Source organism: Pipra filicauda, unplaced genomic scaffold, assembly GCF_003945595.2.
Source record: "Pipra filicauda isolate LSUMZ 115617 unplaced genomic scaffold, ASM394559v2 scaffold92_size2517590_pilon, whole genome shotgun sequence".
Lineage (NCBI taxonomy): Eukaryota > Metazoa > Chordata > Aves > Passeriformes > Pipridae > Pipra > Pipra filicauda.
Window position 1 is genome coordinate 1542798 of NW_024105120.1, and position 121896 is coordinate 1664693.

At 40.6% G+C, this 121896-nt stretch overlaps 2 protein-coding genes across 5 annotated transcripts in view; both read right to left on the reverse strand.

Moving 5' to 3' along the window:
- SMARCA5 (SWI/SNF related, matrix associated, actin dependent regulator of chromatin, subfamily a, member 5) overlaps positions 1-8830 on the reverse strand; it is a 21900-nt gene extending 13070 nt beyond the window's left edge. The window contains exons 1-7 of the mRNA XM_027729642.2: positions 8693-8830; positions 6243-6317; positions 3876-4042; positions 3538-3638; positions 2793-2893; positions 585-764; positions 32-187 (exon numbers count right to left, since the gene is read on the reverse strand). Coding sequence (XP_027585443.1) covers positions 32-187; positions 585-764; positions 2793-2893; positions 3538-3638; positions 3876-4042; positions 6243-6317; positions 8693-8830 — 918 coding nt within the window. The remainder of the gene's footprint in view (positions 1-31; positions 188-584; positions 765-2792; positions 2894-3537; positions 3639-3875; positions 4043-6242; positions 6318-8692) is intronic.
- Positions 8831-19445: 10615 nt separating this feature from the next.
- GAB1 (GRB2 associated binding protein 1) lies at positions 19446-120496 on the reverse strand. Of its 4 annotated transcripts, XM_027729640.2 has the most exons (11): positions 120254-120496; positions 62028-62322; positions 50388-50601; positions 42600-43204; positions 40628-40713; positions 40125-40428; positions 28548-28637; positions 26322-26415; positions 25854-25977; positions 22736-22858; positions 19446-21349 (listed from the first exon to the last, which is right to left on the reverse strand). In XM_027729640.2, exons 1-11 carry the CDS (start codon positions 120323-120325, stop codon positions 21191-21193), a joined length of 2166 nt encoding a protein of 721 aa, XP_027585441.1. In that variant the 5' UTR covers positions 120326-120496; the 3' UTR covers positions 19446-21190. The 4 variants fall into 4 exon arrangements, with proteins under 4 accessions (XP_027585441.1, XP_039247201.1, XP_039247202.1 ...); XM_039391267.1 differs by lacking the exons at positions 25854-25977; positions 28548-28637 and adding an exon at positions 23484-23559; XM_039391268.1 differs by lacking the exon at positions 28548-28637 and having other exon boundaries at positions 40125-40335; positions 120254-120490.
- Positions 120497-121896: the final 1400 nt, after the last annotated feature.

The window sequence follows — 121896 nt, forward strand, 5'->3', positions numbered from 1 at the left end:
CATAAATCTCTCCAGTGCAAATATAAATTACCTTTGATTTTTCATTTTTAATCCTGTGGGCTTCATCTATAACAAGATATCTCCAGTTGAACTTTTTGAATACTGACTTCTCTTTGATAAGCATTTCATATGATGTTACACACACATCCCATTCTCCTGGCAACAACACATCTCTGACAAAGGCAGCCTAGAAAACAAGGTGACAGTTGCTTACTGAGGCTTTGTCAAATCTAAACCAAAAAGAACATAGTAGCACTGTTACAATTTTCCTGTTTTAAGATTCATCAGGTTTTGTTGGTCTACAGGGTGTACTGCCTTCACAGCAGGAGAGAGCAAATCTTTGGACAAGGAATTATGAACATGAAGTGATGAAGCAATAGCTGGGCAACACACGTGAGATCTAAGCTTACATTAGTTATATTGTAATGCTCAGATTGTAAGTAGGCAGCACTTGTAGGTCTTACTGTTTAACCACTACAGATCCAAGTAATACCCTTCCCTGTGAAGGAAAGGTAAAGGACAGCAAGATCACGTGCTGGATTTACACAGGAAGACACAGGAAAAAACACCACATCAAAACTTACTCGCTGGTCTTTGTCCCCGATCAAGCAAACTGCTCGAAGTGTTGGTACCCATCTCTTGAATTCATTCATCCAGTTTTGCAGAGTGGACTTAGGGACTAACACCATGTGAGGTCCAGGAATATTTCTGTAGTGTTTCATATAGCCAAGAAGAGAAATTGTTTGCAGTGTCTTCCCAAGGCCCTGTAAGACACATTCATGTGTTAGAAAAAAAAAAACCAAACCAAAACTCTCAGGAAACACCTTTAAGAAAACCCAGGAGTGAGCTCTGAGTGCAGCACGGAAGACACAGCAGCCTGAACAACTGAGTGAGGTGTATTAGAGACAGTGCGACTCACAAAGGGCATCAAAGTCTTGCTTAGGAAAGTGGCTTCTCAAATTCAATTTTAAAAAAGCAGTAAGAGTAACATTTTCAAACCTTGGATTATGAAGCTAGAATTCTGCCTTATCTTTCAGAGAAAGTTAGAAGTGCAAGAAAACATTATTTCATAAAATTTTGTTTTGTAGATTGATGTGTTATTTAGATTATTTAGAGGTCAAAGTTTTCAAATTGGATGGACGTATTCTCTTAAACTTGAAATAAAGTGAATAAATTAAAAGCCCTTAGACTTCTTAATTTATTCAAATATTCATTATTATTTATAATTGACTTTATTAATATTTTATGTTGTGATATTAATATTTTATAGTAGTGATTAAGTTCTTAATTAATTTTCAAAAGTAGGCTTTCACAGGCCAAAAATGACCTCAGTTTCTGTGAGAAAAAAACCAAACAAATATAAATAATTGCACATGTCAAAAAACCCCAAACAAGTAGTTTAAGTGTTTGGTTCTTTATTCAGGAGAAATACTTAAAACCTTGTACCTTCAGCATAGAATTTTAACTGAAACAAAACAGAGGAAGACCTTCAAAAAACAGATCACTCCTGTAATGCAAAATAATTTAAAAATACTGTGACTCAAACGCATGGGAGGTAAAAAAACCCTGAAAACCATCAGCACAAGTTATTTTTGGTTCTAAAATTCAAGTATGTCTTCAAAATAACCACAGCCTGGTGCAAGATGTGGAAAAGTGTTTACAAGCTGCGTGAAAAGCATTAATAGCTTCAAAAGGCCTAATACCTAAGAATGAATAAAAAAATATTTAATAATAAATACTATAACTCCTTAACACAAGATGGATTTTGGAATACCACACATCCAAGGACTTAACAAAAACAACTGAGATGCTTTGTAAAACAAGCCTGCTCCACTTAGAACTGTATTCAGCCAAAAAAAAAACCCAACAAACTCCTCTATTCATAAGCATGTATGCTGAAGAAAATCCTTGATATAATTCGGAATGAAGCACGTTACTAAACAATAATTTAAACTCATTTGTGTCTAACTTATCTTGAAGAAGTTTTATTACAGAGAAATTACAAGATATGGGAAATGCAATATACTGAAATTAATTAGATTTTTGTTTTTTCTGCTCCTTACGAAAAAGAGATATAAATAAAATCACTAAGAGGACAAAAACATATCTGCCTGTGAAACTACCACATTTTCTTCTGCACTCATCCCTTGTCTTTCAGGGAGGGGGGAGGAATAAAAATAGAACTAAAAGCTACTGTGGCCAGTTCTGACTGAAATGTCCATGATCATGCCGTATAAGAAATTTTAACACAGGTCTCCAGCTACATCTATCTTTGCATCATTTTTGCCAGGAAATTTCCCACTGCCGTAGCTCTTGCTGCGGAGATCAGTCCATATAGGACACTCATATCCTGATATCTACATTTTGCCCTAACAACAGGAATTGTTTCCTCATTTGTTGCTCTTTTCATATATGACACTCTCCTCACAAGGGCAGCTTGAAAATACCATAACAAAACACCTGCGATTTAGAGAAAAAAAACAAAGAGGACATGTCATTCTATGGAGCAACTCCCCTCCATCAAGTTCATGTTTCTAAAGTTTGACAGATTTCCTTTTCAAATGCCCATTTCTAAACCTGCATGCACAGTTTATTTAAATTAAGACACCTGTGACACTTTTAACATTAGTGACTTCAAACACACTAGAAAAAAAAGATTTGGCAAATTATATATCGCATTTTGTGTTATTAAGAATCCCATATAGGGACTAAAATGGGCAAGGAAATACAACAACGGACATGTTGTATTGCACATGTTCTTAAGCCCTTAGAAACACAGGCTATGTCCATACCATTTCATCTGCCAGGATGCCATTGATGCCGTTTTCATACAGAGAAATGAGCCAGTTCAGTCCTCGGATCTGATAATCCCGCAGCTTTCCCCATTTCACATCTAAAAGACACAAAAGAATAGACTAAAAGATCTACAAAAACTTATGAAAGCGTGTCACCATCCGTTGCCTGCTCATTGACAGTGATTATCAAAGCTACAGAACAAAAACAAGTAGCAAATTCACTTAAATTCCAAGGACAATGCAGACTGGAGACAGCAACGTGGTAATTTTGTTTCTGCAAGCCGCTCCAACAGCTTTGTTTTTTGCAAGAACCCACAGCACACAGAAATTCTAACTCTATCACCACCCTCCAAATCTGAACACAGTCAAAGATTAAAACACTAATAGTGAATTCCATTAAATGAACTGGAAGCTGTTAGGTACTTTAAATTATATCAGAGTATAGGTTACACATGTAAAAATGGGAAGATGACAGACTTAAGAACTCTTTCCTAGTAACTAAAGTATAGGAACCGGATTTCTTAAGGACAAGACTCGCTGGACCATCTTTCTAGACTGACTGAAAATAAGCAGTCACTCACTAATACATTTTGTCCCATTTTTTTCCTCCTCCTCCTGTCCCCCCAGATTAATTCATTATCCTTAGGGAGGATGAAAACAAAGTTCATTTTGAACAACATTTTGAAGAAAAAGAAGAGTGGTAAAAAAACCCCCAAAACCCCCAAAAAACCAGGAAACACACATGATGGAGACTCTTCAAATCGAGTGCAGACATTGGTTGTCTTGGAGCTTTCTGTTAACAGCTCCTCGTCTTCTTCCTGCTCCGTCCTACGATGCCGGTAGCTGGAAAAATCCAAGAAAGCAGTAAGTTTCTGGCTTTTCTTCATGCTTTAGCATCAACACAAAACTCCTGTAACTCCCAGAATTCTCAAACAACCCTCAACTTACAGGTAGGCAGATAAAAAAAAAAAAAAACCCACATGCTGAAATAGGACTAAAGCTGAGTAAGCTTAACTTACACTTCTAAAGTGCAATAAGATCTTAATTACAGTACAAGTTGGCCTGTGTGCCATCACTCACTCGCCAGCTGACAGTAAATTCTGTTTCTCGTCCTTCTTTATTCGTGGACGTCCAGGCTTCATTTTTAAAGGTGAAGTTGGAGTTTTCTGAGCAGCAGGCTGAATGAAATGAGCAAAGAGCTCAGTCTGCTTCAACAGATACTCAAATCTGTTTGCTCTGTCTGTTTGCTGTTGACAAGGGAAAATTAAATGGAACAATTGTGAGACGTGACAGTATGTATTCGTTCAAAAGAAAAACCCTAACAAATACTTTTTAAACAACACAGATTCACATTTCTTTATATACATAGCTACAACATCAAAGAAAAGATGGTTAACATCAATATAACTGCTGCTGACAGATTCTATAGTCTTTCTATAGCCTGGGCCAAGGCTTGCCTTTGTTATCCAGTAAGATCAAAGCTGCGAGACAGACCTGAGCCAAGACTGAAATATGACTTTGGCACAAAGATTGCACCAGTCTCACTAGATAAGGCCGGAGTCCCCTTAACAACTTTCTCGTATCAAAAGTAATAGTCCCACTCCCAGAAATTTACCCTCACCTATCACACACAGGATTCTTCAATGCACTCATTCATCTCACCAACCTGGCAACAACTACTTTCTACTGCATTAGTGTCCTGCCTGTTCAGCAAGATAAACCACCTCACTGGGGTGTCAGATAAGCAGCAGAGCTGGCATGAAACGGGGCAGTGGGGACACAGCAGCTCACAGCTAAAAGCCAGAACATCTATTTCAGCAGCAGAGGCCTTAGATATGCTCAGCCTAACTTGTCAGGCTACCCCCTTTGATATGAGTTGCTGTTTCTGCTGTGCAAAAAAGATTACAGTAGAAAATGTTAGTATCTGAAAGGTTCAGTTTCTTTGAGACAGGTTCCATTTGGAATCAACACACCTTCCCAAAGCCACATCATAACTTTGAACAGACAAACAAGATGGAAAACAGCTCCAAGGTTAACAGCAACCACTCTGACATTCTGCCAGCTGCCACAACATAACCTGGTATTTAGCAACTTGCAGCAGTTACAGGAAGTCAGTTTTCTTAGTAAAAAGGAACATATGTTCCACATTTCTGCAATGCCAGCTCTGTGAGTATTCTCCTCTTTAAAGCAAGCAGACCCTGCACTACGTAAGAGACAGGAAGACAAAGTGTTAGAAAATAAACAGACCAGGAAAGAGAACTGTATGTACCACAGAGGACTCAAACTCACTCTAACTTTAGTTTAAGCGTGATTGACACAGCTACAATCCGCATCCGCTAAATTTAAGTTTTCCTATATATTCCTCATAGGTTTTGCTTGTTTTTTGTTTACTTTGCAACAGTTTAAACTAGGTAAGATCTTACTACTATCCAAATTGCTAACTCTTAAAGTACTTTTTTCACTGACTGTACCAAAAAGAAAAGATTCAGGCTGCACTGCAGAAGGTTCCTTGTTCTAAAATTTTAGTGAGGAATCTTCTGCAAGTTTTGGCCCTGTAGACACATCCCCACACTTGCTTTCACTGCACTTAAGGATGTTAAAAGACTAACAAACATTATCTGCATTTTTTAGGCAGGATACAGACAAGAACGGTCTGTACTCTGTAACCCTGATCTGTCCTTCTACCAACAGAGACACTTTTCTCATTTTCTTTTCCAGTGCATCTTCTGACTCTTGCGACAGTAAAATACAATCCCCCTTCAAATTGTGTCTGTCTCAAGACTTAGAGGAGACAACTTCAAGTTCACTTTCTTCAGTTTGCCAGAAAGTAGCACAAAGAAATGAGCAGAAGATGATTGGGTTATTTTCAGTGCCAAAAAGAAGAAATAACACAGGAAGCAGCAAATCATAAGAATCAGTTTCACTTTCCTATGAAGAAATTCCAGATGAAGTCACAGATACTGGAATTATGAACAGAAAGAAAGGCAAACAGGGAGAAACAGAGGAAGAAAACATGGTGAGATGGTGAGGGATGGACGGCTCCATCTCTTACATTATAAAAACTAAGAAAGACTTTGTTATTAAAAAAGAAAGGAAAATAGCAAATTTTCTCTTTTCTTACCCACGAAGCACAGAATCACCCATCTTCAAAAACCTGAAGACTTTAACTAGAGCTTCATAAGAGATTCTATGTCTGACTGAGAAAGTGAATACTCAACTCTTTATACCCCCCCTTGCCTACTGGATGGACAGCTCTACAGATAACTTTAGTATGCTGTAAACAAGAAGGGTCAGAGGAGCTTTTTTCCAGATATTTTTTGGTTACAAGTTACATATTTTTTAATAACTAGGTAAAATTTTATAAATCTAGGTAAGGGATTTCAAACAAACAGAAAACTCACGTGCATAGGTACTGGGTAGCTGTACACACTCCCAAATATTACATACCATTTTCTCTTCATATGTAGGATCTGTTTCCTGGAGTTCTTTTTGTTTTGCCAAGGATGCATCATCAAAAGACTCCTGACATGAAAAAGAATTAGAGAAAAAAAAAATCTCTGAAAAAGAGAAGATATCCATGTAAAGGAGAATAAGCTTGTTTCAAATTACATCAAAGCAGCAAAAGATGGCTGTGCCATCTGATGTGGACATATAGTAGTCAGCTTTCTATTATTTACTGTAAAATTACCTGGAGATGGATCAAAGATCCCTGCCACTGGGTGAGGGACAGAGCTGGGTCCCTGTAATCCGATTTAGCTCCATTATTAAAGCATCACATCAACATGAATGAGAGAGACAGCTGTGGTCCAGGAGCTCAGCATGCCCCTCCTAGGGTGCTGAGCCAAACCCCTCCTGAAGCTAGCTCTGGAAAGTACTGTGAAAGCACCGGCTCCAGGCCTGAAGCAAGAGTAATTTCAAGGGTTTTTTTCCTTTTTCCAGATTCCCCCAATCCCTCATCATTCTGTATCAAGGGAACAAATCTAAACAAGAATCCAGACTGCAGTTTTCTCCTGAAAGCTGAGTAGGAATTTACACAAACTGTATTTTTTCCCTATGCAGTCTATTTAATTAAATAATTGTTATCACCAATGGTACCACTAACAATAGAAGAACAAGCTGGTTGGGAGGGGGCAGTCCTCCTTCATCCCCTTCCTGCCAAATCCTTAACATACTGCCTTCAATTACTCTTTCAGATCAGGGCTGCTTTATCCCTGTCTCTCCTGTTATCAGGTTAACTCTTTCCACACCATCTCCCACATATATTTTCATCTTCTGCTGTTAAAACTAAAAGCAGTGAGATGACCCTTCCCTGACAAACAACACTAAGACAATTACATTATAAAATAATTCCTGAAAGAGTGAGAAAAGGAAACAAACAGGATGCCTTCAAAACGACTATTAACCATCTGTTTAACTGAGCCAAGTCAGAATGGAGCTGAATTCAATCTTTATTGGCCAATGTAGAACAAAGGAACAGGAAAAATAAGAAACACACTAAACAAAGGCTGACAAAACACGGGATGTTTGTGGGCGGGTATTTCCTCGGAAACCTCTGGCAGGTAAGGCACGTGGAAACAGAAAAACCCAATTGTTTTGTTCACTAGTCAAAATATAAAGAATTGAGCATAAGAAGTTATGGCTAAAGCTCTTCTGAAGTCATAACCAAATCCTCTTACTCATCTCTCACTGGATTCGGCCAACACCCAGTGAGGACAAGTACAGGACCGTCTGAACTGCTGTTCAAAATTCCCATTTCTCCCAAAATGCCTAACCTGAAAAGCACGGAGCACTACGGCACCACGGCATCCGAGCTCATCATCCGAAACACAGATGAGGAGAACTTGCCATTCAGCCGGAGACCAAGAAAAGCAGTCTTTCAGATGCTCGTGACTCTCAATAAGGCATTTCAACTTAAACTTCCACTTCATGGAAGGAAATCTCTTCCTAACGTAAAAAGGAACCGACCTGGCCAGTACAGGGAGAGCCCTCGCACACGGGCGCCTCCAGAGCACGCGTTTCACATCCTCCACACGCTTAACTCCAGCCCAGAATTGCCCTATTTCTGCAGGTTCGAGCAGGATTTATTTCCCACAGTGCTCTGGCTACTTGTTCATCCGAAAAACATGGCATTTGCAAATGTATTTAGATCAAGTAGGTTGGACAGCCCAGCGTGACTCAGAGAGTACAAAACCACCCAGCGCTGAAAGCAGGACCGACCAGTTTCCTCTTATCATTAAGGAAACAATGCTGCGATAGAATTAGCATCTCCGGGCAATCACTTAAAAACCCCTTGAAATTTCTGGAACACGCGCACCTGTTGCCAAAACAACCCCCTCCGACAACCCCACGCCCCCGCCCCCCCCAGAAAAAAAAAAAGGAAATGAAAAAGGGGAAAAAAAAGTTTTTAAGCACTTCAGCAGATAAGGTCGGTGGTTTTTTGGAAGCCGGGCCGGCTGGCCGCTGGAGCAGGAAGCGCCAAGGATGGGGAAGGTCTCAGGGAGGCCGGCGGTGCGCGCGGGGTGGGGGGGGTGCTCCCGCCGGCCCCTCTGGAAAACAAACAACGGGAGTGACCCCGGCTCGGCGCCTCCTTCCCGGTGTCCCCGCGGCTGGAAGAACGCGGCTCCCGGGCCCCCAGGAAGCACAGGGCTCCCGGGCCCCCTGCGCGGCGGGGACGGGGAGCGGAGGGTCGGGACCCCCCAAACACACTCACCCATCCCGGCCGCGCTCCCGGCGGGCAGGAGGGCGGGCGGCGGGCCCGGAGCTGGCCCGGCGCGGCCCCACGGCCTCCCCTCCATTGTCTCCCGCGGCCCCACGCGGCCCGGGCTGTCCCGCACCTGCCGCCGGCGGAGCCGGGGGGTCCCGGCCGGGGGGCGTGGGGAGGGGGGAAGGCGACTCACCTCCATCTTGATGTCGCCCCCGGCCAGCCCGGCGGCGCAGGGCGGCCCCGTGCCCGCGGCCTCGCCGGGGCTGGCGCCGGGCGGCGGTGGAGGAGGCGCGGGCGGCTCGTCCGGCGGCGGCGGCTGCCCGGCGGACATGATCCACCGCGAGGACACGGCGCTCCGCCGCGGCTCGGGGCTGGCGGGCGGGCGGCCGGGCAGCGAGGGATCCTGGCTAGCGGAGGAGGAGGAAGAGGAGGAGGCGGAGGAGGAGGCGGCCTGCGGATCCCGGTTCCCGGAGCGCGGCCGGCGCAGGGAGCGAGGCCCTTCCCGGCCCGTCCCGGCGGGAGCCGCCAACCAGCGCGCGAGCCGCGCCGCGAGCCCGCGCTCGCGAGACTTCCCTCCCCCTCCTCCCAGGGCGGGGGGAGCAGCGCCTGCCGCCGCCGCTGGGGGAGCCCGAGGGATCCCGCACTGCCCGCGGGGGAGCGACCGGATACCCCGGGAAGGGGCTCCCGGGGATCTGCCTGGGTCCCGGAGGGGCGGCGAGGGCTTCTGAAGCTGAAGGGAGGGAACGAAAGTGATCCTTCCCTCCCTGCGGCTTAGGGCCGTACAGACGGGATAAGTCGCCTGTGTAATTCGAGTCTCGGTGGGAATCGGGTTTCATACCCTGGTTAAGGTTCACAGAATCACAGCATATTATGAGTTGGAAGGGACCCACAAGGATCACAAAGTCCGACTCCTGGCCCTGCACAGGACCATCCCCAAGATTCACACCAAGTGCCTGAGAGCATCATCCAAACTCTTCTTGAACTCTGTCAGGCTTGGTGCTGTGACCACTGCCCTGGGGACCCTGTTCCAGTGCCCAACCACCCTCTGGGGGAAGAACCTTTTTCTAATATCCAACCTAAACCTCCCCTGACACAACTTCATGCTATTCCCTCGGGTCCTGTCCCTGGTCACCACAGAGCAGAGATCAGTGCCTGCCCCTCCTCTTCCCCTCCTAAGGAAGTTGTAACTGCAGTGAGGTCTCCAGTCTCCTCCAGGATGAACAGATCAAGTGCCCTCAGCTGCTCCTCATACAACTTCCCCTCAAGGCCCTTCACCATCTTCATGGCCCTCCTTTGGACACTCTCTATGAGCTTAATATATTTCTCATATTGTGGTGCCAATGCATGATGTGTCCAATTCCACAACAAAGATTAACAGAAGACAAAAAGAGGAGACTCTGGTGTGACCTTATTGAGACCTTTCAGTACCTGAAAGGAACCTACAAGAAAGCTGGAGAGGGATTTTGAACAAGGGCATGGAGTGATGAGACAAGGGGGAATGGCTTTACACTACTAGAAGAATATTGGGAAGACATTATTGACTGTGACAGTGGTGATGCTGCCCAGAGAAGTTGTGGATGTCCCTGGAAGTGTTCAAGGCCACAGGGGATGGGGCTTTCAGCAACCTGATCTAGAGGAAGTTGTCATTGCCCATGGTAGGGGGTTTAGAATGAGATGTCTTTAAGGTCCCTTCCAACCCAAACCTTGGGTTTTAGAGTGGCCCCAGGGAGGCCTGGCTGTGAGTGCACTCTGCAGGTTTGTGAAGCTGCATCTCCCACATCCCAAGAAAGTATTGTAACCTTGTAGGCAGCAGCTAGATGGAGACCATCTCTGTGATGATTATGACAACCTTAATTCCATTGTTTTTTATTACAGACATTCTTTAACATTTTTTTGAAGTTAAAATTATTAGCTTTGACATTTCCAAAAGATTGTGTCACTTCATTTCTGCCAAAACCACTCGGAAGAATAAATTCTCAGAAAAAAAAAATCTCAATTTTCCTAGAATAGGATTTCTCAACTAATAGCAAATTTACTGACATATTTTCCCACTTCTTGTTGTCATCTCTTAACACAGATGAAAACCCAGTCTCTGAGCTTTTCTCTCCATTCAGGGAGACAGCTTTAACTTTTAAATATATGCAGCAGAAAATTATACTTAATTGTATTAATTCATCCACCTATGCTCTTCCAGCATAGCCTTGTGTCCATCTGCTCTGCCTCAGCTCCTGCCCCCTGTCCTGGAGCTGCTTCAGATGATGCAGTGCTCTCCCTGTGGTCAGGAGTGTAGCTTAGAGTGGGAGGTGAACTACACTCTCCCCTCCCCATTTTGCATTCTTTTGTCTCCACTGCAAAGCACACAAACAAAACCACAGGTGGAGGAATCACTGAAGGAAAGCGGGGTGGAAGGTCCCCGGGAAGAAGTCAGGTATTTGGGAAGAGAGGTGAAGGTGTTTTAGTACCTTCGACACCATATCTTACAATCAGACTGAAGCTGACAGGTAAGATCTGGTTTGAGGGAGAAGGGAAAAAAGCACAACCTTCATCCAAATCTTACTGATCCTTGGCCATCCAGCAAAATAAAACAGCACCTTGTCAGGGGGTGGGGTGTTGATATATTTGTATGCCTGGTGTCAGAAAAGACTAACATGGTATCATTCATCCCTACTTCATCAGGCATAGTAATTAAAAAAAAAAAAAGAGAAAAAAAAAAACTTTTTCCGAAAGTAAAAAGACAAGAGGCTCTAAATTTCTTTCTAAATTTTCCAAAGTCCTGAAAGCACAGCAAAAGACTATGCAAAATCTCACCAAAACCCAAAATCCAAAAAATCCCAACAACAAAAAAAATCAACAAAAGCCCCACCCAAAAAACCCCCAACCAAAGTGGGAAAGAGGACTTTCCAAGTTGACGTGAAGATGTTCACGAACACACAAGATCATAAGAGTCCATGCAGAGCCCGAATGTGAAGACCTTAAATTGAAAGCATCCAGTGGCATAAAGAAGCTCATGACGGGGGTCACTAATATGCTAAACACCAACATATGGTCAAATACACAATAAAGCAAAAAACCCTCCCTGAGCCAGTACCAAACTGTAAAGACAACTAATTATTAACATGCTTATGAAGTTAGTAAAGAACAGCTTAATTACAGATTTTTGTCAAATCTCTTGGGCGACATGTCTTTCAATTTTGTTGCTCAGTTGTGCAGTCATAACTTTAATTAATATTCTTTGGATGGCTCCTTGTTAAACAAGAAATTGAAACACCACAAGTACGAGCAACTCTGAGTGATGCTATTAGCTGTGCAGCAATTATCCTAATAGGCATTGCTGCACATGTATCAACGGTGTAAATCTTCCCAAAGTTTGGGAAATGAAAGGAATTAAATAGACGCTGTTTGTAGTCGCATCATCAGATGTGTGGCAGGCACTTGGATTCGGGAAGGCAGGAGAGGGATGAGAGCCTGGTTTGCGTTCAGATCTTAGGGGGGTTTGTCGTTGTTTTTCTTAAAGTTTAGTTTGAAATGCAAAAGCAAAATACCACACAGGTGAGATTAGATCCTGCCAGTTTTTGTGGCCCCTCACAAGACTGATGTTGAGCTGGACTATCCCATCAAGAGTAAATACAATCAGGCCTATTTTTCAAAGCCATCACTCCTCTGTCACCATCATTTTTCTTCCGGCCTCGGATTAATGGTGCTGCAGGCAACAGGTGATGTACACTCACACACTCAGAGTCAGCAGTCAAAGCAGCATCAAAATCCTGCTCTGTCTTCTAAAAACAATGACCCCACACTCCAAAATCCTCTGCCCATCAGCAAAGGTCACTGTCATCAGCTTCATGAGAACTGACAACACATTGATTTTTCACTGTCAAAAAAAAAAGGCCTCCACCAAAAAAAAAAAAAATCAACACATGCAAACGATATTCTAATTTCAGTAGATTCCTTAATGCACTGGAAAAAACATTTTAAAGTTTACCACATGTAAGTAAAGTAAGTTTACCACACGTAAGTGGTAAACATAAACATGTAAGTGGTAAACATTTCATCCACGTGCTCTTTAAATTTTGAGTCCTGTGACGATGACACTGAGGTTGTTCAAATTACGGTGTAAGCAACCTAGTCAAATGTTTCATACAAAAGAAACAGTGACAATTTGGTAACAGCAACATGGCATGCACAGACTGTCATAGCATGTCACACTGTGCTTGTGTCCAGTTAAAAACAAGGCCTTTGGATACAATTTACTCCTGCAAAAAAATGACTCCATACACAGTCAACTTCTAAACCCATTAGAGAAAACCTCAAAGAATGAAGATTCTGTAACAAGCAGCACCTCACAGAAAAAATAAAACCAGAATTTAAAAAAAAAAATGCTTTTAGGTTTTATTTGCATGCTGCTATGATCGAAAAGGTTCAACCAAAAGGCAAAAATAGATCTTTTTAATATGTAAAATACATATTTATATAAGAAGAAATAATGCACAAACACTTTATTACACACAAAAATCCTTCCCTCTTCAAAACTCCAGGTTCTCCTCCCTCTCAACGACCTGGTTCTGCCCTGGCCATGTTTCCTTTCACCCACGAAGTTCACTCCACACCTTAGGGCACAGCAACCAGAGGGAGGCAGTGCAAGGAAAGGTTCCCTCGGGAAGGTCCCTTCCTCCATCTATTGGCACTGCAGTTAAGCCACCCGACCTCCTCCTGCTCCTGTCATTCTTAGAGCAGAAAAGAATTTTAAGAAGTTGGATATAAACCAGAACTTCACTGAAGGATAGGGATGAATCTGAAAAAGAGTTTTCTTAAGCAGGGCTAATACTTTAACTTTTCTATTTTAACTGTATCTGCAATTCTATCACTTAAATTAAGAGTTCTAGTGGGATTCCACGTTATCAATCTGCCTCTACACCCAAATTTCATACATTGAGGACTCTGCAGTAGTGTCTTAATCTGATTTTCAGGTTTTTCTTGCCTTTCTTATGCTGCTTTGTTTCTTCTCAGCTGCGACCTGGGCCAATTCTCCCCATAGTGTTTAGATACTTAAATACTCATGGAAAGATTTTGAAAAACACTTCGACACTTAACTCACATTGACAAATGTCTACTTTCCTGAAACTATATTATCAGAATAAATAGGACATATAGGGGCTTCCAATAGAGTTTTTATTGCAGAAATGGTGGGCTCTTTATGTGTGCTGTAGACTGTGCTTGCTTTGTGCCACATGTATTTCCTGAGCCCTTGGCATTGGGCATGAATAGCTTTTTGTATCAGCCTCCAGTCAGTGCTTTTGGGTTACTAGTTTGTATACATCGTCTGAATTCCTTTCTGCATTAGTGATTCTTCTGAATAATAACAGATTTGCTGTGTTAAAAAAAAAACACTTCTGCTCACTCACGAAAAACAGAGCAGCTATTATAAAATTAATTGTTTCTCAAACCTGCTTTAATTAAGCAGAGTATTTGGGGAGAAAAATCACATCAGAAAGACACAGGAAATCAAAGTAAGACTTCACCAAAAAACTAAGTGTCTTGGGAAAAATATAACAGCATTTATTCAAATCATTATGATGCAGGGGAGATAAAAAAACTATGACCCCAGCCAGCTGAACTGATGGTGTTGCGGAGGGATGCTCTCTGAAGGAAATAGAGAAGGTCTGTGCAGCTGTGGTTTACCTGAAGATAGTCAGACCTATAAACAGAAGATACTAAATAAAGATACACAGTTGAAATCAAGTTTTTTTGTTGTTTTTTTTTTTTTTTTTTTTTTTTTTTTTTTTTTTTTTTTTTTGTTTGTTTTTTGTGTTTGGTTGGTTTTTTTTTAGGGCTCTCTGGTGTTTTTTTGGTTTTTTTTTTTGTTTTTTTTTTTTGTTGTTGTTGTTGGTTTTCTTGTTTTTAAAGCAAAGTATCATCTCATTTAGAGAATAGTTACTACTTGTTTAATTTGAAGTTTCCACTCTTCTACACAATGCACCCACTAAAAGAAAACCTCAAGAACTATCCACTGGAAATTTATCCTTAAACTTTTATGCAAGTACACCTTGACAAAAAAAGGTTGAAACTACTGATGAATCTATGTGTCCAGTCACTACAAAGTGCATTATCACAAAAACTAAGACTGGAATAAGCTTGCATAAAACCATCCCACAGTTCAAGATCAGACCTGACCATAAACCTGCACCCATTCAGCTTCTTCCCAGAGTCTGAGGGGACCGTATTCCAGGCAGCTTGGATGGCTGGCTAGAAAAAGGGTGTGAGCCAGCATTTTCTGCTCCTTGATCCCATAGCTTAAAAGATGGCCCCCCTCCTAATACACCAAATGTACAAAAATACTCTACAAAAAATATAGACCACAGATACCATTACAAAAAATGAGGGTGAACAATAAAATTCACAGTGAGATGCAGCACAGTCTGTAAAAGGTAGTACCAAGTGTACTTGCATCCCAAAGTTCATCGTGTTCCTTTTACGCAAGCGAAACAAACCCACCACCCCCCAGTCCTCTCCAAAACTAAATTTTTGCTTTAACTCTTGATCTGGTTTTTAAGCACACCACTTCTTCAGAGCCTGTTGGTGCTTTTCTGGCACTGGCCAGACAGGATTTCTGTCCCTGCTTCTAAGCTGAGCACTGGAGTTGGGGGTAGCTCCAATCCACAGTGTATGAGGGGAAGGGGGCTCACTGCAAGGCAGATCAGAGGCTAAATCCTGGTCCTGGTTGGCTCTTTTAATTTTCTTCTTGTTTTTAAAAAAGTTCAAGGGCCAAGTCTCTTCTATGGTCCCTCATATTGAGCTGTGAGTGGGTAGAGGTAATGGTAAAAATGTCTTCAGGATCAACACTTCTTTCATTTATGAAGGAGAAGAAAAATAGTTAAAATGCAGAGTATTTTTAAAGTTTTGTTCCTAAACTTATATCTACATACCTGAGTAGAAATTAAATTATTTTGAAAAAGTTCTTGGAACATTCACTTACTCAAGGAAGGTACACCAGTGCCTTGAATATTAAATTCTGCTCCTCAAAAGACCATGAGGTGGATTTCTGTGCCTGGGGAATTTGAACCCTGTTACACTTAAGGCCTTTTTAAAATGCTGCTCTATGCCTAACTGGAGACTAGGGAGCCTAAATCTAAACACCATTTGTTTCCAACATTTTGGTCTCAACTACAATTAATTTTTAAAATGTAACTAAATATGCACACCATGATTTCTAGGTATTACTATGAAGACAACCTCAGCAGAGGGTTGAATCACCATTTTGATGCAATTATCTCCAGACTCAAACTGAAGTACTCCAGCAGGCCGGTCTGAGGCATCTCTAAAACTCCTAGGCCTGTATCCTTCACCCCTAACAGGCAACAGAAAAAAACCCCTAAACAGCTAGTCCAAGAACAACTCAATTCTCTTGCAATGTCTACAACTAAATTCAATAAAGCATTGAGATGTCCTATATGAGCCTCTTTTGCTTTCCCCAAATCAAAAGCATTTTATTTCATACTTAAAATACACCTGGTTGATTCTAGAAGTAATACTAAGCCTGGTTCTACTTTGTGTTATACCTGTTAAATATTTTCAGCAGACTGGATTTCCACATCCTCTCCTGAAGTGCAATCAAACCATCTGGGTACCCTGTGCAAGCCCCACAGAAACACACTAAACCCAGGACCTCACATAGCATTTAATAAAATCTTATTAGGATTGGCCTCTCTCAAAATTGATGTGACACACATTTTTTTATTATTTCACTGCAGATATACCTTACCAGAAAAGGCTTGGCAATGATGACAGATCCTGTGAGAATTTTCAAGAGCATATCCCAGTGATTACTACAATGGCTGATTTTATAACTGCGAGAAAATGTCTCTATTTTAACAACCCTGTGTTTTATGTTCTGAACTGTACAGGATTTTTTTTCTGTTCCATTTTACTGTAGTACACTAAAACATTACGTGTGTGCGCAGGAGATCATACAACTACACCCTTCAACTAACCTCTTTTAAAAAAGTTGAAGCCAACACAGATGGTCCCTTTCAAATAAAACATGGACATTTTCTTCTAAAGACCATCTAGAAAGAAAACCACTGGCATCAGAACAGTTTAGCTCTGTTCATCTAACGACGAGATGGCACAACCCACAACCTTTCACCAGGTCATGCATCCAATACCTACTATCCTTCCACTTCTGATACTGAAACTTAACACCAAGGATGCCAAACCATAAACATATACTGGGAAACTTATCATGACAAAGACATTGTTCATAACCATCTCAAGCAGCTTTTCTTTTTGTCCCACTTCGAGGTTCAGTTCTCAACCTGACAAGGTACAAACTGCTTGTTCAGTTAAGGCAAAAAGCCAAAAACCTCATTTGGTTCATCTACACCCGATCAACACAATGTTTCTGTGGAACATTTATTACACTAATTGCTGAACAAGCACCTGTTATTTGTGGTCATGGACCACATTAGCATTCCCAAGTAATAAGACAAACAACAAGAAATGAACCTTAGAGAAGCAGCTTGGTGCAATGCACAGCTACCAAGAGCAGACGCAGGAAATATGGAGGATAATCTCCAAATTTAAGTTCATCTCCTAAGAGCTACAGGTATGAACATTTAAACAGATCAAGTGACATTATTGATGTCTAAATTGTATGGCAATACCATTTGTGTATTGTATGGCCTTTGCCTTGAGCAAATAAACATCCTCTATAGTTAAGGATGGAATGGAAGCTCTGTCCAGGGCTGCTAAATTTCCAAAACACTTTTGCAGGACTAATATATATATATATCTATAAATTCACTGCTGCAGGCAGTAATAGCTAAGCTTAAATGTCACTGTGATAAAAGTCTTGCTTAGCTCATAGTGCACTGTGAAAGATGTAGAGCTGCCCATTGCTCCAATGACTCCCTACATGGACCAAAGAATTCTAAATTACTTAATTAAAACAGCCATGTTGTAATCTGTCTGTATGCCCTAAGTGTGGCACTATGTCACAACCATCATACATGAGTGGATTGTTAATATTGTTTTAACCTAAATACAAGTCTCGGTAAAGTAAAAAAGACTAATGATCACATTTGTATGTTTTTCAATGTCACATTACAAATGTTTAGCAGAACAGAGCAGCTGTGTTTGCACCTGCACTTCATGAGGTGACAGTGATTACGTCACAGTGTGTAAAAGTGTGGCTGTTGGTACTTACCAGACAACACAGTGTTCAGATGATACCATGGAGCGATACCAAATCACCTCAAGAGTCAGTCTGAGTGCACAAGGCACCAAGTTTTTCTATTGATTTCTGTGAGCAAGACGTTGTGTATTTGTAAAAGACCTATTACATACATATATTTGCAGTTTATAATGAACCTGGTTTATGAAGGTTATACAGCAATGAAAACTATATCCACAACTGGTACCAGGTTGTTTTAGCAAAAGAAAGAACTTACCTGTCTGGAAATAGAACACTTGACAAACAACATTCACAAAATACTTCTGCACCAGTATCTACTGGAGTTTCCACCAGCATCTCTCCAACTAGTGTGTCCTCACAAAGCTAGTAAGAGAAAGTGGCACAAAGGCTAATATCAGTCCAGCTCACTTTCTACTGCCTACAGTTTTATGATTCACATTTTCAATTTAATATTCACATCCTCAGACCATCAAAGAGCTCAGACACATCTGCAGCATGAAGCCCCTCTAGCTTTACAGGTGAAAATGAGTCATATCATCAAAAGTTAGTATCATGCCTCTGATTCTGAAAATACTCTGGAAGACATGTAAGTAGGGAAAATGTATTAGGAATAAGGGGGAGAAAACTGCTAAGAAATCTAATTAAAGAGAAATTTTGGACTGTTATTCAAAAAGCATTATACTGTCTGTACAGTGTGAAAAGTCCTGTTTTCCTTAGCAGAAGAAAGGGAAAAAGCCTAGAAATTAAGAGTGGATTCTCAATCATAATAACATCAACATTGTGAATGTTGCCAGATATTAAATGAAGAAAGAATAGGTGTAATCTGTAAACCAAGGACTGATATCAGCAAACTTAAAGCAAACCCACCTTCTATCACTAGCTCAGCAAGAGAGGTCAGCCTAGGAAACTGATTCTGTCAGGCTTTTATACCTTAGTCTCAGAGATTCTCACAACATCTGAAAACACAGCATTGATATTTAAATATCAGTATCGTAAAAACCCAAAGAGTTTTAAAAATAAAACATAGTCATGTAGTTGGTCAATGTTTCAAGGACAGACAAGTTAGGATTAGGTAAAAGATTCCAAACCTTCTCCCTCAAATTCTCCCGCCTCTTCAGAGGCCAAAGAAACATAAGTTTGAAATATTCCAAGATCATCTCGCTCCTCAGGTGCAGGCATGAGTGTAGGAGTCCACAGTGTGAGTTCTTCTCCCCAGTGGCAAGCACCAAAACAATTGTGTAGGATAAACAGCAAAGTGATACTTCAACCACTTTTGTGAAGAATTATGGGCATCTCACCGGTCAAGATGCACAGCTGCCATTGCACTGGTAAAATGCCTCAAGCCAATGCCCTCAAACAAAATATCATTCCATTAGTTACCAAGTACTCACCATGCCTGTGGCTGCTTCAGCTGTGGCATCAGTGAAGGAGAGTTTGTTATGGGATAGCAAGACCATCAAAGCAGAGCTGAGCTACAGCTCCAGAATCTTTATGGATCTGAGATAATTTTGATGGAGCCACCAAGTTTTCCCTGACTCACATCACTGCTTCAGGCTCCCAGAGGAGTGAGAATTCACATCATTTACCTTCTTGGTGCAGGGTTTTAAATCAGAGATTCTTTTTGAGAATTGTTTTAGCTGTACATCTGTTTTTTGAGAGGTGCTAAGAGGCAATCTGCAACTTTGACCAAGGGTGGTTGGTATCCAGGCACCCTCACAGACACACTGACCCCGGTTTGCTGTTTCACAGGACAGAGTTTACACATCAAAACCGAACAACTTGATTTATTTAAAATTCACCTCAAAATGCATTGTGTTTAGTTTCTTTTTTAAAATGAACATTCAAAGCATCAAAATATTACTAATTTAAAAAGAATCTTTGTTAAGAATAAGATAATTTACATACTGTAGATTGTGGCTGTGAGGGGAGAGAAACAACCGATGGTAGATTAGGCACAGTACTAAGGCCAACATGCCAGAAAACAATGCAGCTCTATGCTCAACTTTTAAGTGATCTGGACAAAATAAAACAATTGGGTGCGAAAACTAAACCAACCACTTGCTTGAGGGTGTTTGTGTAAAATGAGAGTGTTAGTAAGTTTTCTATCTAGATCTAACTCATTCATGTATTTAAAAAATCTCTATCTTCTTCCAAATAACAAAAAAAATGTTTCTAAAACCAAGGCAGATTATTATTTGGAACTGGCATAGTAAAATAAAGGATCACAGTATACAGAGCTTAAAATCCTGTACCAGGAAAGAGCAACGAGTGGTTTACAAGGGGATCATTTAGGTATATTATCTAATTTTTAAAAACAGAGATATAAAATATCAGTTGCATAGGGATTTAAATATAAGGCCAAGCAGGAGATTAAAGTAAAATAGAGCTCATAAGAAGGGCACTATGGTGTCAAAACATAGTATTTCCATTTGAATTAATGTCTAATTCAAAATCACAGTATTTTGCTAGTACTACAAAAAGTGAATGTCAAACTGTCCCATTAATCTCAAACTGAAAACTGACATTAGAACTTCTAAATAGTACAAAACTAAAGCTCATTGTCTAAACCTGATCAGTGTATTAGCACAACAGTGCTTGGTACGTACCTGATTTATATACTCTACCTTCTGTAAATAATATAAAGGTTATTTCTTGTTAATAAGTGTGAGATCACAATATTACTGCATGCCATCAGTGGTTTGCAGGCTTACTTGATATTTAATTATTCAGTCTTTGAAAGTGTAAGATCCCACCCTGCAGAATCTTCACCCATTGAACACAGAACACTGTCATTAATAAAATACAATAGAAGTTCCACCACTAACAACTAACATATAAGCCAGGATTGTAGGTCTAAACCCAGTACAGTTCATTATTATTAACTCACAGCAATTTTTGTTAGGAAGGTAACCTGTAGACTTCCAAATAATCTTGTGTGTATTAAATATAAACAAGTATGTAACTAACGGTCGTCTCTTGGCATTTCAAGTAGATTATTCAATTGTGAAAGTACTTCTGCAAAATCAATTTTGAGTTGTTAAAACGAAGTTCAAATATTAATTTCCATATCTACATGTAGCTTAATTAACCTAAAATTGTAAGGAATAGTAGTGTAAGGAAAAAAGAATTCTCCAGATGAATTAGGCATTAAGGTATACTTACTGGGAATACCTGAACCAACATTGTAACTGAAAAAGTGCATAAACATGGTAATACTACAAATGTGTTAACTACAGAACAAAAGGTTTTCTGAAAGCTAAGTGATATTATTTTACATGTTATTTACAGGCTGCGATTTTTCCAGACACCACAGAGCCAATTCATGATCTGAAAAGTTCCTTTGATATATTCAAAGTGTCCCTTGGCTTCCATCCTATTCGGTCAAGAACCTGCTCACACACCAGTGAATCAGGTGCTGTACAGTTGAACAACACTGCCATTGTGGTTCTGTAATTCTTCAGAATTCAATTCTTCCTGTTCTTTCAAGACAGAGCGGTATTTTCACTTCACGCTTTTCGTAGGTGTTTCAGACTCTGTAGACTGTCTCCCATCAGTCCAGGCCTCTCGTGTGCTCTTCAGTGCTAACGTTTTCTGCTGGTCGACCACCACGTAATCAACTCTCTCGTCCGCCACGCTGCTGCCCGAGCCACTGCTCTTCTTCTGGAAAAGGCAAGGAAGAGGGGAAAAACATGTTAAAATAAATTACCAGCAAAAAGTAACTAGATGTCCCAAACAGATATAGAACAAGCAGAGGTTTTCCTGAAAGGTCTGACACTGTCTCTTGGATTGAGAAAGTAGTTAAGCCTTTGAGAAAGTAGTTTGAGAAAGCTATTTGAGAAAGTAGTTAAGCCTTTGACACCATCTCCCACAGCATTCTCCTGGAAAAGCTGGCAGCCCACGGCTTGGACAGGGACATCCGTGCTGGGTTAGGAACTGGCTGGAGGGCCGGGCCCAGAGAGTGGTGGTGAACGGGGCTGCATCCAGTTGGTGGCCGGTCACTGGTGGTGTCCCCCAGGGATCGGTGTTGGGCCCAGTCCTGTTTAATGTCTTTACTGACAATTTAGATGAGGGGATTGAGTCCATCATCAGCAAATTTGCAGATGACACTAAGCTTGGGGGAGGGACCATCAGCTGGAGGGCAGGAGGGCTCTGCAGAGGGACCTGGACAGACTGGAGAGTTGGGCTGATTCCAACGGGATGAGGTTCAACAAGACCAAGTGCTGAGTCCTGCACTTTGGCCACAACAACCCCCAACAGTGCTACAGGCTGGGCACAGAGTGGCTGGAGAGCAGCCAGGCAGAAAGGGACCTGGGAGTTTGGATTGACAGGAAGCTGAACATGAGCCAGCAGTGTGCCCAGGTGGCCAAGAAGGCCAATGGCATCCTGGCCTGGATCAGGAACAGTGTGGCCAACAGGTGCAGGGAAGTGATTCTTCCCCTGGACTCAGCACTGATGAGGCCACACCTGGAGTGCTGTGTCCAGTTCTGGGCCCCTCAGTTCAGGAAGGATATTGAGGTGCTGGAGCAGGTCCAGAGAAGAGCAACAAGGCTGGTGAAGGGACTGGAGCACAAGTGTTATGAGGAGAGGCTGAGGGAGCTGGGGTTGTTCAGCCTGGAGAAGAGGAGGCTCAGGGGAGACCTCATCACTCTCTACAACTCCCTGAAAGGAGTTTGTAGCCAGGTGAGGGTTGGTCTCTTCTCCCAGGCAGCTCTCAGTAAGACAAGAGGGCATGGTCTTAAGCTCTGCCAGGGGAGGTTTAGGTTAAATATTAGGAAGAAATTCTTTACAGAGAGGGTAATCAGGCATTGGAATGGGCTGCCCAGGGAAGTGGTGGATTCTCTATCCCTGCAGGTTTTTAAGATGAGACTGGCTGTGGCACTTAGTGCCATGGTCTAGTAACCATGGCAGTGTCTCAGAGGTCTTTTCCAACCTGGCTGACTCTGTGATTCTGTGATTTTGCTGGAGGCTCCCTCTTTCCCAGCAACTACTTGTGAATCGATTTTAAACTCTTGATGGCAGGACTGCAAGAGCTGAAGATCTGCTTACCTTACGAGGTGGGGTAGATTTTCCAGAATCTAGGTCCAGATCTAAATACTCTACTTGTTTGTCTCCTTTAGGTTTTACCATAGGGCTGCTTCCTCCGTCAAGACTGTTGCTTCCAAACAAATTCTGAAATCATAATATAAATAACTTCAGCTACAAATGTATGTGCTAGTGGTCCACATTATCAAATATGCTTATTATAAAACTGCCAAAAGCTTAAAGGTTAAAAAAGTGACTAAGAGCTCTTGCAATCAGTTAAATCATGCAAATTTCATTGACTTTGTAGAACAAGGGGGTATATTCTATGTCAAAACTGGGACAGAGTCAATAGCCAATGGAAGGGAAAAACCCAGAAACCAACCCCCCAAATTTAACGTTGCCACCAAACCCATCTGTGCCTTCCACCTAATGTCCCCTTCATATCATGAGATAAGAATGGAGTGTGCTTTGTTCTTTTCAACTGTAGTTGTTATATCTCAAATTTAGCATTACTTAATTGCCAACTTTTTTATTTCCTTAAATTGCTGTTTAATACCTACAATAATTCCAGCTTTACAGTAGTGGCAAAACTTCAAATGAAACTTTTACATTTCATTCAAAAGTCATCATGATTAAGCTGAAAATCAAAAAGTATTATTCCATTGTTAAGATCAAAATATTAAAACTTTGGAAAATATGTGTAGGGCTGCCTGAAGTGAATTTGCATTGTATATACCTAAATTTCAATTAGCTCAGACTTTTACAACCTCACCTCCTCTGTCCTCTCCCAGCCTGATCCCTCCCTCTTAACAGGTGTTATAGGAACAGTACAATAGAAGGACTCTTCTCTAAAAGATAAAGAAAAAACAGGAAGACAGAGGGCAGCAGTCAGCAAAAAATGAAGAGGAAGGCAGAAGGAAAGACAGAAGGGTAAGGCTGAGAGCAACTTGAAAGAAAAAGCAGAATATTGCTGATTTTATTAAATAAAACAGAAGTATGACATGTCCAAACAAGATGCTTCGAAGCTGATGACAGAAAAAGATGAAGAAGTATGGACTCCTTGCTCAGAGTTGCAACAAATAAAAATTCTCAAAAATTTAATAGGCAGATTTTAAAACAAAAGCTGTGAGCTATCTGGAAACATTCTGGTTCTCTAGGAAATAAAATATTTTATGGGTTAAAGCTCAATGGGCTGGGCTTTTTAGATTGAATTTAAATTTGTATCATTCAACTCATTTAATATTAAGTGGTAACAAAGGACAACAAACACAGACAATTGATACAAAGTTCATTTTTGTTGCCCAAATTCTCTAAACAAATTTCTGCATATTTAACATACAAAAATCAGATTCTGTATCAATGTTTCCAGCATAAATTAAAACCCCAAAAATAATCTGTTATTTCGAACAAACTAGGCAGGCAGAACATAGGCATTAGAAAACAAACTTTAAATGTAATACAAATGAAACTGAAAGGAAATCTGCAGAACCACCTTAAAGAAGGAACGGTGCAAGCGAACAGAAGATATTAATGACAGGCTGAGCCACGGCATTAATTATACCATCCTGGCATTGGCGTTAAATCCCTGAAACAGCCTTAAGGCTCCACAGAAATCCCCAGTTTGAACTGCGATTCTGTGCAGGGAGAACCGCGGGTGGCACTAATCCTTTGTGTGAAATGGGATGTTTCCTGCGCCTGTGAAAGGGGAACGTCACCGGTTACTTACCAACGGCCCCTGCAAGAGAGGGGCTCGGTTCTAACATCACCAGCAACCCACTGCTGGGGCACATTTGTCCTGGGAAGCACACCTGCACTGCCCGCAGGTCAGACAGGGCACAAAGCACGGCTCGGGATGCTCCGCAGGCTCCTGAGCCGCCAGAGCTGCCCCAGGGGAGTCAGCAGGAGGGGCTGGCTCAGGGGGGCCTAAGGCGGGTATCCAGAGGCAGCAGTGGTGAGCTGAGGGGAGGGAGGCTGGAGGAGACTGGGAGGGGATCCAGAGCAGCAGGGGACAGGGAAGCAAACAGCACTGCGAGAGGAGGGGTCCAGGGTGTAGTAGGGACATGGGCCAGCACATGCCATATAAGGAGGCGGACAAACAAACAGGGCAAAACCGGTGCTAGACAGGCCCTCCCCAAAGAAGGTCATTTGTAAGTGCTTTAAAAAGGAAAAATGCTGCTGTATTTCCCTAGGAAGAGCCCAAGCTGGAAAACATGGTGAAGGCACTGAACCAGGCTGGATGGGGCTTTGAACAACCCGGTCCTTGCCCGTGGCACGGGAGGCTGGAACTAGATGATCTTTGAGGTCCCTTCCAATCCAAACCATTCTATGGTTTTATACTGAACAAAAAGCTGAGCTCAAGATTCAGGTTTTCCTCCAGTGTTTTATGGGCATTCTAGACCACATTTCAGTTTAGGCCTAGATCTACTGCTATTCTCTTTCTTTAAACTACTATTATTGTGTCTTCTTTTTCTCTCTCTCCTTTTCCCCCACCCCCAAAGAAAAACCACAGCATGCATCGCTAACTTTTCCTAACTAGGTCTTCAGTTACTGCAGTGCATGTGAAACTTTATTATCTGAGAAAGTTCTCCCCCAAAGGGGAAAAAATACAGATACTCAATACACACAGACTCCTTCTATCCTCTTCTTTGAAAGAAGCCTAATAGAAGTACACATGGCTCTGTTCCCATAGAATGCAAACAACAAATATCAATCTTTTTTTTTCCCCCTGTTCCTTCCACATTTCTTGGAAGATGTCCTTTTAATACAGTTTTTTTAAGCATGTCTCAGAGGTTTTTAGACAGTTTCTTTCCCTTGATGTCATAATACTGAATTGGTACATAGCCCAAGGACAAGCCATTATAAAGAGGAGACAGTTTCCAGGGAAGAGGTAGAAAAAAAAGTAATGCCTTGAATTGCTTTGTATAATAGATGTGTGTATCAACCATTCTCTTTATATGTGACTATGCTCTTAACTTCTTCAGGGAAATCTTACCAAAATTACAGGTTTTCTACGGAATTTTTTTATTATTATTTTGATCTGGAAGTATCAAGGGAGTGATGTTGAGCGAAGGATCTGTGTTTGCATGATTTAAAAGTAAGGACTGCACAGGAAGAGAGTAGTTAAGACGTAGATTTTACATACTGGGTCTTCAGTGGACTGATTTGGATTCATGGATACATAATTCTCTTCACTGTCGTGCGAGTCACTGCTGGAAGTTGTGCTATGAACTGAATCCGGTCTGGGAGACACGGGAAACCTGGAGGAGCTAATTACCAGGAATTATTTTACAAACAATACATCTCGAATATCTTAAACCTCCTGGTAAACAACAAAAATAAGCATATTAGAGCGGAAATTTTCATTCAAGTTTACTAGAGTGTCACATTTTTTTGGTTATACACAGTCCCTTATATTTAATATTACAAAATAAAAATTCACATGGACACATTTTGTTTCAATATATAGACACACACACACACATATAACACACTTCCAAAGGAAACTTCAATTTGTATTACACAGGTTAAAAATATAATACACACACACATTTATTAACTTTCTAGTGAACAAAACCAATTAATCTGAATAAGGAAAATCTAAGAAACTTACTCTCGTGCAAAGCTTCTGGTGATAGGAGATCTAACTGGGGCTTGTAATTCTTCCCATTCAGGCAGAGGTTTTATTTCTAGTGGAGCTGGTTTTGCTAAGTAAGAAACAGATAATCTTAAAGCACAGAACATTCCAGAAAAAACTTTTATATAGCAAATTTTAAATTGTAAATACTAGTTAGGAAAAGGAGACACTGTTCAGTTCTCAGAAATGCATGTTATATTAATATATTTTTAATCTTTTCAGGTAATGAAAAGCAACATCAATGAAAAAACAATTAAAATGTAAATTTTTAAAAATCCACCACAATTTAAGAATTTTGCAGCATATACTTGTACATAGGAATTCTGTTTTGAAAAGAGATTCTGAAAGTGGCAGCATCAGGTTCTGTCTTTACCCTGCCACAATGACTTGTTGAACTGACAAGCCCAGGATAGGGCTGATGGACTGTTTCAGCAGAGCCAACTCTTTTCTTGGCTCACGGACAGTTATAATTATGTAAAATGTGCCCTCGCTGCCCTTACTGATGAGGTTTCACAACTCAAATTGTGGGCAGAACCTGCAGCTAAGACTAAGTCTGCAAAAGTGAGAGATGAGCCAACACCAAGAGGAGCTTGGCTCACTGCACTGCTTATCAAGAGATGAGCAGAGTGGTGGTGTGCTTCTGCCATGCATGACAGCTAATACCATTCTCAAAAAAAGTGCCATTTTTAAATTCCATTTTCAGAACAGAACCACGAATAGACTACTAGTGAGAAACCCATTATCCCTCCCTCCAGCTTGTATGTCTCACCCCTTCTAAACATTAGGGGAAAAAAAAGTATAAAAAGAATTGTGGGGAAAAAAGAAAGAAAAAAAATTAAACAAAAATCACAGAGTCAAACTGCTGTTGCAGTTTGAATCTCAACTTCATCCTTCCTAAAACTGTTTTTAGAAAATGAAATGCAATGTCATTATAATATCACCCCTTCCTCTCCTTGCCCCCCACTCCATGAGTTTGCTGATTCACTACTGGCAGATTCACTAAGATCAAATGTCAGGCATGTAGCACTAGTTCATGTGGCATAAGAGCTGCCTTAAGTGACCACATGAGGAACTGAGAGAAATCAGTTGCCAGATCAGTGTGTTTGTCTCACAAGGGAAAAGCAGAACTGTACTCATTATACTTTCATTACACTCACTCCTCAGACTGAGTTTATTAAAAGGTCAGCTATCATATACTGAACTTAAGAACTCCAAATTCAAATATTCTGGATGACTATCAGTCTTTGGTATCCCAACACTTTTCTCCTTTTCCCTGTTAAGAAGTGACAATTATCAAGCCTAGTCCAGTAATTCTGCCACTTTCACTCACTTGCTTATAAAAAGCTGCCACCACAGACTCCAAAGAGGAACTACAACTCATCCATCCAGAGATATAAGGTATCACATGAGATAAGAGTGGCAGAACTGAATGTGACATAGGCAAGATGATACTAAAGCATGAGTGACACAAACTGATCTTTGTGCTTGATCTTGAGCTTGGCTCAAGTCCTCTGTAAAGGTCTGAGTCTACCTGGCAGGTATAAACAGTGGGCAAGGTACTGCTCCAGCAGAAACAGAGCCAGGACTTTGTCCAAAGCCCACAGCAAAAATATTACATCCACTTGCAATGGGCTTTAACAACCAAAGGTAAGGATCAGTGATATTTCTGCGAGATTTTTTAACATTTTTCATAATCTCCTCTACTTCTTGTGACTATATGAGGCACCAACTCGGCATGATGGGCTCATCAGACTAATTGCAAACCTCATTAAGATGCATAAACAGATCTCTGCACTAGTATAGAGGCAGAGGATCAATGTTTTTCTTCAGCAGGGGACCAAAGTGAGCTGTGATTTCAGGTTACTGCCTAACAAAAGTTATTTGAAATAACTTACAAGTTATTATATATAAGTTACAAGTTATATATACATGCTTCTAAATAAACAGACAAAAGTAAATCCAAAATATGAAAAACTACAACTTAAGAGATCGGAACACCCACGTCAATATCAAGGAAATGTTTCCGTGCACTGTTCAAGGAAAGCTGTTGCTTGGCACAGAAAATGCATCCATGATCTTAGACTATAACAGAAGTAAAAAGACTATGCAAGAGCTAAAGTTATTGTAGAATAACAGTTTTCTTAATTTTTGCTTCATTTATTTTTATAAAGCTCCATATACATACAGTGCTAAAGTACATACCCTTTCTTCTTGTAGTAAAGTCACCTATGGTTTGTGAATCAGTTCGCTCTAAACCATGTGGTTTAGGTCTTAAAATTTTAGGACTTTGACCTAATTGGTAAAAAGAAGACTCTCTTAATAATATTCTATTTGTAAGTGGAAAATTGGAATTTTGTAAACAAACAGCACAACCCCCTGCAGAAAGATTAATGCCACAAGCATAAGCAAGCTGCTCAAGGAGAGTTTTACAGTCTAGCTGAGGCTCACACTAAGGGCTTAAGCACCAAACCAGAAACAAAGAAAACACTGCATGCAAGTAATATGTTGCAGGCAAGCGTAAAAAGTGTACAAAAAGGCTAAAAAGTGCATCAACAAATACTGTAAATAATCAGTACTATTAACTGGTTTCATTAAAAAAAAAATTCGTATTTGAGGGGTATTGAGCATGAAAGGGGAATAGTCATGTTTCAAATGCAAGTTGAGGTACCCTCAGGGAAATTAAATTCTCCTTAGTCACAATATTCCTTTGGAAATAGTGATACTCTTGGGAGATCTCCTGTTCACTGGGCATCTCCCACTTGAGATGTCCCAAGAATCTTTTTCAGCAATGTATTTGTTAAACTTGTTCCCTAGAGGTCTCCATCTCTCTGTACCAAAGAACACCTCTCTGGCCCTGCAGGCACAGTGGGATTTTCTTTCCACGTTTCCAGCCTGCATACTGTCCCTCCACCACAGCACACCCCAACCTCCATCACAAACGACCCTGTCATGAAAATACCAATAAGCTCCCTACAGACACCAATGGAACCCCCCTGCCAAAAAGGGTATTCTTTAGCCAACATGACCAAACTCTGCAGGTGTTCCAGGTCACATTTTAAATAAACATGATCAACAATGTGCAATAGCCCTAAGCTTCCATTAAAGTCTATCTGAAAAGGTGTTAATATCAAAAAAGGTGAATGCCTTCAAGAGGTCCACCAAGAAGCCTTCTGAAAGGTGAATCTTTACAATAAATCAAATGAAAAGTTTAAATCTGATAATGTTAGAAAATTGCCCTACAGCACAAAATGGAAAAGGACTGGTACAGACTCAGATGTGGGCTGGTACTCCCAGCAATGAGTGAGAATGCTTTTTAAAAAAATAAACTTGGCAACAAACACAAGAAGTTTGCAAATCTCTACCCCAAGGGTTTTGCATATGAAATGCTCTATTACTGTTATCACTGAAGTATTGGGAATAATCAAATAACAACAAGAAAGGTAAACACAAAGGTTTTATACTGCATCTTAACTTCTACACAGTGCTTCTGAGAGACCATGCAGGTAAGATAAAATGTATTTATTTACTAGTAGTGCTGCTTAGTAACTTCCTTAAAAAGAAAAGGACATGGAATTATTTTGACATAGACAGTTCTTTCCCAATTTCAAAATCAGATGCTCCCTTAAATGGCTCGATGTGCCGATGGAAAGGGTGAGCAGTTGGGCAATGCTGACCAAAGACACAGATTGCAAAGTGGAACACAAAAGTATTTCTGTACAGTGTACTGTTGACTGGAGCCAAGTCAAAAGCACGACCCAACATGTTGGTGTACTTAATTCTGAGCTGAACCAATGCTCTTAAGTACCTTGCCTACAACTCTCTGATAAAAGCTGGCCTATATAAAAAGACCAGGACCTTAAAATCGATTGAACAAATGTAGAAGTTCAAATGCAAACACCTCTTATTAAGAACAATTTGATGCTCAATATCATTATGTGATCATATTAATTTTGTGTTCGGCAGTTTTAAAATCTGATTTAAAAGAAATCTGGCCCAATACAACTCAACTTAAAATGCCAATCAATTGACATACCAGCACAGATCATAAGTACAGTGAGAAAACTAGCAGAAGTAAGAGAGTTAATGAAATTATTTAAGCAGTGTGTACTTTATAACCTCTGTTCTTATAACCAAACAGACTGAAGTGCCTGAAACCCGTAATACAGAGATAAGCTCAAGGAACTCATGCCTGTGACTCATTATTTCTACTTATGTTAATGATGCTACGTGGTCTCGTGCAGCCAACCTTTCTGAACTATGATTAGCCCTATTTGTAAAACATGGATATTATGTAACTGCCTGCTTCACACTTAATTTAGCACTTAAAAACCACTCCAAGATTTTCAGAAGTACAGGTCCCTATAATACTTCTCTTCCACATCAGACATAAACATACAAAACGCACTGAGCTTTCATCTCTTGCTGCTGGAAGACTGTTCAACCTCAATAAATGTCATGGCAAAACAGCTTGCTGCTACCAACCAGCCAGCATAGTGCAATTCCAGAAGCTTAATATGTCACAGAGAATTAAAATATTTGAGCAGGGTGTTTTCTTTTTCCTCCCTGCAAAACAAAAACCCAAAAGGCCTAATCTCCGTTCAGGAGCTTATACTGTGTAACAGGAAAGACCTGATACCAGGCAAAGGAAAAGGGGAGGGAGGGGGGGAGATCAAAATCACAAAACTGAGATTATGTATTTGTTTAAGTGCAGAATTCCTATACCCCCTTTTTGCCCATTTAAGAAGATCAAGTGACACGAGCTAGGGCACTGAAAGCCCTTAATAATATCCCTTACTGCCTTCAAAAGACAGAATTTTCCCCAAGAGCACCTCTGAGAAGCAACAAGCTGAATATAATGCAGAGGAGAAAGTGCCTCATCCAGCACACTGATCTCCCTCATCTATCCCCAAATAATCACTAAAGGCAAGTGTCACAGGGCTGTTCTTCAAATCAGCACAGTGAAGGTGGAAGGACAGTGGGGCGCTACGGAAAGCCTGGCTCTGTACAGCATTCCAACGCCAGCAATATTGAGGAACACATTTCCTGTGGTTCCCACAGGCCCAGATTTACCTCATCTCGTGTTCAGGCATTCACAAAAAACAACACTTTTAACTTACACACCTATTCTGGGAAAGATAAATCCAGGGTTAAAAAAGAAAAAAGGTTTTATTTATGTAATTTTACTTTTTTTTAACCGAAAAGGAAATAAATTATGTTGCAACACCACTGGATGCAAACCTACAAGGGGAAAAAAAACCAACCCTAAATAAATTATGTCAAGTGAAACCAACCAAACAAGAAGTGAAAATTAGATGTTTTCACTGTTCAGTCAAGTCACCACCTGTGAAATGCAAAATGCTACAGCCAGGAGAGAGAGAAGCTCAGCCTCTGCACGTTCTATCAGACGAACAGCGCACAAGGGCACTCTGAGCTGAAAAATCACTAATGAAGTCTATTTTTCTAACAAATGGCTGCTTGTACAAACTGCCAGGCAGAACAGGCGATGGTGGCTCCAGCATTAGAGCGCGCTCAGACGCATGAATTCTGCTCCTGGCATTTTGGTGCATGTCAATGCTGCCTTTGTCTGAGAAGTCATCAGGAGAAGAGTCCATTTCACATGTTTGATTTGGTTTCAAATAACGGTTTCAACTGAAAAACCTTTCGGGTTTTGCATCGGCTAATGTATTCTCTTGTTGTTTTCCATAAAACACTTGGAATATAGTGTTGAGGGGAAAAAACGGATCCCACTGCAGCGAATTCCTGCATCGATGTAGGTGGGTCCCAATGTTTTTGTGGACGTAACACTGAAGAGCCTCATCTGTTTTCAGGCTATTGCCTCAAAGCAGCAATACTGAACATGACTTCTGTTAAGGACACTTCTTTCCCGACTGGCGACTTGCTCCATGGCTTGCCGGTGAGGGATTGTACATCAGGAAATTGCAAACATCCTCACAGAAGAGGCCAACTCTCTATTTAAATATCAGCTATTTAGGGCTTAAAATTTTAAGGGAAATATACTAAGGTGACATAAAATTTAAGAAATGTGTGATCTGTTAATGCTGTTTCCTGGCCAACGGGAGTAATCCACATGAGACAAGGAGATCAGACATAGGAATGTTAGAGCAGTGCTCTACTTGGAATAGCAGGGGGAGAGCAAAAGTAAAAAACAGCTACATAAGTGCCCTGCATCCACAAAAGTACTTTCAGAGAGAAATAATAGCAGTTTCTTGTTTCCATTAAAAAATACACATCTTTCCCCCTTTTCTTTGTTACTAGAGGAAACCGAAATTTGCACTGAGGTCAAAGAATTCCCGTACTCAGAATCGCTGTAGATTTTTCCTTAGAAAACAAGGCTGAAACTCACTGTCTTACTCCCACGGGATTTATTATTTGGTTTTCAATTCTGCAGAATAAACTCCCGCTTTCCTTCTCTTCCTCTTCCTCACCCCAGTGAACTCTGATTCCCTAGTACATGGTCTTCAGCACAGAGCTCTACAAATATCCTGAATTTGCTTTTTTATCTCTGTTTTTATAAGACAATTTCCTGCCAAGGTACTTCTAATTAGAAACATGTATTTAGTTATACAACATTCAAATAGATTTCCATAGTAATATCCACCATCAATCATGTGCTTTGTTCTGGTCAGTGATGTGACATGAATGGTGATAACTACAGCCTCTTTAGGACAGCAAAACCAAACTGAAATCAACTTATTCTTCAGTATATGAAATACAAAAAGCAGTCACCTAAAGAGAGGCTCTCCAGTTTTCTCAGACATCTTTACCTTCTCAAAATAACTTTTCTCAGAGAACTGGTACTTTGAATGCTCCAGAAATTAAGAATGAATTGGAAAAAAAAAAATCTGATTATGAAGAAATCCAACTGGATGTGACAGCTAAGGTTCACTGGTATTCCTAAAATATTTGCCAAATGCCATGAAACTATTCAGAGAATACCAAAGCTATTAATCATCAAAATACTATTTGACTGCTCTAATTTGTGAGTAACTCTACATGTCTGTATTTTAAAATCCCCCAAAGCATGATGAACTAAAAGCACTCAATAACAAAGTACAGTGTTCTGGAGTGTTTATTGATTAGCAGTTCAAAGCTGCACTAAGATTCATTAAGTGCAAAGGACTTCAAAAACAAAACACGAAAAAAGTAATGGAATTTAACTTGTTCACTGGAAAAGTAAAGCCTAACATTAAGCCTATAAAAACGCCAAGGGAACAGCATGACAATATGTGCATCAAAAACTACATTTTCCTAAAAGAAAGCAATAAGCACACAAGGAAGAAAAGAAAAATTCTGTGGAGGGGGAAAAAAACCAGGGCATTATTACCCTTGTTCACTTGTTCCTGCTCTCCCTGGTATCTCTGGAGTTAAAAACTACCATCTCTACCGGTAGCATCAGAGCAAGTATTGCAGTTTGGCTTTAGAAAACTCGTGTGTTTGATTTTCTTAAAGCCATTGTGTCCAGCAAAGCGGAGCTTCCTTTGCAGCTGCGATGCAGCCATCCAAACGAAATCTTTACTGAAATTATTTGTTGTTTCAAAGTTTTGTAAGACAAATCCCAGCTGCAAGTTAAGGGCTGGAGTATCGCAGCAAGGAGTTATGTAAACTTCATTTCAAGCTATTAAGTAAAAACTAGACTTGTAGAAATAATTTGTACAGGCATGGAGGAAGTTTAATTTTCAGCTAAATGGGAGCCTTTGGAGCTTGTGGGGGATCAAAGAAGAAAAAAAAAATTCAGTAAATTTGTATTCAACTTGCTTTAGGAATTCTGACGAAGCACCAAAACTTCCCCCCAAACCAGAATTTTTTAGAATTCCTAAACAGAATGAACAGGAGTTTCCAAGAGAGAAAAGAAGGATTAAATGCCTGGATTTCTTAAAAGCAAAATGAACACTACTTCCGTTCAAAAAAGTCATCACAGAAATTACAGTTTCTTTTTTAACAGATCTTTAGTTCAGTTTTTGCTGCTGATTAAAATCACCATTCAGATTTTTTTCAATGCCTACTTGTCCTAAAGCCTGAGAATACAAGTGAACCTTTATTAAAGAACATGCAAGACAATCATGATAGCGTAGAACACTGCAGTGTTGCCAGCTTCTAGTTATTATTATTATTATTAATTATTTTAAAAGAATTGTCAGCTCCTGTATTCACAAATGCTTTAACTGTTTCTCTGAAGTTTTATTTCAGGCTGGTGGGATGCTCCTCCTGCATCAGGACATGTAACATGTTCACACTGTCCAACTTAAATATTTACATGCTTGAGTGTCTAACAAGGAAATTGTTCATTAGGCTGTTTATAACTGCCTCCATGATTAATGAGGATTCTTAATTTCCTTAACAGCTACCTACTTTACTTAGGATTTTTACAGCACTTAGGATTTTTACACTACGACAATGGGTGATTATGCTGGTTATCCAGGAGCATCATAGCAGGTCCTTTGGGGACCAGAATGTGGCAGGTGCTTCCTACCACGGGAAAGCTCTGTACACAAATACCTTTTCAAAGTGGGTTTATACTCTTACATCAAGAAAACTGGAATTTTCTACGAAGTTAATCCATTTGGGAGATGCTCATGAGGAGTCGTGGCCAAGATACAGCCACATTTTTAGAAGCAATCCACATATTTGTGGTTTAACCACAGAAATAATGTCTTTTAACATCTTAAATGAGAAAAAACTATGAGAAAAACAACCAGATAAAATTTTTAACATTTTTAAAAACAATCACAATTCCCAACTCCATGAGAATTTTCTTCCTCTCCCTTGGTTTGTTTTGTTTGTTTGTTTTCTTGTTTTCAAGCTGCAACTGGGCATTTTCTTGGCATGAAAAGAAATGTGTGCATCACCCACTAAATCCAAGTCTAAATCCAAGTTTACCATATGCTGGGCTGAAAATTGCCTGGGCCAAGCAGCAGCCTCTTTTAAAGGCAATCATATGGACTTAAGTTGTAGGAAGCATCTCAGATTAAATTTTTGTTGAAATATAAGCCTTTAAAAAAAAAAAAAAAAGTGAAAATGCACTACACTGGTTATTGGTTATTTCAGCAAAAAAATCTCTGCAATCCTACCCAAACCCCATGTTTTGGGATTCCCAAATTTTGTATTGCCTCTGTCAGCAATCTGATCCTGAGGGTATCATTCTAACTCAGCTCCCCGTGACTCTGAACTAGGACCTGTGCTAAATGGAACTCTCTTATAAGGTGTTTTTAAGTGCTATGGATCAAAAACATGACTAAAATTACATTTATATTCATTCATGCATTACATTCCAATATTATACTCGAATGAGATTAAATTTTTAACTTTCATTCCATCATGGTTATGAATTGCTAATTCAGCCATATGCCCATAGTTCATACATTTCTTTGCAGAACCTTAAAAAACGCACTTTGGTAGAAGTGGTCTCAGAAAAAAGAATTTACCAAGTTAATGTAAGCTGGGCATCAAACTGAGACTCTGAAGAAGTAAATTCCACCATCCCCAATTCCATCGCTGACTTAACAGTTTGATTCAGATATTGAAAAACTGTATTTTATCAGTCAAGATGACAAGCACAGATTTCAACTTTATGGATGAGATGATGCCACATAGCTATAAGGACTCCTTCTGTAGGGCTCCTAAACAGTTATAGTTTTTAAAAAAATCTGATTTTGTAGATGTTTGGTCTTAAAGTCTTGGTTTAAGATGACATACTCCATCCCCCAAGTCCTGGAAATAAACCCTTGGGCAGGACGGGGTCATTAGCATGCCCAGAGGCTGACAGACACTCCCATCTCAAATTCTGTGTCACTCAAAGGCTTCCTGCTGACCTATAAAAAAGAATTCACACCTTTTTCCTTTCATTTTTGACCAGGCACCTTTTCCTTAAAATAGGTTGAACAGAAGAGAATCTGGTGTTCTTTGTTGCCTTGGCTGCCCACCGTGTTTGGGCACCTTTAATTCCACTGCTCCTTCTTGGATAAATATTGTTTTGAGGAAGGAACACGTCACTGTCACAACAAATGTCACAACTGCTCTGTGGCATAACCCTTCACAGTCTTTGAGCAATTCAGTGAGTAAGATTCGACTGCATGGATGGATGCAATATTTCTTCTGCTCGAAGCCTTTTGCTAGCAAACACGCTTCCAAATTAGCATCACGACTACATGCAACTGTGGCAAGCTAAAGCGGCCAAAAAGCAGAAATACAAAAATCAATACAAACAATGGTTCTATGTAACTAAAGAAATAGCACCCTGAAAAAAAAATTAAATTAAAAAAGATTTTTTTTTTTATCATTCAATTACAGGTGAATGCAGAAAAGCACCTGCCAAACGCTCTCCATTTTGTTCCGAGCCGTACATCACTTACCTTTTGGTATGCTTCTCTAAAGGAAAAGTAAAGTGCTCTGATTCAAGTTATTGAGGCAGGGAGCCAACCCCACGTTTTGAACATGGTTCAAAACTGCAGTTTTATTTTTCAGAAAGTACTGGAAGCTCCCTGTATTTACAGAAGCAGCTGTGAGCTAGAAAATGAAACTATGTGAACCTGTAGCATAATCTCAAGGCACTCTCTCTATGTTTTTTTTTGTTATTATTTTTAATCCATTTTCTAAAGCAAAGCTTTAAAATCCAGTGGGAAAAGACACAGGGTATGTCATAGCTCACCATGGCTCCTGGCCCTGGCTACTCCTCCAGCTGGGAAGACCAAAGGGCCTATGCCTCTCAGGGCTGGGCTGCACAAGTACCCTCCTCAAAAGAATGTGCACGTACTATAGTAAATTTTAGACCTATTACCTACATTTAGTTTACCTATGTTAATGATTTTTCATAAATCAGTCCCCTGTCAGTCACTACTTCTACATAACTGTAGAAATTTGGAGAATATTAATGATTAGATAAATTACCCTGAACGTCAGCTGCTGTATGAGAGCTGTGAAGACATTACACACTACAGTCACTACTGCTGATGGACAGACTGCCAGGTCCTTGCTGCCTGACACATTATTCTTCAGACAGCAGAACCAGAAGAAAGTGAGTATCTGTTTCATGTCAGGTGTACAGAACAGAACAGCAAAGGGGAGAGCAGGCTATATGCCAGAGAAGGGGCCCTGCCATCACCGAGCCCTCCACTTTCTACTCTTGTCAAACTATACTGCCTGTAAGCTGTAAGCCCTTAAACCAAAGGAAACCAGAGGAGATGCTAAACACATACATCTGACAACAAAAAGCAGTATATTCTTTCTTTATCTGCTAGTTTCACCGCACTATTTCTTTGTCAAATGCATTTTTCGCACTGAACAAACTTCCCTGGCCCACACCAACATGACTGAGCTAAAGCTAATGCTCATCTGAAAGGCAATGGTGATATTTCTCGTAGCTACTAAAGAGCAATTGTTACTTGGAGGCAGTGCAAACACTATTTTTGCAGCAATCTGTAACCAATAAAAAAAGATACAGCACCTTCTTCCAAGAGAACAGGAGATGTGCCCTCACAATACCTTACCCCAACACACCCGATCTCTGTGGTAACACCACCTCTTAGAGAAGCACCAGTGGTCTTCAACAGAAATTCTTGAACCAATGGCATATTAAAAAACCCCAACATTTAATGGAGCAATACCCAGAAGGTAAATATTTTATGTTCCATTTCCTCCCTTTCTGTGTCTGCCAAAGATTTATTGAACCTACTGGCCAACTCAATACTTTCTATGCACTCATTTGTAGCAGAAGAGCGTTGCAGTACATTTACATAAGCAGAAACAACCTGATAGTAGAAGCTGCTACAAGAACTTGAAAGCTGAAAAAGCAACACAGAAGAACATAAAGCAAACACTTGTTTTAATTAGGTAAAGGTCCACTTAAACAAGAGTTTTATCCTACTTTAATTCAAAAGAAACCGCAGTTTTATTTTCCCAAAGGTATATCTGGAAGGAGTTATTTGCGTGGAGAACTCAGCTACTAAAATGGGAATATATTACCATTCTGATGTGTCATCATATCTGCTCTTCACAACAATGGAAAACTCACAGTAATGCACTTGATAAAATTTGAGTGAGGCTGTGTGTATATGTGTTACTAAGATAAAACCCTCAGTGATAAATCAGAATCATTACCAGTCTTGGTAGCTCAAGATCTTCACGACATTTTTTGCAGCCCCTAAGCATTTACTATACAATATTTACTTTCAGGGACAGTTTTACTTTAAAATTACTTTATCTTGTAAGTGACATTAAATAATCCCATTATTTTACAGTGGTAACAGCTTCTAAAAGTCTACAGGCAAAAATTTCAGCCAGTCACTCTACACTTATTCAGAGGTATGTTAGCACATCTAAAAATCTTTTCCCTAATGTTAGCTAGTTCTTTCTAGCTGTAAAGCATTTGAGGATGGGAGCAAAGCAGGAGCCTCACATGCCACTTTCAGAATGTGAACCACTAATTCAGTTTCAAAAAGAGATGCAAGAGCAATGATGTTGCACCAGCAGACATCTGTGTGGCAGCTTTGCACTGCCAACAGCAAAAGTGAGATGCTTTTAAACACAGAAGTTTACTGCTTTTGAAGGTCAAACATTTTATCAGTAAAATACACAAACTGGCCAGTCAGGGAAAATATTTTAAATCAGTTCAGTGCTTATTTTGAGAATATTTTCCATTATCAGCTTTCATCAATCTGTTACTGTCCAGTATTTCTTAAGAACTAAGCAAAACTACTGTCTGGTAAAACAGAAACAATTAGACACATGCATAGAGCCAAGGTCTTGAAAAAGGCCATGCCTTGCTTTCTGAACATGGACAGGCAGAATAAGACATTCCATTTCACACTGAGCTCATCTATATGATCATGATACTATCTACTTCCCTTAATTACAGGCTGTTTTCACCCAGTGGGAAAAATACTAATTTAAAGGTTTAGTTAGTGAATATTTTAGACCATCTGAATATTTGCCATCAAGCTTTCCTACAATGAAGTCAGGCATTCTCAATGTAAATACTAATTTTTTCAAGTGCATAAGATTAAAAATAGGACTTACTCATACGCAAAATAGCACAGAGACTTGACCTAATGTTCTGTAGTTGCCACTTCTACAAGAAAGTTAGTTATCTTGTCTGAAAAACTGCATAGTGGGGGAAACAAGTTCCTTAAGCATTTGCCTGTATTTCTGACAAGATGGCTGATAAAAAATTTCAGCTGAACTGGAAAATCCAAGCTATTTATTAGTGATTCTCTATACAAGTATCTCTTATAGACACATTGAAATCCTATCTTCTTTGTTCCTTAAGAACACCAGTCACTCAAATAATCCTTATTTAAAGGAAAAGTAAACACAGTGTGTACCAGATTTACAAGATTAATCTTTTAGGATAGATTTGGAAGGGCCTTCTAAAGTGAAAATGTGTACTGCTCCTGTACCAAGCATTGTTATGGCTATAAATCTGTATTTTATCCAATGCCTTGTGTGCTCTCTCTGCATCACGAGTGTCTCCTATGTATGAGGACTAAAACTCACACCTCTAAATGTCAGAATTCTGTGTCATTTTTTCTTTAGTAACTGCAGGGCTATAATATAAGCCTATGCTTGTATTTGGCACTGTTTTTGTGATGCTTTAATATTGTTAAAAATAATCCTACGATCCCTTTGTGTTACAATTATCTCATAGGATAAAAATTTTTAAAATAATTTCTAAGAATATGGTAATTTTCCACTAACTGGAAGCTGGGAGAGCTATGTTATTTTCTTAGATGAGAAGAATTAGCTTCTAGTGGACATTTTCCTCACCTTTTCTGTCTGGTTTGAGGTTCCGATCCACTGGCGGTGGCTCACATTCTGCAGCAGGTACCGACCGTCTGGGAGGGGTCTTTGGACTGGACCTGAAACCCATGTGAGCAGGAGGAGGGACTTGCTTTCCAAATAATGGAAAATCAAACGTGCCTGGTATCATTGGTACATAGTTTGTTTCCTGGATGGGTTCAGTGAAGCTGCTGGAATGCTGTCGTGGAGGAGAGTTGGGATTCATTGGGACATAATTTTCATCTAGTTCTTCACTTGAAACACTTCCCACTGTCAACATGCTTCTGTTTTTCTAGAATTAACATATATTTCCTTTAACAAAATAAGTTATGCAATCAGCTGTGAATCACATGAGTTTTTTAACCTAATCTACTCAGATTAATACTGAAACTGAAAAATCACAAACACCGTACAACTTGCTTTTTTACACAGGAACCAAGAGCATTCAAGCACTGTCACTGTCGCCTCACATCAGATCAAGTCATACTTACAAAGTGGTTATGGAAGCCCTCCAATGAATTAGATCTGTCATTCGGAAACGTTCGTGGAATATCATAACAGTCTTGAGAACTAATTTCTAAAGAAACGAGAAGAGAAAGTGGCTATTTATCATCCTTGTTCCTGTCACTTGGCACCAGGCATCCAGAGTCTGTTGTTATTTACTGTCTGCTTCTGAGACCATACAAACACGCCTCCTGAAGCTGTGGCCCATAGATTTTATCTGTACTTGGGAGGACTGTGTTCACAAACAACCTTAGCACCCATCAGTCACAACGCGAAGCTCTGATGGCAGCGGTTTTCCACAGTGAGAAAAGAAAAAGGAATTTTTGCTTTTAAAGAAGCAGCCAAGTCTTTCTTTCAAACGAGCACCTGTATGAACTTAGTGTAAGAGTCGGAATTTGGGCCCTCATGAAAAAGTTATTCTAAAATAAACAAATGGCAGATGTAGTTCAGGGTCTGGAGAAAGGTTTCCTTACTGATACCCTTCCCTTGGAAAGTGCTGATTCAACAGGATTCCATCTGTTGCAGGAACAGGTGAATCCCTTCTCTCAGCTCCCCAGTGTGGTCTCCAGGGGCTTTCAGCTGGAACAAACTGCTGCAGAAGCAGAGATCTCTCCATTTTCAGAGTTGTGGCTCCTAGCAGTCCCCACTAAGAAGGTCTCGATCTTCGTGGCTGGTTCTTTGGTGGAGAGGGGTGTTTGTGGGACACCTGGCTCCCAGGTGCTGCTCATCCATGCAGGTGGCAGACTGCCTTATCCTGCAGCAGGCATGCCCCTCCTCCTGATGCCAATACAGAAACTGGGAAAACTCTGGGTTTTAGCCCCACCTTGCCCTGTAAAAAACCTCCGAAGTTTTTTTTGAGATTTCCATCTCAGAGGAAAAATAAACACCTCTGCTATTGAGCACCAAATTAAAACAGTATTTTCAGAAAGGCTACTTTTCCTGAGACAGAGAATCTCAGCTTTAGTGTAGGAATATTCACCTACAAACTTAGGAAAATGAGAGAAGGTAAGCGGAGCAAACAAGGATCTTTTGGGGTGTTACTTTGTAATTTTAAAACGCTATCAACCACCAATGTTGTTACACTCAGCCTACAAAATGAATGTCAAACAGGACAATACTATTTGAGCACCTGTATGTCACATCCATTCTGTATACTGCCTCCTCTAAAAGCCCTGTTCCCATCCCCTCATTTCAGCCTCTTATCCCATATCTAGCACAACTCAAACAATTCTCCTTTAAAAAGACCTCTAACACTAGCATTCACCGTAACCAGCTTAGAATTTCACTCTAAAAATAACACTCTAATACCCACCTGCTTCAGGAACCTAAAAAATTATGAAAGTCAGCACAAAAGAGGTTAACGAGACAATATACAAGGCAGCACATCTAGAGTACCAACATTTAGGTAGCCACAAGGAATAACTTCAATTTTACTTAAAAACTGCACTAAGCATATCAATCACAAGTAATGAAATAAAGGTCAGTGGCAATGATCACCAAATCGGGGTTGATCTCAAAGCTATGGGTATACACCAAATCCCACTGACCTTCATGAAACTCTTTCAGCTTCTGCAGATTGGACCACAATTTACTAACTTTGGTCGTTCTGAAAGACTGATAATGGCAGTATTGAATTCAGTTATATGAGCTTATTAGGTATCAGAAAAAAAAAGATTAGTTCTTCACTGGTGTTTTCTAAAGATGAATAACACCACAAATATGTCTGGGTCTTCAAATATTTTTAGCCAAGACCAAATGCCACAGTGCAATGTCCATCCCTTACTGATGCTCCCTTTAATAATCTCTTTTACCTCTTTCTTATGTACTTTGACCACAGACCGCCTTGTGAAGGGCTACACACTTGTTTCTAAGGGCTAGAAACGCCGCGCACATCATTGATATCCCACCATCCCTCACAAGAGCACACCGTTTAACACAAAAACTCTGCGGAGTACTGACCTTTCCGAAAGACATTCAAATCTACAGTTGAAATGGTATTACTGCGGGAGGGCGGCACTCCTGCCGTGGGGATGCAGTAACTACTGTCCGTGTCGGAGGCAGTGCGACTAATGCTACATGTTTCCACAGGAGACCGATCTGCAGCGTGGTGAGGTTTTGGTGGCCGAGGCGGAGGAATATCTGGAATAGTCTCCAGTTTTGAAGTCTGAGACAATGTTCCCTCTGGAAAAGTTCGTGGAATCTGATAAGTACCTCCAGGTGTGGGGGGAATGTCGTAGCTAATGGAGACGTGTCTCATCTGCGCGTCCAACGAAGACGTTGCCGACGGCGCGTTGAAAACGTGTTGCTCTCCTTCCGCGTCAGTCCCAGACGGAGACGCTGCCTTGGGTAAAACATCCTGGGAGTAACTCCTGGGCAGGTTATAGAGGCTGCAGTCTGCCAGCGTCAGTCCGGTCCGAGAAGGAGGGGAGTCATAGACCCCTTGCTGCGGAAAGAAGCCGTTCACAGCGTGCTTGCTCGCTGAGGGAGCGGGGTTTTTGTGGGAGGGCAAGTTATCATTGCAGTCTGTTTCAGAAGAGCTGGATTTTGCCGAGTCAGCGTGAGATCTACATGTGAGATTGTAAGATTAAAATGTTGGTGAACAACACAAAGAAAAAAAAACATTACAAGCGATAGACGCAATGTTTGGAATGTAAACAACTAAAAAGTCTGTCAGTGTCTTCCAAGTTTCTATTTTTTAAAAATGAGATGCAGGAACTCAATTATCAAACAAATAGTAGTGCTTAAGGATCCTAAGTGACTACATATGTACAAATCCATGCATGTGAAACACATAATACAACTGTGGAGCTTTACAAACAGCTCCACAACAGGTTGATATTTCAAAAAGCAAGTGATTTCCATGATGCCAATTTGGAGCAGTTTTTTTTGGCAGCTGGGGGATTTTTTTATTTGGTTTGGGTGCTGGGGGGATTTTTTTTTATTGTTATTTTTTTTAACCCATGCTGGCAACTAGCAGCACTTTAATGGCATAGTTAAAGGTAAAAATAAGACACTCCATTCTTGGGTTTACAGTACTTGCTAGTTCTAATCAGTATGAAAAAGATGTTAAGAGGGAAAAAAAATGACTGCTTGTAATGCTCTTAAATGTGTGCCTGATGTTGTACTGACCACATAAAACTCATTTGAAATATGTAAAGGAAAGAGAAGTAGGAGATAAGAACATAAATAGGAGGAAAACAGTATGCTCTTTGAGGGGAAAAAAAAATCCATAGGTTGCATGTGCAACAGAGTGCTTTTGTCTTGAATGCAAATTAAGGCAGTGGTGTTAGATAAAGCTGCACAGCTGTTTACCTTTGATTTCTTAGGAAATTCTTTTATGAGAATAGCACTCACTAGTAGTGGTACTAACCAGTACTAATGTTTACTAAGTTTACTAGCAGTAAACTTACGTGGAAAGTAACCACGTTGCAATGATTTTATTTTCTTTGTAAACCTCCCCAGTTACTGTGCTCCAAGCAGAGAAATTCTGTTATTACTGGTCTTGATTCTGTATTGGACTCCTTGCTTAAATGAAAGTCAAGATAGTGGTAAAACACTGGTGGAGTTAAGGCAGTCCATACACTTTTTGACCAATCATACCATGAAATTTCCTATTTTCATTAGCACAATACCATACATTGTGTTAATTTATACATACATATGTAAATATTTCATCATGCATATGTTTCAGTGAACACCTGCTACCCTTATTAAGCTTGATTAAGCAACTGGACCACAGAGTTCCGAAACTTTTGAGGAATAAAATACATGAACTACCACAAGAAGCATTTTCCCCCTTATTTAAGAGGCTCGCTACCTCAGAGGGATCACAACCAATATTTATTATACAAATTTCATTCATCAGTAAGTTTGCACAAAACTTTCTTTCTCAAGGGACAGCTGCATTTATCTCCCAGGGTTCTGGCAACCTGAGGAAAAAGGAATCCAGTTTAGCTATCCAATTAAATTTCCCCTGCAGTCATCAGAGAAATGGAGACTGTGTGAAACACAATCTGTTCTGCTTAGATATCCACGTAAACACGAGGAATCCCTCACAAAGTGCCTCTCTGACAGCTATCAAGGGAACCAACATGGTTAGCTTGGAATGGACATCTGCAGTCAAGAAAAATGTCATTCACCCAACCAACAGAACTTTTTGTTCTGTTTAATAGCAGAGATACAATCTTCCACCAGGATGAGCAGCTTATGAGATTTCTCTCACTGCAATTATATGACCTTCTCCTGTTAGCTTATTCTTAGGGGTTTTGGCTTCTTTTTTCATCAGAGAAATGCTCTGGTTATTATTTTAAACATAGTTTTCAGTTCTGTCTTACTGGCCAGAACTGGTTTCTAGGTAACTCAGAACATTAATCAGCATTAGTTTAGTGGACTCTCTCCCAAAAATAAGAGAATTTTCTCATTATTTATCCTTGGCACAACCAGGGAAGCAAAAGTTCCTGTATTCCCTCCAGTGCTGACCACGAAAAAAATATATCTCTTGTCTCTTAACAGTTTACTCCCTTTGCCTCAGAGCTTCAAAAATTCACGAATGAACCACTGGAGGTTTAAAACATTCGCAAAAAGTAGAGCCCATAGGACTGAAGGAATTACACGAGGTTACAGACCGCGTAATAAATTGTCAACAGTGTGACCAGTAACACTGAGCTCAGCCCCTGCTGCAGCCCTTCCTCTTTACTCAAAGAATTGATTCAGGAGTTCCTCACTTTCTAGATGTACTCTTCCAGTTCCATGATATTCATTCAGACTGAAATCTCAGCAAAAGTCAAATGTTTTTCACATAAGCAAGTGTGGCGAGGATTGGGATCTCTGTTTTTTATGCCATAAAAATAAAGCAGGCAGTCTAGAGAAGCTGGGCACTGACAATCAATTGCAGAACCAAAATTATTAGTTCCAGTTTACTAGGATATACTTTAAAATGAAAAAAAACTTCTAAAACTACAGAAATAAAACATCAACACTACATTTATCTTACGAAAACACACAGGACTATAGAACCAGAGCTCAAAAATGCAACAACAGCACATGTACAATGCCAGTGCTTAAGGATTACCCATCACATGCAAGCAACAAATGCTTTTTTAAATATAGGAGTTTTTCTGGGTCAAAGTGGATGGTGCTGCTTCTTGACCACAAGCACTTAGAAGACTTTCAAAAACCATGACACATGAGACAGCCAGGTCTGTAATTTGCTTAGCTGATGGCAACAACTTACATTTCTCATTATAAGAGGGCATTTCTGATTTACTTCACAATTTTTAAAGTAATCTTTTGGAATCAACTTCTCAGTCTACTGAAACAGTTTTCAAAATATGAATGGGTTGTAACCAACCTGATTTTGCAAGACTAAAAGTTTGAAGACAGTCTGAAACAAAGAAAGCAGTTTAAGTCCAAACAAAGTCAAGGAATTCAGCCTCTGAATTTTAACTAGTTTTCAAAAATCAACATTAACCACTGATCATGATAAGAACACCATGTACAATTCTGAAAATGCACAGTGCATAGTTGACAGGAACAAACTTTACTTGTGGGGTTTTTTTGTTTGTTTGGGGTTTTTTTTGACAGGATGCCCAATGACTTCTCTACTTTGGGAATTTTAATTTTTACCAAGCACTTTAGTATAGCTCAATAAAAAAAACCCAATTGCCTTAAATATTCCATTAACAACTGGTTATTAAGATAAGCATTATTTTTTTATATCTCAGTTTAAAACAATGGCAAGGCTGGATATAACACAATGATAACTCCTCACTTTATAAGCAGAGGATGGCTATGACATGAATTCAGTGTTATCACAAGTGGATATCACGTATCTCCAAATTATGCTCAGTGGCCAAGCTATCCCTTACCCAGGATTAGGATTGGACATCTCTTTCCACATATCAAGAAAAGAAAACTGTACAGCCTGCTGGACTACAAAGACTAGGCATTAAGGTGCACAGAGAAGAGGTGCAAGGGGAATCCAGTGAAAAGCATCCACGTCCTAAAAACTACATGTTGACAGAGACCCAGCAAAAAATGTTTAAGAAGTGTTTTAGTCTGAGGGGCAATCATTCCATTTTTGAAAATGCTGTATTCGGGCTGGCTTGACCACTCATCCTTTCCAGCTGATTCTTTTCCCATCTGCAGGAATCAATATGACTGATTAAACAGAATATTACGAACGATATGGCAGCAAAACTGCTCTTGTGTGCAAGTAAACTGGGACAAATGAGCAAGCACAGAAAAGAAATGTGGTAGATATATAAATAAATAATAACCCAGCTTTCTTTCCAGAAAATTCAAGCCAAAGTTACAAGGTTCTTCTGTTAAAACTCACAGAACACCATGCAAGACGCATCTCAAGCAAACAATATTTTCAGGCAAGTTAATGGCTCTGTCATTAATTTCTCACACGTGTGCCAAGAATGGCTACTGTTCACTCACTGCAGTGGAATCTTTTTACTTTCAAAGTCTTCTAACAGCAGGTATTCCTGCCCTTCTTCTGAGAGAAAGGGTGACCCTTGGCTGGTTCATAAACATAGGAGAGACGAGGAAGACAGCGTTTAGTATTTCAGTACACCCCTCGAATGAGCCAGAACAATAAGCGGGTTGGAAACAGTCTTTGGCTGCATTTTCCTCTCTAGGATCCAAATGCAAACCTTAAAATCTCACTAAATGTTACAGTCAAACAATACTCTTTCTCAAGTCAAGAGTGATCAGAGCATAAAACTATTTTAGACAAAATACAGCGTGATTGTTACAGCTGCAACTGCTGCATCCAAGATGTTCTCACAACAGTATGTGGTGCACTGTATGACATTGTAATGAAGCATTTCAAAACTATTTAGTAGTTCTGAAACACCACAATTCTCAAAAAATTCCAAAGAGGCAGCTTGGATACTTCCTCTATATTTCACAGTTCCCCATCTTGCCCAGAAAAGAACCTCAAAGCCTTGAAATAAAATTCAGTGGTTCCCAGATTACCTACAAAGTAAAATGCAGAATTAGAATAGAAAACGTTCCCTCTGCGTATTGGCGACTTTTAAGTCTAAAGGGAAAACATCATAAAAATAAAACCATTTAATTAACAGTACCTGCCTGTTTAATTACAGCTATTAAGCTTTGCACTTTGCACTAAGTCTGTATGAAATACACAGATATATTGCTCCAAGCCTGGAAATTATTAGGAAAATGATGAAGCCATTTAATTTTTTTCTTCACTTTTAAGGATGTGGACTGGGGTAGCGCACAGAGTGCACTCTTACTGATCACCTTAGTAACATGCTACACAGATACACAAAGCTACAATTCCATAGGAAAAGGTCTATATGCTCTAGATTATGGCCCAAATCCAGCAGAATACCTACTGTACCAGACAGAAAACATAAAGAATCCTTTTAGGTGGAACTGAAAGTCTAGCACAACTATTATTCTGAATTTTCATTATTACAGCCTTTTTAATGAAAGGACACAGCTATTTAGTGCATTTAGTTACATACAACACACTAAGCCCATATAATATCCAAGTGATCACAATGCCAATGTTTCACTGTCTTCAAATGTTCCTACAAAACCATCATTCATTTAAACAATCCCTACACTCCCAAAGATTTTGATCAGTTCTTTCTCAGTTCACTGGGCATTTTATCTCCATTGGACCTTCTGCCTGCCCCAGTACCTTCTCCCCTGTGTCATCAGTGTCTTCCTTGAGAAATTTTGTAAGCTATTCATGGACTCTCTACTTGCCACAGTTTGTGTCCCCTTTTACGGTCTCCTCAGCCTCTACTTAACGCACTTATCACATAACTCTGGAAATCAGGTCAGAAACTGAATTACACACCTCAACCTTCATAATTCCTAAAAACACGCTTCATGTGGTGGTGTTAAACTTCTGCTCTGTGCCCATCCCTCACAGAAGCAAACAGGCACTCAGACACATTTCTGATGGGCCGGGGTGCTGAAATGAAAGTCAAGATTCCTCTGCCAAGTTGTTCTGGAACGAGTACCAAACTCTTAAAAGCTTTTGGCAGGAACAGTGACATACTTCTTGGGCACTATCAGCTTCTAAACATCACTAAACACTGAAACCTTTAACGGTGAGAAAGCAGACACTGGGTTTCCCCTTCTCCTGCAGGAGTTTTTAGGGCACACCATGATGCCTGTAACCTGCACATTCCATACTCTGGGGGAACGGTAGGCTCATTCCCTGATTTTATAGGGAAGACTGTGAAGGGTGGATACTTTTCTACCATGTAATTATCAGTAAATGGAGCAGGAAACTCCTCAGGCACAACAGAGCAAGATAAAAATGCCAAGGGAGCACAGAGCACATGGCAGAGGGAAAACTGGCAGAGCATCAAGGTGTTGTTGAAGAAGGCACTGCCACTAAAAGGTATGGCCCTAAGGAAATATGTGAAATACTCATGAAAACACTTTCAAAGGAAGCTTTCCTCAGCTTCCATGTACTTGTCTGCAATCACAAAAATAGTATGACATTTTGTTTATTTTTCTGGAAATACCCCAGCAAATTTTATTTGAAATTACTGCAGAAGAGAAGTTTGCCAGAGGGATTTATAGGGCTCTCCGACAGAATACTCAAGGTTAGAAGGTACCTTTGGAGATTATCTGCTCCAGCTCTTCCAATACCTCTAAGCAAAACCCTTCAAAATCAGATGAGGCTCCTCAGGAGCTTGTCCAGTCAAGTTCATTTGTGGTTCTTTTGTTTGTTTTTTTGTTGTTGTTGGTTGGTTGGTTTTGGGTTTTTTGAAGTTTTTTTAAAGAGAACACAGATTCCACTATGTCCCTGGGCAGCTACTCCAGGAATGGCCACCATGATCCATTCTGGCAAAACATAGCAATACTTCCCAGGTAGTTACCATGAATATCATAGTCTTCTATGCAGGAGGTGCTGTGTATTTATTTAAGTTAGAAATAGCAGTTGGAGAAATAAATACACATTCAATTCAGTAGAAGCTCTAAATGCTTTCCCTAAAATTTCCAATTGCACACTCCTCTGGAGAACTGACTGTGTGGGTAGTCTTTATTCAGCAGAAAATAGAGGTTATTTGAGCTTGCCTTTAAATATCTGTTATTTGGAAAAAGTTAAAATTTAGGACATGGAAATAGTGTGGTTTCAGCCCCCTGCATTCTTAATTGTCACAAAATAATTGCCTTTTACTCTGTCTTGAGAGTCTGAACCATGCTAGCAATAATAAACAAACACCACTTGAAGATTGCTGCACTCAGTGAGGTGTTATCACCTGGCAGGTGATAACAAACATCAGCATATTTTCTAAATCCCTTCCATGAAAGCTTTAACTTGCAAAACTGGGGCACCAAATACCAGAAGGGAGAAAGGCTAAATTCCTCCAGGTTTTTCTAGTTCTAAACTGGATTAAGCACACCAGATTGTGGCTAAAGAAAGAGTACTTCTCTGCTCCGTGCCATGCACCACTCCAAGCTACAATGAGATGCTTGGATCACTGCATTATTCCTATACTTCATTCAAGCAATTGCTGCCCACACTTTTGAAGAATACAATATAGGTCTAGCACTGATCAAACAATTTATTATTACTGCAAAAAGTTCAAGCACAGAAAGTAAAAAAGCAGAAGTTACAGGCAGCTTCCTTGGGTAGATTATGTGCATCTGAATGTTCAGTGTTTTGGCAATTAAAAAGTTTTTTTAACACAAACGCTGTTGGCCTGTAATACAAACAAATGTCATTAAGAAACAAAAGTCACTTACCTCATGGGTTCAGGTTTTTTACTTTGACAGTTTATTAGCAGTAAGTAGTCTTGAGGATCTTCTTGACCAGAGGAAGACTCCAGTGGGGGGATGTTAATAAGCCGGTAAGGAGAAGGTAGGGAAGATTCTGCTTGCATGGAAGGTGGTGAAGTGTTGATGGGCAAGGGTAACTCAGCAGATGGTTGTAAAGAACTGACTGGTGGCTTCACAGCATCTGCAAACACAGGAGCAAAGCATTCCTTATGCAATGAAGAAGTAGCCTTTCAATACTACAAAAAGAAAATTATTAACAGAGGATGAGAGAATTCTCGGGCTTTAGTTCGAATCTGTCAAAATCAGTGGACATGAGAACATCTGGATATTAAGACTCGTTTCAAAGTATTTAAATTTATATATAAATCATTCAATTTTCAAACTGCAATCAACTTCTCAAGTATGCCTTGGAAACAGAGGTTATGCCTTATTTAGTGACTGACTTAACCTGCTTTCTGGTCACAGAAAGAACAAAGGTGCTGACAGCTGCACTGGTACATCTAAAAACACAAATCTGTTGTTTTAATCAAGAGCAGACAAAGGCTCATATGTTATTATAAGTTATATGGCAACCTGAGTTAGCACTTGCAAGTATTCCTTCCTTTTTTTGACCAAGGTCACTTCAACATTTGCAATTAGTCACCAGTTGAGAACTGCCCACTCTAAATATCTGAAAAGCAACAGGAAAAATGAGGCTTTTCCAATGGAAGATTCCTTAGAACTATAAAAATAAGGCAGAGGTACAATAGGTACTATGTTCCACCAAGCCAAACTATTTATTATAGTGCAATAAATGAAGCAGTTGTGGTTGGATTGGGGGATTTTTCCTTGCTTTGTTTTGGCTTGGTTTGGGTTTCTCTTGCAGGGGGAAAGGAGGTGTTGGATTGTGGGTTTTTTTGAATAACCTTATCTTTATAATTCTTATGCACTTCCTATTCATGTATCTTCTAAAGTAACTTCTTTTTTTTCTTCCAAGTATATGTATCCTGACTATTTAATTATCTGGGAGACTAGAAAATATTGACAGTCCGACATTAAACAATCATTTAACTTTTTCATTGTTTTAATGACACATTGACTAAGAACAACATAATTAAGCAAATTATTCCTCAATTATCAAGGCTCCCCTGTACTTGCAACTCATTGTACATTCCAACTTGCACATCCCAAGAATGGATGCTTTTTATTAGGATTGTTTAAATGAACATATTATTATCCAATGCAGACTGCTCCTGCTCCTGTTAGGCTTACAGGCCAGGCATGCACTACAAAGTAACTTCAGCACTATTCTGGGAAGAACCAGATGAGCAACCCAGAAAATAGCCCTCCTGCTTCCAGTTCTGTGTACACTAGGTACAAGTGATTTAGACGTGGAAATAGAAATAACAGCACTTGCTTTGAACTCCCATGGCACTTAGAGAGGCTCAGAAATTAAATCCCACCACACCCATGTGGGTGGAAGAAGTCTAGGTGTATGAAAATTCCTCAACTCAACCTACCTGAAAAGGTAGGATAACCTAAAAAAAAAAAAGTTTTTATTAAAGGTTATGCCTGACCTATTCATCAAGCTAGTTAGCAGGAGAAAAGCAGAACCAGGCTGCATCCAGGGACTTGAACAATTTTCTATTATTTAGGAAATTCAAGAGCTCGAAAGAGCCTATTTGAGGCACCTACTGATATTTCTTGACTCTCCTAATGCTGGGGTTCAACAGCAGGAACAGAGAGGTGCCTGAATGGACCTACCAGCATGTACATCTTGCTCCTGGAAAAGAGATAGTGGAGAGAAAGGACAACTATCTCTGTCCTGTCCCCTCCAGAACTGAGGAATGCATGAGTAAGAGTGGAGAGGAAAGGTTTCCTGCCAAATACACTCTCATTCTTTGACCATACAGACAAGATCCTCAAGAGCTTCAGTGTTCCATGGTCCCCACCCCTGCTCCTTGTCCCCGACTACACACGGCTTTCACGTCATTAAATCTGCTTGGTGCCAAGTTCACACAAGGGGGAAAAAAAGACATCAAACAGGATGTCCATGGGGCTTCCAGGGAAGATGGGTGTGTCAGTCAGACCTCATGTAGACAGGAGAGCCTAGCAGGTATACAGCAAAATGCATGCCCACGTGACGCTGCTGCAATTAAACAGGCCACGCACTGGCATTCCCAGGAAGAGCAGCAAGACTCGAGGGTAACTTTCCAGGGAAAAATAACATCAAGACTTTTTAAAGAGGACCAATGTATTCACTAAGGTTGGAGAAAGAAAAAGTTACTTTGAGAAAAAAGTGCGTGTGAGAGAGAAAGAAAAAGAAGTTACAGGCTGGCTATAAGCTGTGATTGGTGAAATGAGGCAAGGTGGTGCAGGCCATTATGCTAAACATCCTGGCACAGATCCGTGTTCTCTGAAGCCCATGATACCATCTCTGATGGTGGCCTGATGCAGACATCAAGCCTGATGTACTGCCCCCAGCTTCTGGGGCACCCCAATGAAGAAAGAGGCTGCATCCACAGCCAATGCTGACCAGCCCCTGACACACTGTTTTCTGAATTTCTTCTGCTTCTTTTAAATGCTTTTTTATTTTTGGCCTCTACTACCCTTCTGGTGCAGTGAGGTCTACACGTTATTACTTGTGTTATGAAAACCACTTTATTTTAAACCTGATGCCTGATAGCTTTACTTGATATCCATCAGCTCCCATCTTCAGAGAAACAGTGAACAATTGCCTCCTGTTCACAATCCCCATTCCCAACTTTACACAACTTTGTCACAGTTTTACTGAGTTGGTGCTGCTTAATTTTTCCTGGCACGGAAGCCATTTCATTGCAGATCTGGTTTCCCTTCACCCTCACCTTTCCTAGCTCTGCTATTTTTTTTTTTCTCCTGAGAAAGGAAACTAATTCTTGCATAAAAAGCACAGGAAAAGGTCTGAGACACTCTCACTGATTTACAAAGACATAACAATAATTCATTCTATTCCTATCCCAACCTTTGCCTTTCGATTGTTACTGAATATTAAAGGTGATGCTGCCCACCTGTCTAGAAGGTTTATGGTCTCTTCTCTGAGCAAGGATTTCGAGCCCATTAATGGTAATGGATTGTTAGGGACATTTTCCTTCTGATGAGCTGCCTCATTTATTTTGACACAGATACCACTTGATAAAATCCCTGATCCTCCTACGGATGTGTTGTGGGGTTTGTGTGTGGTTTGGTTGATTTTTTTTCCCCCAGTGGATAAAGCACTAAACTATTAAAATACCAACTTTCTGATCTGAAATTCATCCTCATACAGGCATTTTGTATGTATTAAATAGTGTGGGTTAATGACCGATTTAAAGAGCAAGTGAATTTAGTCTAAAGCACTTCATGCTGGGCTACTTCAGATTTGCTTTATGCATTGATGGGATTTCAAATTTGACTACAAAGAAAACAGGCATGTTAAAGCTTTCATCACCGAGCAAATGAATGCTGTTTGCCTATCTGTACCCTTTCTCAAATGTTCTCTTCAGCCACGTAGTTCTGAAGCTGATATGAAGGAAAGTTTCTCTCCCAGCAGCCTATTATGATTTCAAAGAGTACAATCATCAAACTTGCTCCACTTTGGACTAGCAGATTTTTAGGGAAGGGGTCATCTGCACACCAAAGAGCACTGTAAGTCATTTGGTTTGTTCCCAGAGCTCAGACACTCGGACTGCTTTGAAATAACTGGGAGCTGGAAAAACAGCCAGAATATTTAACATGCAAATGAGTCTAAGAAGAATCCTATTTTGTTTTTATAATTCCTACATTCAGTGCAGCTAGAACAAGCAGCTTTCTCAAAACAAGGCAAGAGTTTTATCTGTTCTCAGCTGGTTTGTTAAGAGCAGTTACAGACATCATCTTTGCTAGAATTTATACTTTTTCCCTCAAAACCATTTTTGCATTTCATAAAATTAATGAGGTAAAAAGAGCATTTTCTGAACAAGAATAATAAAACGCTTCCCTTTCTTCCTTCTTACCTATATAAAGCTTCTTTATTCCACAAATTCCTATATCTGTGCTTTGTGGACAACCTAGAAGATTTGAGTGTGGGAGCTGCCATTTAGGATTAGGTTTGTGTTTTGGTTTGGGTTTTTTTTTAAAATGAAAGCAAAATTTAAATTGTTTTCTAAACTATGATATATAGTCTCTTAATACTCTAATTATGTAAATACTTGGAATGTTCTCATAGTGAACAAAACAGAGAGGCCTCATTACAGCAAGCATTTCTTTAAATGTCAAAACTGCAATCCAAGTAAGAAAATGCATTCTTTCCAGCTTGTAGGTAGAAACATGAAAATAGAAATGGGATTTTCCCATTGGAACAGTGAATCAGCAACAGATACGCAGTGGCATGATTCCTCTATTCTTCTGAGATGCTTCATTCAATCCATTTGCTATGATGCAGATGTTATTAAAATAATTAATGGCCAACAAAATGTCAAAGTAATAACTTTGAGCAAAAATTTACAGATACAACAGTTGAAGCCTTAATAAAAACACAAAAACTTTGTAGCTTCACTTTAAACCTTAAAAGAACTTTTTGTTGTTTTCTTGGGGTTTTTTTTGTTGAGGAGTGTGTATTTCTTTTTTGTTTGTTTGTTTGTTTTAAATTAGGTCTGTCCAGTCCTTATCTCTGCTGCTTAACCTGATACATCCTGAAATACACTGCTGGAGCTTCCTCTAGTGTCAGCCTCTCCGTGGTCTCAAGTGAAAGATCCTGGAATCAAAGGGCCACATGTCTGATGTGCCTGCCCAGAGCACAAGCACATGTACACTGAGGGGCACAGACAGACAGACACTTGCTCTGCTCACACACTGACTCAGTAGGTGAGAGCCAGATCCAGCCCAGAGGGTGCACAGACACAAGAGCCTGGGTTTGGTTTTCGGCAGAAGTGATCAGCTTGCAACCCCTATGAAATCTATGCAGTAAACCTCAATTCTGAACCTTCCTGCAATACTCAGAGAAGATCTTTTTAAATACTTTAATTAAGAGTTCCTGTGCATTTCATAAGTTTGTTTCCTTAGTTTAATGTAATCTCACAGTATCTCTCTTCTTCTGAAGACAAACATGGTACCCTAAAGAACACTAATGAGCAGTTGCTCGTTGTACATTATGCTTCGGACAACTGTGCCTCCTGCATCTGAACCAGAAACATGACTAGGTTCTTATCACATGCTGAAGTTTTCAGCTTTCAGAGCTAACAGCTAAAATTTAGTACTTCCTATCTGCAGTTCATACGTAATTTTAAGCTACAGTTCTGGTTACCCATTTAAGATTTGAAAATACTAGAAGCATTTCCACTCAGAAGTTATTCCCCTTCTCCACCTGCAATTTTCTTTTGAAGACTGTTCATTCAAAAAGAGACTAAAGAAAGAAACATATGTAGCCTGTTCTCTCCATCCTCAGATGGCTCACAGGCTGGGTGACACAGGAAAAATAATCAAGAAGTCCTGTTATAGACTAACTTCTGTAGGTGCTTGTGAAGAGAAACAGTGCAGCCCACCACATTAAAACACTTGGGATTTTTTTTTTTCTCTAACAAGGCCCAGAGCTCTCCTCAGCAGAGCCATGGTTCTCTGACCACCAGGTGAGTTTTCCCAGCTGAGGCTCCAGCACGGTGCCTGGGACTGTGGGCATCCCTGTGCCTGCCTCTCAGCACCTCACAGCTTGAGAGCCAGCAACCTGCAGAAAAGTTTCCCACCCCACCACCCTGCAATCCCCTTCTCCCAGGGCCTCGTCAGGTGATGTTAAGCAGCACAAAAGGTGTCCAGCAGGAACCAGGGAAAATGAAGTTAATTACCTAGATTCAGTTTATTTTTCCTCAAGGAAGAGCAGAATCACCTTCCATGTGAACTTCTGTTACATGCAGCTGGCAGCTTCAGATAATAACCCCAAATGCTCAAGATTAAGACTCTGATTGTACCCCTGATAGTAAATTATCTTTTAAATAGATGTGTTTTTTCCTCACATCTTGTAAGGGAAGACCTACAGTTGCAGATTTTGTGCTCTATTAACCACCATCTCACTTAACCACCTATTCTTTTACCACATTATCTGAAGCTGAAGACATCTTAGTCCTCTCTGTTGTCTTTTCTTTCTCCTTTGGATAACAGGCAATGATCATCTCAGCTTTGCCTCCCTTTACTCAGCTCTTGAGCCACCAGCTTTCACCTCTACAAAAATTTGGTTATTCCTATGCGATTTTGCCACATAACTCTAGCATCATCACAGTCTATCCTCACCTTCTTCTTTGCAATTCAATTCTTAAAAAAAAAAATTAAAAAATCATGTTTATAGGTGTCAGCAGCCATTATCCCTGAAACTTTATTCAAAGCAAACAACCAAAAAAGCCTCCAAAAAAGAGATGCCCTTGTGCAACTATTCCCTCTAAACCTACTGCCTCACTTTTAAGAGAATAGACCCACAGTCCTTCTCGGGAGGGTCTCTCTCCTAATGCTTAACTCAGTCCTTTAATGCTATTCTTTACTGCACTCTGGGTCACCAGTCACTCATCCTTCTGGCATGTCACCTTTGAGCCAACATTCTTTCTAGTAAATAATGTCTAAGAGGTACAAAAACTCGTCATTAGGTACATCACCTGCATGGTGTAAACTTGTTGCAAATTTTTTTTAAGCTTATTGCTCTGTTATTGCACTTCTCTTTTTGCCCCTCCAGAGCCTCCCTTCCTTCATCTAAAAGTGAGCTTTTAGTCCTCGCTTTTGCTATTTGTCCTTACTTTTGAGTCCTTCCATGACCAAGGTCTCTATTCTTCTCCCCATGTTATGGGGATGGCAATTTTGATTTGCCAAGTGTTCCAACCTCCAACATCCACTTGTCAAAGCTGCCAAAGAATAACATTTTTTATTTCTTACAGGCAAACCCTTCATGCAGGAATGGCATCCAAAACACCTCCAATGTCCACTGTTTATCAAAGACCTCCTGAAAACCTCTTCTGAAAAAAGCCCAGAGCTCAACCAGAGCCCAGCACCTGAGGCACTGACACTGTCACAATGGTCAAAGGCACCTTGTTTGCTTTCACTTCTTCCCCTGCCCCTGCTCCTGTGCTGATGTCTCTTACTGCAGACAGTAAGCTCTTAGTGGCAGAGCCTGTTGTCTGCTCCATGCGTGTGTCACAGGCAGCACAGGGAGATCCTGATGGGAGATGGAGATCACGGACACAGCGCAGCAGCGGTGATGCCTGACCACGCAGCACTGGAGAGGATACAAGGAGCCAGGATGCCAAGGTGAAGTTATGTTCATCCTGATAGTGCAACCCAGCTGTGATCAACCTGCAGTGCATGGATTATCAGAACACGACGAATGAAAAGCATGGTTCTCCAAAAATAATTGTCCCAAAGGCAGAAGGCATGAGAGGCACACACCAGAGAGCAGCTGCCTGAACAGAAACACTGCAGACTTTGAAAGTGTCGTGTGTGAAAAAAGCTGCAGCTCCTTCAAAGTACGGGCCTTCTGATGACAAACTTTCTTTACCACATGTAATTATTTGTGTAAATGTAATAGTAGATTTCAATGTCTTGTTCTTCTCTTTTCTTTTTTTTTTTTTCTTCTGCTTTGCCTTGTTATTTCTTCTGGTTTACTTTGCTATTGCTATCTTTATTCAAATGAATACATGCAAGTAACATGTTTGCATATAGTAAGATTATTTCCTCCTTCCCCTGCTCTGCCAAGCACGCAATTCACTAAATTACAGAAACATGGAGCTGGATCACGTATAGAACATTCATCACAGATGTCTACTGAATTCCAGGGAAGGGCTTTCACAGCCTGTGCTTAGATATCCTTAGAAGGGTTTTCTTTATTGTTACGTCACTCACTGAGAGAAAAACAAGTAAGTTCTCTCTTCAGATAACAACTAATCCATGTCCTGCTTATCACAGCCTTTTTTTCAAAGTCAGTTCTTCCCTCAGTATTTTCTTCCCAGGGGAAAAGAAAAAAAAAATCCTTCAACCTTTCTTCTCATCAATCACTTTAAAAAAAATCCATGTCCTATATTTCTACCTTTCTTTAAACATTTCTCCCCATCCTTCTGAAAGTTCAGGCCACAGTATTTCAGCAGACATCTCCACAGCACCAGGCAGAGAACAGACATTTCCTAGGTCTATTTACTCTCTCCACCCCAGAATGTCTCCTACTGGAGTTCAAAGCACACAAAACACAGGTGACACATTTTTGCTCATAGTTCCATTTTAACTTCTAGATGACTTATTATATTATGACCTTACAGACAAAATATGAATGTTAAAAGTGCAATATGAAACTCTGAGGTAAACCTAAACCCCACGTTCATGTGTAGCTTCCCCCACCTTTGCACATGCATTTTAAAAAGAAAGATTCTACGGAAACAAAATTTACATTTGAAAACAAATGAAAAAGAAGCATTAGCTGAAGAAAACATAACAAGTACCCAGATATTAATTTTTGAAAGTGAATTATTTACCTTGTTTAAAAGAAAAAAAAAATCCTTCGTGTTTCTGTCTTGCTGTAAGTTTAAAATACCTAAACCACTGTGAACCCTTTCTTAAAAGAAACTCCCTGTAAAAAGCCATATATTGCATATATTGTAATTGCAATGAAATCATTACAGATTACACAATACTATGATGCAATCAGAAATCTGGAGACTCAATGGCTGGTAATAATGACTGAAGAACATAAAGTTATCTATGTCCAAATACAAATGTAACATTGTAGATCTCCACAATGAAGAGATTGCACAGGCATAGACCAATTTTGAGTTGGAAAGTCACAGCAAAGCATTAGGTAAAAATGAGTACTGAAAATAATTTCTGAAAAAATAAACACAAACTTAGCATCATAGGAATCTCTGAGTCTTCACTAAGTATGAAAAGAACAGCTTACAGCTACTCTGAAGTGATCTTTTATTTTTTTGGTCTGTCTACAGTTATGACAACTCTTTGTCCCTAATTCCTCCCAACACCAAAAATAACAAGTCCATATTTGTTTTCTAATAGCACTAGCCACCACAACTTGTAACTTCTTCCTTTGTAAATCCAAGGAGACAATGGGCCTGGGCTTCCAAACAAACACCAGTAGGAGCAATAGGACAGTGGTGCCCCTAGTCCTTCATGGAGCAAAGGATGCCAACGACAGTCCTCTCATAACACAGCCCTTAACCTGTCTGGCAAGAGACATTTTGTCCAGCCTCAAAGAAAACTATCCTCTGCTTCCACAGGCTAAAGGGGAGATCAGTTATGCCCCATACACTCATTTTGTTTAGTTCAAGACTAAAATCATAGAATCATAGAATGTTAAGGGGTTGGAATGGACATTAAAGATCATCTAGTCCCACCTCTGCCATGGGCAGGGATACATCCCACTAGACCAGATTGCTCAAGGCCTTATCCAATCTGGCTTTGAACACTGCCAGGACTGGAGGAACTGCAACCTCCCTGGGCAACACTGTTCCAGTGTCTCACTACCCTCACAGTAAAGAATTTCTTCCCTATATCTAACCTAAAATTCCCCTCTTTCAATTTGTAACAATTACTCCTTGTCCCATCACTACAGTGCCTAACGAAGAGTCCCTCTCCAGCTTCCCTGTAAACCCCCTTCAGACACTGAAAGGTTTCTGTGATGTCTCCACGCAACCTTCTCTTCTCCAGGCTGAACAGCCCCAACTTTTTCAGCCTGTCTTTGTAGGGGAGGTGTTCCAGTCCTCCTATCAACTTTATGGCCCTCCTCAGGGGCCATATGTTGGGGACACCAGAACTGTATGCATACTCCAGGTGGGGTCTCACAAGAGCATATTAATAGTGCTTTTTTACTGCCTGAACTTCACCTATTCTTGAACTTCTCAGAATAAACTGGAGGTTAACACAGATTTTATAAAGTACATTTATGACTTGTTCTTCCACTAGCAGGAAGATTCATCTTGGAAAAATAAGAACTTGGCAATAAACACTCAGCAACTGATTTTCCCATTTTCCTTTTTTAAATGCTTCCTCAATTCACTGCAAGACATTACTAAACCCATAAAACAGACAGTACTGTCAACTGTCAGTTGTGTGAAGTAAAGGTGTTGGAATAATCCAGGCAAAGCTAAAATGCCCAAGATGAAACACGCAATGAAAGTACAACGGGGATAATTTATCAATACAACTGACTGGAGCAAAAACCAGTTTTGGTCCAAATGGCCTGTGATGCTATAGTTAGATCTCTTCACATCCATAGTGTGTTTCACCTTCAGTTCACCAACAGACGTTGTAACCATCAACAGAAAATTAAGGATGAGCAATAAGCCAGCCTTCAGAGGAAAGGCCTCACAGTTTTTAGGGGACTCTACCTCTCCCTCCCACACAACAGACACAAGCTCCTTTGTGCTCTGCCAAAGAGCTGCCAGTTAAACACGTTTCCTCCTTAATTCCCAGATTCCTAGTTTGTCCCCAGAACCTTTGACTTCTGTGCACCTCCTGCCCACAGCTGCACCGGTGCACTCGTGTGTTATCCACTGAAAGGCAAACCACCTGCCCACCCCTCTCCCGTAGGCAAGGGATGCCTGGCAGACTGAACACTGAATCACCCAGCAATCGCTCTTAGAAACGTGCTGTGGGTGGTCTCGGGTATGTTCAGGATGCCATGAAAATATGCTGGAACTGTCAAAACAAGCACCCTTCACTGAATTTGCTATTTGAGTGGTAATTCACAGATCAGGTTTTCGTGACAAAGTTTTAGTTCAAAACTGCAGCAACGAGAAAGAAAAGGGCCCCTCTTCAGAGCACGGTATTTTCCAGTCACTTTTCAAGATCTGGCTAGAGCAGAAGTGATGCAAGCCCTTTTTCCCTTCACCTCCCTCAATCCACAATCCTGCAAAAAGCAGGGATTTAATTCTAGCCCCTTCAGTCAGGCATGCCTTATTCATAACCCTCTTACCACGTATTTAATCTTTTCTTGGGACTGTGCACAGAGCAACAGCAAGTCATGCAACCCACTAATCTCCACAAGGAATGCAGGAATAATAAGTAAATAAATAAGAATGGATTCGGGACAAGCAATGGCCACAAGGTATTTGTAAGGAATTAAACACACCATCCTGTTTCCTACAAGCTGCCTTCACAAAATGTCTATTTTGGTAGGATTAGAGCTGGATAGTGCAAAACTACAAGTTATTTTTTGTTTGTTTTAGCTGGTGGGGGGTGGATTTTTTTCCCCCAAGTTGCAAAGCAGACGGAGAAATGGTAATATTAGAAACCTGACATTTTGCACTCATTCCTGCTTGCATAACCATATGTTTTTATACCAAATGGGATTCCTTTGATGATTATGGTGATCTACTGCTGCACATGATTTTACTTAAAGATTTTTCCTGTGTTCTCAAGACCTAATGCCATGCAAAACAGAAGAGCGTCATCCAAGTTCTATGGCACACTCAATTTGTAACAAGTTCTTCATATCTCCCTCTGTTCTGCTTGCTTTTTTCAAAGAGTAACAAGGAAGTTTCATAGCCAATGGATACGAGTTTTAAAACATATGCCAGCTAAAGATAGCCATCTGATCTTTGAAACATTCTTTGCATGTAGGCACTGCAGATTCTCAGAAAAAGCAACAGAACTTACCCTCATCTGTAGGGTTGAACCCACAGATATCACAGATACATCGGACCCACTTATTCATCTCCTCCTCGCTGTCTGCTACCAAATAGAAAACTCGGTCTATAGTGTTGATATCAAAAATATAGCTGTTTTCAAACTCTTTTTTGTTGAACGTTAATCCAGCATCCACTTGTTGACACAAATTTAAGTCAATAATACGGATAGGCTTCTTGGCATGGTCATTTTTGTAGTATTCCAATACATCCGGATCCCCCGTTAAACGGCCGCTCCGAAGAACAAACCATCTTCTCTTCCATGCCTGAAAATTGGAGAGAGAAAAAAGGGAGAAAAGTTAGAAGAAATCAGACTTTAAGACTGTTTTGTGTACGGCTTCAACCTGGGTTGAACCAAGTGCTAATAAATAGTCCAATTGTTATTTTAAGAGATTACACACCAGATACCTACATTTAATACAATCTACTTAGGTATTGTTACAGCAGTGGACTTGAGGATTAGTGAATTTGTATTTTGAAGTTTATTTCTTAGCTTTGCTTATAACAAGTGGATATATAAACTAAATCACTGTTTACAAAATGAGAAAGAATGAATCCAGTAAAGAAAAAAAAGGGGGAAGGGGACCAGGAGCGGGGTGGGAGGGGGGGAAACTCCACACAAAAGCCTATGAAGGAAGCTCTCATAGGCATGGGGAAGACAAAATAAAATACATTTTTCAGTGCTGCATAGCATTTTTTTTCCAATATCTGTTGCTTCAGGCTGATGCATTTTAACTGAATTTTTCACTGATACTCAACAATAGTTGACCTGTATTTAAAGAACAGACAATGCTCACATTGTACACTCGCCTTGATGCCAGGGGACCTCTGCACTCAGAACCTCATAATATTTCTACAGTAGTACTTCTCACAGAAAAAGAGCTACATTATTCTTTTTGAAACCATTAGAGAGACGAGGATGGAGAGAATGACCAAATGTTATAATTTTACCACATAAAGCCAGTCTTTGGGGAAGGTACATCCACAGAAGAAATATATTTGATAGTCTGACGCTGTGCCTAACACACCAGCCCTCCTGATGCTGCAGAGACAAAGAAGCTGGTCTGAGAGAAAAGCACAACTAAATTGCCTCATCTTCTAACTGATCCTCAGCTGTCTTTCATTCCCATGGGCCTCCATCACCTGTTATAATTCTGATCAAAGGCATTAACTTAAACTAAGAAAACAAGGTTTGCATACAGCTGTCCTGTTGCTTCCAACAGCAACTTTATTGCCCCACTTGTTCCTCAGCTCTACCAGCAATACAACATTGTGTGCTGCAAGCTTCTTTATATGCCCCAAGTCCAGGATAACGAGCACAGCAGAAGAAACCAGACGTACTGCCACTGCCCACTGGAAGAGGTGCACTGCCTTCAGAGTCAGAAATCTGAAAGCAGAGCCCAGGCACAGTGGGGAGCCATCACTGTGTCATCCATTTGTTCTTACACTTTCCAGCAAAGTTGGAGACCAAGAAAAATCAACGCAGTAGCCAAGTCCCTGCACATCACACTACAGGCTCACACCGTGCCCCAAGGCAGCCCATTTAAAACTTCTTTGGGATATTCAAACGAGGTTGTCAGCAAGTCCTTTGGAAGATAAAAAAAAAAAAAAACAACAGAAGAAATGCATAAATAAGACAGGTGAGTGCATTTTCCTTTTGGTCAGCTCTGGTTGCAGGCTAACCAAAGAAAGGAATGAAATCAGCAAGGATGGTCCCAGAAGAGGTCAAGATGTGTGATGTCCCTTACACACTGGGAGTAGGTTTCAAAACAAGTGTTTCTTACTGTGTATTAGAAAAAGATTCACAGACATTTTTTGTGAGGCACAAGAGCGCTTCCATTCCATTTTTAGTGTAGCTGTTACCTTCAAACAAACTAGTGGAAGGAGGACATAAAGGACAAAGAGGGAGAACTGCACTGCCATCTCCCAGCTCTGAACTAGCATCGTCAGCTTGGCCCTGGAGACTCACAAAACCCTCATTGTGAAGTGGGAATGCCTTTTTGGGGTATCAAGCTTAGAAAGTTATTATGAAAAGATAATACAGAAAACAGGAGGAAGGGAAAAATGCCAGACAGCTTAATTAAGGCTTGTGATCCATTCTCCAACTACCAACACTCAAAAAGTTATTTGATTTTAAGGTAATGTCTATACTTCACAAAACAAATATATTTATTGTAGTTGTACAATATATATGTATAGTATATTGTATTTATTGTGTATTATATTATGATGAATACAGCATCTGCCTTTAAATGTTGAACTGTGTGAATCAAGTCAAAGTCTCAAAGAACTATTTCCATGGTAGCAATAAGTTTAACTGGGTGAACACTCAAACACAGAAGTAGAAAACATAACAGACGAAACCTCTTCAAATTTAGATTTCAAATGTGGGTATATTCTAGTAGCACAGCTGGATAAGCACTGTCTAACAGCGACCCAAAAACACTAGCAAAGTTTGTTTTGTTTCCTGTTTCCAAATCAAGTGACAACTTAGATGCTGGGATAACAGGAAACGTCAGTATCGGAGGCTTTCTCTCCAGGCAAGGTTGGTCACAGATAACTGTTATAAACCAAACTGCAAAACCCTCCTGCTTCAAAAACTGCCTTTATCTTTAACCTCAGTCCTCAGCCACGCAGATGAAATTTTCAAAGCTGAAATCAGGAGGGAAGAGATTAGAGATAGGAGAGGGACAAGAGCAGTTGAGAAGCACGATGTGTTTTGTCTCATAATTCGTGCAACAACAAAACACTATGCAAAAAACCCCATCAACTCTGTACCAACCAGGTGTGCCTCTTCTAGAAGTTTATTTCTGGTACTATGTTAAGGAGCAAAAGGTTCTTAGCAATTCTGATAATCTCTGTTTAGCATTAACGAGTAAATAGGATTCTCTAAAACTGAGAAAAACCAACCAGCTAAAAGAATTTCCTTTCAGCCCTTCAGGCTACAAAACAGCAACTATAAAGTACTTAAAACATTGAATTTAGCCTACCAGCACCTGCTACTATTTTTGCAGAGTTTTCACATAGTGCATATGTGAACGTTTATTTCAGTCCTATAATGAGTCACACTCACTGAAACTGGCACAGATTATACTCAAAAACAAAAGCAATTCCATAAACTACACACTAATAAGGCAGATACAAAGGTTCTCTGGATTACAGTACAAAGCACAATTTAGCAGCAGAATAAAGCTTAAAGCTAGACAAGCGAACTGACATCAGCACCCTTGCTAATCATAGTACAAAAGCGCCTCTATATTTTGTCAAAGTGCAAAATGAGCTCACATAAATCACTCTTTGTTATTTGAAAATATCTGGGATTCTTAAGGCTGGATCTATTTTTAGCATTTCAGTATTTGTCACTGTAAAGAAAGCTGTACACTGCCTCACTGAAGCACAGATCAGTGTGCTGGATGTGTAAGGAAGAGCTTCTTCAGTAACAGCTTTCCAAAGAGAAATCTCCAAAAGAGAGCATGTGCACATGTGGAAATAGCTGTATTTTCCTTTTTTTTTTTTTTTTTTAACCCCCTTTGGGCATTTTTGTTTAAAAATTTTGAAATTTTTTTTACAGAGCACGTTACAGACTATTTCTTGTAATCACCCAAAAAGATGCAACCGGTTTACGTCACAGGAAAATTACAGGTAGTAATTATTTATCCATCACATAACTGATGTTATCAGCCATACATTATCAAACACTGGTTTTCTGTGCTAAAAGTCAACTGCTTTAAGTTTGAGAAGTCGAAAAAATAGCCATGACGGGATTTAAACATTTTGCACAAATATTATTTAATTCTGGAAACAAAATTGAGCCAAGAAATAATCAAACATATAAAATATGTTATTAATATAAATAGGATTTCAAAATATATTTTACAAATATACTACCAGTTACTAAACACTGCTTGCAGAGCAAATACTTAGTTGAGAAGTAAAATGGTTCCATTTGTAAGCGTAGTAAGGCAAAAGTCATGGGAATCAAGCTCACCAAAAGCCTGTGTAGGCTTTGTAGATTATTACAAAACACGGTTTAACAAGGTTTGCTGCTTTTGTTTCAGACTAAGAAGGGCCTTGTGTGCCTCAGCTTGTTTTCTCCTTCGAGCTGCAAAGCATATCAGCTGGCCTAACATAGGACACCACCATGCCTGCCAAACATTGTCCTGTTTGTATCATGAGACCATCGTATCATGAGACCATCATAACTATAGAAACAGGCTTGTTTTCTTGTTTTTGAGGCAGGCTGAAATCTGACAAGCTGCTCACCCACAGAGCATCAAATGATCAAAGGAACAGTGGAGTTCTGTATTTTTCACACAGCGTTTTGAGTAGGTTACAAAGTAAAACCAAAAAATTCCTACTATTGTTATTTTTTTCAGTAAGATACTTCCAAACTGCTGATGTAAAAATGAATGAATCAGCTAAGGAATTGGCAGAAAGCATCACGTACCAGTGTTAAGAGTTTAGTTGCTTTTTGTTTTGTTGTTTTGTTTTTTTTTTAAATACTGTAGTTAATCCTGTATCCAGTACACTGATTTTACAATATATTCTCCTTACAAGAGGTGTATCTGTTGAAAAAGTTGTAGCTATGCCTCCCCTAATCTTTCCATTATGGATTTCCCCCTCCCCTCCCATCATGTACACTCGAGATGTACCTCATTCAGCTGCTGGCTATAGTTCAAAGAGGTAGGAAATAGGGGATGTATGTGTAAATGGAGAGGGAAAGGAAGGAGGAAGGGGCAGGAAAGAGTAGATAATTTATATTTTTAAAAGGATTTAACCTTCCATTTGGATCTCCTCAAGCTGTTGCTCAAGAGGCCAAACTGATTACATGACATGTTTAAATAAAAGCTCAGAAACGTTAAGTCAAAGACAACTTTTTCGGTTCATTTTTACAGATTTTGCCCTCATGTGACCAAGACAAGTACCAAGTAACTGTGGTTACTGATAAGAAAATATAGGAGCACAATTGACCAGTTTAAGTATTATTACCCATCAAACTGTCATTTAAAGCTGATTTTCTTCTTGTTCTAGCACGTTTACCACCTTTTTTGGGGGGGGGAAGCATCCAGTCAAAAAAAATCTTTCCAAACTGTTGAGCACTGGCTAAGCCAAAGAGGGTATCACATTCCACTCTGGTAATACTGCTCATAAATCTTTCCCTATGTATGACCAGTAAACTCAAGAATAAAATTACCAATCTCAAGCCTCCCTTCTCATCTCTCAAGTGTGGAGACATTTGTGCTTAGGTTTGCATCTCTGAACTCCATAAAGTACTTCAAAAGGGCAGTATTTGGCATCCTCCTTTCTCAGACAAGTCCACTAAGACCTGGAAGAAAGAAGTGACTTACCCAGGAGGATCCCCAAATAAACCCTGATGTTTTATAAATGCACAACAAAACATCTCCTTGCTCCAAAAGACATTATGAAGTAAACAGAAGACAGAGAGCATGAACCAAAGAGAAGTAGGAGCAGCAAAAGGCACAGCCCAAGGTGACTTCATCATACTCGCCTGGACATTTGCTTAAGTCTTGAAGCTACTGTTGAGGGATTTTCCCTCATCTGCTGGGATCAAGGCTTAATTTTCTTTATACTTTTTGCTGCCACCTATTTAATTTATCCCTCTCTCTTTACTTATTTTTCAGTGCAAAGGCTAAACAACAGTGAAACTGGTAGATGTCTTTGACAAACAACCAGAAGAGGGATCGCAAACAGAAGCTGAGTACTTCTCCTTTTTGCCTCCACAGTTCTAGTGTCCAGGTGTTCCATTCATTGCAGGAGACAAACACGCCTCTGGCACAGCTTCACTGACTCACACGTTAGACCTGTGCTCTGCATCCCATTAGAAGCTCAAAAGAAACAAAAATAAGTGTCCCTCACACTGTGCTTCTTTTTAAATCCTGTTCGTGGTTGGCACAGACCAGCGACAACTATCACTGAGGAGCTTCATCCCACAAGGCACGTACTTGGGAGGACTGCTGGGAAGTAGCAAGAAGAGGTCACATTAGGTAACAGTACTTCAAGTACAGAACTTTACTTTTTCCACTTGCTACTCTTCCGGCTTGCAGAACTAATTCCCAACATGGTGAAATTTCCAAATTTCGGCTGGTGTTTTCCCTGAGAAATTAACACCTGTAGACTTTTACATGGAAATAAATTAAGGGGTGTTTTACAGAAAGCAAGTTTTCGAAATATTTTAAAACCTGTTTGTTTGTTTTTGTGTTTTGTTTTGGGTTTTTTTTGTTGTTGAATTCTTTTTTAAAGGCCATATCATGAGCACTAGGAACTGAGGAACATGTAATTACTAGTTAGTTCTGAAACCATTATCATAACACCAACTGGCAATTGCCATCCTCTTACCCTCTTCCCTAAAAATAATGACCTTTATTTTTTGAAACCTAAGACAGAACAACTAAACTGAGTGCAATAAAAAAACATGTCTTACTGTCTTAATTCTATACAGCACAAATTGCATTTCCAGGATCCGACAAAATAGTCCAAACTTTCTACTTTTAGTAGTGTTAAATACTAAGAAGTGTAAATAGATTGCTGCAAAATAAACAAATGCGAGATGAGGAAAATACTGAATACATTATGACTTTCTTTAAATACTTAAGACTTGTTTTCCAGGAAGCACCATCTTTTCTCACTGAGCAAAATAAGGAAAAAACAGTCTCAGTGGAAGTTTCCACTCTCCTGGCCATCATCCTGATCATCTGTTCCGAATACACACAAGGCCAAAATTTCCTGTTTTCAAACTATTGTCACCATTTTCTAGTCTTGTGCTGTCGATTCTTTTGTTTATTTAACAAGCTAAAGTTAGAAAACACTGAAAATACAGAAGAACAATACTTCCACACACATTTGCTGTGAGCTCTGTTTCATAACTGAGGTTTCAGCACGTGAATTAATGTCCTAACGTTACACCGCTAATTAAAGCGCCAAGAGAGGTGCAAAATACAATGTAACACTAACTTCTGCTTTATTTGTGAATCTAAAACTCGGTATCTTCATAGTCCTTTCCATTTTGCATGGGGATCCTTGATTTTTTCTTACCTTTTGTTTGATTTTTTTTTTTTCTCTACAGCCTTATCCCTATTCCCAGTGCAATTGTGTGGCCAGGTCTGTATCATCTAATTCACATTAAACTGATCCTTATGGCTGGTGGCATCAGGCACTTCAATAAATACTTCTCTGCTACATGACAGAAATTTTCTAATGGCAAGCACAAATTTCCTCCTGCACACCAGAGAATTACCACCACGTCTTCACCAAAGGAGAGCCTATTCAGAGCTATGCAGAGCAATAAAACAGGAGATCTGCAGCAGTGCCAGGACCCGAGCCCTCATTTCACTGTCTCCAAGCTAGGACCAGTGACCAGACCATGTCTCTATATTCCTACATCCTCTAATCCAATTCTAATGCCTATAAAAGTTCTGCTGCTTCTGATCACTTGCAAACCTACCTTTTCAGTTCTAGTTGTTGTACTTCACCACCCATCCCGTGTGGCTAAGACATAACTCCCAAATGGTCTTTCCAGGAACACGTTCCCTATCACTGGCAGTAGCTTCACCATCTCCTCTCACTGCTCCATCCCATTTGACATGGCATGAGGTTTGTCACAGCATAGGAAGTGTATCCATTGCAGGTCCCTTACTCACATATCTACATGGTCTTTGCTTTGCTGCCCTGTTTCTCAGAACATTTCAGAAATTCTGTGGTTTGTTCTCTGATCACAAGTATGTTCTGACCGTCTCCCTCCCTACTCTTTCCCACATCCAACCTATTAAAAATAATAGTGCCAGGAGAATCTCCCTTCTCTCATTCTGATCACATCATCTTCTATTTTAAAGTTCTCCATTTATTGACTTGCTTTATTGCAGTTTGGGGCCTCTTTTCCTATTTTTAGGCCTTTTCTTCTTAGGAAAATCCATCTTTGACTCTCTGCCACTTGCAAGTCACCTCCTATTGCTTTATGCTCTACCACTAATACTAGATCTGGCTCATTTTTCCTCCTCTGCTGCATCTCTCATCTTTCTTTAACTTCTGAAGGCTTCCCAAACCAATAAGCACGGGCACGTCGTCTCCTTCCTTCAGATTCCTCCTAAGGATCAGCCTCTTTAACAGTACTTATGATCACCCAACCAAATTACAATTTGGCTTTGCATCACATGGATTTATTTAAGAAATGTTGTTTTTGTGTATTCACCAGACAAAGGCTTGTTTGTTGGTTGTTTTTTTTTTTTTAAAGTTGCTTCAGTCTTTTCATCAGCTTTTAATCAGAAGCCACTTCCCCCCACAAGTCTTAATCTAAGAAAGCAGAACATTTGGGGTAGGTTCTGCCCTTTTTTTCTGTACAGTACTTACCACAAGGATTACTACTGTGCTGACAAGACCCTCTTGACGAGTTGCACGAAAGCAACACGCAGAAAAATAAAAAACTTTAGCATTTATAAAGACACGGTAAGTCCAAAGCTGAAAGGTCAAGCCTACACTCCATTGACATCAACAACTGCTTTCCCACTAATGGCCAGGGATGAACTATTTCACCATATATTTTTGTCTATTCATTTCTCATATCCTGGGAGGACAGTAATTTTGAAGTGGTGTTTGTAACAAGGTGTGAAAAATCCCCATTCCTCCAGATCACAAGCCCAAATGCTTCTTGTAATATTTTGTACAAATTGAGAGTTTTCTCTTTCTTTCCTTCTTACTCACCCATGTAGATATCTATCTTTATCATCTGTCAAACACTTACACACAAGGAAGAGCAAGACAAGACACTAGAATCTTGTAAAAACATGCAATTCCTAACACGGTTTTGGATCCTCAAAAGGACACTGCAGTTGCAACAGAGACGCAAGACATGCTTCACTGCTCCATGTTTGGATCACTCAAGCATGCTCATTTTGCAAACAAAGTAAGAGGCTTCCACACATGACAGAGGGCAAGCATTTTGCACATCATCTCTTCAACGAAATATTTATAAGGCTTAGACCCTGTGCTTTGCAGTTCCTCTAAAAGAAAAGGCAATTGAGCTACAGAAGCAGCAGTCTCTCCAACTTCAATAGGGAATGATGAATTAAGGGGGATTTAGCAATGAACTAAGGAGGACAGTACAAAGGTATCCTATAATTTCTACAAGTTGCCTCCTGACTAACTAGCCTGGTTTAACCTACTAGTTGTATTAAAGAAGCTTCTATACATCCATAACACACATGGAAAAGTCTCCCATGAAAATTCAGACTGTGTTTTCAATAAGCCCTATAAATTAAACTTAGAGCATGTTGACAGTCCATCCTTATCCCTTCCTTCTGAGAGCAGGGCTGTGCATTCTCTCACATCTTTGCAAATCAGGTATCTGCAGATCAAAGCAGGAGCCTCTTTTATAAATGAGTGGGCCACTACTACAGCAATAAAAGGACTGGTAGTTACTCAAGCCATTTACTCAGTAAAGGGAAAGCTAAAGGAAACCTATTGTTCTGCCACTTTTACAGGGAGAATCAACACAGTACTTTTTTAAATGCTGTGAGGCATTGCAAAGAATTCCTTATTCTAAGGAAGGGCAAGAATTAGGAATGGCAATCGCAGTGTGTACTTTTTAAGACTAAAATTATTAACTTTTCCAGTACAAATCATCAGATCTGAAATGTGCATGAACCATGTGATGGCAGGGAGAGCTGCTAAAGAAAGTAAAAGCTAAGATAAAGTAAAAGTCAGCATTACATCTGATAGACACACTCTCCCTTTACATGGCTGAAAATATTTACCAACTAGGCTACAGCAGAGTTTTTTTCTGAGCAGAACCAACCTAAAGAACTCCAGAGAAAAATTAATCTCAAAACAAACAAGTACAAAGTCAAAATTCTTTGCAAGACATTATGATCTATAGGTTCCTTTTACTATGGTCCTTAACATGAGTTACAATTGTAACAAAAATATTGTTTTTCCAACGTGGCAAACAATATACTTTTAGACTCAAATTACTCACTAGTAGTAACAAAATGGTTAAGAAATTTGGAAACACCATGTGCCAACAGCAAATTCAACTACATACCAGCATACTTGAAAATTTGGATGCTTCAGTATAATTACTTGGATTAGCTAATTAAACACTCCTGTAGCTCTCATCAGCTCACATAAAAAAAGTTTTGTACTGTTTGTTTCTAGACTGTAACAGTACCCTTGTGCCTTATATTATTAGGATCAACAGCTTTGTAGAACTTAACTAGCACAACCAATTCACTTATCATTTTTTCTGCCCACCCCAGAGCAATGTTCTGAACCCAGATTTGTTCTCAAACCAGATGCCTCGAACGGCGTGGCCACAACTGCTCCCCACAAACACAGCACTGCCCGGCTGGAGGAACCTGCGCGCCGGGACCAAACCTTGGGCAGCCACGTCTGGCTGCTCCCGGCAGCTCCCTGTGAGCCTCCCCGGGACAAAACTGAAGGACTTGCACCAGTGGTAACAGCCAAGAAACTACAGACAGTTCTTGAATAACAATACAAATAAAATCTTTTTTCTTTTTTTTTTTTCCCCCCCGGAGTCAGTGATACGAGTGAACAAACGAGTTTTAGGCTCGTGCTTCAGAAACAGAATTTACCGAGTCAACTTGTAAATCAAAACGAAAGCTACACCTCTTTTTGAACAGAAAAACCCCCCATTTTTCAAGCGCAAAGATAACATTCTCTACGGAAGCCTTTGTTTACTTACTCCAATTCATTTGCCATATGCTTAAGTTACAAAGCAGAAAAACAAACAACATCAAGAACACTTTTTTTCTAGTTTACCTCTTCAAGTCTTCAGAAAATTTAAGCAAAGTCCTGGCCATTTCTGTAGTTGTGTCTACCCCAAAAAAGCAAAGCTTACTTTTTCCTGCCGGCTTCCCACCTCACTCTACACCACCCTATCCTCATAACCTTTGACCAACAGGAAGCAGACACAATGGACTGAAAATAACAGCAATTGTAAGATTTCGAATGATTTAATACATGAGGGGTGGGCTTAAGATTTGAAAAACTTCCCTTGCTTTGGTTTTTCAACAGTTGCTTAAAACATGCTATATACATAGACTTAGAATATTTGTTCAAAATCCTGGGTTGAACGAGGCTAAAAACTGTGAAACGCACTTTTCAGAGCACAGAGGTCCAAATTCTTACATTTGTTGAGATTCTGTGTTTAAGCCATGGTCATTAGGCTATTATACACAATGAACTTAGTTTTCCAAGAGTGTAAGCAACAGCAGTAGAAGTTTCTTACAGCGTTACCTCTTTTTTAAAAAAAATATTTATATTTATCTGAGCTTTGAGATCAGTAATAGGTATATGTCCCATAGAATAATATGACATTCTTGTGAGAAATGTAAGCGTCCATTTAAACACTGCAGTTAAAGCTATAAAAAAATCACAGTGATGGGAAGTCACAGATACAAAAAGGACCTTTGCTAATTCTAAGTAGCTGAGATACACTTTGTAGTGTAGAAGGGAAGATCTTTATCTTCTCCTCACATAAAAGCCAAAGCAATGATCCCATAAACATCTTCATTAACAGTAAAATATTCACGTGCTTTAAACTGTACCAACATCTTGAGAGGAACACTTGGGGGTTACAGATTCCAAAGTCCAAACAGGTAATTACAGCATTTCTTTTTATTAGTTTTAACGTTTTTGTCTTGCACTCCAAGTACCTGCCAAACCCAGAATCACATCCCATCCCTGCCATCCCTCCCCAGAGCCCTCAGGTTCCTCCTCTGCAGTCACACCACAACACACCCAGGTCACAGTGGCAAGAGCAGAACGCACCAATGCAGAGAGGGACTCTCTGAAGAGCTCTGAAGAGCTATACTGTGTTTTCTGGAGAAGGGAAGGGGCAGAGGGGTGAGGATAAAGAGTCAGTGTAATTTTTACACAGACTCCTGTGTAAAGATGACTAAAAGGTTCTTCCACAATCACAGGAGCTGGTAACCTCCTCAGCCTTGCTTGCAAACAACAAGCAAAATTTCAGGCTATGAATGTTATAGCAGAATAGTTGCAAGCATGCTGAAATGCAAGGTCATAATAATGTTCCAAAGTAATTCCCAAAGAATTTGCTACCCCCCACACATTTCATCGAGCATTGGCTGTACCTCTCTTGCGTGTTAGGCACCGCTTCATTTTAGAGGCATTTTAACAATGGAATTACACTTCAAAACGTTCTTTTCTTGGCAGGGGGAAGCTCAGGCACTGCATTTCTGCAGGCTAAGACTGGATCTACCTTGTCAATGCAGTATTTCAGTAAGGTCTGCTGGGGCTCAAAATAACTCCAGAGAAGCCCCTCGCACCCCTCGGTATCCAACAACAACTTCCAAATACAAAACATTCCTAGAGCACACGAGCAAGCTTTTGAGCACAGCAGCAGAAGCCACCACTGACATGTTGTCATAGCAGCTTGAAGCACAAATGGTTCAACAACAAGGGAAGTAAACATGAGGTCCTCAGCAAGCCTGCAGTTCAAGAGTCCCTTGAAACTACCCTGTCTGCTAACAGGATCCTCCTTTTCCCTTCCCCCATTTTAAGACACGACCTGATGCCATCACACCAAGGAATAACAGAGAAAGGATATCCTGCCTAGATTTTCCATTATACAGATCAAATCATCAATCCAGAGAGGTCTTTGCTTACACATGGGATAAAAAGAAGATGCTTACAACTGATAAACCCTGAGAGGAAGCAAGGTTGGCTCCATGACTATTTTTAAGTAGTTAGCATTCACACAATGGCCTAAAATTAATGGCCAACCCCCAGGGTCCATGAAATCTTCATTAAAAATAGTAATAATAATTAAAAAAAAAAAAGGAGTTTGCCTATTTGATGGGGGGAAGTGAAAACAAAAGAAATAGAAGGTGACAGATACAATCATGCTTCTTCCCAGACTCACCTTGAATTCAGTTTGTATGCTAAGTTTAAGTAAGTGAAAAGATAGGAAGCTTTATGTCTTTTTCCCTAAAAATGAAGCATTTCCTTCAACAATTGATGGGAGAAATCTTTCTTCAACAGCTCTTGTCATTTTGACTAATACTCTTTTGCTGTAAGTATCATAGGGCAAATAGTAAGAAAACACAGAAAAATAAAAATATCTTTATGTAGCTGTATCATGAAAGAAGGAATTTGTTTTTTAGCCCTCATTTCTAAGGCCAGCTACCACAGCTGTGCTGCAGCTCCCAGCTGAACAGCTCCCTCCATCTCACCACATTACAGACAAAGGGCATTTAGTTTACCAAATGGCCAGTGTTTCACATTTAGCTCAGTTAAAAGCATCCCACATCTAAGGCTTCATCTAAGCATGATAAGAAAAGTCATGCTTTGTGCATCTGGACAGATGATGAATACAAACATCCTTGGTATAATCTAAGGATAAATAATTTAAATGGCATCATGTCAACATAAAATGCACTGAAAATGCCTTCTTATGCCAGGCATTTCTTTGGATAAAGAACAAGATGAGGCAAAAGGCCCTGTAAGATCATCTCTGTAATCTAGGAAATGCCCACAAACTCAAGACATTTTAAGTATCATCATTCATCTCCACCTTTTGCTGCCAAGAAGGATTTCTTCTTTTAAGCATTTATCCTTGTGGAGGTGGTGGTTGTTGTTTGTCCTTTTTAATAACAGCATCACCCTGATGAGTAACTAAGAGATTCATGGAAAACAAAAATTGCCTAGAGTTTCTGATCTCATCACAAACTATTCCCCTCCTCCTCTGTGCGCTAGATAAAAAGTGAACAATTAGCCTGCTGTTTGCTCTGTACAGTGAGATTGTTCATTTCTTCATTTGTATCAGATCAGATCACGGAACAGAGAAAAACATTCAAAATAGATTAAATAAAAAAAAATCTATCCTTAACCACCAACACTGCTATGAGAACTTAAACCCCATCAGATTTTTATCATTTCTTTAGTAGTTTTGAGCAGATTCAAGTGTTACAGTCCCTTTACTTCATTTGGTTTGCAAAGTACTTCACGTTTTTAGGATTTGCTCTTTGACATAAAAAGCAAGCACTGCCTTATCCAACTGCTTTTTACACCTTTTTTGTGAGAGTTTCATAACCAGCTTCACTTACCATAAAATTGTTTAATTTTTAACTCACAGGAAGCAAAGAAACTCTAAAACTGGACGCCTTGTTACTTTATTTATTGGCTCTCCATACATCTAAACGGCATCTACTTTGTTTACTGGCTGGGAGCTCTTACCACTGCCAGCACTTCAGGAACAATGTAACTGTGGAAAGGGGAAAACATGTTTTTCTACATTTTGTTTGTCATCTAAGAGAATTATAAGGTACACAGGCAGAAGTTCGAAAATATTTTTAATAGCGGGTAACCTCAAATGGACAAAACAACTTAATTCAGCAGGTATTTTTATCTCAACTCGTAACTTAACCCTTTTCATTCTGGAGCCATTTACGAGTAATAATCACTGCCAGATTTGCCAAAAACAATGGTTACTTTTCAATGCCTGTACCATGACGCTGAAAAAGTGTATTCTATTTCTAAAGATGACCATTTTTTAATCCTTAAAATGGAAAGGGCTTTGGGACAACCACAAGAGGCACGAGATCAGAAACAGGAGAATTTTGTACAATATCTTGTACAAAGTTTTCCACGTCTTAAAAATACATATCACATTTTAATGAACCCAGTAAGACACACAACATCGTGTGTCTTATTTTTTGATATATTAAAAAAATGCTGTTGTAACAATGTATCAAATTCCAAAACAAAAAAAGGAAGCTTCTCATTTTCCCCTCCACTTACAGTGGCATCCAAAATCTTTCCACCCCTAGGGAATTCTGGTGTCACCTATATTAGGCTGTGTGACAAGGATCCACTTGTCTGAGCAGTACAGCAAGGTGAGAGGGATGCTGCTGGTCAGGCCACTCTCCAGCTTCTCTGAGCACAACTCCCTCCTGCTCACCAGCACAGCCAGCAGTCCTGGCACGAGGGAGGGCACAGTGTTCTGTATCAAACAGGTGAGATTTGGCAGAGGAGTGCACTTTTACACCCAACATCAGGTCTCACACAGCTTGCCTACGCTGTCGTTTACCCTCAGTGCTAAACAGATGTAATGCACGTATTGAGGTCTCCAAGTGGATGGCTACCCTACTTCCACAGCCAACCACCCATCCTCCCTCCCTCCCAGACCTCAAAGGCTTACAAAAATGCAGAAAAAAAAAAATTAAATAGCTACTCTAAGCAATACTCAGCTGACCTTCACATTTGAACACGTTGGTTTTGCCTCTGCTGCGAGCCTCTTCCTTCCATCAATCCCCAAAGCCGAAGCTGCTTATTCCCAACTTGAATCATGAGAGAAGAACTAAGACCAGCACTAACAATGTGAAACCATCATTTGGGAAACAACTGATGTGGAATGACTGTATCTTCACTGTCACCAACTGCACTGGCAGGACACCACCAGTGTCACGTTTCTGGTGCTGCTGGAGGCAGCTCCAGCTCCCGGCCAGGCAGGTGCCACTCCACTGAAGCTACTCCATGACTGGAGTATAAACACTGCTAGGACTGCTCACATCAGCTACTGAGGGACACAGTCCAAATCATTCCACTCCAGAGGAAAATTATTTTGGTGATCAAAGTCACTGAATCAAAGTAACAATAAACACAAAAAGCACATATATATCAACGTCTTGGCACCTTAACCAAAATATGCTGATCCATCAACTTGCCAGTCGCTTTGTGACTACTAAATAAGCATAACCAGTGTTTTATTGTGTGCTTTGTACCTCTCGTAACTCTGCTCAAATACTGTAATAAAAGTACAGTTTAATGGTTGACAGTTAATGGTTTGCTCTACTATGAATGCCCTCCCCACAGAGGCAGGGATGGATGATTTTCTGTGTGTCTTGAACTGGGCACACAAATTAAACACCTTCTGCCTGAGCAAAGCAATGACAGCATGGGATGCAGCTTGGGGGGAGAAGCTCCAGCTGAACTTCCTTTAGCATTTAGAAGAGGTATCCCATCACACCAACAGAATTGACAAAATTCCCACAGAACGTAAGGAGAAGTTTCAGTGATTTTTATCACCCACAGCAGAAGTGAGCTGGCGGGGCAGAGAAGCATATACAAATGACTGCTTTCTCTTTGATTCACAATATTTAGATTGTTATTTCCAGCCCAGGTTAAACAAATTGGTGTTATGATACTATTGTTAGGCTGGATGTATAAACACACTTATGCACTTTTGGAGGCCAGCCAGCTCAGCAAACAGATTACAAAAGAAACAGGGAAGAGGTAGAACACGAGCTGCTGCTCGAGTTCACCCACCAGGCTGTTATGGAGAGGGAGCAGGGGGTGGGAAGGAAGAAAACAGCACAGAACAGTGGAGCAAAATATGTTGTGAACACGCTATTTTAAGAAGTGTGGAAAGTTTCCTAAAAAAAAAAAAAAAAAAGGCTCAAGAGTTGGTTCATACTCAGCAAAATAACTCCTGAACATTTCATACAGACAGACACATCGAGCAGTTTCCATCAGGTTGCTTAACACAAGGCAAAGGAAACAAAGAAACACTGGATATAGACTTCTTACAGTAAAAGGAAAATCAGTGCCCAAAGCACAAATGACCAGCAAAATTTTAGTTAATAGCAAAAAAACCCCTTGTTTGTTATCTTTAAGAACAAAGAATAAGGACAAAAGGCACTTTCTGAGTAACCTCCACTTCATCTCTCATGAGGAGAGCTCAGCCTTACCCCCTTCTCTTCTGCAACAGCTCAGGAACTTGACTCCAATTCTCCATTTCTCTAAAAAATTACATTAAAAATATTTTTTCCCTCATTTCAATCAGGAGAGGTGTTTGAAGACAGGTTATTTACAGTTGTTTACCAGGACACTCAGTTTGCAGATACAGAGTTGAAATAAGTATACCTGGACCAAGAGAGATTATGGATTTTTCAGCTACCACAACCAGCCTATGTAAGCAGAAAAAGAGCTGTAACTTCTAAATAAGAAAGGCAGAGTAACAAATACTGTCACGGACTAATCTCCCTTAGCTAACATTTTTTCCTGATGAACCTGAAGTCATTTATCTGTTCCAACAGCCAACAAGGCTGGGGCATCATCCCTGAGAGATCACTTCCTAAGCAGACCCAACATGCAGAGAGAAGAAAGCTCCATGAAGAAGTCAAGTCAGTAACTCATTCCCTTTGAAAAGGGCCTCGTGAGATCTCTCATGTATGATTTGCTCTCCTTCGTCCATGGCAGACACTCTGGAAAGAGTAAGCTGGGTTGCAGTCATACCAACAAAGGAGGTTTCTATTCTCATAATCAAAACACTTGCCTTGTTTCACTGGAAACACTCCATAATTTTATATTCTATTCAGGGGAACAGGTCCTTCACTGGCAAAATACAGCTGCAGAACAAGGCCTGGCTTTGCCCTTAAAGTAAAAAGTAACTGAGTAGTAGGTTCCATCAACTGAGTACCCTCAAACATCCCAGGAAGCATCAGGACTTGAGCAAGGTCTCTGAGAAGGAGATCTTGAGATAATTCAACTCAGTCAATGAAAAATATTGGTGTACCATAATATATATATATACCAGATATTGTAATAGTCAAGTAATTCACTTCAGCCTATCATACAGAAAGATAACTACATAAAATAACACTTTTAGTGAACAGTTTAAAAGTTTTAAAAAAATGCAATAAAGTAAACCTTGTCAGTTCATTTATTTTCCTAAGCATTTAGTATTTGATGAAACTTTACTTGATTTTGCATATAAATTGCTGGCCTGTCTCTTATTTGGGTATCACTGATATCCAGTATAACCCTAGATTTTAAAATCAATCACATGAGATGATCTCTCCTATCATCAAGCGATGCCATTTTTACTAAATTGATAAAAGTAAACTTGAAAACTTGGTGTGTATTTGCTCTGTGGATCACATTTCACACAATGCTGGTGTTTAGAACCTGCTAGTAACTTGTACGAGTTTGTGATTTTATTTTTTTGTCAAATACATATGAAAGAACACTCTCCTCACAGTGTGCATATTTCCCCACTTCTTCACATACTGGAACAGGTTGTTGTTGTTGTTGTGGGTTTTTGGTTTTGGGTTGGCTTTTTTTTTTTTTTTCATGACACCAAATCCAAAATAGCTCTTAGACAAAGTTCACTTCCTTGTGGTACTGCTAAACAAATAGACCCACATTTGACAACAGAATTCAGAAGATATTGTTGGGGTTCTCCTGCCAAAACAATAGATTATCTGAGCTTTTGTCTCAGTGGATGTGCTTATTAATATTATGCAGTACTTTCTCTAAGCAAAAGAAGTGGACAAACTGCTCAAAACACACAATGGAAGTTACAAATGTTTTTTCTTTTCGTCCCCAACCTCCTAACAGATTAACTGGGCTATATTTTAATACAGAAAAATCTGACTGTACAGCAACAGTAGCCACTAGCAGTCTCAGAATAGCAGTCTTGACCTTCCAAAATTCTTTTCTAGTCACCCTTGCTTTACACATACTTTAATGGTGGAGACCCAGAATTAGAAATATCTGTAGCTTGCTAGCAAAAGCAAAGCTCAAGTATAGGACTAGTTGAGTACACTACTTTTCATATGAAATTCAGTGTTTTCAGTGACCTCCTTAAAACAAGCAGGTGTGAGGAAGTCAGATAGGATTTCTGTGCACCACCAGTTCTGGTATTAGCATGTGCTGCCTGCCACACTAGTTGTAAACAGGACAGGCAGGAGGATAAGGAGTGACACAATTCACCTCATCAAAGGTCAAGACAAAGCTGACCTGCAGAAGAAACGCAGATCCTTTATAAAACCAGAGCTGTGATGTACATGGTGATATTCCACAGGAAGTTACACAAAGCAGAAGTATGTCCTCTCAACACTTACACCGCAGTTTCACAGAGAACAGCAAAGCACAAGAAAGCATGATAAAACTAAGCTAGCACAAGCCTGACACTGACTTCAAGATAAAATGACATCATCATACAGAATCTTACTTTAAACCACGGAAAGATGGAACATCCTTCACCAGCCTCCAGCTGCTGCGACCGTTATCCGGGAGAAAAACCCAGCCAGATCTCCATTTCAGCATCACTCCAAGGAGAGCACTACACCTACTTAGCATCAGTGCAACTGAAAGCTCTGCAATCTGGTAGACTCAATGAAGGTTTTAATCATCTAATGAGATTACCTCATCTGTGTGTGGTTTCCCAGTGCAGTCTCAACGGCAGCCCATTAAGGCAGTCCCCTGACACGCGGCATCAATCACGCTAATCGCCTTACTCTGCTATCACTCCTGCAGCCAGGGGACTGCCACGCACACAAACCAGAACCAGAGAGTGTCTCTACCTCACGGGGTAACAAGGAACTGTGAACAGAAAGCACAGCCAGCTCCAACCCTGAAATTAATGTCTCTTCTATCCAACAGGTTATAAGGGAATGTTCCATTTTTAAATTTTACATGCGTTCTGGGCTAAATCATAGCAAAGTACAACAGCTCCTGTATGGAGAATATGAAGTTCACATGTAACAATTTACATGTTTACAGTTAATAAACTTCACTTTGGAAATAAAGCTTCACAGAACACCAGTAGCTGCCTCTTCTGAAACACAAGCTTCCCCAGTTACCACCAAACAGAGCTCACGAAGCACAGGGCGCCGCCCATTTTACTGTTACCAATATAAAAATGGTACAGTAATTAATGCCATTCATTTACCAAAGCCAGGAGCATCCCACCTCAGAGTAACATAGAACAATAAAATTTGTTCTATTTGACAGATGAGGACAATGAGAAAAATCTAAATATTAAAACTAAGCTTAGCGTACACTGCATTCTTTGGTTGCAAGGGGAAAAAGCAACCCTGATATATCCCAAGGTAAGACAGGGATCCAGCTGTTGTATACACATATAAAATCCAGGCACACTTCACTGCTCAAAAGACAAGCAGAACAAGCCCCTCTAGTACCAGTTTTTTATACAAGAAAGATTAAGCAGCTTGTCCCAAAGTGCAAGAATCGTGGGCAAAAATCTAAGACACTCCTGTTAATTAGCACTGCCTCATCACATTGGCTTTACCTCTTAAACTTTTCCCAAAGCACTTGAAAATAGTGCTGAATTTCAACACATATTCATTCAAAGAAAGAAATGAAGACATAGTTAACAATACTTTTTTTAAAAATAGCTATATGTATCTAAACTTGACTAGGGACTAAAGAAGAGGTCTCCCTAGCCTTCTCTACTGTATCCTTTTACCATTAACTGCTTTCAATAATGTGAAGGAAAGGGAGGGGATATTAAATAAAGGAGACCAATAAGTGCCATAAGTCTATGATCTTGCCACATGAAGGCTGAAAATATACAGAACCACTTAAAACTTGACACAACCTGTAGAAAACAAGAATTGCAAAAAAAAAAAAAAAAAAAAAAAAAAAAAAAAAAAAAAAAAAAAAAAAAAAAAAAAAAAAAAAAAAAAAACAAACCAAAAAAAACCCCAAAGACAGAAAAGTGAAAAACAAACACATACGCAATTCATATGAAGCAGCTTTAGGCCGTTACGACCCTTCTGCTGTTTAGCTGCCCATTTTGCTGGGCCAAGTATCCCAAACTCTTCTGAAAGCATCTCAATCCACTGCCAGAATATCCACTTAACATAAAAATGTAAACCGGGAAAACCAGCATGGCAATCTCAGGGAAAAAAAGGCATTTGCCCTTCAGAATACAGAGTATAAAACTGGGACATGCATGGTTCTCTCACCCAGACTTGATTACTTTTATACTGAATTAACATTTTTGATTTCTCAAACTTCCAAACAAATGAAGGACAAGACTGTGATCAAGAACAGTCAGCACAGATTCATCCAAGGGAAATCATGCCTGGCCAACCTGACGAAATGACTGGCTTAGGAGCAGTTAATTTTAATTATCTTGATTTTAGGAAGGCTTTCAGCACTGTCTCCCATGACATCCTCATAGACAATCCCAATGAAATATGGGCTTTGCCAGCATGTCAGAGTCAAACCTTCTGCTCTGCTTAGTCTGGTAAGACACATCTGGAGCTCTGCATCTAGTTATAGGCTCATGTGAGCCTTGTAAGTGCTGGAGAAGGTCCAGGGAAAGTCTGGAGACATAATTAAGGGACTGAAGCATCTTTAATATGAGAGGCTGAGAGAGCTGGACTGCTTAGCTTAGAGAATAAAAAGGATCTTATCCATGCATATAAATACCTGGAGGGTGGAAGTAAAGACAGTGGAGTCTGACTCTTCTCAGTTGTGCCCAGTAAGAGGACGAGACACAACGGGCACAAAGTGAAATACAAGAAATTCCATTTAAACGTAAGGAAAGCCTTTTTACTGTGAGGTTGACTGAACACAGGAGCAGGTTGTCCAGAGAGGTTTCCACTCTTGGAGGTGCTCAAAACCCAGCTGGACATGGTCTTGAGCAACTTGGCATTGCTCTGAGAAAGGGAGTTGGAGTCCATCTCCAGAGGTCCCTTCCACTCTCAGTAATTCTGTGACTATATCAATAATCGAGCAACCGTCAAACATTTTATTTGTTGACTGTTCTGAAGTTTTATTTTTACCACAAATTCACAAGCCAAAGGACAGTCTGCACAAGCAAAGACCTTCAAATTCCTTCCCATTCGAAACACCATCACAATAAAATCCCTTACTACCTACAAAGCCATTTTGAACGGTCTGTGAGACACCCCAAACCGGGAACACAACTGAAACAGCATGACAGGTACACAGGCTGCCACACAACCTGATCTCTCCCCATTTAGAGGTTATATTGTTAATATACTTTAAAAAATGCACAAAATCAAAACTCTAGATACAAATCAGCAATGCATCTTCCACTATTCCATCAAAATAACTGAGCTGATAAAAAGGAGAGAAGGCAAAGGAAAGGAGGGAGAATGCATTTGACTTGGCTACAAAAAGAAATGAGTAGGAAAAAAAATAGACCTCTAATAATGTTTTACTTCATCTCAAGTATCACATATTGACATTAAATGTAGCATTATTATTCTGCCACTAGCATAACACTGAAATCTGCCTAGAAAGAGCAATCCTTAGTTAATCTCTGTAAGCATGGAACATTTGCAATGCAAAAGCATCTGTCTTTAAACTGCTGTGCCATTAATAGAGTTAAATATTTAATTCTGTCCCATCCAGGAACTTTTTATTGTTTCCAAATTTGAACAATCTTCCCAAAGTCTGCTAACAGCCTTGTGAGACCAAGATTTTCCTTTCCACTCCCCACAAAAAGTTCCTGTTGGAAAGTACCAAAATGTTTCCCAGGGTCTTTCAGTCTTGCTACTGAAACTAACAGGGGTAGAGGACAAGGAAGGACATCTTCCCTAAACAAACCAATAATTATCTCATTTTCACTCCTTTTCTCACACACAGTCAGCTTATGACAGATATCCAGAACAAAAAGTCATTAGCGCAACCAGTTAAAACATGATTTAACTAAGACAATACTATAATGGGAGATGTTAGGCAACCTAAAACTTTGAAATTCATTGGTTGGTCTATCCATAATAAGATTCCTGATGTTATTACGTTAGTTTCCATAGGGATCCAAAATGCTAATTAAATGGAAAATCAAAAAACATGTGAGTTGCACTCTCTGTGTGGAAAAAATACCAAAAGGAAATCAACTTTATATGAAGTTTGTTTTACCACACAGCCCTACTTAAGGCCTCTGTTTGATGTTCTATAAAATTGTCATTAAATTAAAGTAACTCTAAGCCCAGGTGGGAGAGTCACATAAAGCCCAAGGAAGCTGCATTAGGATGAGAGAATTTCTAATAGTAGAGCACAGACTTTATTGGCTTTCTGTCACTCATTTATCAGTGGTACCATTATTCTCCTGCAATCATTTTTGTTATTCACAGCAGAAAGGCACACCAGTAAACACACTGTATTGCTGACTAGATCCAGTCTGAGCATCACAGAGATAGCCAGGTACTTGCTCATATTGATGAAACAACAGTGAATCACCAAAAGTGCTCAGAGGATAAAAAGAAAAAGAAAAATATGTTGCCCTAGAAAAAAACCCAAAAGTTTATTGAACATATCAAGTCACTATTCACCTTCCTGCACATTTTTCTGGAGCATGTTAATGAGGAGGAAGGATAGGGAAGAGCAGCAGGTAAGAATTCACTCATGCAGGTGACCTGTCATTCAGAAAAGACTAAGACTAAATTAAGACACAGCCTTCTTTTTGAAGTAACAGATTCATGCAATTCCTGAATTTGCATATTTTCATTGACCTCCTAGGTCCTGAAATACTTCTAGTGCAAGACAGGCATGTTAAAATTGCACAAACATGTAAGAAAACAGTGAGTGGAAAAGAGTGAAATACAGGAAGAAACAGATTTGTGGCACAGGACAAGTGGGAAATGGGGATTTGCAAACTGCAGTTATAAAAATAATTAAAAATACCTTTCCCAATTATGGCCATATATCAGGAAATTATTATCTCAAGCTTGGTATGCAAGACCACAATAATGCCTGATGCCTGACAAGTCATTTTGGGTCATAAAAACATGCTATTTCTGACACATTTCTTGTGGGTCAGAACGTACAGATTGCTCCACACTTCTAACCAGGGCATTGCAATAGGCACAAATGTTGAAAGAAGGTTTTAAGAAATATCTTCCCACCTGACAGTAATTTCTTTCTGACTCCACTATGATGAAGCAGAGTGTGAAGCTGTGCTGGAACTTACACCCACAGAAAACTTTAAAGATGAGAAAATGCTTCTGGAGGTGGACATTTGACCACATTACGTATGGGATTGGGGTTGTTTGGGTGTTTTTGTAATTTTGCATATTTAAAAGAGTCTGTCCTGGGAAAGTGCAGGTGCTCCTTAGGCCAGCATGCTTTCAAACCTCACCTACAGGATTTACAATGGATGTAGCTCAGAACCACAAACCTCAACATATACGCTCCACGGCACCGCCAAGACCACGTCTGTAGAAAGGCGTATCTCAGCCTGCCCTTGCAGTTCCTGTCTAGTACACTGAAAAACCTACCTGAGCAGCACCAGACAAGATACACACACACACTTATATACAGGCTGATAAACACCCTGTATCCCAACAGCTCAGAGCAAGGAAGCCTGATCACTTCTACTGATATTATCCCCTATCAACGCTCTCAGACAGCCGAGCAGCGAACGACCATTACCAGGGGACAGACCATCTGAAGAGTAACAAGCTCCAGGGCGTTGTCTTACTAACAGTCAAAATAAAAAGCTGGCCTAGACAAGTCTTCAGAGGCAGCAGAGCTTGAGCAGAATGAGCTCTAGACCTAAGATGTTGCTAACAAGCAACCTGCGATATCTTCTAATCTCTGTAGTGCAGATTCAGGTCTGAAAAAAAAAGGATAACATCTTTTTCTTGGACTCTGCCTCCTGCCCCTAATTTCTGTTCTACATTATTACATACAGAGATATGGTATGCATACACCAGAAACAACATGATTTTACAATTATAAATTACCATCATTTGGTAAGACAGTGATTTCAACCATTGTTCCAAGACTACCAAGTAGTCATTCGTTAGCATTTGAATCGAAACTACATAAGATTTTATGGTACAAAGTTATAGTCAAAAAGCAAAACAGAACAGTCTCATTAATTTTACTTGATTAAAAGCACACTTGAAGTATTTCACAAAATATAGTGGGTTTTGTGGAAGAGGGAGAAGCACTAAAGTGCACGCATGAAACCAGAGACAAGACATATGGATGGGGTAAGCTGTTCCAGGTGCAAAGTATCATGGAAGAAACAGACCTGCAAGAAGAGGGAAAACTGATTACTCAGCCCCAAGACCTGATGAATTGAAGCAGCATTATCTAGCAGCTTTTGTGCAAAGCTCTGCCTACACAGGGCCAGCTCTGTGCCCTGCCCTGCTCTGGAGGGAGCTGTGGGGCAGCACACACCTTACCACCCACTGAACATACTTCCAGGGCCGCAGTTTTCTGAGGCAGGATGTCTGTATAGACTAGATACGGCTGTATCTTTGATACTTTGTCTTCAGGATTCCAACTTGAAAGGGAAAGCTGGTTGTATTTGTTTATACTTGATCAGAGGTACCTCTTAAGACGACAAAGAAAACAACTCTTGCTCATCCTTCAAGAATGTCCCAACAGCTGTGCATGGGTGCACACACAGTTGCAGATATGTATTTTGAGAGGACAGGGAGAACAACAACTGATTTCCTGCAAGTGTAACGTCCTGTTGTTTCTCTGAGGTGATCTAGAGGATTATCACAATCCCAGATGTTTACAAGGGGGAAGAGAAACTGCAGTAACTCTGTGCAGGATGAGAGAGCTGACTGCCTAAGCACATTATACTAAACACAATTTCAACGTTTCATTACTTTTTCTACAGAGGCTCTGTGTTCCAAACCCTGGAATTGCAAGCTGTAGGACATTAACAAGCATACATTTGAGTTTCCAGCCACTTCAAGTGTGCATGAGGCAATGAACTTATACAAAGTATTTTTAGACTTCCTGCAATCAACTGTCCTCCCGGCATTGCTCAATATGACACACAGTTTTCTGAATGATGCACTTGTGCTAACATACACTCTAATTTTAAAGTTTCATTTCTATGTTTTCCATAAAATAAGTACTGTCAAATTTGCTCATCCAAGCAGTTGAATCACAAGTGATTAAGGGTCATCTAAGCTAAACCATATTGTGTAAATGCTTATTAAATTATACTTATAAAAAGTAATTCATTTTATCTACATAAGATAATTGTGTAAACTACACAAAACACTAGTAATGACTGGGCGTGTATAGCAAAAATTCTGCACAGTACAGTTTTGCCATTACAGAGTCACACAAGTCTTGCTTGGCGTTAACCTACATTGTCTGTAAAGGAAAATAAAGAAGAAAATGTTGCCTCAGCTTTACACATCCTTCAAGACATAACAACTGAACTCCAAGAACTGTCCTATTTCCTGGCATGGTTCAGAAAATATTAAACAATTGAATTATTTTGAGGAGTAGTTGGGAAAGGGGGTGACAGTTTCTATCATCTCTGAATCTCACATGTCCAAGAAAGGGTCAAGTTATATATATATAGTTATATATAAAGTGCACCTATGACAGCCAGACAGAAGTATTCCAATACAAGAAGTTCTTGCAAGAAAATAACCACGGTCAGAGTGATTACTGGAACAAGCTAATTATTCAGCCGCACTGAGTAACAAATCACTACTTGATGCAGCTCCAGACTATCCACTATTATAATAAATACTGTCATTAACCATGATTAGGCATTATCTCTAATGAAGAAGCTTCAAATGAAGGAGCTTGCTAATTAGCTCTGTCCTAAGTCTCAGAGCCAACAAAGGAATCTTAGAAGTCTCCTGCTACCAATTTGTAAAAACGGGTGAATAGGACTGGTCTAATAAGACACTGATGACACTTATTCCATTAAGAAAACAAAAGATGCCATCCAAATGTGGTGCTATGATTTTAATCTGTTAGTGATGCATTTCTTTTGCTCTATGACTGCTCTTGGTGTACTTAAGTATGGGACTGCCATTTACAGAAGAAACTGATTGCTACTTTTGGAGCCCGCCTCAATTCATCATCCCCTCATTACTACCATTATTATTAGAATACTAAGTCACAGAAAAATTGATCACACTGCCAACTATTCAGAAAAAAATGATAATAAGTTTCACAAACTAAAGCTGGTGCAGAGACTTAACTGAATTGCCTTCGATTAAAGGCCCAGCTGAAACTACAATGCAAATAAAGCAGTTCGTTTTAAAGGGTCAGTTTTCACAGTAGTGTCCTGTTAGAAAGAAATTTAAATTCCTTCTGGAGAATGACATCAAAATGACCTCAGTTTCATGTTAATAAGGATGACTGTTTTCCTCAGACTAAATGATAGCAGACAAAGAATTTAAATGAAGGAAACAGTCTGGGGGAGGGAGGGGGAAGCCCTCTAAAAGTGGTGAAGAATTGCCCAAAACAATCAGAATTACACTGAACGATTCAATGCTGCTGAGGTTTACTACAGTGTGTACAAGTGACAGTAGAGCATCGTATTCCTTTTTTTCCAGTTACAATCTTGGTCTTGATAAAACCAAGAGTAGGTCAAGGAGTTAAAAATCAAGCCACATACAAAGTTAAGGATCCTTTTTAGTGAGCACAAAAACCATTTCTCATTATGATAAAAATGGGTTGGATTAACTGTGTAAATAAGGAGAAAAAAAAAAAGGCTCTTTTGCCATTTGAGCTCTTAGGACTCCTCCTCACCCCTTATGTGCAGCACGACCAGCAGCTCCACAAATGGGTTATTGAAAAAGAAGCTATACTAATTTGAACAATTTTCGTGTATTTGACGAAGTTTAGATGGTCTTCATTGGTCAACACATATGCAAAAGCATTCAAGCAACTGTTTTACACACTGTTCACTCCCTTTCGCATCACATGCAAGGAATTTTTCTGAAATACCATCTGAATGCAAGACTGTTCTTGCTATCACCTGCAGGTCCAAAAGTAGCATGGCAATTTCAAAGAGATCTTGCCCACACCTGTGAATTCCATAATTTTGGTTATAGGCTACTGTTTCCATCACAAACTTGGTCCATCTTTAGACATTCAGAGGCCCAGGACAAACAGCAGTAGCTGCAGTAACAAACTAAGTCTCAGCTTTTCAGAAGGCAAAAAGAAGAAAAAAATAAAAAAGTCACCAGACAAAGTTCCAGCTGCCATATTGGCTCTGGGTTTACATGTTCAGAATATCAACAGTGACAACAAAAGCCAAGGCACGGAGTCCAAACTGTAACAACTCTTGTATTTGGATAGATCCCTCTCAGCTGTCATGGTATTATCCAGTTAACTCACTTCAATCACTAGGAAATACTCATCTATCTTATTTACTAGGGATACCTTAGGAAAGACACAGCTTGTCACTGTAATGCTGTTAATGTGGAATAAAACCAAGTTTGTAGAGTAAACAACTGAAAGGAGACAATATGAGGAGAAAGCATTGGCTCCTGCAGAGAAGGCACAAACTCCTGTCACGTATCATGTTTCTTTTGTCTTAACTCAGGAAAAACTAAGAAATACTTCAGCAGGAATTATGTAAGTGTTTTAATGGGAAATTATAATTTGAGAGCTACAAATAATTAATTTAATAACTATGGATAAGAGCAGAGCATAAACAGAAAATTTTTGTTCACACTGAGGTGAAGCAATGAGGTTGGTATTTATGCCAAGAGTACACAGACTATTTCTAATAAAGCACAAGTGATACTCTTGGTACTCCTAAAGACTATTATGAAAAAATATATACACCGGGAGAAGCACGAACACAGAAAAAAAATTTAAAACCATAAACACTCAGTTACATGTTATCTAGTTTGACAGACTGAAAAGGTGAAAAGCTTTGATGTCTCCCCAGTCCTCTCTGCTTTGCCATTTAATACTCTATGTTTCTTTTTGTTAAGCCTACAGAAGGACTAATTCACACTGAAACAAGCAACTGGAAACTATTTCACTTCTCCCCACAGATATTCTCATTTTACCATCAGATCCTGACACCCAAATAAGAAAGTCTAATTATATTTCATAGAGGCTGTTATAGAGACTTGCTACTCAGAACATACTTTGCTAACTATTCTCCAGTGCTTTTGACTGGATAGTTAAATGCCACCAGAGGAAAGTGTTTGTTCAAGCCTTAAAAGAAAAAAAGGCAGTTACAGACAAAAACTGCATGTATAAGACACAAGAATTTACACAAATCAAGAAATATGTCAGATTCCAGTCTTATAAGCACACCTCCCAAAGTCTACAGTTAAAAAAACAAAACAGAACAACAACACAGAACGAAGCCCCACAAAACCCTTCACATGAGTGTTACTGCTATGCAATGTGTTGGGTGAACTTAGAAGCATAACCAGAGCAAAGTTCCTCCTTTAAAGCAAAATCAGTACAGTGACTCCAAAAAGCAGAAACAGTGCAAGAGTTCAGTTTATGTTCAGTATGAGAATACCATTTACTTGGAATGTGACAGCAGCCAAGGTTAGTTTTACATTTTCTCACTTTCACTGCTTTATGCAGGTGCTGCATGACGGGGAAAAAAAGTCTGTTCTTCACAGGGAGAGACACAAAGCGTGTAGAACATCCCCAAAACACACTTTCCTCCTCCTTTTCTCCTTGTCTTTTACAGGCTGTTTCTTAAAAGCATGGAGTGAGTCACTAGCCAGATCCATCTACCTAATGCACTAAGAAGAAACAAAATGTTTTGCAACCGCCTTGGTAAACTGGTAGTCACAGTTTTAAACATAAACACAAACCACTGCAGTAACATAGAAGTTTAAAAAGTCACTGCAATAGCAAAGACTGTATTTCAATTGTTTATTAGGCTTTTTCAGACCGTTCTGAGAATCTAGATAGTTAGCAAACCACCACTAGGATTTTTTTTTTCCTCCTGCAAGCTTTATGTTCTGAGGAAGCAAAACCAGTTGGGTTTTTTTTGCTAGCTTTCTGTGGTATGTTTTCAAACATCCTCCCTTTTATTTATTATTACAGTTCTTGAGGAGAACTCATAAAAAGATTATGAGGAACTGCTTTCTCTAAAAGTTGACCAACATTGTTTCAAGAAAAAACATATTAAACACTGTAGTAAATCCAGTTAATGTTTCACCACACATTTAAAGTCTCTTTAAATCCAAGTAAAAAGTCAGTGAGATTGAAAGCAAAGAGAAATACCAAGTTCTAGGCTCGTGAAACAGGTTTATCAAATTATGATATGAAATCCCTTTCAAGATGACTTCAGATTTCACATCATTTTTTCACCACAGTTTAGTAACCTCTACGTGATTTCAGGCAAAATACTTGACTTTTTCCAAAAGAAAAAGTAAATACAGAAACTTTCAAGATAATAATAATCTGAGTGGCTACTTCTATTTATTGCACCCATAGTTATCACGTGCAAAGAACTCCAGCCATGATTTAAAAAAACTTGGTTTGCATGCTATGCTTATAGCTGCACACCTGCCCTTTTGTTACACAGAGATAGTGAACTGACCTTAAACATCAAGCCTGTTAAAGGAGACTTTCATCAATGAAATGCAGTGGCTTAATGGCTTAATGGAGACAGACCATTAGCTTACAGAACAGCATCATTCAGTCTCACCAGAGAGAAAGTAAAATTACCCCAGTGGGACAGAGAGGGAGTCCAGGAAGGAGAATAAAGGGAATGTGAAGCGCATGAGCAGGATTTGGACCCGTTGAAGATGGCAGGACAGAAAGACAGGACGTACCTTTGCCCTCGGCGCTGCCCCTCTCCCTGACTCACAGCACCGGTCTGTGCCTCACAGTGGGTCTTCACACAAGTGGCACACACAGCACAGGCTGGCCCACAGCCAGCTGGGTGACTTCAACTGCTCCATATTAATATGGCCCCGGAATCAGCAGGCAGGGGACAGCCGGAGAAAATGGAGGGGGTTGCGCCCTTTGCTCAGCAACCCCCCTTCTGCAGCCAGCAGGAGGATGAGCAGGAAACCTGCTCGCTCGCTGGAGCGTCACCCACGCCAGTACCTGCTGTGCCACCACCTAACACAGGCCACGGTTTGGTTTGCTTCCAAACAATAAAAACACAGACAGACAGACAGACAGACATCCCCCTCCCCGCTGGGTGGCTGTCACTGTTCACACACCAAGGTGCACCAGCCACGCCACCGCGCGCCTCGCAGGGGCACCTGACAAGAAGAGCCTCTTCATGGTGAAGGGTAAGATTAAAGAGATGGATTTTGAAAAGGCCTTGGAAAGTTTCAGAGGATGACAAAATGCACTAAATTCCTGCAAGAAATTATCTTGCACATTTTGAGCTATTTCCTGATACACGAGCTGTTCAGTCAAAAAACTTAAAGGTCAAATTTGCATCAATAGCCTCGCCAAAAAGTCTTCTACAGAGAAAAAGAAAGAAGGACGAAAGGCTAAAGAAGCAGATAAGAAAGTAAGAAACCAGTATCTGTATTTTATGCAAGAAAAAGTCACATGCAGTGCTGAATCAGTCTGAAGGGGAGAGTTGTTAGCCTTGTTTTAACCAATATTCTTTTCTTATCTTAAAGTCTTTCTAATTAGTGTATTCTTTTCTCCAGTGTTACTTGGAAAGCCTTCTTTTTTTAAAAAGAGGGGAGGGGGATTAATGGCTGTCTCAGTTTTAATCCTTCCTCACACTCCCACACAGAGAAGATTTTTTTCCTTAAGGACACTTCACAAATACTTCGTTAAGTCAAATTTATTTTCTGTGCCCAGTATATATAAAACAAGCACTTGCCATTTTTAACTCATTCAACCTGCAGCCAAGAATCTTGCCACAGAAATTGAAAACTAGGCATAGTGCTGTTAAGAGAAAGGTCTCTGAACACTTAAGGTATAACAGTATGCTTAAGCAAGCAAATACATGAAAATGCCAAATGTCATTTCTTACCTATGTCACTGGCAGATTTCTAATGACTCCACATGGGTTTTTTTTTTTTTTTTTTTTTCACTTCCTTTTAATGAAGGAGAAATGGAAGCACCTGTATTTTCTAGGATCAGCACATCCCAATAAGAAAACTGAAAAATCTTAATTACTCAAACCTGTCTAGTTTCCAATTAATCAAGAATGCATAACACTAAAAGCTCCCTCATTCAACCAGCTGGTATTTTAGTGAGATCATATTCATATTAAAGATCATATGTTAGCACACACTCAGATGGGGAAGAAAAAAAAAGCACAGCCCCATGCATGCCTTATTTTCACACCTCATACTGTCAATAAAATTTTTCAAAAGCAAAACACACAAAAAGAAAAACCCTGTCCCTTAATGGAACCTGGCACTCTGATTTGCAAAGTAAACAGAACACATTCAAAGCTGTTACAGCTTAGTACTGGTTTTTTTGCAGTGATCAAATCATAATAAGCCATGCACAGCTAACACCCAAGAAGGAAGACTTCCCAGTAGCAAGGTTTCCAGGCTGCTACTGTATCCCCCTCAGCTTCTCCACCTGACAAAACCTTCAGGGTATGTACCCAGCATCACTTAGGCCTGTCATACACCAGTGCAGCTGTGCTGCCTGGCACATGTGCAGAGAGCCTGAACTCTGTCCAGCCCTTCTCTGCCCGCTGCAGATGCAGAGGGAAATCAAGAACCCATCACCTTTTTCACACCGTGCTTCGGCTTTCCCCTGTAAGGTCACCATTTTCTCTGGGGACACAGATTTAGCCCTGAAAAAAAAACCCCTGTTACCACCAGGTGCTGTGATCCACCAGAAAGTAATGCTGAAATTCCCCAAGAGAACAGATTCAGCCCAGCTGACAGCAACTGTAGGTCTGAATGACATATTAAAAAGCAATCAAGCTGATTACATTATGCATCAAAACATGGTTAAGTGGTACAGTTTTGCTGCAACGTTAAAAGAACATCTGATCTTCCTCTGAAGAAATACAGTTTCACTGTCAAGATACTGACAAGAAAAAAAAAAGATAAAAGCTGCAGTGGAAGAAACAGGGGTTTTTTCAGCAGTTTCTGGATTAAAAATCTAAGGCTTCCCACACCAAGATTTATGGAAGCAAAGAGTGAATTTCCTGACCTTGCCTTAAGCAGATGGAAGAGATTGTAACATTACAAAGTTCTTCTATTCCTTTTGGCTTTTTTTGTTTGTTTTCTTTGGTGCAAGTTACTCCTGCCACTCCCTTCTCATCAGGTGTAGGTTCACTTCTAAAGCTCCCAGTAAACCACCTCTCCTCTCAAGCACAGCCTGGCTGTTGCAGACCAGCTACTCTCCAGGTTCCTATACTCAGAACCCAAGATAAAACCAAAGTTTCTATCTGAAGCAGAAACATTCATCAAGTCAAGAGAAGAGGAATCCATCAAAGATAAGCAACAGCAGAGAAAGAAGTCCATGAAGCATGTCTTCTTTTACACCATCATTTTTTCTTCAAGTGTCAGTGTGCTGGGTTTGGCTGGGGTAGAGTTTATTTTCTTCATAGTAGCTGGTATGGGCTATGTTTGGATTTGTGCTGGAAATGGTGTTGATAACACAGGGATGTTTTTGTTATTGCTGAGCAGTGCTTACACAGAGCCAAGGTCTTTTCTGTCTTTCAGCAAGTGGGCTAGAGGTGCACAAGGAGCTGGGAGGGGACACAGCCAGGACAGCTGACCCCAAATGACCAAAGCGATATTCCAGACCATATAACATCATGCTCAGCATGTAAAGGTGGAGGAAGAAGGAGGAAGGGGGGTGTTTGGAGTGATGGCATTTTGTCTTTCCAAGTAACTGTTACACAGTTGCCAGCTGGGGTTAAACCAGGACAGTCATTCAAGGAGACGGGAAGAGCTCCACTGTGGATGTGCTACATTGCTGCTGCAGACAAAATCACAAAATTAGAGTATGCTGAGTTGGAAGCGACCCATCAAGATCATTCAGTCCGGCTCCTCACCTTGCACAGGACACCCCAAGAGTCTCACCATGTACTTGAGGGCACTGTCCAAATGCTTCTTGAACGCTGTCAGGCTTGGTACTGACCACTTCCCTGAGGAGCCTGTTCCAGTGCCCAACCACCCTCTGGGTGAAAAACTCCCTCCTGATATCCAACCTAAACCTTCCCTAACTCAGCTTTATGCCGTTTCCTGGAGTCCTGTCACTGGCACATTCCCCCATAACAACTACAAATTTTGGGTGGTGACAGGCCTCTAGAAGGACCCCTTTGCTCCAGAAAAGGGAGGAGCAGCTTATGAGGAAAGGACACTGTCAGAACTTCACCTATCTTTCCAAACGCAAAGGCTGCAATACACCCAAATAACAGATTTTTGATCCCTACCTAAGTTCAACCTAACTGAGAAGCATCTGCTGGGGATACCAGCCAGAACCACCAAGATACCCCAAGTTCCTCAGCAAACAGTATCAATACTCACAACATGCTCTGGAAGACCTTAGATAGCTTTTGCTTATCCAGATTGTCCCTATAGTGCAGTGATTTTAAACGGGAACTCTCCTACTATTTTTAATTGAAAACTTTCCACTTCAAGTTTTCTCCAATTTTTGGATTCTTGACTAAGGGAGACAGTTTAAGTCAAAACAGCTGCAGAAAAGAGAGAGAGAGAGAGATATATTACAAGTTTCTACACACTTCTGCACACCTTTGCATTAGGACTTTTAAGGTGGTATGGCTTTGTCTTTGAAGGCCTGGAGAAGCTCACCTAGAGTAATATCGTGAATACTAAATTCACGCTTGGATTCAATGCAGGGTAAAGATCAACTAGGAATATAAAAGTATGCTTTGTTGGACCACCACCAAGTCTACCTGTGAAGCTCACAAGAGCTCCAGAACTGTACTTCTGAGGCTCTGCTGTTGTAGCCCAGGGGCCACATACATTTATTTGCCCCCTGGTGGTTTCCATCCAAATGTTCAATACGTCCGTCACTCACAAGGCATCTGGGCCAGCGAGCACTCACCACCCCACAGTCTACTTTTAGAACTGCCTTTTTTGTTTTTTCTTTCCTGTTTTTAACCCAAAAGGGTTTTGCTGATTCCTCTTATGAACAGTGATGCCACAAGGCAGCTCCCAAGTCTGAGGTACTCTCTCACAAGCACTGCAATTTCAAAATGCAGACTTTCACCGGCAGCCAAGAAGATACAGCAGGAATGAAACAGATGTAACTATTTATGCAAGACTTTTTTTCCAACATTAACCTTTCTCATTAACCTTTGAGACCTGTACACAGTCTTGCATCAGATCTGTGGAATAAAATGAAAAAAAGTAATTTTCCAAGTTAAAAAAGATTATGTCCCACAAAGCTCTCTGTAGACAGCAGAGAAGTGGATGTCTCTTCTTCCTACACAGCAAGAAAGAGTCTACCAAAGAAGCAGTTAAGTCAGCCAGCATGCCAACAGGAAAGGTTTCACTTTTCATGACTGAAAAAAAAAAAAAAAACCAACAAAAACATACACAGACAACAAAAAAGGAAATTCTGCTTCCATGCATCAGGCCTGAGCAGGAATATTCACTAATAGTAGCTTCTGACTCAAGTAATAACTTTAGGAAAAAAGTTGTTCCAAGTTAGTTTTTGAGCTATTCAGTTAAAAGGCTTTGCATTTTATATCACGATCCAACAAATGAAATTCCTTCCAAAACCCCACCCTTCTCTCCTTGCCAAAAGTTCACAAATTTGAAATTCTAGCCCCATCCTGGATTAACAATTCACTGCTCTGTCACCAAGTCATATTTCGCAACCAGCCTTCAATGCATTCATAGCAAGAACCATCTATAAAATCCTAAACTGCCAAGACCTGCTCTGATGCTCTCACTCCACTTGCTCTCCCTCTCATTCAAGACTCCAGTGTAGCTTGAAGGCAGAGACCTGGAAAGAGCACCTCTGCCAGGGGTCCAGGTATTTTTCTGCTACAGGTACTGAGGTATCTATCAATTTAAATGGAAAGATTCACAACGTGTCAGTAAGTCTGAAGTAGAATCAATAAAGTTATTTGTCTCATTTCATTCTTTCCTCATCAAGGAGAGGAACAACTGCTACTCAGAGAAGTTGCTGCAGATCATGTAATTTTTGGTGTATACACTGATAATAATAAATCAGGAAATTCTCCAGAGCATAGCACTCGCAGTCATAAAAAATACATAGTTTCTCTATTCTGAGAATGTGCTAGTATCTATATTTTTTTAAATACTTTAAATTTTACTCCTATAGATAGTTTTTTCTGAGAAGGCTGGTCAATAACAAAATTAATTTATGAACACAAGGAGATAAAACCATAGACAATCTGAAATTTAAAGACTAATAAACAGCATTTGATTTTAGGATTTCTAATTACTTTTTACATGATAGTATGAAATTCAAAGATGAAAAATTTTAAGTAGCAAAGCTATCTAGAAGCAAAGCTCTTAGGAAACAACATGACAAAGTAAGTGTATTTATAGGTTTGCAAACGGGGGGGATCACTGAAGCAGCTGGACAAAAAAAAATATTAAAAAAGGAGGAAAATGCAGACAGAGAAGAAAAAAAGGTAGTTAAAACAAAGGCTCCAGTACTTAACTTATTCCTGTCTTAGGTTATCATGAAAGTATTGCTGTTTTTTGTTTTTACTTTAAAATTAGTGCTTTTTTTCTTCTCCCTACCTGATCCAGTTTTCGTAAGTGCCTTTCCCAGTTTTCATAATTAAACCCATTAAATAAATAATTATACGGCTATGACGCATGTTGCTATGGCAAGGATTGCGATAGCAAAGATTCAAGCTTTTATGACTTCACTACAAGGTCACAGAGAAGCCTGTGAAACAAGAAAAATGTGTGGCAAAAAAGGTTACTCCCATTAACATCAACTGCTAGGAAAGATACTGAGATGGAGTACGTGTCTGCACTCTGTAGAGTGGTCTGAGGGCGAGTGTTTCATCTCTCACTCCAGCTGCTGTAAGAAGTCACAGAAGGAAGAGAAATGTGACTCCCAACCACCTCATCCTTCTGGTTTTGTCTGAAAGGTTGGTCAGCACAGCGCCCCAACAGCGCGCGAGGCCCCAGGGCCACATACATTTATCTGCCCGCTAACCCAGCTGAACACTCTTTTTTGCCTTTCAAAGTATCCGTAATAACACTACAAGGCTGTGATCTTTAAAGAGTGTGCACTCCCTGCCAGCTAACTTTGAAGCGGCGCTCGAGGAAGATAAACACCACAGCCTGGCTTCCCATAGGAACACCGGCATCTCCCGCGCCCGCTGTTCCCACCAGAAACGCGCACGTCTAGCTCGGATGGGAGAGACACCGCAAGGTGCATGAGCAAACCAGTGGTGCCAGCCCAGGGCAGGAGGGCAGGGACATCTGGAGGTTCTCTCCAGACAGCCGGCTGCACTTGGTGGTCTCCTCGGAAGGCTCTTCACCGAGTAAGATGGAGCCCCTCAACAGTCTCAGCCGGGATGGGAGGAGCAAGGAGAGGCCTCCAGCCCTACACCCAACAGGGTTTAGGGGGGGGAGAAGAAAACCTGCCCTCAAATTACCGACCAAATTTGCTCCCAAAAACAGTTAGAAACCACTGTTGCTGAAGGCCACAATTTATGACAAAGAAGCAGCCACTTGGTGCTGCTGGCCTGGCATTGGCCCTTCAGGTGACAGAGGCCTCCATACAGAGGCACAAACACCAGTCTCTAACGAGGAGCCTAACGAAGATAAAGCAAAGCGCCTCTAACTTGTTGCTATTTTTACCAGTAAATCTTGTCCTAAAAATATTTGCGTGGGGGAGGAGGAAAAAAAAAAAAAAAGGAGGATTTAGTGGGGTGTCAACTAAAACCTTCTCATCAAATACACACATGTATTTGAAAGCAAATAAACCGCTTTGATGCTGCTCCGTGGTGAAGTCCTACAAACTCAGCGCAGAGGACAGGCAAACAGTCTTGCAGATTAAGAGAAGAGGTGGGAGATTCAAAATTAGAGATGAAGAAAGCACACACTTGTACTGAACTTTCAGAACAAGTTATTCCAGTTTAACATTTTTCTTCCTGAACTGACATAGCATAAGTAAGAACCAATGAACTAATGAAATGCAAAGCTTATCCCGAAGCATGAAAGCATTATAATTGTGCTGCGCTCTGCTAATTTTAGAAGACGAAGAAGAATGACTATACTATAATAAGTCAAATGTAAATACACAAGGCCATCCCATCATGCACAGTGCATGCAGCCCACATTATTCAATTCTTCACTGTATCCTCTCAATTTAAGGCAATAACAGCAGCAAGGAATTCCTCTACTACCTCCAGTTTGCCAAACACACAAATCTATTCTACTCCAGAGGAAAGTTTACCAGCCACAATCTCCTTTACTTCAAGGCAGAGCTTCTGCCTGTAGCTTTCTCCACACACAGAAATGTCAGACAGTGCAATATAGAATTGTAAAGTCTAGAATCTTCACAGTGCTCCACGCCCCTTGTTGGCTCCACCATTACCTCTGGATCCCAGGGAAAGCCAGATTTTCATCACTATGGTACCCACACACTGGGCTAACATCAGTATAGTGTGAAGATGGCAGTTTCCTACATGACACAGAAAATAAATTGGACTGAAAATTGAAATAATAAAAACAAAAAAACCCCAAATCAACAAAAGCAAACCACAAAAAGCCACCAAAACCCCCAAACTACTAAGAAGTTTCAAACAAGGGAACATCTTCCCTTCCAGCAACTATTTCCAGATAAAAATCACTATGGGTCATGGCCTCTGCTGTTATAAAGCCAGTGTTTTGCAGAAACCTTCTTCCTGTAAGAGAGATTAAGGAGGGCAGATAACTACTCAGAAATACTGAGATACAAGCCACATGGTAAACTATACATGAATATATGCTCACTATCTCTGCTTTAAGTTACCCTCAAAAACTCTGAACAATCCAGGCCAAGCAAACTATGACATGCACATTAGGAAGGCTATCAAAACAGGGAAAGTCTGGAACACCCAAGATTACAAAGATACATTTCCTTACAACCTTTTGGGAAAGTGGGGAGAGCAGAAGAAAAAAAAATCTGGAAATGTTTTGTTTCAGTGGAGCTGTATTTTGGGTCTTCTGATGACATTTTATAACAATTTTCAAGGTAAAATTAAAATATTTAGGTTTTTTACTGTGAAAGAAATAACAGTTAAATATATCTATTTTATCAAAACATTTTTCTACAAAGGTCATTAAAACAATGGATTATAAATAAATATTTCTATTCATCTAGATAGCAATTCTGATATGACTCTGGGGAGTCTTCAACTTGAGAGGAACTTCAACTTTCTTGTTTGAGTAATTTCAGGTTCTTAGAGACCACCAGATATGACATATTAATGTTCAAAAGGAACAATAAAAAGCAAATCTAAGCATAAACCCCCCAAACTTTTACAAAAGACTGGATTCTATAGCTGAAGCAGTTCTCACGAACAAAACTGGAAAAAAAAATATTAACTGCAGAACTTGGTTCAAAATCAGACTTATTTCATGTTTTCCTGTTTAGCAGAATAGCGATCAACTTACAGTACCTCTGATTAACTGGCTCACTTGAAAAATTCCTTACTAAATTTTGTTTAGTATTAACTCATGAAGTTGAGTCCAAGAGGAAAAGAAAAAAAATGCAACTGGCACAATTTTGCTTAGCATTGAAAGTATTTTGCTGAATGACTATTACATTCTTTTCATACTAGATCTTCTCAGTGAAAGAAGTTGTTCATAGTAGCCATATTACATGAAATACCAAAAATATTCCTATGATGAACTCCAAAGGCTCACCAAAAGACCCAAGAAGATGATGAGCTTGGGGAGGGGGACTGAAAAAAAAAAAAAAAAAGAAAGAAGTCACCTCATTTAATATAAATTGTCCAACTACACAAACAGTTCCACTGTATTTCAGAACAAGCCCAAAGACCATCAATAAGAAAATCTGCCACTTCCATTTACCTTCCTTAGGAACCCATGTCCCTGCCCCCCACCTTGATTTATTTTTTAAATACATAAAGGACGGTTATGGTATTTTTTGAGTGTGTCTGATTTCCCCCAATCTGCAAAGAATTACAAGGTGCATCTCAAAAGCATATAGACTTCATGTGCCATTAATGTGTCATACCACAGGGGCATATTTTGTTAATGCTATGTAAGATATTACAGTACATTCACGTAGCTCTGCAGAGTTTAACCACACTCACCTAACAAGACAGGCGAGTTTGGCTTATACAATACGTAAACAAGCCTTAGAGCAAACATGCAGTAGAACAAGTTGAAACATTGGTTACATTAGTTAAACCTCATTACACCTGAGTAGCCTCTTCATTTCCAGTTATTCCCATTAAGAACACTGCAGGTTAGCAAGATCAGAAAATAAGAAGTCATCACCTTCTCCATACCCGCCCCCCCCCACTTCCAGGAATACTTTGCACAGATTGATGCAGAACAACAATCAGAGAGTGCACAAACAGCTCTGGACCGCTTCCAATTTACCCGCCTATCTATATGCAGACAGGTCTATCTTTTCCCCCCAAGCAGGGTCATTGCAAAACTCAAACACGGAGCCTGCTCAGTGCTAACTCGATCGGCACCAGCCTTCGGTACCTCGATCCCCGTCACTACGTGCAGGATCCTGGGGAGGGGGCTCACACAACTATTTCCCCTCGGACAGCAACGGGCTTGGATTACACTCTGGCACTTTAGGACAGAGATTCTCTCCTGCGCAGAGTAATTGATTCTCTTTTGTCACACATCATTTTTAGAGAACTTTTAGAGACCTGCAAAAACAGAAAGTAGTAGCCCCAGCGGCCATATCACCGCTGTAAAGGTACTTCCCAGCTCCAACTCACCTCAGACTTGCCTGACACAGGTTAGGAAAAAAGTACATGATAGAGGCACAGTCCAGGGAAGACAAGGCTGATGCCACAGGAAGCACTCAAAGACTCCAAAGCTTTCTACTCTGTTCTGATGAGGGAATGCATGTGGTGAATTCTATTGGCTTCAGGTTTTGGTTTTTGTTTTTTGTTTTGTTTTGTTTTTTTTTTTAATATATATTTTCTTATTAGAGTAGTGAGATCATCAAATGAAAGAAATTTGGCTTTATAGTTAAAATTGCATTCTTTCAGGGGTCAGTTTTCATATTTGTGTTTGCTTTTATATCTCAATGGAATTTGAATCATGCACGCTATTTGGGGCTTTACTGAAGGATGACCACAAAGAAACCTTACAGCTGATACAGAAGACAGCAGCTTATCTTGGCAGTGCTCCCAAAAGAGCACAGATAATTCCCATGCTCACCAGTCTGTATTCTGTCAATTGTTTCTATGCAAAATTCAGGCCATTTTTGGCCTTCATGGATCTCCATGTGGGCAAAGTCCAAGCCACAAAGGAATCTCTCACTCTACCCAGATTAGACTAAAAAAGAGCAGTTACATTTAAAGCCTGCTACATGCTTTCCAGGCAAAGAAAGAGATGCTCTTCCCCATGAACTCTCCTGAAAAATTCATACACAGTTCCTTCCCTCAGTATAGACATAAGAGCATTTCACAAAAATACACAAGTGAATAGAATAGCCTCACAAATCCTTTGTACATGTAACAGAATAAATTAGCCTCAATTGAGAACTGAATGAAAAAAGCACCCTCTAGTTCTAATAGTTCAGAAAATAGTTTCACCACTTAATCCCAAACTTAGTGCAGAGTTCAAAAACAGAGATAAATCTATTAGAGCAGGCAGGAAAAATACTGAGATACAAGTCTGTATAGAGATACAGTGCAGTTACAAATAGCTTTTAGTACAACCTTCAAGGAGCGTGAATTTTATGAATTTATGAAAAAAACAGCTGCAGTATTTAGAGATATACAGGCCAGTCCTGTTCAACATCTTTACTGGATCTGGACAAGGGGATCAAGTGCACCCTCAGTCAGTTCACAGATGACACCAAAATGGGTGGGAGTCTTAATCTGCTGGAGGGTAGGAGGGCTCTGCAGAGGGCTCTGGACAGGCTGGATCAGTGGGCCAAGGCCAATAGTATGAGGTTCAACAAGGCCAATTGTCAGGTCCTGCACTTGGGTCACAACAGCCCCATGCAGTGCTACAGGCTGCGAGCAGAGTGGCTGGAAAGTGTCCTGGCAGAAAAGGACCTGGGGGTGCTGGTCAGCAGCCAGCTGAGCATGTGCCAGCATGTGCCCTGGTGGCCAAGAAAGCCAATGGCATCCTGGCCTGGACCAGCAACAATGTGGCAAGCAGGAGCAGGGCAGTGATCACCTCCCTGTAATTGGCACTGGTGAGGCCACACCCCAAATCCTCTGTCCAGTTCTGGGCCACTCACTACAAAAAAGGTAGTGAGGTGCTGGAGCGTGTCCAGAGAAGGGCAACAGAGCTGGGAAAGGGTCTGGAGCAAAAGTCTGATGAGGAGCAGCTGAGGGAGCTGGAGCTCTTGAGCTTGGAGAAAAGGAGGCTCAGAGGAGACCTTACTGCTCTCTACAACTATCTGAAAGCAGGCTGTAGCCAGGTAGGGGGCAGTCTTTTTTTCCAATTAACAAGAAACAGCACAAGAGGCAATGGCCTTAAGGTGTCCCAGGGGAAGTTTAGATTGGGTATCAGGAAAATTTTCTTCACTGAAAGGGTTGTCAAGCACTGGAAAAGGCTGCCCAGGGAACTGACAGAATCACCATTCCTGGAAGTGTTCAAAAACCACGCACACATGGTTTAGGGGTGGACATAACAGTGCTGGGTTAAGGGTTGGACTCCATGATCTTAGAGATCTTTTCTAACCTTAATGATTCTATGAATATGCTTAGCAAGTCTGAAAAATATGACACCAGCTACAGTTGGCTCTATCTGGAAAAAGCCCACACATCCAACCCATGGTGAATGCAGGCCAACACCTACGTGTTCCCAGAATGGGCAACTCCAGTGGTCAAGGGACTTAAGTTAGGAAAGTTAGGAAAATGTTGGGCATATGTTATGGGAACAGAGAATGTGAGCTGCGAAGACAAATTCCAAGAAAAGAGGAAAATATACTTAATTTGGTAGCAAAACATTAATGGCAGCAGTATACAGAAGATAAGTCAGAGAAATGGCAGTGTTTAGGAGGAGAGACTGAAGCACGTGTCATTGATGCAAAGTTTACGTAAAATGAGCATGAGAAGTCATCCATAAACAGTTTGATGGCAAGGAACAGCAAAGATGAAGAGACAGAAGCTAACACAGAAGCTGCAGATCCTCAGGGTAAAGTGAGACCAACAGGAAAAGGCAGGGGGGAAAGAAAATAAAAAAGAGTACCTTTTAGTAAGGACATGAATTAAGTTACAAGAGTAGTAGGGTGTAATGTCACAAGGCTAAATACAAGAGCTCAAGCAAGGAGGTTTTAATTGTTTCTCAAGTGAATGAAGATGAAAAGGGAAAAAAATAAAAAGGATGAATGAACTTTTGACACAAGACTCAGCTTGGAAAAGGTCACCTGTAGGCCTGTGCAGGCATCTGCAGAGGTCATGAGGAATGATTGAATCAGGTCAAACCCAAGGCTTCCCAAATATGGAGATGTACTAGTAGATTCTGGGAAGGCTCTTGGCTCTGAATTGTGTTCCAACCTACCCCTCACAGAGGACCTTCTGGGCAAGGCTTATTTACATACCCACGTTTTTACCTGAAGGACGTGGGAATGGACATTTTGTGAAGATTCTCCTACTTCCTACTAGGAAGGCAAAGATACATATTTTGTTGTCATGTCACTAATTTCTAAGTTGTTTGAACTGTTTTAATTACTATATACACACCAAGAGTTTATGGTAAAGGCTGAAAAATATACACAGTGCTTTACTGCATTTAGAATATGCACTTATTTGGACACTGAGGTAAATGTTACCACACTCAATTGAAGTTCAATGTGTTCTTTCAAATAATTTCATTAACAATACTTAATTTTTAATCCAGACCCGTAACAAACTTAGAGGACTCCCTCATTTTGTCTTTTTAAGTTACAGTAATAAACGACTAACAGAGCTACAGTTAGACCAATATGTCCTTGCTATCACACACAATAATTATCCGAAACAAAGTTTCTGAATTATGCTATTGCAACCTTAAAGATTTGTTGGGTTTTGCCTAATCTTCACAATACACCTTTGGGCAAGCCTGGGAAATTATCCTTGTAAACTAAAAGCTACAATCCTGCAACTACATCTGCATCTGGGGACCTTTTCCTACAGGTAAATGTTTGAATGCTACCAGGGAATAATTGCAGCTGAGAGGAGTTACACTTAATAACCTCAATGAACTTTCTTCCGATCTGTCTCTTTTTAACTATGCAGCCTGTAGTTTAGGGATCTGTTATTAAAAAAATAATTAATCAGTGTTGGATGCTGTACTTCTTCATGAAAAGCCAAGATTAACACATTGAGTCAACAACTTCTATTTTGAAATAGTTTAATTCTCTAAGGAGATGACTGCTTTCCCCAAATGATGCAGACATGTCTGCTGTTGTCTGGGCCAATTCAGAGGCTTGTTATTCACTACTCGGTTGATTTCAAAATCAGACTACCCCTTCAGAAAGTTGCAGAGACTATGACATCACATTTATGATAATTTATTGCACAATTACAGTGGCTACATCCCTGGATTCTATTTCGTGGGAAAGCATGTTTCTACTACAGTCTCAACGACTTTCTTGGCTTACACCTGTTGACAGAATCACAAGTTTTGGTATAAAGCTTAGCCTGATTTTTTCATAACACCATAAAGGTGTTTAATAGCAACTCAAGGCTGCATAGTTCAATTGCCTAGAGAAATATTTGCACTTTAAATTGAGACTTACTGAAGTTTCACAAGCAACTCAGAAGCGCTGCTTAACAATTTGCTAAAAATCATACAACACTCACCAGATTTCCCTTTGGTACTACTTATGTCTTCTTAAAGAAACAAAACACCCAACATCCTTTGAGGAAGCAAGATTGTCATCACCTCAGATGAACGACAATAATGCAATCACTGAAATTCAGTGCAACAGCATCATTTAATAGCCTCAAGTTCAAATGAAAAGGTTTGTGCACCACTGTGATGTTTATTGACTGGAACTGATAAAACAGTACTGTGGAACATTACAAGACAACTTAAGGTAATGCAAATGACTGAAAAATTGGGTTTCATTATGCTTTGGTCAGTGTTATCTTCATTCTAACCAAGACACTTTATATTACAAGCTTAAATTAAAAGACAATAGTAGACAGGTCTGTAATGCTATAATTACAGGACCCAACCCTTACATTTTTGCTTCTGATTCAGCAAAACTTTCACCACACAGCATACAAAGGACACAAAAGTATTTTCTACATTATTTAACATGGCATTTACTTGAATATGTATTTTTAAGTTTCAAGAAATCCAAAGCACATGCAACAAACAGATAAAATAAAAATATTTTCATGCAATTGTTTCCACATTCAGTTTCCACATGGTACAGTGTTATTAAGAAACAGGTTGCCATCATTTTAGACTAGAATATATTATAAACAGGATACTGCCTTCTATCATACTTCTTTCTTTCCAATTCTCTAGTATTGTACATTACCAAATCACACCCCCAAGAAAATTACTTTCTTACTCCAAATACAGGAAACTCATTTCAACCCCAACCATAGAAACAGTAACTCCTCCCACTATTGTGGGAAAAAAATATAAATTCTTTAGTACACACAAGCAAACAGCATAAGTAGGCAATGATAACAGAAAGGGTATCCAACCTAATCAACTTCCAAGATGAGCTACCAGGTTCAAAAACCCTCTAACTTATCTTTTGGAGGAACTTCATCCTTTCTTTCACTGACTGGATAAAAACAAATGGCACAAGGGAAAAGCCCATGTCCCTGTGCACGTGGAAACTGGAACAAGAGGCATTCCTACTGCACGGAACAGCAGGGTTCTTCTGCCTCAACTGTCTTTTCTGAAATTTACTTTAGACTAGAGTAACATCCTGTTGCTTTGTCATACTGGCACAACTTGCAAAATGTTTTTGTTAGTTATTTTTTTTAGATCATAGACATTATGCTTTCCATGCTATACACAACACCGTCAAGAAAATCAAGGTAAGTTGTAACTGGGGAGAAGAAGGTGCTCACTCTTCTTTTTTACAAGAAAGCATGATGAAGTCAGCATAACACTGAGGCTGTTCTTACCTCATCTAATCTGTCCTAAATATATTTGACTTATTCTCACCTTTGTGGCATCTTAGGAGGAAGAATGGGAGACAGGAGTGAGGAGGTACTGATGGATAGGAAGGTACAAATGCCAAGTTGCCAAAACAAGGACTGGATCTTTCCTGTGTTGTCTCCATTTAGCAAGTTAAGTCCATTTAACAGTTCCACATGCAGTTGCAGTGTAGGAGCTGTACTGTTCAGCACACTGTGAGGCTGGTCTATCATGATTCAGGACGAATCTTCCCCATAAAGGACAGAAACCAGCAAAGAGAGAGTGTGAATGCAACAGGTGAGGTGGGGAGTCTCTCTGGGTGTTAGCTGTGTCTTCCATGCTTCATTCTGGAGTCACAGCAAATTCAAAAATAAAATGAAGGATTTTTCAAAGCTTAGAAATAGGAACAACAATATGAAAAGTGAGGGTGATACACTCCTATTTTGCAGCTTTAAGAAATATGGTCTAAGAGGTCCGTCAGGCTGATGGAGGCAGACCACGTGTCCCTAAGTACCCTGTGTTATCTCCCTGCCTTGCAGTGAAAGAATCCAAAAAATGAGCAAAGCCCTAATGTTAGACCAGACAGAGCTTCTCACAAGTGACTGGTTAAATGGCAGCCTCTGTGTATCTCAGCACTGTATGTACATGCAAGGCATGAGAGAGAGAAGAGGTGACACCAACAGCAGCAAGACTTGAGGCAACCCAGTTGCTACTGTTATTAACTTCAGAGGCTCATAATCCCACTGTTTATACTCTGCTTTTATCCTCTGCTACCATTCACCTGCTGGTCCTGATCAGCCGAGCAGCTCCATCAGTTTAGAAGATAGGAAAGACAAGGAAATCAGCTGGCCACAGAAGCATGCAGTAAGCAGCTTATCCAACCTGTACACAAGTGAATTAGCTTCCCAAGCACACTGCCAGAGGGACCCCCCCCCCACACACATTCATAAACACAATTTCAATTTGGAAAGGTGCCAGGAGTAAAATGTTTGTTTACTGCAGGCAGGAAGAGCTACCTATGATTCAGACATTAGGAAGTGACAGGAAGGACTAAATTATGCAATTTAAAAGTAGGAAAATAAACACAAAAGAGTTGCAATGAGAGGAAGAAGGAGAAGGAAAGGACAAAGAGACACAAGTTTTGGATCTTCTCTCTCACTTGTGCAGGGCTGAAGCCATTCATTGCAGCAGGAGGCCCCTGTAGGATTTCTTCACCTTTTAACCCTCATTCTAGAGCCCCTAGCCAGGGACTTTCCTCCTTAGCACTGAGTAAGAAACATCTGTCCAGCTCAGTCTCCAGGCTGGAAAGGACAGATCACAGTCTTCCTTATTCCCTATTTTGTTTAAGCAGAGCGAGATTTCAGAGAAGAGCATTCCATCCCTTTAAACAACAGCTCCCAGAAGCAAAGGATTGACAAAAAGAAGGCTCATTTTCCAGCCAGCTAAGGGAGGCAGGAACATACTTCAGCTCTGTCGGATGCTGGTTGCAGAGACTGATAGGAAAACCTCTTCCCGTAAGCAGAAAGCAGGAGAAGCACTCCCATGGGAATAGCACTGCCTTCCCAGCAGCTGTTGGAAGCAATCGAGCATCTCAGCAGTGCTGCTTACCACTCTGCACCTCCCATCCACAGTTTGGCAGATCCCACCAAAAGTTTAGTTTCTTAAACTGCAGTAATAGTTGTGCATAATTAACATGCCCATTTCCAAGGCTAAAAGCAGCAAACCAGCAGATTTGAATCACAGTAAGTTATGGCTGTGCTGTAAGAAAGGCCCACCAAAGAACACAATCTAATTTATGTAATGATGGTGGTGCCTCCCTCACACAATCAGTAAAGACCTTCCTGACACTGTCTTTATAAATCAGACAATAAATTCCTGCTCTCTTTTTTTTTTTTTTTTTCACGGAGCTGCAGAGATTCACAGAAAAACAGAGCCATCAAATCAAGGAAAAATGCAAAGGACTGTGAATTAATTTAGCACTGAAGCACACACCACAGCAGAAAACTCTGTAGTTACTTGTCCTGGGACAAAATTACCCTGGGACGAAACCAGGGTTATGTTTCCCAATTTACACTAATGAGTCATTTGAATGCTACTCTTCACTTTAGATTTCCCCCCTGCCCCATTTCTCTCTTCCCCTCTCCAAAACTTCACAAAAATCAAAACCAGGTTTTATCTTAGTAAAGACTCCTGAGTGCATGTGTTTTCTCTGCCAACAGACCTTCAGTAGTGAAGAGTAACTTAAGTTCTTTCTCACAGTGCTGACAAGCTTATGCAATTTAACTTCATTTGTGCACACAGACAACTGTATTAGATAGGTCATAACTAAGAGCGTGACATGACCTCAGCTTTGAGCTTTAAGAGCATTATTTCACACTGAGTAACAAGTCATTAGACTGCAAAACTTACTCACATAGCATGATGCAAATAATTTCAGCAGTAACAGCACACAAACAGTGAATGGAGATGCATTAGGACATGCAAGATTCAGGAAGATACAGTTACTGATATTTTGCACTTATCGAAGTTATCTCCCTTAGTAACAGGAAAGGATTTTGTAAACAACAAGTTTATCTAATGCCACCATGAGAACATCACCCAGCATAACCCATTATTGAAAGAAGAAACATTTCTTTAAGGAAGAGCACCACAAGAAATCATGGAATTAAACAACAAGTGACAGATTCAAACGGGGTATGTTTCTGTCAGTTTGTGGCTTAAACATCAAATTAAGTTCATACAGATCACTACTTTCTAGGAAAGCAGAATTGCCAGATGGCATCACACCCATAGCCTACCTCTGACACTTCCTTCACGTCAGCAGAATGAGGAAAAGACTGGATCACATAAGTGAACCACAGGAACTGGTTACAACTCGACACTTTAGAAGTCTCCTCTTATCACACCCCAGACCTCCAAGCACTCATGTTTACAGCTGGGAGATTCTCTCCAAGCCTCCTCGGAATCTCCTGCATTCCCCATGTGGATACCACATGGCAGAGCGTTCCACTGCCTCATCTGTCCTGGGAAACACAAGTCTCATGTTTCAAATTGCACTGCAAACTCTCCCCCCCACCACTTTCTCCCTGTCTCTTCTTCTTTTCTTTTTTTTTTTTTTTTTTTTTAATTAAACCATGCAAGGACAAATTGTGAATTCAGATCAAATCCATACATAACTTTGACATCCTCTTTCTTGGTTGTTTCACAGACTAATCCCTGTAATAATCATTAGGAGCACCAAATAAATTATCCCCACCATCTCTTTCCTAATACGCTCCTTGCTTTTCAGTGTTAAAAGGGGCAGACTTGCTGCCAGTATTTTACCATATTTTTAAGGATCACAGATATTCATATTCCTTTTTTTTAAAAAATCATAAATGTTTGCTAGATTCTGTATATGGACTTTGGAGTTCATTGAGATAAGGGACTGTTCACATGCTCTACAGTGACTGGTTTCCAAAAGCAGCCCTTTCAAAGCAGCCATCATCCCCGCACCATCCCAAAACCAGGCACGGCTTCCCTACTACATCTGATCCTGCTAAACAATCTACATGGAAACACAAACGTCAGAAAACTGTAACAGAAACATGCATTAAGTGTGAATGGGAACATTCGTCTAGCACATTACGTGACTCAGTGCAGTTATTCTTCATACAAAGGGAAAATGACAAACTGACACATAATTTTTGGAATTGCTTCTTTTTACTTTATTTTTTTATAAATGGGTATTATTCCATTTTGAAACCTAAAATCCATTTTTCATCTGATATCATGTGTTTATTTACCCTTTTAATAACTCTCCCAAATGGACTGTAATTCTTATGTGTTGATTGCATCAAAGGTCTATTTGAAGGCAAGGGTATTAACTGTGTTTGAATAGCTTCCTGTATTCTTACTCCATACCCCAAATCTAATCCTGTGAACTCCTACTGTCAGCAATAAACACCTACAGAGGGTTTATTTTGTTTTTAAATCCCAAGCCCCAGACAACATAGAAAAATAACCCAAAATCTAATTTTGCGTTGATTTTCTTTTTTCCCCCTTTTCCCTTTGAGGCAGAAATACTGAAGAGCCTGCCAGTAGCTGTGGCCCCAGAGAGAGGAGCAGGAGGAGCACGCTGGCCTGCACCACTGAAACCCATCACATTCCTCCCGGGGTGGAGACAGGCTCACCCGGAGCAAGGCAGGCAGCAGATCTGCCATCACCCTGCCCCAAGGCTGGCTGTGCTGGGAAGCGGGTGGGGAACCAGATTTACTTTGTGACAGCCACTATCTCCACTGCCACGAAGGGTTTATCTGGCGTTGTTTTCACTTATAAAGCAGCAGAACAACCCACGTGTGACAAGCGAGCTGGCTGGAAAAGTCCTGTGTGGGAAACAGGCAAAGGGACAAGTTTGCTTTTCTCCTGCTGGGCAAAGTTTTATCCCAATCCCCAGCTGCCATCCCCAGCCTTGCCTGCACATCACCCCACATCAAGATTCCTCATCCTGGTTAGCCAGCGTGTGGGCAGAAGACAAAAATTACCTCCTTTTATAAATTGCAGAGAAGGCAAAGCTTTCTCCTGGCTTCCTAGAAATTCTCAGAGAAAAGAACAAGCACATCTCCTGAAAAACCATAGTTGTTTTTAAACCACTCTGCCAGTAGACTGCTGAACAAAATACAAACGAGCACAAGCTTTTCATTTAATTCACTTCTTGACGTGGGACCTAAGCTCAGCTATCCAGAACTGACAAGCTGGTACTGTAACTTGGCACAGCTTCCTAGCCAAAGTATTGCCTCTTTTTCATGGTATGTTTTTAAACAGAATTATTTGCATTATGTACAGATATTATTTATAATGATACACAAGCCATATGGACATAACTGCCTGACATTTTTAATTACAGATTATTATGCTACCAGCTCCAAGAGAGACAACTCTCATGCTGTCATTTACCCCAAACAACTGCTATTTACCAGAAAAAAAAAAGGGGAAGAAAAATGTGTCACCATAACCTCAGGGAGTTAAATCCTAAAGTTGTAATTCTGGGGCATAAAATGCAATTAAATATATTCCTTCTCCTCAGTTAGAAAAACAAAAACATACAAAGAAAAAGCAGGTTAGAGAGTTCAACAGTTAATTCAGTCTCTTTCATCTCACAAAAAGTTACCTTATAAACATTTCCCTGCTGTATTCTGCCAAAGAGACAGGCAGATACTACGTAACATAAGATTGCTTTTTACAACTAAAAGCAGTATGGCATGTTTCAAAGAGCTTCAAAAATTCATCAGAAGAAACAAAACCTTTGTCAACAGCTGGAAGCAAATACAAGTACAAAAAACATACTATGAAACCTTTTATTGGAAGCCAGGGGTGCTTTTTAAAGAAAAAAGAAATACAACAAGCCTATTTCAGTGAACAATATTTACAAAGCTAACATTTTTTTTTGTAACTATGAATACTTTTTTCTAAGGCAAACAAGCCACAGAATTCATAAAAGAACCACTGCAATAGCCTAATCAAGAACTGATAAAGGGAGAGTTGAGAATAAACAATATTTTACTGCAGTTGGGAGACGGCAGAATCCTCCCTCCCCACCTCCCCCCCCAAAAAACCAACACCAAACCAAAAAAACCCTACAGTACTGCCTTAGAACTAGTTGTTTGTACATACGAGGAGCTGAATTCCCATTAGAGTCCCTGAAACAGCAGCAAATTACACTGGACTACAATATTTCCCCGTACACAACACATACCTGCCTTGACAAGATTATCCCTTTCTGTCTGATCTTTCAGCCTGCCTTGCTCAAGTCATTTGCATGACATAAGGTCTGTCCCTCCTAATGAAATACTGCCATGAAATTGCAACAGGTGAAATTGCTTCTATTGGCAATAAAATGATTAGTCACTGAAGCACAGAAAATTTCAAGGTCATTTTGAAAAGGTCTCAAGAAGTCCGTCACAGCAACACTACAGAAGCGGGGATGAAAAAAAATGAGGAGGTGTATCTTTGCTTCACATTTATTTGCTCTGCATCAAAACAAAACTTGCACCTCATCAGTTGTACTCCCCTGCTTGATTTAAGAAAATATTTCACCCAATATGTTTTGGTGACGTCTATTTTTAGACTAGAAAAAGGTGACAGCAAGACTGAAGAAGTATAAGATAGCCAAGCCAGAGCCATCTACAATACACTAATTTATTCTTTCCCTTAAAATTACTACATTTTGAATCACTGATGATCCTTCATTTTTTTGCCAAGCTTTCTGTCAGAGCCATAAACCAAATTTAATGGGAAATAAATGTTTTCTAAATGTCTAGAGAAGATACATTTAATTCTGATTATCTGATCCAGAAGTTATATCAAAACCCACAAAAAAACCCCCCATGCCTCAGAAACGATCAAACCATCATTCCAAGAGTTTTAAAATTTAAAGAGAAAAGAGGACACTTGAAAGAGTTCTGTTTGTCATTTTCCTCTCTCTAAATAAAGGACTGTTGAATATCAAAAAAGATCAATGAAAATGGAAGGATTACCTCTCAGCTGAAAGAGCGACCTGGTCAACCAAAGGCTTCCAGAATTGGTGCTCATTTCGGCAGTCAAGGCCTACACTTTTTTAAGCTAAACTGTCCAATAAAACATTCATTTTTCAATACATCCAATTCACTTTTCACACATCTGCTTGGGGCTTACGATTGACTAAGAGGCGTGCAAAACAAGCTCATCTGCGTATAATTGGAAGTCAAATTCATGGTATTTCATTATTTCCTCTGCTTAGTACATGTGTTGCTTATACTGAATTATTCAATGCTGCAAGACTTCGTGCATTCGTGGAGGAGCAGCCACTATGCAGCACCAGGAAAATGGAAGACATCAATTTGTTTTTCCACTTCCTCTCGCTGCTCCCTGTTAGTTCCTCATTGAACTGTAATCCCCTGTGATTAGCTGCACCAAATCTTATTAGCACACCTATCAAAATACAGAAGCATAGTGAAAGGATATCCATAAGCTGCTATACATCCAATTGCAAACCATCTTCAACATCACAAAGAGTCAAAAGTTGACTATTTCCTCATTTCTCAGCTATCGTGGTCCCCAATTAAGGGTTATTATTTAGCAGTTGCTAAGAAAAATTTTTCACATCATTTACCATATTTAGAATATCTGCCTTATTTCATATGTCCAGTAGTTCACCTGCACTTCAAGAGGAAAAGGACAATTTCTGTTACTTACCCCTCCAACTTTCCTATCTACACCAAGGAGAGAAAGCATCCAAGCAGTCCAGGTACTGTCTGACCATACAAGCTGAGAGACATTTAAATTAACAGTATCCATCAGTGTGGTATACTACATAAAAATTTAAAATAACTAGTGGAAGGTAATTGTGCTACATGTATATTAGACTTCTTAATCTGTTTTATACACTGTTGCCTGCTCTTACCCGCTGAAACCATTCCCAGGGAGCTGATTCAGAGCACAGGTCAAGCACTAACAGTGCTGTAGCTCTGGCAGTAAAGTCAACACCAGCTGCTGATGCGCTCTCAAAGATCACAAATACTTGTACAGTGAGTTCCACACTCCTCGTGTGAGACACCCAAACAGCAAGGGGGTAGGTATAACCCCCTACATACCAGAGATTGCTTCAGCATCTTCAGTTGGCACACGAAACAATGCAACTTCCTTCTATAATCAACAAAAACATTGTGTTTAGTCATGCTTTGAACTTCATGGTTTTCGGTTTACTAACCCATGTTTGAAAAGATCAAAAGTCAAACTGCTGTTTTCTGACTAGTGCACAGCAGAAGGGGAGGGGCAGACTTCCTTCCAGAAGGAAAGTTTTCTGCACAAACACCAATTCCTGCAAGGTCTTCAGCAACTCCTGGAGTAGCACAAGCACAATCACGTTCAGAACATTAAGATGTCACATAATGGTACTTGATTACACATCTGTCTTGAGTTAACTTAACTTGACCCAGCTCCACAGGGACAGCACTGAATGATGTCAAACTAGCTCATCTTGTTTCTTTCTCCTGTAAACCAACCGGATTGTTAAATTTGCTCACTATGCTGATGAAAGATCACGAAAAAAAAGCTTTAACACAAACAGGTGTCTTCCAGAAAAAGGGCCTTTGTCAGGCACTGCAGCTTTTACCAAATTACAACTATTCTGCTGAATAAAACATTTCTTAACACCATTACATATCTTAGCACATTTAAGTATTACTCAAGACAGAAGAGGTACCTATGTGATTAGTGCCAAAGAGCAACTGCCAAATAAACCACAGCAAAATATTCCACTTCTGTACTCATACTGTCTGAGCCTCTATTTCAAACATCAATAACTAAGCTTAATAGTCTGGCACTTTTCAAGTCTCTGTCTATGACTGAAAAGATTAGAAAGTCAGAAGATACTATTTGAGCCTTGTCTGAATTACATCAGTGCCCTTTATGTCCTGGGGAGCTCAGGCCTATTTCTCATTTTTACACTCTTTGCTTTTAAATAATTAAATGCACAATCAATAGGAATAGTCAAATAACCACAGGATTTTTAGTAACAATTACATCAAAATTGATTCCTAATTTACTTTCAAAACCATCTTAAGAACTCTCAGAAGTGGAGGGAACTCTTCTAGATATAGAAAAATCTGAACCAACTTACCCCAAAAAGTGTTTAGTCTATGCAGGATATTTTTGATGGAGTTTTACCTTTTATCAAATAAAATGTATTTCACTCTAGGTAGGACTCATTAGAATCACAGAACTGTTAGAGTTGGAAGGGAGATAGTCTAGTCCAACCCCCCTGCCAAGGCAGGGTCACCTGGAGCAGGTGATGCAGGAACACGTCCAGGTGGGTTTGGAATGTCTCCAGAGAGGGAGACTCCATAACCTCTCTGGGCAGCCTGTTCCAGTGCTCTACCACCCTCAAGGTTAATAAGTTCTTCCTCATGTTGAGGTGAAACTTCTTGTGTTTTAGTTTATGACCATTGCTCCTTGCCCTGAAAAGAGTCTGGCACCATCCCCTTGGCACTTGCCTTCGAGATATTTATGTGCATTAATGACATCCCCTCAGAACACTGAGAATTATTATATTACCTCATTAGACTTTCTACAAACTGGTTTCATAAACCAACCATCAATGCTAAGACCCTGATTCTAAGCACATCCAAGTTGTCATACTGAGCCCTAGTCTACCCCAGACAAAAGTGTAGTAGTTCTAGGAGAGAATTTAAGACTTATTCCCATTCACGCCAGCTCTTCTCCCTTGCTTTACCAAGGACAGCTGTGTTTAAATATCTGGTGGTTTCATAGCATAATGGCAGTAAAAAACCCTCTATGCTGCTACCACAAAGAATCAGCTATTTTAACTGGCACGTGCACAGCAGAACTGCAACGTAGCAGAAAACCACGAAGCCAAGGCTTACTATCACTTCATAAAGGACAGATGGGGAGAAACAGGCTTTCCAACTACATCCTTAAAAATAAGGGGACCAGAGCAGAAAAAGTACAGCAGGTAAAGCACGTAAATGTTTGCAAAGTTGAAGGCAACAGAACAAGGGAAGAAAGGAAAACATATAAGAGGGTAGCAGAAGCTGTGAAATCTAGCACTCCTCCATCCCTCTGCACAAACAAGTTCTTTCAGGTACTCGTGCAACCACAGCATAGGCTGTGGAGACCTGTGCAGGATTTAGTCCCAGCTCCCTTCCCCTTCTCCTCCACTAAATCCACATCCCCATCTTGGACCCCCAGCTGGCACCAAAAGTTACCTGTACTTTCCTCAGAGATCTGCTGCTGGAAGCAGCCACTCTATTCCATCAAACTGTTCTGAACACCAGCTCCGGGGAACCAACAGCAGGTGCCAATGGCTATCAGAACATTAATTCATACCAAAAACACATGAATGAGGCATGAGAATAGAACTCCCTTTAAGGAGGGAAACAGGCATTGACATTAAGGCATACATTAAAGGAAATCTGACTTTTCCACTTGCACGACAGGGTTGGTTGGAGATTTTTTCTTTTTTTAGCCTCAAAATGAGTGTAAGCCAGCTTTAATACCATGTCCCACTGTTTCAAACTAAAAACTGAAGTCCCTGTGAAACACATGCCTATGTACTAGCTTCAAAGTGCTCCTTTACGCCCTTCCTAAGAACTGAAACCACATTTAACTGCGATTTCAGACTTTTTATCTCCCTTTCCAGATGGTAACCTGGGTCTGCCCCAACACTTGCATGCAAAAACTAATAGAGCGTGAAGCTACAATTTTCCATATATACATGTGAAAAGTATGCATTGCAGAAAAGCCATTTCCTATCGAAATCACTTTCCCATCTTTTCATCTGGTGCAGCCCCTTGAAATATCACCACTATAAAATATGGCTTTAAAAAAAAAACACAGCTCTCTCTCTCTCTCCTGCGCCTTCGCTTAAGCGTAGAATTACAGAGAGCACAGGCCAACCCTTCAGTCAGTGCACTCAGCTAAAGTTCATCGTCTTAAGGACGTCAACTTTTTGTTTGTTCAAAGACGGCGACCAGGACGTCAAGGTCACTTTTAGGTCTTTGAAGTGAGCGTGAACCTCCAGCCTACAACCGACCTGGCACTACGGATGAGCAGGAGGAATGTTACTTGAAGTCCTCCTCTAAACAGCACCTTTCTTTTACACACGCAGAAAACAGTCCAAAACAATGTGCAAGATTTAAACTCAAGACCTTATGGTCTACAATGCATGAAGATGATAAACCAAGTCATGTTCATATAAGCTTTCTATATTATTACTCTGCCTCCTCAAAAAGCAGGTCCCCCTTTTCAAGTTAAAATTAGGGATTTACCTCTTTCGGACAGGGAAACACTTGACCAATGCTGGAGTGAGGGTTATCCCCTCAAAGGTGCTGTGTGATTCCAGTATGGAAGCACAGCTATAAATACACTGAAGGGACAGCTACGCGGAAAGAAAGCTGGCATATTTAGGGATTGATTTATGGGATTGATTTAGGAGGGCAAACTCTTGCTTACAACTCTGTTTGTTAACAGACAGCGCAACTGTACAGGATTTAGAGTCTGAGTGGGAAATTTTTTCTAACTTTTAAAAAACATTAATGCCTTATTCCTACAGGCTGGTAAAGAGGCATCCTGTGAATACACAATTAGACATGGAGAGTTGGCCAAAAATACAGTCCATGTCCAATTCAGCAGGGAAGCAGAACCCTGCTATGTCCCGTCAGGATGTTCTCTTTGCAAGTCTGATCCTGTGTCCTTCACACAAACAGGACTCTTGCCATTGGGAACCAGAGAGCAGGCTATCCCAAATATTATTTTTTAATTTAAACAGAGTCTCATTTCACCAGTTTCCTGGCATTTAAAAAAAACACACGTCCATAAGAGCAACAGTTCATCGAGAAGTGGTTGCTAATCGCTAACAGATGAAAACAACATGGTCACGTTAAAACCCGTAATTCATAGATTCTCAAACAAATCTGAAAGTTTAGCTGCTTAAAAGGGGGAAAAAAAAACAACCAACACTGGAAAAAGAAAAAAGAAAAGGAAAAAAAAAAAAAAGAAGGCCCAACATTTTGTCCCAATTACACAGATGCCGTGAAGCGAGCCGGGTGCCAATGGGAAAGGGCTCAGCCAGCAGCGATGACTCCTGGCATCACCCATCCCTCCTACGTGACCTGACAGCCTCCCCGGCGGCCCCGCAGCTCCGATGTGCCCTGTCACGGAATCTGCCCGCTCAGCAAACGCGCTCCATTTTCCTGCCAGGAGCGCGGTGTCCGCTCCGCTGCAGCCCCTGCGAGCGCAGCCACTGCCGAGCAACAGCGGGAACAACTTCGGGAAAAGAGACAGGCATTTCTATTAAAACTCCCTCCGCCTTCTTCCCGGTGCGGAGAGCAAGGGCAGAGCTTCCCCCCGGCCCCAGCGGGAGCGCTCCCGGGGCATCCTCGGCTCCCGCCGTCTCCGGGCCGACAGCCCCGGCTGCGATCCCGCCGGGAGCGGCTCCCGAGTGCCGGGGCGCCCCCCGCCCTCCGTGTGATCGGGCACCACCACCGGCACGGCAAGTGTTTACGTTTAAAAATACATATAGACCGAGCCCCGGATCCACAGGGAAGAGGGGGAAAACTCCGCCCCCCTCCCTGCTCCCGACTCCCTCGGAAAGGCGATAAAAAGCTGGGCTGGAAACATCTGACCGCTCAGCGCCCCTTTTTATAAGGGGAAAAAAAAAAGAAGGGGGAGGGAAAAAAAAAGGAAAGTAGGGAAATAAAAAAGAAAAAAAAAAAAGGAAAATAAAGGTTGGGGAAGCCGGACGGGACGTGCCGGGCAGAAGTCCCGGCTGGAACAGGGAGGCGGCCGGGAGGGAGGGCGGCTGGCCCGGGCCCGGCCGGCAGGGACCGCGCGGGGAGGCCGGGCCGGGCCGGGCGGGAGCGGGAGGCGAGCGCGGAGTCCCCCGGGAGAGAAGCGGGGAAAGGAGGGAGAGAAGGAGGGGGAGCGCGGCCCGCGAGTGGGAGAGGGCACTCACGTAGCGTTTCAACTTCTTCTCCGGCGGGGACTTTCGGAGCCAGCCCGAGCAGACCACCTCCCCGCCGCTCATGGCTGCGCCGCTGCCCGCCGGGGCGCTCCCTCCTTTTCCTTCTCCTCCTTCTCCTCAGGCAGCAGCGACGGCACCGGCGCCCGGGCCGAGGGAGCCCCGATCCGCGGCGGCGGCAGCACCGCGCCCGCCCCGGCCTCCCGGGGCTGCGGGGCGAGGGGCGGGACGGGGCGCGGGGTGTGTGTGTGCCTGTCTCTCTCGGACAACCACCCGCCGGAGCGGAGCGGCGAGAGGGGCTGAGGCGGGAGGGTCCCCCCTTCCTCCTCCTCCTCGCCGCCGCCGCCGCCGAGTCACACGGACATCGGGAGCGACGACAGGGGCGGCCGCCGCCCCGCCGCAACTTCGGCGTCCCAGGGCAGGATCCAGGATCCAGCCACCGCCCCGCGCCGGTGGCACCGCCCCCGCGCCCCGCCGGGACCCTCCCGCCGGGAACGGCCGCGGGGGGCTCCGCTCCGCTCCCCTCCCTCCCCTCGCCCCGCCGAGCTCAGCGCCGGCCGCCGCGGCTCCACGGGCTCGCTCCTTCCCCTTCCCTTGCTTCCTCCTCCCCCTGCGCCCGGGAGGAGGGGATCGACCAGCGCTGCTGCCTTCCCTCCCTCGCCTTGCCCTGCGCGGGGAGTGGCGGGGCGGTGGTCTCGCCTCGGGCTTGGGGCCGTGGCCGGGGGCTTGGTCCGCTCCCTCCCGGCCAGCGAGGGAGGGGTTTACCCTGGAATTCACCGCGCCGTGTCTCCCCCCCCCCGCCCCTCAAGCCCCTTTCCCCCTCAACGCCGAGCGGCGGCACCTCCCCTGCCGGCCCCGCCTGCCCCCGCCCCAGCGCCGCCCCGAGCGCGGCGGCGGCGACGGCTCCCCCCGAAACTCCGCCGGAGCCTTTTCAAACAACAAGGGCTTGGAGAGGGAGAGAGAGAGAGGGAGAGAGAGGGAGGGAGGGACGGGCTTCCCAGAGGGATCCTGGGAGCTGTAGTCGGCGGCCGGCGGGGACTGCGACGGCGCGGAGCGGCCGGGGGCGAAGGACGGGCTCCTGGCGCTGAGGGCGGGGGGCGGCGGCTTCTGCGCGGTTCCGAGGGACGGGGCGGCGAAGCGTGTGGAGATTCAAACGGCAAGTATTGAAACCGACGCTGAAATGATGATTCTTTGAGAACCTGACGCAAAATCGTTCGCTAGCGGTGGGGAAAACAAACAAACAAACCGACCCGAAACAAACAAACAAACAAACAAACAGCAACCTAAAAATCCCTATTAAAACTGCATTAAAAAACAGTTCGTCCAAAGTAAACTCCCCTTAGCAAGTCTGGAACTGCCTTAGGAAGAAAAAAAAAATAAGGGTAAGACCCAACTCGTTCACCATCTCTGCTGTGGGCGCTCTCTATTTCTTCCACTATGCCAGAAAAGACCTCCAAATACATAATAATAGCAAATAAAATATATAATCAATATAATCAAATAATATTGCATAAATAATAATACATTTTACGTTTTCATTTACAGTGAAAGTAACTATAATTTTTTTTTTTTTTTTTTTTTCAGATTACTAAACCGCAGAGTTCTGGAACGGGACCGCTGCTGTGCTGTTTAAGCCC

What these genes read in the sequence shown, in the direction of transcription:
- GAB1 (XM_027729640.2), bottom strand. Translation starts at nt 120,325, where the DNA reads ATGAGCGGCGGGGAGGTGGTCTGCTCGGGCTGGCTCCGAAAGTCCCCG. An exon ending in CCTCAAACCAGACAGAAAAG is followed by an intron (nt 28,638 to 40,124) that starts GTGAGGAAAATG and finishes TTTACCAATTAG; the next exon opens with GTCAAAGTCCTAAAATTTTA. An exon ending in AATCTACCCCACCTCGTAAG is followed by an intron (nt 21,350 to 22,735) that starts GTAAGCAGATCT and finishes TGCCTTTTCCAG; the next exon opens with AAGAAGAGCAGTGGCTCGGG.